Source organism: Ranitomeya variabilis, chromosome 2 (assembly GCF_051348905.1).
Source record: "Ranitomeya variabilis isolate aRanVar5 chromosome 2, aRanVar5.hap1, whole genome shotgun sequence".
NCBI lineage: Eukaryota > Metazoa > Chordata > Amphibia > Anura > Dendrobatidae > Ranitomeya > Ranitomeya variabilis.
Window position 1 is genome coordinate 485,689,939 of NC_135233.1, and position 144,179 is coordinate 485,834,117.

The 144,179-nt window shown below is 44.0% G+C and overlaps 1 protein-coding gene across 2 annotated transcripts; it reads left to right on the forward strand.

Moving 5' to 3' along the window:
- The first annotated feature begins 13,058 nt into the window (after positions 1-13,058).
- PKP3 (plakophilin 3) lies at positions 13,059-105,986 on the forward strand. 2 transcript variants are annotated; one of them, XM_077287858.1, is made up of 14 exons: positions 13,059-13,214; positions 48,135-48,300; positions 89,809-89,906; positions 91,948-92,615; positions 92,943-93,066; positions 93,168-93,372; positions 94,959-95,133; positions 95,769-95,886; positions 96,431-96,592; positions 96,726-96,908; positions 102,211-102,364; positions 102,481-102,673; positions 104,338-104,425; positions 104,511-105,986. In XM_077287858.1, the coding sequence occupies exons 1-14, from the start codon at positions 13,086-13,088 to the stop codon at positions 104,544-104,546; spliced, it is 2,499 nt and encodes an 832-aa protein (XP_077143973.1). In that variant the 5' UTR covers positions 13,059-13,085; the 3' UTR covers positions 104,547-105,986. The 2 variants fall into 2 exon arrangements, with proteins under 2 accessions (XP_077143973.1, XP_077143972.1); XM_077287857.1 differs by having other exon boundaries at positions 13,060-13,214; positions 96,723-96,908.
- Positions 105,987-144,179: the final 38,193 nt, after the last annotated feature.

Genomic DNA, 144,179 nt, shown 5'->3' on the forward strand with positions numbered 1-144,179 from the left:
GGTACATCAGGGGCTCTGCAAACGCAACATAACACCCACAGACAATTCTATCAAAGTCTGAATTACAAAATGGCGCTCCTTCTCTTCCGAGCTCTGCCGTGTGCCAAAACAGTGGTTTACCCCCACATATGGGGTACCAGAATACTCAGGACAAATTGGAGAACAAATATTGGCATCCAATTTGTCTTGTTACCTTTGTGAAAATAAAAATTTGGAGGCTAAAAAAATCTTTTTTTGTGGGAAAAAAAATATTTTTTATTTTCACTACTCTGCATTATAAACTTCTGTGAAGCACTTGGGCATTCAAAGTTCTCACCACATATCTAGAAAAGTTCCTTGGGGGGTCTATTTTCCAAAATGGGGTCACTTGTTGGGGGTTTCTAATGTTTAGGTACATTAGGGGTCTGCAAACGCAACATAACGCCCGCAGACAATTCTATCAAAGTCTGCATTCCAAAATGGCACTCCTTCCCTTCCGAGCTCTACCGTGCGCCCAAACAGTGGTTTACCCCCACATATGGGGTACCAGCATACTCAGGACAAATTGGACAACAACTTTTGGGGTCCAATTTCTCTTGTTACCCTTGTGAAAATAAACATTTGGGGGCTAAAAAAAATCTTTTTTGTGGGAAAAAAAATATTTTTTATTTTCACTACTCTGCATTATAAACTTCTGTGATGCACTTGGGCATTCAAAATTCTCACTACACATCTAGATAAGTTCCTTGGGGGGGTCTAGTTTCCAAAATGGGGTCACTTTTGGGGGGTTTCTACTGTTTAGGCACATCAGGGGCTCTCCAAACGCGACATAGCGTCCGATCTCAATTCCAGTCAATTTTGCATTGAAAAGTCAAATGGCGCTCCTTTGCTTCCGAGCTCAGCCATGCGCCCAAACAGTGGTTTACCCCCACATATGGGGTGTCGGCGTACTCAAGACAAATTGTACAACAACTTCTGGGGTCCATTTTCTCCTGTTACCCTTGGTAAAATAAAAATTTGGAGGCAAAAAATCATTTTTGTAGAAAAAATGCGATTTTTTTTATTTTCACGGCTCTACGTTATAAACTTCTGTGAAGCACCTGGGGGTTTAAAGTGCTCACCACACATCTAGATAAGTTCCTTAAGGGGTCTAGTTTCCAAAATGGTGTCATATGTGGGGGGTCTCCACTGTTTAGGCACATCAGCGGCTCTTCAAACGTGACATGGCGTCCGATCTCAATTCCAGCCAATTCTACATTGAAAAAGTAAAACGACACTCCTTCTCTTCCAAGCTCTGCGGTGCGCCCAAACAGTGGTTTACCTCCACATATGGGGTATCGACGTACTCAGGAGAAATTGCACAACAACTTTTGTGGTCTAATTTCTCCTGTTACCCTTGTGAAAATAAGAATTTGTGGGTGAAAAAATCATTTTTGTGAAAACAAATGCGATTTTTTATTTTCACGGCTCTACGTTATAAACTTCTGTGAAGCACTTGGGGGTTCAAAGTGCTCACCACACATCTAGATAAGTTCCTTGGGGGGTCTAGTTTCCAAAATGGTGTCACTTGTGGGGGGTTTCTACTGTTTAGGCACATTAGGGGCTCTCCAAACGCGACATGGCGTCCGATCTCAATTCCAGCCAATTCTGCATTGAAACAGTCAAACGGTGCTCCTTCACTTCCAAGCTCTGCGGTGCGCCCAAACAGTGGTTTACCTCCACATATGGGGTATCGGCGTACTCAGGAAAAATTGCACAACAAAATTTGTGGTTAAATTTCTGTTTTTACACTTGTGAAAATTAAAAAAAATGGTTCTGAAGTAAAATGTTTGCAAAAAAAAGTTAAATGTTCATTTTTTTCTTCCACATTGTTTTAGTTCCTGTGAAGTACGTAAAGGGTTAATAAACTTCTTGAATGTGGTTTTGAGCAGCTTGAGGGGTGCAGTTTTTAGAATGGTGTCACACTTGGTTATTTTCTATCATAGAGACCCCTCAAAATCACTTCAAAGGTGATGTGGTCCCTAAAAAAAACATGGTGTTGTAAAAATGAGAAATTGCTGGTCAACTTTTAACCCTTATAACTCCCTAACGAAAAAAAAAAATTGTTTCCAAAATTGTGCTGATGTAAAGTAGACATGTGACAAATGTTATTTACTAACTATTTTTTGTGACATATCTCTCTGATTTAAGGGCATAAAAATACAAAGTTTGAAAATTGCAAAATTTTAAAAATTTTCACCATATTTCCATTTTTTTCATAAATAATCGCAAGTAATATCGAAGAAATGTTACCACTAACTTGAAGTACAACATGTCACGAAAAAACAATCTCAGAATCAGCAGGATCCGATAAAGCGTTCCAGAGTTATAACCTCATAAAGTGACAGTGGTCAGAATTGTAAAAATTGGCTCGGTCATTAAGTACCAAATTGGCTCTGTCACTAAGGGGTTAAATTACCACCTGCGTAAGCGCTATTGAATGTTGTCATTATTTACTTTAGTTTAATCACCAGCAGCGTTAATTAGATAGCAGTGAGCGTGCCGAGCGTTAGCTGGCTGGAAACATCTAGTTTTATAATATGATGTACTGGAAATCAGGAAAAAAAAACCAAGTGTGGCAAAATAATGAATTAAGTGCAATTCTGGAATTGTTTTTGGCGGCTTTTATTTACAATTTTCATTGTACAGTAAAAATAACCAACGTCGATAGGATTAGGGCAATATGAAACATGTACAGTTTTAAGTATGAGGCTATTTACACACGTTGCGGATTTCTGTGTGGATTTTTCCGCTCAGTTTGTGAAAAATCCACAGGTAAAACGCACTGCGTTTTACCTGCGAATTTCCTACATTTTTTGTGCGGATTTCACCTGCATTTTGCCACCTGCGGATTCCTATAAGGCCGGTTTCACACGTCAGTGGCTCCGGTACGTGAGGTGACAGTTTCCTCCCGTACCGGAGACACTGACACACGTAGACCCATAAAAATCAATGCATCTGTTCAGATGTCATTGATTTTGTGCGGACCGTGTGCGGACCGTGTCTCCGTGTGCCAAACACGGAGACATGTCAGTGTTCGTGGGAGCGCACGGATTACACGGACCCAATAGAGTCAATGGGTCCGTGTAAAACACGCACCTCACACGGACATTCTCCGTCTGGGGTCCGTGTGGCGTGCCGGAGACAGCGCTACAGTAAGCGCTGTCCCCCCCACATGGTGCTGAAGCCGGTATTCATATCTTCCCTGTAGCAGCGTTTGCTACTGAGAAAATATGAATGATAGTGTTTAAAATAAAGATCCATGTGTCCGCCGCCCCCCCACCCCCTGTGCGCCCCCCCGCTGGTCAGAAAATACTTATCCGGGTCCCCCGTCGGCAGTCGCTCCTTCCTGGTCTGGCCGCGCCTCCTACTGTATGCGGCCGATTACACTCATGAATATGTGGCTCCACCTCCAATAGGGGCGGAGCCGCCTATTCATGAGTGTAAATGAGCGGCCCCACGTGACCGCATACAGTAAGCTGCGGCCAGACCAGGAAGGAGCGACTGCCGACGGGGGATCCGGGTGAGTATTTTCTGACCAGCGGGGGGTGGCGCACAGGGGGTGGGGGGGCGGCGGACACATGGATCTTTATTTTAAACACTATTCTTCATATTTTCCCTGCAGCAAACGTTGCTGCAGGGATGATATGAATCGCAGCTTCAGCACCATGCAGAGTGGGTACCACACGCTCCGTGTGGTACCCACTCGCCATACGGGCGGCACACGTGTGCCGCAGGTATGGCCTCCGTGAGTTCCCAGGCACACGGACACGGATAACTCCGGTACCGATTTGTCCGGTACCGGAATTATCTGGACGTGTGGGACAGCCCTAAAAGGAAAAGGTGTAAACCTCTGCGGAATCCGCACAAAGAATTGACATGCTGCAGAAAATACAACGCAGCGTTTCCGCGCGGTATTTTCCGCACCATGGGCACTGCGGATTTTGTTTTCCATAGGTTTACATGGTACTGTAAACCTGATGGAAAACTGCTGCGGATCCGCAGGCAAATCCGCAACGTGTGCACATAGTGTAATACATTTATTTAAGTGGTAAAAAAAAAATTGATAATTTGTAAATAAATAAAAAAATGCTTATGTCACCATTTTCCGAGCCGCAATGTTTTTAACTTTTGGTACATTGGGCCAAATGAAGGCTTTTTTTATACCTTGAGACGATTTTTATTGTTACCATTTTGAGGTAGATGTGATTTTTTAATTGCCTATTGCCTTTTTTTCTTGCTCTGTTTGAGCAGCCGAAAGACCACAATTCTGTAATTTTGATTTTATTTCTCATTAATCCGTTTAGTGATTGAGTTAGTAATATATTTTGATTTTTACAAATGTGGAAATACCACGTGTGTCTTTTTTTTTACATTATTTTAAATGGTAAAAAGGGGGTGGGTCATTCAAATTTTTTTCTTCTTCATATTTGTTTTTTTTTTTTTTTTTACTTTACTGTATTTGTTAGTCCCCATAGGGGACTTGAACCTATATTGTTCAATCTCTTGTACTATATACAGCAATACCTATGGCTGTTAGAAGCAGAGGATGGCTGAATAAGTCTGTGTGCCCACTATGAGTTTTGGATGCGTTTTTTTTTTTTTTTTTTTTTTTTCACAATGCGCATTTTCGCTGCAAAAAAAACAGTGTCTTACAGCTCCACCAAAGTGGAGGAAATTTATAGAAATGTCATGCCCAATGTGCTTTGGTTTTACTCAGCATAAACTGACTTGCAATAATTTTTTAAAATTCGCAATATGACAATTTATTTTGCGGGTACGCAGAGTTTTACCTGCTGATTTTCCCATAGAAAATCCACAAGTAAAAAATGCACGTGTTTCTAGAGCGTTCTGCAGCAAAAAAAAATCAATAAAGTTTTGTCAAAACCAAATACCAGGAAGTGACAAAACAAAGCAGCTTTATTTAAAACATGACATGGCAACAAGAGCAAAAACCGCACTAAAAAATACAATGAAAAAAATGCAGTAACCTAATTTAATTGGTGCAGAAATGTTGCAGAAACTTTTTTTGGATTGTATTACAGGGTGTTATTCATGTGGGATAAATAACATTTTATAGTGAAGCAATGCCAATTATGTATAGTTTTTTGTACTTTTATTTTTTTTCATTGTGTAAAAGAAAAAGATGTTTATTTATGTTCTTAGATTTTTGAACATTTAATTCCACCATGAGAATTGACCATATGTTCCTTTATCAGTTCAATAATTCACTACATCTATATTGAAGCATATGCTTTTTTACTGTTAGGGCCTAGTGGGATCTGGCACAGGACAGACCTAGACATCATTGTTGTCATTGCATGGAAAGCTATTGTCTCTATGCAGTCATAGAGCAAAGAGCATTGATTGGCGTGATGTCACAAGTGTGTCACCTCAACCTGGGAGATCTGAGGGTAGTGGATCTCCGCATATTGTGAATCGCAGATCTTCCATTTAGCTTGTGTATTTGGATCCCATAGTATATGAGTTTGGTTTCCTTTGGTGTTGAAGAGGTTAACGACCCTTTCTATGATGGTCAGAAACTTGGAGCTCCATTTTCAGCTGCTTCTGATCATGTTGTTACCTCTTCCTATAAAACCTGGGCAGATCCTCTCTGTCTTGCCAGTGAAAGCTCTGCTTCCTTGCTCTTTGGCGACGATATGCTGAATAGGAGCTCGTTGTTGCTATCGGAGATTCGTCTTCCTGTGCTGTGTGCTTAAGCTAATTCGTTGTGGAGGTTTTTCTTTAGTACGTGTGTGTTTATCTCCTGGTCCCTGTTCCCACTTAGTTTATTCCTCCCTGTCCTTATCCTCCTCACTCCTATTGTTTGTTGGTGCTGTTGTATGATAGAGGTTTTCTGTTATCCCTGTTTTGTTTTTTGTGTCCTGTTCACATTGCATTTATGTCTCAGGCTCCCTGGGGTGGGGGAGGGGACAGACAAGGGATTAACAGGAGCATAGTAAAGTCAGAGACTTGGGCTTCTCTACCATCAAGAGTACCCCCGTGACAGGGATAGTTAGGGTTCCACTGACAGTTTGAGGCCCTCCCCTACCTAAGACCGTCACATCATGTCACATGAAGAGGGAGCATTCTTCCTCTTAAACCTTAGGTGTCTCAGACGAGGTGCTATGATGTCTCCCATACATGGAGATTTGAGGCGATCCGGCTATTCAGCATGGAGGAAATTATCCAGTAGTACCGAGCAGTGTAGCTGTGAATCTCTCTTTGGAGTTTGACAAGACACTTACTAGAAAGCAGCAGCATTGTATATCTGTCTGTGTGTCTCTCTCTGCAGCCGCTTCCTTTTTGCCTCTTTCTCTTCCCAACTCCCTTTTCTGTACCGGTCCATGGGCAGCTGTAATGTCATCCCTCAGAGAGCTGTAAGTCTGTTTCGTCTCTCAGTATCGATTTTAGAAGTAAATATAAGAAAGTCCGTGAAAACAGAACAAATAAATATACTTGATGGGTGAGCTATCTGGTTCCTGGGCACTCTACTGTGCACAGATAAAGCTTATGAAGTCTCAAGCAGCTTTGTTTGAAGTGATGAAAGAGGTATTTCAATCCAGCTAAGCAACAAAAAAAATCTTTATTGTGACTTCATTAAAATAGTAGCATGGGCATGAAAAATATCTGATAAAATTCAAGTCTGGCTGACTCTAGTCGTAGTCATCCAGACTCGAAACGCGTTAGATATTTTTTTATGCCAATACTACTACTTTATTGGTCACAATAAAGTAGGTTTGCTTTTAATTTGCTTTGCTGTATAGAAAACATATTTTTCTCTCTAATAAAGAAGTTTTCAGAGTTTCTTATATTCACTCATCCTATTGATTTATGACACTTCTTAAACATTGCAGACAAAAACCACATTAATAAAATATAAAACAGTTTGTGTAATTTTCTTGATCAGGTCTATATCAACCTCACAAGGACCAGCAATGTTTTGCTTCACGCAGTCTCTCACTCTCAAAAATCATTCACTTATAAGACCCAGTTCCTAAAAGGTAAAGCTCTTAATCCATATTGAGTCGCCCGCCAGGGCCGTGGGGTACTCGGTACCGGGTCCGATCTTAAAGGGGATGTCACGGTGGCTGCGACCCAGTCCGTGGCCCTGGGTTCCCAATTAAAAGAAAAGTCTTTTAGGGGTTTTATGAATAAAGTTCGTGTTTGTGATGCCACCTGTGGTATTCGGTCAGTAGGGACCGACGCTGCTTAAAGGGGTCCTCTGGGGTGATGGTATGGCAGCTTGATGGTATAACTTCCCACAGGTGAAGTAGGTCCCCAGGGCTCCCGGTGTGTAGATGGTGAATGGTGTAGTAAAGAACGAGTAGACAGGTTTGCAGTCTCTTTACCCAGTTTACTGAAGGCTTCAGGCAACCACAGTCCAGGGCACCAGATCACAGGGCAGGCAGGGTCAGGCCTAGAAGCGAATCCAGAATCCCCTTTACCAGGTGGAGATCAAAGCCTTCCTCCAAGTGTGGTAGTGTTGTAGTTCTTTAATGCCAAAGGCTTCTAATAAGGTCCTCACAGTTCCTCTCTGTCCTCCATATAGGTTAGGACACAACAGGTGAATTGGGCCTTTTTTACAGGGTCTATCATGACCCAGGCTCTATCGATATTACTGTGTCTCCTGGGTATCAGTGCAGACAGGTGCCAGTTTTAGCTATGCCACTATAGAATTCAGCACAGCCACGGTCTTCCGGCTACCGGAATCTGCACTAGCCAGGGAGGTAGCCACTTCTTAGCTCTGCTCCACAGGTGTTATTCTCCTGCACTCTTTCTACAAGTTGTTCGTTTCTCCTGTTCTCTTCCTCCAGGAGCTGTAGTATCTCGGACTGCACGGCTCCTTCAGACCTTCCAACACTCTATGTCTGTCTACTCTCTTCTCTGTCCTCTGACAGAATCCTCCCTAACTTCCTCTCCAGCCAGAATAGATAAGGGAAGTTTCCCTTAATCTGGGTTCAGAGCTCCCTCTTCTGGCCTGGAGTATGAATGTGTTGTATGTAAGTGATTACCTGGTGAAAGTTATCCTTCATCTCTTCCAAGCGTGACATCACTCTCCCCATGGGGAAAGCAATGCCACTGTGATGACCAGGACCCTGGGGCGTCACAATATTACATAGCAGATCTAGGTCTGCTGTCTAATTCTGACCATCTTTTCACCTCAACATACAAACTCCTTGCAGATGTTGTCCTTGGTGGGATTTGAACCCAGGACTCCAGTGCTGCAAGGCTGCACAGTGCTAACCACTGAGCCACCGTGCTTCCCATATATCATAGCAGTGTCCTCTCTGTGCCCCTACACCATAAGTGTTTTTTCTGTGCTCCTACACTGTAATACTGCTTCTCTGTACCCTCCCATGGTAATAATATCCCACTTGTGTCTTCACGTGGTAATAGTGTCCCTCAGTCTCCCAAATTGTAGTAGTGCCAACTCTATGCCCCTACACATTAATGGTGCTCTGAAGTGCTACTATTGTCGGTCTGAACCCCCAACATAGTAGCAGTGTCTCTCCTGTGCCCCCACATGGTTATAGTGCTCTCCATGGGCCACAATAGTTATAGCGCTACTCTGTACTCCCTCATGGTAATAGTGCCCTTACACTATAATAGTATTCTCTCTCTTTGCCTCCAAATAATAACTTTTGTTGTGCCCAATGAAAATAAATTAAAACTCACTTCACCCTCCTCCCACAGTTAGTGGTGTCACTCGTCTTCTATCCTGCGGTCTGCTGTTCAGTAGTAGTGCCCCTTTTGTGCCTCCATGCTTTAACAATCCCTCCTCTATGCCTCCATTTAGTAGTAGTGACCCTTTTGTGGCTCTATACAGTAATTGTGCACCCCTCTGCTATACTTCATATAGTAATAGTGCCCACCACTGTGCCACCATAGAGTATTAGTGCCCACACAGTAGTAGAGCCTCAGTATAGTAATGCTCTCTCAGTGCCTTTACACAGTAATAGTACCTCCACATAAGAGTGTTCCCACACAGTAGTAGTGCCCACTCTGTGCCTCCACATGATAAGTCACATTGTGCCCCAACATGGTAATAGTGTCTCCTCTTTGCCCCCACATGGAAATAGTGCCACTCTCTGCCACCACATATTGTGCCCCTTCTGTACCTCCACACTGCATTAGTGCCTCTTTATATACCCTTACTATATCAAGGCACCCTCTGTGCCATTAAACAGTAAAAATGCCACTCTGTGCCACCCATAGTGGTAGCAGTGTTACACCTGTGCCCCCAAATGACAGTAGCACCCACTCTGTACCACCACTTGGAAATACTGTTGCTCTGTCCCCACATGGTAACTGTACTAAATCTGTGCACATGCATGGTAATAATGTGCTCTCTGCCCTCACACTGTAATAGTGCCCATGGTTTGCCTCCGGATAGTAAATGTGCCCCCACATAATATCTCTCCCATTTGTGCCCCCACACAGTTTGTCTATGCATTGGTCAGCATTGCCACTCTTCTTCCCTGTAGTCTGCAGTCCAGTGCGGGCGGCATGATGAAGAGACATGGCGCCACCTGGCGTCCTATGGTGCTCCAGACCTATGGCCTACCATGGTAAGTAGCATGTAATGGAGTCAATGGATTTCTGCTCCTCCTCAACTTTTAATTGTATTTGAATCCGAAGGACACAACTACAATTGAAAGTGCTCCCTGCACAGGAGATTTGCCAACTTTGTGGAGAGCCTGTATGGTCTCCACTGCTACCAGGGAACTCTCTGACATTCTGTGAAAGCTGGCAAGTATGGAATTACTCTTTAATACAGGAAACATTAAAGTGGCAGTATTATCTCAGATATATGATATATTCACAGGATAGGTCATAAATGTATAAATAATATAAGTCCTACCAATAGGACTGGTATTTATCTCAAGAACAGGGCCCTGTCGCACGCCTGGGGCCCCAATCATTGCAAGGGGCACTGTCCATGAAGATGGATGGAATTCCAATGCATGTGTATCTCGACCACTGACAGTGGTGCATTCCAGGGACTGGTCCTCAGAACAGATGCTTGGTCCTATTGCTGGGACCCGTGCCTGCAATACATTTATACCATAAATGTGCAATAATTGGAAGAGATGGGAATATCCTATAATCTTTTACAAATTGAAATGAAAGAGGTTGTCCAGTCTTAAACTGCAAGTCTGCAGTAACCTTATGTGACTGCAGAATTGAGAATCCTCTAATTGTGTACACTACAAGGATTTTCCCTTGCCGGGAGCAGGAAGTCACGTGACCGCAGGTATATGATATGCATACTCCCGACCACATTCCAGCTAGATGTGTCCAGCCTCACTCAATTCAAGTGTATTGAGAGAGGCCAGAAACACTCTAGTCATAATGTGACCGGTAGTATTCATATCACATACTTGCGGTCACATTATCTCAGGGCCACCATGACTTCATTACTACCCTTACTGGTGTATTGGGCCCAGTGAGCAGAAGCAAAGAGGATGGAGCCTGGACCCGTACAGGCACCCCTCTCTTTTGCTTCTGCTCACTAAGCCCCAAGGACAGGAGTGCCAACCACCGCTGAAAGGCAGGCACGGAGTTTAGGGGATTTATTGTAGAATGGATTTATTGTAGAATGGACGTAGTCAGCCAGATATACATGTACGGTGATTGTTGTTTGGTCTTTTAATTATATGTATTAAAAGTTAAATTTTATCTTATACATCAAAAATTTCTCTTTTTTTCTAGTTAGTCTTTTTGAATAGTAAATAGCCACGAGCGAATATACTCGTTGCTCGGGTTTTCCCAAGCACGCTCGGGTGTCCTCCGAGTATTTGTTAGTGTTTGGAGATTTAGTTTTCATCACAGCAGCTGAATGATTTACAGCTACTAGCCAGGCTGAGTACATGTGTGGGTTGCCTGGTTGCTAGGTAATCCCCAAATGTAATCAAGCTGGCTAATAGCTGTAAATCATGCTGCTGAGGCGATGAAAACTTAATCTCCGAGCAGTCATAAATCCTCGGAAATCCCCCGAGCGTGCTCTAGAAAACCCGAGCAACGAGTACACTCGCTCATCACTAATGGTAAACCCTACAAGTTTATGGTTTCCTAAATATTTCTTCGATTTACAAGTCTGCAGTCATATAGGGTTACTGCAGACTTGTAGCTTAAAGGGGTTGCCCACTAAGACAGCCCCTTCTCATTCCCAATGCTTGGACCTGATAAAATAAAAAACCCTAGGATTCACCTCCTGTGTCGGTACCCACGGTCTCAGTTCTCTCAGTTGCACGACACTTGGTGCTCGATGTCAAATCAGCGCTGGCATCATCGTCCCCACCTTCTGTCAAATTGAACATGAAGAGAAAGTCAGAGATCAGCTGTAGCCCGGACTTGCTCTTCATGTTCGATTTGTCCGAAGACAGTGATGCCAGTGTCATGCAACTGTACGAGAGCCCCGAGACCTCGAGTACTGACCCCGCTGGAACGGGAAAGGAATAGAGCATGGGACCGCTTTAAAAGGGGTATTCCTATCTCCAAGCTCCTGTCCCTATGTGTAGTAGGTGTAATAATAATAAGGTTGGCAAATAATTCCAATTAGAAATGTAGTCGAGTTCTCCTGATTAGCTATGATGCTTACACCATGTGCAGAGCATATAGTAGCTTAGGTATCCAAGGTTATGACCACTATCAGCTAACTAACCAACTGTCAATAAATGAGTGGTTGTAACCATGGATATCTAAGCTGCTGCAATGCCCTGCACATTGGGTAAGCAACATAGCTAATCAGAAGAACTATACTACATTTTTATATTGAGGTATCTGCTAATCATATTATTATTACACCTACCACATATTGGAATATGATCTTGGTGATGGGAATATCCCTTTAATACATGACAACCCCTTTAAAGGAATAAATAGACTTTCAACGTTTTTTTATTTAAGTTATTACCTGCCAGTCCCTTTAAATGAAACAACAACAGCTGTCCTAAACCAGTAATCTGCAACCTTCATATATCCAGCTGTTGTAAAACTACAAATCCCAGCATGCATCGTGCTTACAGGTGACTCCTCCGGGTCATTAGAAATGTTTACACGAAGTAGTGGACTGGACTGGAGGACTTTACCTATGACACATTTAGCAAAGTTCTAATTGCTATAAACCTGTAGTTTTCCATTTTACACCTGCAAAACCTTTTCTTTTTCCTTCTCTTTAAGTCACTAGAGCGGTTCCCACTCTCTTAAGGTACCGTCACACTAAACGACTTTATAACGATATCGCTAGCGATCCGTGACGTTGCAGCGTCCTCGCTAGCGATATCGTTTAGTTTGACACGCAGCAGCGATCAGGATCCTGCTGTGATGTCGCTGGTCGCTGAATAAAGTCCAGAACTTTATTTGGTCGTTTGATCGCTGTGTATCGTTGTGTTTGACACCAAATGCAACGATACCAGCGATATTTTACACTGGTAACCAGGGTAAACATCGGGTAACTAAGCGCGGGGCCGCGCTTAGTAACCCGATGTTTACCCTGGTTACCAGCGTAAAATGTAAAAAAAACAAACAGCACATACTCACATTGCGTCCCCCTGCAGTCTGCTTCCTCCTCTGACTCAGCGCCGCAAAGTGAAAGTGAAAGCAGCACAGCGGTGACGTCACCGCTCTGCTCTCACTGTACGGCGCTCAGTCAGTCAGGAAGTGGACGCAGGGGGACGTGAATGTAAGTATGTGCTGTTTGTTTTTTTTACATTTTACGCTGGTAACCAGGGTAAACATCGGGTTACTAAGCGCGGCCCTGCGCTTAGTTACCCGATGTTTACCCTGGTTACCAGGGGACCTCGGCATCGTTGATCGCTGGAGAGCGGTCTGTGTGACAGCTCTCCAGCGATCAAACAGCGACGCTGCAGCGATCGGCATCGTTGTCGTTATCGCTGCAGCGTCGCTTAATGTGACGGTACCTTTACATCACAAAAACTTAGATCAACAATAATGTAGGCAACAGAATTTTACCTTTTTTTTTTTTAATCAATTTGGACAGTTAAAGGGTTAACATTCTTCAGGGCGTTGGTGCATTAACAGGTCCGGTGACGACACACGGGATGATACACTTTCCATTCTATTCCTTTGACACAATTTGGGTTGTTACCTCTAAAACTTCACGCCCCAGTCACACTGCAGAAGCATTTCTGAGCACCATGATGAGCCGAGGCCCCATTTTGCTGTCTCAGGTATGGACTGTTATAGAAAATTCCAATAGCGCCTAGTTTATTTCTACAGATGTGCAGGACAAATGGGGTTAAATGTTTACAAGCAGGAAGATTGATAAGATAAATTTGAGCTTAGCGAGAAGGTTTATGTAGGACTGTAGGTCTACAGGTGGACTCCTTGGGCATATTTATGGCAGCGTATGGCAGGTATTGGGGCATGGACAAGGAAGGCAGGTAGGCAAGAGGAGTCTGCAATTCGGCAGAGCAATTTATTAGACAATGTAGTAATGTAGTTTAACTTTTTACAGTCTTCAGGAAGATATTAGTAAAAGAAATGAGTAATTTAGTAGCCACATCATAGTTTCTACTATGGGAGATCTGGAGGGACAATAGTGCGATAGTTGTACATTACTAGTGTTATGTTCTGCAGATCAATGCATGTCCTACCAATGCAAAACGTTGTAGTATTACATCCGGGAAATGTTGTACAATGTGCATTCAACTTTGTAAATCTAGCAACTGAGGAATTAATGGCAATGATATAAAATAGAAGGCAAGACGCCGGTGGCATCTCAGTCTATCTAGAAAAGTTTGTTGGGTCATCAATCTGGTGTTACTTTACATGAGATAAATATATATATATATATATATATATATATATATATATATATATATATATATGTATATGGCTCTAGCTCAGATCTTCTTAGTCCAATGGATTTACAACTTGTGATTCTACGCAAGCTGGGAGATATAGATTTCCAACAGCTGGAGGACCCCAGATTGGAGACCACTGCAGTAATCAAACATTAGTAAGAAAGCAGGGTCAGTCATTTTAATACCTACACAAAATAAGAATTGACTACTCATAGTAGCATTTCAGATAAGATCTTTTGGTAGAGTCATCTCTTTTACAAGATAAAAGAATATTTTTTGGGGAGTTCCTTCATTTTGGGTATGTTCCAAAATCAGACAGCCCCCAGCCTAGGCGGGACTTCCTGCAAAGCTAGGAGATCTGCTTTGTCATAGATTTTACAAGTGGGAAGAAGTGTAACTGCCTATGGGGGTTTCAGCTTCTGAGGTCTGGTTGTTGGCTTTTAGCCCACAGATCTGGGACTTGGGGATTCGGAAAGAGGTGGGGGGTAGGCATGTAATGTAGTGATGGGTCTACATTACAGATAATCAGAAGATTCAACATTTTGGACTTTGTCTTGATACAGATTTCACTGCGAGAACTGCTCTTTAGCTAACAGTTCCATCCAGTTGGGTCCACGTAGTTTACCTTTTTAAAAAATAAATTCTATTGCATGGATTATTTCAGCTCCGTATGTACGGTATGTTTCACCGCAAAGCTGGACGGATAGCTCAGCCCACGCAGCAGCATTCTCTTTACTGTGCCCTGAAGGCTTCTAGATCAGTGAAAGAGCTAAATGGACAATCTGCCAACGTTTTTCCATTGACGAGAAGATCCACCAAGCTTATAGAGCATATTACTCTGTCCACTGTGTGACATTTAGGGCTTGTGCACACAGCCGTATTTTCAGTCCGAGCGCAATCCGACAAAACATTGGCTCGCACTCAGAACAATATTATCCTATGAAGCCATGCACATGTCCAATTTTTTCCTCGGACCGTGATGCTTACAGCAGGTCTAGGTTGGATCCGATTATTGGAACACACTCAGTCATGCAAGTCAAGGAGTCCATGGAAAACACTGGAATGCACTCAGCTGACATCTCAGTGAAGTCCGATTTTCATGGACTGACAGAATGGAGTAGTTCCCCATCTTCTCCTCATCTGAGAAAATCGGATCACACTCTGATCAGACTTTGATTAGCACAATCGACCCCATACTCTTGGATAAGAGAAGATACGCTGGTGTGCACCTAGCCTTATACTGTTGACCTGGCAATGATTATGATGGACAGATGACTACACATACTGCACATAGCTTCTTCTATAATTAAGTAAAGCCCCAGGGGATATTAAAGAAACGTACTTGCATTCTCATATATAGATTTCCAAAATTTCAAACTAAACCTAACTTGGCCAAGACTTGTTTTTTTCTCATAAGCTTATTGAAAAGAGGGTTTTCACTTTTGTGGGCAAAATTTAGAATGTGGGTATATCCCCGTAATATTAGAGCAGGCTTACTCTTCGTTATGCATAATGTTTTGTTTTTTTGTCACAATAGTGGAATGTCAATAGTTGCTCCTTTAAAGGCATTGTCCAGGGTTGCAAAATCATGGCTGCTTTATTCATCAAACTGCACATGAGCTATGTCCAGGATTTTGGCTCATCTGAGTTAACTGGAGTTCAACTTTAGTACCACACACTTCCTGTTGACAAGTGTGGCACTGCTTTTGGAAGAAGAACGCCATATTTATTTGTATGGTAAAATCATCTAAGTTGGTCAACAGCCATCTCCTACGACTCCCAAATTAGCATGCATGATGTCTTTGGCCAAGCATGCATGTTCACCCCTCGTTTCCGGTCACAGTTAAGAAACATTGATCATAATAGGGTTCATGTTCATGAAAAACAATAGTTCCCTATCACATTTATACATTACCAAAAAAGGGGGTCCCAATAGTAGAACAGCCACCTCCAATCAATATAATCAACTCCTAATCACCAGAAAATAACTGGTGAAATACCGAGGCTAAGACAAAAATATATAAAATAGATATCTTTATTAACACACAAAATGTAAAATTACATATAAAACAAGACAAGGAGATTTCAAAAAAATAACGAAATAACTGATGGTTACATGTTTACAAAATTCCAATGGTCCACACACTACACAGGTAAAAGGTATATATCGGTAAGTTGCTCATTTATCCCAGTGTAAAGTGCAAAGAAGCTGTGCAAATATGTTCAATAATTAAGTCCTGTAGCAGCAATGGTAACTGGCACTATATAAAGTGCTCTGTGCTGTGAAAAGGAATGCAATTTATAAATGGGCCCACGTGACGTTTACTATATCTTACCCTAGTATATAATCCTATGCACATATGTCCATTAGTTTCTCCTACGACTCCCAAATTAGCATGCATGATGTCTTTGGCCAAGCATGCATGTTCACCCCTCGTTTCCTGTCACAGTTAAGAAACATTGATCATAATAGGGTTCATGTTCATGAAAAACAATAGTTCCCTATCACATTTAGTCTACAGCACATTGCCGATTTATACAAGAGCATGTGTTGCTGACGAACTCTATATTTAATGCTTACATAAAAGATGACAATCAATGACAAAGAAGAGTTATTTTATTATTCGACAAGTTCACAGGGCAAGGAACACAAAGCTTCATTTAGGCTATCTTCAGCCCATGTTAAAGTTCTTTAATGGTCAAAAGTTGATATGTAAATTTGGTACCCTTTCATTCATTAAGGGTTGGCTATTCGCACCTGCTCGCACTTTGTACGTATGGACATAGGTTTCATTGGAAGAAACCATAATTAATGAGTTTGACTCATTGTCATATAAATTAGACTTAGTAACAATAAAGGTCAAAAGGGCAAGTCCCAGACTAGTTAATGTGCAAAAAGGACTTCAGCAATAGGTAGATCATGGACTAAATAATATGTTGCCATCTATAGTATGTGTCAGCATCCACAGAGTACTGTTAAAAAGTTTGGTCTCCTTCCTTCTTCATGCAAAGTTTTCATTGTTTTTACTGGAATGTGCGCATTGTAGATTCAGATTGAAGTTAGCAGAACCATGCATTAACACATATGGAAACAATGAGAAAAGAAACACACGTGAAACAAACCACAATATGTTCCTCAAAATATGCCACTTTACACCCCCCTGGCATTTGCTAAGTTTCATCAGGTAGTCACCTGGAATAGCCTCCAATGAACAGATAGATCTCATCAAGAGTTCATTTGTGACAATCACCAGCCTTCAGAAAATATGGTAAACATCAGATGTGTTTGACAGAGGAAGTGTAGGTACAGATCCATACAGTGTCAAGTCCTATTCCACAACTGTTCTTAGTCAGAATGTGGCAGGAGGTAAAGAGAAACATCAGTCCACTATTACTTTAAGACATGAAGGTCAGTCAGTTTGGAAATTTACTAACAATGTTGAGATATCTTCATCATGAAAACCATCTATCTCTATGATGAAAATGGCTCTCATGTGCACCACCCCAAGAAAGGAAGATCGAGAATTACCTCTACTGCAGAGGATAAGTTCATCAGAGTTAACCTCTGAAACTGCAAATTGATAGCACTAAGATATTAGCTCTTACCCCCTTCATGATATCCGCTGCATACAGCACAAGCGATCGGACGATCACATCTTTAAGCCCCCTGAGGGGCAGTAAAATAAATAAATAAATAAAAATAAAAGTTCAAATCACCCCTTTTCCCCCCCTATTAAAAATAGAGATATTAAAAAAAACCAAAAACACATGGTATCACCATGTTCTGAAAAGTCTAATCTATCAAAATATAAAAACAATTAACCCAATCGGTAAGCACCGTAAAGGGAAAAAAAATTCAAGAACGCCAAAATTACATTTTTTTATGGTCACTGCAGTTCCCAATAAAATGCTGTAAAAAGTGATCAAAAAGTTACATCTCTCCCAAAATAGTACTATTAAAAACATATCCTCGTCCCGCAAAATATAAGCCATCACACCACTTCATCGTATGAAAAATAAAAATGCTCCAGGTCTCTGAAAATGGCAACATCTTAAAAATTTTCTTTTTTTTTTTTTGCAAACTTATGATTATTTTAGTAGTGAAAAAAAAAAAAACTGGACATTTTTGTTATCGGCGAAATCGTATTGATAGAGATAAAGATATTGCATGGAAATTTTTACCACAAAATGTACACCGTAAAAAACAGTTCACAAAAAACAGTCAAAATTGTGGTATTCCTCCCCACAATTTCACCTCACTTTGAATTTTGTTTTCTGGTTTCAAGTACACTATATGGTAAAATGAGTTATGTTATTCAAAAGTACAACTTGTCCCACAAAAATAAGCTCTCGTATGTTTATGTGGACAGAAAGATAAAAGAGTTATGGCGCTGGGAAGAAGGGGAGGAAAAACACAAAAACGGAAATTGGCTGTGGGGTGGAGGGGTTATTGATGCACAGACATCAAGTTGCAGACATCTCAACATCAACCTTCCAAAGGACACTAGGAGTTGCAGGCTTTTATAGTTGAATTCATGAAACAACTACTGAAGACCATAAACAAGAAAAGGAGACTTGTGTGACCCAAGCAATATAAGGAATGGACATTAGATCAGTGGAAATCTGTGCCAAAAATCTAAAAATTTGGACTTGTCAGGCCACAGTACAAACTGCCATGCCTTTGTGAGATGCGGAAAAGGAGAGCTAATGGTTTAAACATGAGCAATGCCCACTGAGACACACGGAAGGCAAGGCGTTATGGTGTGGGGTGCTCTGCTGGTGATTTTTTCCAAATTCAAGACACATCCAGCATTCTGCAACGGCATGCCATCACATCTGGTTTGCAAATAGAGGGACCATTATTTGTGTTCCAAAACACACCTCCAGGTTATGTAATGGCAATATGACCGTGAAAGAGTGCTGGAGTATTGCGTTAGATAACATGGCCTCCACAATTACTCAACCTAATTGAGGTGATTTTGGATGAATTAGACGCAGAGTGAAGGCACAGCAGCCAACAAGGCACCTCTTTTGGAAAGCCATTCCAGGTGACTACCCGATGAAGCTGTTTGAAAGAATACAGTCAGACTAAAATAGGGGTACTTTGAGGAATCTAATATTTAACACATATTTTGGTTTGTTTCATAGGTGTTTTACACCTTCTTTCCATTTGCGTTTTTTTGTGGTTTAGCTGCTTTCAGTCTGAATCTAAAGTGTGCACATTTCAATAAGAACAATGAAAACCACTGTATGAACTGGGGTGTCCAAACTTTTGATTGGTACTGTATTGTAGTTGGTTCAGATTTATGAAAAGTAAAAGTGATGGGTATATTATCTCATAGTTGAAAGAAGAGAGAACTCCAATTAGTTCAACTTATAATCCTAACATTTTGATTTGAAGGATTGAAAAAAAACTGAGTTGGATGCTAAATGCCCCATATTAGGGAACAAAAATCTTTCCCACTCTACATGAGGCAATCAGACTAGTTTTCATCACAGAATCTAGGATCCACAACCTGTATTATCATATTTATGAAAAACGACATCCAGGACCTCCATGAACTAGTTGTTGGCAATGATTTTCCGAAAACATGCCAAAATTAGAACAAAGCATAGGCAAGACAACAGTGCTTTAAAAAAAACAAAACAGTATGACGTAGAAGCAAGTATCAAACTGAAATCTAAATAGTGGCCACAAAGAAAGATAGTCAAAACTGAAATATGTGAGTCAGGTAATCCTCTAAAGACCATTATGTAGAGGAAGTAGTTGAGAGATGGGGAAATGTTAAGTTATGGAAAGGTTATGCAGAAGGTGTAAGAAGATGGGATAACTATTCATAGTGGGTGGTCACTTGCTGGCTTTTTGAGGTTTAAATTAAGCATAGATTATACAGACCCTTATTACTGTATTGTCATGGACTGTCCATGAGAAGACAATTTGGAAAATCCTACTCTGAATCCACGATTGACCAAGAATTCTGGGTTATAATTTCTTATGAATCCAGTATATATTTAAAATTTTCAGAATGGCTTTTACTGCTCAGGTCAGTAATAATTACTATTGCAGTAAATACCCTGTAACATCCCAGTTTGCACTTCCAGCCTCTTACAGAGGTGGTAACGATGACGTGAGGAGGACAATTGTGCTCATGAAGCAGATTCTCTTTGTGCCACTAAGGGCGGATGATGGCCGTTCTCTCTTCAGCAGAACCAAGAAGAGTAATGTGCCTTCCTTCTACTTCGAAGTAAAAAAAGATGGAGCGCACTTCTTCTGCCCCATATTAGGACCATGTATTAGGTACTATACTAGGGAGTTACCTGCTATTGATTTTGAAATTCAATTTGGAACTTGAAAGGATCTATTGTATCTCTATTGTTTCTGGTATTAGCCTGAGAAAGCTGTCCGCATTGTTGTACCTAAATCAATTATGAGACAACAGTCTTTGGACTGATCCTCATACATTTGTACAATGCTATACTTCTGTATGTCAGAGAGATAAAAGGCTCATTTAATAATATAGAAGTCAACTATGAAACGAAACAGTTCAGATAAGGACAGCGGGTGTTGGTCATCACAACAACTCAAATTACATCGATCAACTTTGAGGGAAAGGTCATGAAAGTGCACATTCAGATGGATCACTTTACTATAAATGACCCCATTAATAGATGTGGGTATACAATATATTAGATACATATGCTGTTTACTTGCTATTTTCATGACTGTTCGTACAAGTCTATGCAATTCCAATGACTCCATTAATATTAACTACCGTATATACTCAAATAATAGCTGACCTGAGTATAAGCTGAGGCACCTAATTTTACAAAGAAAAAAAAAAAAACAGGGAAAACTTATTGACTTGAGTATAACCCTAGTTTTCATGGCCCCCCTCATCCCTATCCTGGTCTGCATTGCCCACCCCCCATCTCTATCCTGGTCTGCATGCCCCCCCTCATCTCTATTCTGGTCTGCATGCCCCCCTCATCCCTATTCTGGTCTGCATGGCCCCCCTCATCCCTACCCTGGCATGCATGGCCCCCCTCATCCCTATCCTGGTATGCATGGCCTCCTCATCCCTATCCTGGTCTGCATGGCCCCCCTCATCCCTACCCTGGTATGCATGGCCTCCTCATCCCTATCCTGGTATGCATGGCCCCCCTCATCCCTATCCTGGTCTGCATGGCCTCCTCATCCCTATCCTGGTCTGCATGGCCCCCCTCATCCCTATCCTGGTCTGCATGCCCCACCTCATCCCTATTCTGGTCTGCATGCCTCAACTCATCCCTATCCTGGTCTGCATGCCTCAACTCATCCCTATCCTGGTCTGCATGGCCCCCTCATCCCTATCCTGGTTTGCATGGCCCCCCTCATCCCTATCCTGGTCTGCATGCCCCACCTCATCCCTATCCGGGTCTGCATGCCCCAACTCATCCATATCCTGGATGCATGCCCCCCTCATCCCCTATCCTGGTCTGCACGACCCCCCTCATCCCTATCCTGGTCTGCATGGCCCCCCTCATCCCCCTATCCTGGTCTGCATGGCCCACCCCCTCATCCCTATCCTGGTCTGCATGGCCCACCCCCTCACCCCTATCCTGATCAGCATGGCCCACCCCCTCATCCCTATCCTGATCAGCATGGCCCACCCCCTCATCCCTATCCTGGTTTGCATGGCCCCTCATCCCTATCCTGATCTGCATGGCCCCCTCTCATCCTTATCATGGTCTGCATGCCTCCCCTCATCCCCCTATCCTGGTCTGCATGGCCCCCTCATCCCTATCCTGGTCTGCATGGCCCACCCCCTCATCCCTATCCTGGTCTGCATGGCCTCCTCATCCCTATCCTGGTCTGCATGGCCCCCTCATCCCTATCCTGGTCTGCATGGCCCCCCTCATCCCTATCCTGGTCTGCATGGCCCCCCTCATCCCTATCCTGGTCTGCATGGCCTCACCTCATCCCTATCCTGGTCTGCATGCCCCCCTCATCCCCTATCCTGGTCTGCATGCCCCCTTCATCCCTATCCTGGTCTGCATGCCCCCCTCATCCCCTATCCTGGTCTGCATGCCCCCTCATCCCCCTATCCTGATCTGCATACCCCCCTCATCCCCTATCCTGGTCTGCATGGCCCACCCCTCATCCCTATCATGGTCTGCATGCCTCCCCTCATCCCCCTATCCTGGTCTGCATGCCCCCCTCATCCCCTATCCTGGTCTGCATGGCCCCCCTCATCCCTATCCTGGTCTGCATGCCTCCCCTCATCCCCCTATCCTGGTCTGCATGACCCCCCCTCATCCCCTATCCTGGTCTGCATGGCCCACCTCATCCCTATCCTGGTCTGCATGGCCCACCACTCATCCCTATCCTGGTCTGCATGCCCCCCTCATCCCCCTATCCTGGTCTGCATGGCCCCCCTCATCCCTATTCTGGTCTGCATGCCTCCCCTCATCCCCCTATCCTGGTCTGCATGACCCCTCCTCATCCCCATCCTGGTCTGCATGGCCCACCACTCATCCCCCTATCCTGGTCTGCATGACCCCTCCTCATCCCCATCCTGGTCTGCATGGCCCACCACTCATCCCTATCCTGGTCTGCATGGCCTCCCTCATCCCTATCCTGGTCTGCATGACCTCCTCATCCCTACTCACTGTCCCTGCTCTCCATCGCAGTGTCTTGTTCTGATGCCAGCAGCTGCAGGGCGATCACGTGTAGCCGCTACTAAAGGGAATGAATATTCACTGCATTCCATGTCCATGGCCGTGGAGGGCAGTAGATATTCATTCCCTTAAGAAGTGGGTACGCATGATCACCTGGCAGCTCCAGAAAGCTGACGGCTGCAACTATTGTGCCCGCTATTAAAGACAAATGAGTATTCACTGCGAGTGCACTGCGAGTGCAGTGAATATTCATTTCCCTTTAGCTGTAGCAGCTGGCTCCTGCCTCCTGTGACCAGCTTCCCCTCCATCTTCTGGGACAATGACTCGAGTATAAGCCGAGGGGGGCTTTTCAGCCGAAAACAAAATGTGCTGAAAAACCTGGTTTATACAAGAGTATATACACAGTAACTTTTAATAAATCATGATTTTCATTAGGATTTACATTGTGGTTACAATGCTTTGGTCAAGTGACACTGTATGGATCCTGATAGACAAAGAAGCATTTCCAGTCTTTGTATAGATACTGTGTATGCTCTGCTTATCCATATTGATATACGATTATCCTGTGGGTATGCCATAAATGCCAGATGGCAATAGCCCTTCAATTGGTGCACCAACAGTTCTTACTGTAGACATGCAAAACAATGAGAAGACACCATTAATTCACCACCAGGAATTCCCACACATCAACCTGGATTGTTTTGTCAGTGTAAGGCCATTTTCTCAGAATTAGAGCATTTTGTAAAGCAGAATTGCAGGCTTGTTATCTATTAGATCACCTGCGGCTACATTAAAGGGATTGTCCAGGCCTGTACTATTGTTACTACAGATGAGATCGGTGAGGGGCTGACTTCGGACACCCTCATCAATCAGCTAAAAACTGGTGTGGCAACAAGTACTGCAGTTTACCTCCCATTCAGGTTTGGATAACCCCTATAAGCAACAGGTTCAAGGAGAACACAGTGAACTGCTTGACCATAAGGGACATAAAAGAGCTATATAGCAAAAATATTTGACATTTGCCCACCATGCAACCAATATAGTGGTCCCTATAATGTGGTTACTACCAACCAGGTTCACTATTGATTTCTCCTTATCCCAATAATAGTATGGGCAGGGGCATAACAATAATAAGTACAGGGGTTGCAGTCCGAATCCAGGCCCTGGAGCCTAAGGTGCCAAAAATGGTCCTTTTGCCCAAAATTAAAGACCAATACTATTACAGACCCATGACAGTTAGGGTCCCTGTTGGAGGTTATGCATTAGGGCCTATGAGCTTCAAGTTACTTCACTGATTATTACTTATGACAAAACTCTAAAATAAGCATAGCACTACAGATGAAAGTTTTTCTCAATGACTATAAAGTCGAGAAAAGTAAGACAATCAGTGCTTTAAAAACAGAAGTATGATATACAAGTAAGTAATACTGTACTAAGCCGAAGTGTGAAATCTACTAGAGGCCAAAAAGAGTCATAGTCAAAGTATGATCTGTGATTTGAGGAGTTGTCTACTACTTGGACAACCCTTTCTGAATCTCGATATGTTACCTTCAGTAAAATAACACGTATACCCACCTCTGGTGCCAGCGCAGTTCCAGCATTGTCGGCACTGGCTCTCCTGAAGGAGCAGCTCTCAGTTTGTTCAGATGTCGCGATTTGTCCGAAGGAGAGAGAAGTCAGCTCGAATTGGTTGCAGGGATCGCATGATATAACAATGTCACGTGAGCCCTAGAAGAGCCAGTGCTGACAATGCTGGAATGGTACCGGTGGTGAGTATAAGTGTTATTATTTTATTGGGAAGCAACGGATTCAGGAGTTGTCCGAATAGTGGACAACCTCTTTAATTCTGGCTTCTGGAGAACTTGAGGTGGGGGAAGTAGTTGCAAAGAGGTTAAGGAATATGAAATATAGTGGGGCAAAGAGAGAGGAAGGGAAATAGTATTGTGCGGAAAGGTTCTGCAGAAGGGGTAAGAAGATGGGACATTTCCCCATAATTGGCCGTTGATTGCTTGACTGCTGACAACCACAAGTAAGAATGGATTATAGAGGCAATTATAATCTTATTATCATAAACTGTCCATGAGACGACAAGTAGGCAAATATTATTCCAAAGCCAGGTGTGGTCAAAGATTCTGGGTTTATAATTTATTATAAGTGTCAGCGTGTGTTCGTAAATTGCAGCATGACTGACTAATTAGTAATAATGACTCTTGGAGTAAATACCCAATGAAACAGTTTACATTTACAGCCTCTTTGAAATGTTCTGCTAATGCTGAAATAGAGAGGACATTTGTGCTCAAAAATAGATTCCTTATATGCCTGTCCAAGGGCTAAAAGTTGGCTGGTTAAATATGTCCTCCCCAGATGAGCCATTTTCACCATGCAGGAGAGCCAAAAAGAGTCGTATCATCTACTTTTCCTTTCAGGTTAAAAAGAAAAAAAAAAGACGATGTATTAAGTATGATAGCATCCACTACTTCATGGTTTGATAGGGTGAGATACTAATGCTCTAAACCAAAAGGGGCTTGTTGTGGAAGCAAACTACCTTTAATTCCCATTTATCATTATGTTGGGTGACGGTCTTCTACTACACTAAATTGTGACCCGCTACCTCCACACATTACAACTAGTTATGATGTTCTTAGCAATGAAACAGCCTGAATACTTTTTCGGAGACTTATCTAACAAAAAATGATTCTAATCTTAACCCCTTCACGACCAGAAGTATTTTCATTTTTTGTGTTTTTGTTTCCGTTTTAATCAGAGCCATACATTTATTTTTTCAGTCAATATGGCCATGTGAGGGCTTGTTTTTTGTGGGACAATTTGTACGTTTGAAAGACACCATTGGTTTTAAACATTGTATACTGGAAAACGGGAAAAAAAATCCAAGTAATGTAAAATTGCAAAAAATGGCAATTACGCAGGTTTTTTTTAACCATGTTCACTAAATGCTAAAACTGACCTGCAATAATTATTCTACAGGTCATTAGGAGTTCACAGACACCAAACATGTCTGTGTACTTTTTTACTTAAGTGGAAAATTTTTTTTTTTTAAAAGGCGCCATTTTCAGAGACCTGAAGCGTCTCAATTTTTTGTGATATGGGGCTGGGTGAGGGATTATTTTTTTGTGCGTCGGGCTGCCATTTCTATTTATACCATTTGGTGTAGATATGATCTTTTGATTGATTGGCTGTTATTGCAATGTAGCGGCAACCAAAAAAAAATGTAATTTTGATGTTTTGAATTTTTATTCTTGTTACACCGTTTAGCAATCGAATTAATTCTTTTTTTTTTTTATATTGAAAGATTGGGCAATTCTGAATGCGGCAAAACCAAATATGGATATACATATTTTAATTGTTTTATTTTGAATAGGGCGAAACTTGAACTTATTTTTACAAATTTTTTTTTTTTTTTAGTTTTTGCATGCTTCAATATTCTTCTCCATGGGAGACTAGAAATGATAAAAAAATAGAGAAGGATAGGGTATTACCACACATACAAACTAAGGCTGGTTTCACATTTGCGGATGGAGGTGCTGCGGAGGGCTGCGTACATCCTCCGTGAAGCTCCACCTACGTCGGCGTGCGTACCCTATCTTTACCATTAGGTACGCAGGCCATGCATGCGGATGCCTCCGCATGCGTCGTTTTGACGGTGCGGCGACTGCACCAAAATGCAACTCGTTGCGTTTGATGCAGGTCGCCGCACCGTCAAAACGACGCATGCGGAGGCATCCGCATACATCGGCATGGCCTGTGTACCTAAGGATAAAGATAGGGTACGCACGCCGCACGCAGCGAAGCTGACCGGAGGAGGTGCGGCGGTGGGCGGAGCTTCACGGAGGACGGACGCAGCCCTCCACAGCACCTCTATCCACAAATGTGAAACCAGCCTGAGCAACAGTCACTGATAACTCCTTCAACTCTCAACTCTCCTTCTCATATGAACTCCTCTCCCTCCGTTTACCATGCAGCAAATGCTAGCTCTGACAAGGATTTGTAACAGAGCCCAGATTATAAAGGGAAAAGGAGTGGCTAACCGAGCTCAACTGTTAGCAAAGGGATTTCCAACCTGGCCGATTAACCCCTGTTCTGCCAGAAGGAATAGACATTTAAAACAAAGGAGAAGTGATACTTCTCAGCACCAGAGTAGGAGCAATAAGACGCTGCAGTCTTCTGGCTCCACACTGACACGGTAGCCCTATGACACTAGCGGCACAGGGCAAGCTTCCTTGCCCAACCATGGAGGTGAGGCGAGGAAGACACAGAGACAGGAGTACACTGTCAAAGGCCTGGGCCAATTTCATCACACCATCTCAGCGTCCGGCCCGGATGACCAGGTATTTTTGACAAGGAAAAGTTTTTAAACATGGTCAAGCAAAACCTGGCCAACAAAACCAGCATACTCCATCATTCCTCTGCGACCTTCAGCTCACAACAGATTGAAGTGGACACCCCAAATCCATGGGGTGGAATGATGCACTGAAACTGTTGAGCCACGCCCAGGGTGCACCGAGCATCCTAATTAACATATGGGAAAGAAAAGGTGTTTTTTTTTGTAAAATAGGACGGATTTATACAGTTAGATTTTTTTCTAGGGGATAAGTCCTCCATATGAATAATTGCACAGTTTAAACTGTTTTATGATTGGTAGACCCCCATTAACCAGTGCACTTCCTGCTGGGGACATTTGATAGAGAATTCATGGTATCCCTAAACATTTCATCTGTCATTGAATATAGTATAGAGATGAAGGCATTTAATATATGGGTCATAACTGGTAGTTTCAGTGAATCACGCAGCTTCATTTAATAGGAATTAGTAATATATGTAGCTAGACACAACATTCGGGAAGTTTCGTAAATCAAAATATAGGATAATCCTGAGATTGTTTTTTTTACATTACATAATAGATTTTAAATTGTGTTACTCACAGTTTTATTGGGATGCAACATTCTAACAAAAGGACGTCAGTCAGATTAATTGCTGATGAAAGCATACAGCTTCTGCTGTGAGAAGGAATGAGAAAATTCCATCCTTTGTGAGAAAGCAAAGGAGACGCAAAACAGAAACCTCCGACCCCTGAACTTTTCTACAGGCCTTTTTATAATGTACCCCATAGATCAACCTCTCCTCTGCTTTCCCAGGCCAGCAGCAGGATAAATCTTCATTTAATAAATACCATTATAAGGGATGGTTCTGTGTAATATCCATTCAATTGAAGTTTGCATGTTGCAGTTTTAAAAACACCTTAAATATCCTTTAAAGGCGTTTTTAGTGGCACAAGCAATTTTTTTTTTTAGTTTTTCTTGCAACCAAAAACTGGCAAGTTGTTTTTTTTTTAATCAACCATAGGCCTTAGTTGTTTTTTTTCTGTTAAAAAAAAGTTGTGTTAATATGACTATAATTTTTTGTTTTTGCAATTTTGACACTATAAATCCTGATGGATCTTGTAATGGACTGATCTATAAATCGCTTCATTTGTAATGTTAAAAATGCAATAACAAAAGAAATTGCGAGTCTTGAAACACAAAAAATGGTGAAAAATACCAGAAAAGAAGAACTTGTAAACCAGTCTACATTTTTTCATGCGTTTTTTTTAAGGCTGAAAAAAAAGTCTATGTGAAGGATAGCCCAAGCTTGTTGTTTAAAATAAATGTAAATTATGACAAGCTGGAATATTTTTATTGCTAAATTTAATTGGGCTAAGGTGTGTTAAATTGCTATACTCACATCTTCAGGGCCTGATCTGTAGAAGAATGAGTCAGGCCGGGGTCACACTTGAGTGTGCAATGCGAGAAACTTGTGCGAGTCTCTCGCATCAATACCCGGCACTGCCACCGGCACTCGGGACGGACTGTGCGGCTCCATGTATTTCTTTGCAGCTGAACACTCCGGTCCCGAGTGCCGGGTATTGATGAGAGTTTCTCGCATTGCACAAGGAAGTGTGACCCCGGCATAAGGGTGCTTTTGCTTATAATATTTGTGGCCTTGAAAGGCCACTAATAGCCTGATTGCACAGGCAAACCCGGCTTGTAGTTTCGACTGTTGAATGGCACATAACTTAGCCGGGTTCACGCCATGAGTTAGCGACATGTCAGTGGCTTGGTTGGGCTTTATGTCTCAAGCCCTGAAATACATGATTCAGGTGGACTCACCAATGGGGCCATTGACTTTATTGAAGCCAATGGAGTCACTTTGTGCTCTGTCTGACCTCATTTTTGTCAGTTTCAAGTGGAGACAAAAAAAAACAACACAAAACTGTTATTTTGTTGGTGAAGTATGGGCCGCACAATACATTGACAAATATGGAATGTGTTTCAAGCACCATATTTTCCAGCAAACGGCGATAGTATAGTCTATCATACTATTAAAACTGCCTGCCTAATATTGAGCAGGCCCACCTTATGTTTCCTAGACAATTCTGACCCAGTCTTCTTGGGCTCCACAAGATTGTTGTCCTGTGGTACCTGGTACCAAGATACTAACAGCAAATCCTTTAAATCTTTCAAGTCGTAATGTGAGGCACTGATCTGTGTCAAAGTACCATCCACATGAATTGCATGACTCAGGGTTTCTCAGCAGAACATTGCCCAGAGCATCACACTGCCTCTGTAGGCTGTCATACATCTTGGTGACATCTCTTTTCCAGGTAGTTGATGCACAGCAACCTGGCCATTCATGTGATTCATCAAATAATCCCACCTTCTTCCATTAGTTCATGGTCCAGTTTTGATGTTCGTATGTCCATTCAAGGCACTTTTGACAGTGGAGAGAGGGTTAGCTTCAGCTACACAGCCACATACATCACAAGCTGTGATGTGTATTCTGATACGATTCTATCATAGCCATTATTAACTTTTCAAGAAATTTGTGCTCCTCACATAGTCTGTAGTCCAATCTTACTCCTTTGTGAGTTTCATTCATTCCAGGAACAACCCACAAGATGGACTGTTTACATGCTGCCCAAAGCAGGGTTCACATGTGATTTAGCCTTTGTTATGGTCTGGCAAAAAAAAATATATTTTTTTGGCAATCAAATATGCATAAAAAATCTGCACCACGAAGAGAAAGCATTAATGCAGCTTATACATGTTGCAGTTAATAGAGGCCTCTGTCATGAGAAAATCAATGATTTTCACTTCAGTTGTCAGTAATTTAAAAAATAACATCCATTCAGGCCGGCCTCACACTAGCGAGTTTTACGGACGTAAGAGCGCAGAAATTACGTCCGTAAAACTCGCAAAATAAACGGCACAATTATTCTCAATGGGGCTGCTCCTATCAGCCGTATATTACGGTTCAGTATTATACGGCTTTCTACGGCCGTACAAAATCGCAGCATGCTGCGTTTGTCAGCGTATTGCGCAAAAAAAATCGCTAATGAAAGTCTATGGGGGCGAGAAAAATACGGATTCCACACGGACCAGCAGTGTGACTTGCGAGAAATACGCAGCGGTGTTAGTGAAAAGTCGGTAATTCAATTGCCGGCTTTTCATTTCTCCTGCACAAACCCGACATGATATGAGACATGATTACATACAGTAAACCATCTCATATCCCTTTTTTTTTTGCATATTTCACACTACTAATGTTAGTAGTGTGTATGTGCAAAATTTCAGCGCTGTAGCTGCTGAAATAAAGGGTTAAATGGCGGAAAAAATTGGCGTGGGCTCCCGCGCAATTTTCTCCGCCAGAATGGTAAAGCCAGTGACTGAGGGCAGATATTAATAGCCAGGAGAGGGTCCATGGTTATTGCCCCCCCCCCGTGGCTACAAACATCTGCCCCCAGCCACCCCAGAAAAGGCACATCTGGAAGATGCCCCTATTCTGGCACTTGGCCACTCTCTTCCCACTCCCTGTAGCGGTGGGATATGGGGTAATGAAGGGTTAATGCCACCTTGCTATTGGAAGGTGACATTAAGCCAGATTAATAATGGAGAGGCGTCAATTATGACACCTATCCATTATTAATCCAATTGTTGGAAAGGGTTAAAAAACACACACACATGATTTAAAAGTAGTTTAATGAAATAAACACAGCGGTTGTTGTAATAATTTATTGTTCTCTCAATCCATCAGGAACACCCTCGCTTGGAAAAATAATAAACGCACAAGATACATACCTTCTGCTGAAACGTCACGTCCCACGAGGTAATCCATCTGAAGGGGTTAACTAATATTACAGGCACGAGCTGCGATAAACCACTCGCTCGTGCCTGTAATCCCCGGGTGCTGAAAGGAAAGCAGAGTGATCTGTACTTACATTGAGTCGCGGTGAGGCGCCCTCTGGTGGATGTTCTCATGAACTGCAGCCTGGGAACTTTTTCCCACGCTCCAGGTCATATGAGGACATCCACCAGGGGGCGCATCACCGCGACTGAAGGAAATGTAGGTCAATGACCTACATTTCCTTCATTCGCCGGGGAATTACAAGCAGGAGCACACAGCTGCATTAGCAGGGCTCCTGCCTGTAATATTAGTTAACCCCTTCAGATGGATTACCTCGTGGGTAGTGTTGAGCATTCCGATACCGCAAGTATCGGGTATCGGCCGATATTTGCTGTATCGGAATTCCGATACCGAGATCCGATACTTTTGTGGTATCGGGTATCGGTATCGAAACAACATTAATGTGTAAAATAAAGAATTAAAATAAAAAATATTGCTATACTCACCTCTCCGACGCAGCCTGCACCTTACCGAGGGAACCGGCAGCGTTGTTTGCTTAAAATTCGCGCTTTAACCTCCTTACGTGAAGTCCCGGCTTGTGATTGGTCGCGCGCCGCCCATGTGGCCGCGACGCGACCAATCACAGCAAGCCGTGACATAATTTCAGGTCCTTCAGGATTTTAAAATTACGTTCCGGCTTTGTGATTGGTCGCTTCGCGGTCACATGGGCGACGCGACCAATCACAAGCCGTGACGTCACGGGAGGCTGGACACGCGCGCATTTTAAAATGCGCGCGTGTCCTGCCTCCCGTGACGTCCCGGCTTGTGATTGGTCGCGTCGCCCATGTGGCCGCGACGCGACCAATCACAAAGCCGGAACGTAATTTTAAAATCCTGAAGGACCTGAAATTACGTCACGGCTTGCTGTGATTGGTCGCATCGCGGCCACATGGGCGGCGCGCGACCAATCACAAGCCGGGACTTCACGTAAGGAGGTTAAAGCGCGAATTTTAAGCAAACAACGCTGCCGGTTCTTTCGGTAAGGTGCAGGCTGCGTCGGAGAGGTGAGTATACCAATATTTTTTATTTTAATTCTTTATTTTACACATTAATATGGTTCCCAGGGCCTGAAGGAGAGTTTCCTCTCCTTCAGACCCTGGGAACCATCAGGAATACCGTCCGATACATGAGTCCCATTGACTTGTATTGGTATCGGGTATCGGTATCGGATTAGATCCGATACTTTGCCGGTATCGGCCAATGCTTTCCGATACCGATACTTTCAAGTATCAGACGGTATCGCTCAACACTACTCGTGGGACGAGACGGTTCACCAGAAGGTATGTATCTTGTGTGTTTATTATTTTTCCAAGCGAGGGTGTTCCTGATGGATTGAGAGAACAATAAATTATTACAACAACCGCTGTGTTTATTTCATTAAACTACTTTTAAATCATGTGTGTGTGTGTTTTTTAACCCTTTCCAACAATTGGATTAATAATGGATAGGTGTCATAATTGACGCCTCTCCATTATTAATCTGGCTTAATGTCACCTTCCAATAGCAAGGTGGCATTAACCCTTCATTACCCCATATCCCACCGCTACAGGGAGTGGGAAGAGAGTGGCCAAGTGCCAGAATAGGCGCATCTTCCAGATGTGCCTTTTCTGGGGTGGCTGGGGGCAGATGTTTGTAGCCAGGGGGGGCCAATAACCATGGACCCTCTCCTGGCTATTAATATCTGCCCTCAGTCACTGGCTTTACCACTCTGGCGAAGAAAATTGCGCGGGAGCTGAAGCCAATTTTTTCCGCCATTTAACCCTTTATTTTAGCAGCTACAGCGCTGACATTTTGCACATACACACTACTAACATTAGTAGTGTGGAATATGCAAAAAAAAGGGGATATGAGATGGTTTACTGTATGTAAACCATGTCTCATATCATGTCGAGTTTGTGCAGGAGAAATGAAAAGCCGGCAATTGAATTACCGGCTTTTCACAGATATCGCGCTGAATGAAATCTAAATACAGAATATATATATATGTGTCTCAATGATAGATATATATATATATATATACTGTATATATGTTTTCCCGAACATTTGAGCACATAAATCCATTAGATGTCGGTTTTGCAAGCCTGCGCGAAAATCTCGCAGTACGGATGCCATACGGATTACATACGGAGGATGCCATGCGCAAAATACGCTGACACACCCTGACTACGGATCAATATTTTGGGAACATTTCTCAGTATTACGGCCGTAGTACGGACGTATAATACGTGGCGTATTGTCTTACGCCAAGTGTGAGGCCGGCCTTAGGTGTACAGAAAGGTAGAGGAGCTTAGAGGTGGGAGAATTGATTCGCCTATCAGCATACTGTTGGCCATGCCAATGTAGCACCCCCCACCGCCGCAGGGCCGAGGGGTACCCGGTACCGGGCCTCTGAGTCTCTGCTCTGGGGTTGTCACGGCGGCTAGGCCCCGGTCCGTGACCCTGCCGTGGGGCGCTCAGTGAATAATAGATATGGATGATGGTGGTGACGCTGTAGCGGTGCAGTGCAGTAAATAACGAGGACACCAGGTTGCAGTCTCTTTACTGAAGATCTCTGAGTCCTCAGTCCGGAACACGGTTCACCAGGCTGCGCAAGTCCGGACGGTCCAATGGCACCTCCAGAGTTCTCTTCACAGGTGGAAATCTGTGCCTTCCTACTAGCGCTATGTGTTGTGGTCCTTCCCTGCTGTGCTTACGGAAAGTCCCCCACAACTCGATTAGATGATGTTCTGCTAATCCCCCGTCCCTCCCTGATGTTCTGGTTGGGACGGCACCCGTTTGACGGGTAGGCTCGGAGCTCTTCCGGGACCCTAGAGTCGCCCCTCTCCACAAGTTGCCCCCCAAGACTGCATAGGTGATATAAGTTAGACAGCCCGCCTTAGACTGACTGTCCTGCCGCTGTTTGGAGTATTGCTTGAAGCTGAATGTTATGATACTCCCTCGGCGTTCCGGCCACCGGTAGTGCGCCTCAGTAGGATGTTGCTTCGGTCTTACAGCACGACTCCTACTGGTATTTCTCCTTTGCGTGATCTCGTTTCTCACTCAGCACAATCTATCTCTCTTCTAGTCCTTCCTTGGGCACCGCCGCTACCCGGAGCAGGCACGGTCCCGTTACGTTCGTTCAAGTTGCCAAGCCTCTGTCAGGATCCCACCCCTGACAGAGACCCTACTGTATCTTCCCCCACAACACCCTCTGCCACAAGGTGTTGCCTGGTTCCAACCCAGTCAGCTTTCTGATCTAACTTCCTGCCTGACCCCCAGTTTACCCACTATGGTGGGGAGTGGCCTAATGAATAGAACCCTTAGCTCCCCCCGGAGGCCCGGCTGTGAAATGTATTGGTGTCTGTGATACCTAATCAGATGAACTCCTTCAGTGCCATCAGACGCACCATAGCTCCCCATAGTGGCGGAGCCACAGTACTGCAACGACCAGGACTCTGGGGCGCTGCACTCCCCCCTGGTTAAACACAGTACTCCGGGACTGAGAAGAAAACAACAATACAAGTTAGCAAAAAGACATACAGTTTTGTTGAGTGCAATAACAATAAGCATATTTGAACAGAGCTTCCCTTTATGGGAGGTGAGGACACTTGAACGTTACAAACATGGTTAGATATCATAGCAACATGCTATAAATAACTCTTCTTACCCAACCGGGTATTCTACTAAGTGCAAAATTGTTGAACAATAATTTAACATTGCCCTTAAGGACATACACTCTGTATCCACTAAAGACCTTCTTATAATCACATTATAAGGCAATTTAACTTTTTCATTCCCCTTCTTGAAATCTGCAGGACCGCCTGTCCTAACGGCACCAGACCTACTGCCTCTCCTTTCTATGCAGGACCGCCCCGTTCAGCCCGGGCCTACTGCCTTTTCAACTACTATACATGGTATAGAACATAACATTACTTTCAGTTTAAGAGCACTGAGCCATCTCTACATGACTCCTATGAGGACTCAGGGTTTACCTTCTATCCTAACTATCTATCAACATTATTAAAACATTTTCTATTGAACATTAAGCCTTCTCATTATCTTTCTCTCTATCATGCATGCTGGACACCACGTCTATCCCTACGAGCCCACTGCATCTTTCTTCTATCTTTCACTTTTTCTTTTTCAGAGAACATCATCAGCATTTCTTCACAATTAACTAGTTAAATACATATAACTTTCTCATGTAAACATTATCATCACTTTCTTTTGTCAAGACATTATTGCTTCCAGTCTTAAAGCAATATCACCGTTTAAGCGCAACAAATGAACATCCCCTTTAAGAGGGGACCAAGTCTCTATGAGGTAGCGTGTCTTCTCAAGCCACCAGTCCATACTCAGCAAAGGTTCCAGTGTGGTATCTTCACAAAGAGTCCTTCTTTAAGTAAAACCAGTAGGGAGCGCCTTTAATAAAGGTGCAAACTATATTACAAGAAGTTCGGATCATGCACTGTTCATGATTTCAGCAGTTCTTTTCAACTAGAAACTTGTGCAAAAACTTTGGAAAAACAAACAAAAGCAAACAATAGGGATCCCAGGTCAACAGAAGGATCCCCTTAAGAGTTAACCCTGGACGGGTTCAGCAGCAAAATCAGGAAACAAACAAACAGTCAAAGAACTATTTACATATTGATAAAGCAATTATGCTTACTCGTCTTTCGGGGAGGAAGGTGGTTTCCTCCCGGGCCTCACCAGACCAACGGGTCGTCCTGCTGGTTCAAGGATCGGGTCCCGCCCCAACAACGACAGGATCCCTCGCCGGGATGTTCTTTTCACTGAGGCTCCAGCACGCCCCCAAGGTACATGGTGGGTCCGGGTTCTCCGCTGTTCTTCAGGGTCAGGTTCTGCAGCTTTTCCAGCAGGAGATTTATCCTCTGACGCCTCGGCAGTGGCTTGGAGGGCGGCGCACCGCTGGACGCCTCGCGCCATCCAGCCGGCCTCTCCCGTAGCCCTCCTCCATCTGGTGTAAGTTACCTCATCACCTGGCTCCAGGTCGCGAGGAAATCTTCCTCCGCCGGGCTCCACCTCCTCCCGGTCTACGTGGACTTGTAGCGGCTCCCCAATCTCCTGTATAACCCCTCTTCCATATCGGGGGTTAAAGGAGACCACTACACCCCAGTGAGATGATGGGATCTCTGCAACACTGGTCAGATCAATCTGAACTGCGGGCTGGGGCCGGCTTCGCCACGCCGTCATCAGGTGCCGCAGGTTTTCGACCTCCGGCAAGATCCTCATGCCCTGTGCTTGCAGCGTACCTTCAGCCGCGGCCGGGTTGGGAGGAGTCGGGGACACTGGAGACAGACGGATCTCCGTGGGCTGGCCCAGCCTAGCGATCACGCGGGCATTGGCCTCCAAGCGGGCAGCGATCCGCCGGGCCTCGGCCGCGGCCATGCACTCCTCTGACGGCGGCCGGGGAGGTCGGCCCATCGTTGGCTCTGCGAGGGTAAGCTCCCGCAGTGACGGCGTACCCTGGGCCACATCGGGCTGTTCAGCCTCTCTCCGAGTCCGATCATTCCCATGCGGTGCTTCCGGCGTCGCCATCTTTATCTCCTCTCCAGTGTCTTCTTCCCACGGTCTCTTTCGTGGGCGGCCCCTTCTCCATGGTCTCCACCCTCCAAACAGGATCAGGAGGCGGACCTCGGCTGTTGACGGACACGTCCGCAGGACACAGAAATATTTAGACTGGGCGGCCATTGTCGTTCGCGCTCTCCAGCTTGCCTACGCCTACTCCACGCCCCTCCTTTTCTCCTGCGCTCTCCTTAGCGCTGCAATGGCGGCGGATTTTTGGCGGTAAATGGCGCAGCACACAGTCTCTCAATAAAGTACAGTAAATCACAGTTCCAAGGCACACATGACCTGATTCTTCAGGCTTAAGTAGATCCTGTTCGTGACGCCAAGTTTGTAGCGCCCCCCACCGCCGCAGGGCCGAGGGGTACCCGGTACCGGGCCTCTGAGTCTCTGCTCTGGGGTTGTCACGGCGGCTAGGCCCCGGTCCGTGACCCTGCCGTGGGGCGCTCAGTGAATAATAGATATGGATGATGGTGGTGACGCTGTAGCGGTGCAGTGCAGTAAATAACGAGGACACCAGGTTGCAGTCTCTTTACCTCTTTACTGAAGATCTCTGAGTCCTCAGTCCGGAACACGGTTCACCAGGCTGCGCAAGTCCGGCCGGTCCAATGGCACCTCCAGAGTTCTCTTCACAGGTGGAAATCGGTGCCTTCCTACTAGCGCTATGTGTTGTGGTCCTTCCCTGCTGTGCTTACGGAAATTCCCCCACAACTGTTGTGTCTGTTTCTTAAGTTCCCTCACAACTCGATTAGATGATGTTCTGCTAATCCCCCGTCCCTCCCTGATGTTCTGGTTGGGACGGCACCCGTTTGACGGGTAGGCTCGGAGCTCTTCCGGGACCCTAGAGTCGCCCCTCTCCACAAGTTGCCCCCCCAAGACTGCATAGGTAATATAAGTTAGACAGCCCGCCTTAGACTGACTGTCCTGCCGCTGTTTGGAGTATTGCTTGAAGCTGAATGTTATGATACTCCCTCGGCGTTCCGGCCACCGGTAGTGCGCCTCAGTAGGATGTTGCTTCGGTCTTACAGCACGACTCCTACTGGTATTTCTCCTTTGCGTGATCTCGTTTCTCACTCAGCACAATCTATCTCTCTTCTTGTCCTTCCTTGGGCACCGCCGCTACCCGGAGCAGGCACGGTCCCGTTACGTTCGTTCAAGTTGCCAAGCCTCTGTCAGGATCCCACCCCTGACAGAGACCCTACTGTATCTTCCCCCACAACACCCTCTGCCACAAGGTGTTGCCTGGTTCCAACCCAGTCAGCTTTCTGATCTAACTTCCTGCCTGACCCCCAGTTTACCCACTATGGTGGGGAGTGGCCTAATGAATAGAACCCTTAGCTCCCCCGGAGGCCCGGCTGTGAAATGTATTGGTGTCTGGGATACCTGATCAGATGAACTCCTTCAGTGCCATCAGACGCACCATAGCTCCCCATAGTGGCGGAGCCACAGTACTGCAACGACCAGGACTCTGGGGCGCTGCACCAACATTCAGTGGCCGCTGGACACATCTCAGCATTCCTAGTCATTGTTTTCATTAGCTGGCACAACATCACGCGTGCCATCCCAGCTAATCAAAAGAAGTGCCAAGAATGCTGGGACATAAGCGGAGATTGGCAAAGCTCCTATCCAGCCGTCACAGAATACTGACATGGCCGATGTATCAGAGTCCTGAAAATTGATTCTCCCCTCTCTAATAAGCACGACTGTATTGGTTTAATAAAATACATACATCTTAATATTTTGTGTATAAGGGCTCGTGCACAAGACCGATGTTCTCGGATAAGTGATATCCATGGTTTTCACGGATAGCACTCGTATTTATGATATTCTATTTCTTCTTCAGAGGCAATGCAAATTTATGGGTCCGTGAAAAAAATCTGATCACACAGATGCCTTGATTTTTTTTTTCCCCCTCACCACTTTTAAGTAAAGCTGATGCCACTCTGAACAAACTCTGACTAGAATAATTGGACCATTTTTCTTGGATGTGGAGAAGACTGTCATGTGACAGTACCCTAAGGCCACGTTCAGTATTTGGTCAGTACTTGTAAGCCTAAATCTGTGGTGGAGCAATCAGAGGAAAAGTATAATAGAAACATCACCACTTCTGTAGTTATCACCCACTCCTGGTTTTGGCTTACAAATACTGTATGTGTGAACATGGCCCAATAGTGTCACTACACAAACATGCATCTATGTTGTTTCTGTTTTCCACTCACACGTCGATTTTTATTTATTTATTTTTTTACTTGCTGAACGATGGAGAAAAGTCCTATTCTGAATCGATTTTGCAAAACAAACCTCACCCATGGGAAAAGATCATTAAAAAAAACGGATAGAGCATTGATGGCATCCTAGCTGCAGCAGTTTACTTTCCGTGTTTCAATGATTGGATGCCAAACTTGATGATTTGCAAACTTGTAGCACACTGGTGGTAAAAATGGATACATTGATGAAACACTGATGACAATCTGATCCAGCACACTGAAGGAAAAATGATAATTACTTACCTGTAATTTGATTATCCTGAAACCCATGGCAGCACCTATTACTGGACAGGAAGCCAAGAGCTCAAAATAAAAAAGGCAACTCCCACTTCCTCCTTCAATGTGGTTTTCAGGACGTTAAGTAGGAGTCAACCAAATTATATTCATTCTTGTTAATTAATTATACATTAACTCCAGCTCATTCTCAATTGTGAGAAGAGAAGATTGAGAACCATGATCAACCATAAGCCAGAAGGAGGGAATATTAGGGTGGTGTCTTGGGTTTCAGGAAAATCAAATTGCCGGTAAGGAATTATCATTTTTTCCCCCACACCCATGACAGTACCTGAGAGATGATACTAAAGGAATCCTCTGATAGAGAGGGAGCACCCTTGTAGGATCTTACACCGTAAGAAATCCCTGGAATATCATAGTTCAATGGATAGTGCTTCAGAAAGGAAGATTGTGAAAGTCTTAGCTAGTCATGACCTTGATTGAATGATATCAATGCACCAACAAAAAAAGCGCCAACAAGGGTATAAATGCAATTAACTTTACTTATATGTATGGTTGGTTATCTTCCTCGGATTCTATTTAGATATTCTGTACTCAAAAACCCTTACAAACAAGTGAAGTATATAGAAGCTGGTAATAAGATTTAGCATGTTAACGGAAGCAGAAGTTTAAGTGACTCAAGGACCCTGGTAGCCTTGACAAGGACTTGACTAGGGTTTCTACCCCAATATTGTTGACCTTTTCCATTGAAGGCCCCATCAAAGCCAGATGTTGACCACACGACCCTTCTAGTGTCCATGATCATCTGATGACTCAATATCTACCCAACACTATGTGATTAAGTGTAGGTTGGCATTCTGGGATGTACAAAGCGGTTCCAGAAACCAGCAGGAATATTTAGTACTTTATTATAATCTGACTTTAACAATCTTATTTTTATTTATTTATCCCCTTGTGCCCTCTGGGGTGTAACATTACGTTCTCCTAAGAAATGTATTTAAGTCAAAACGGACACTTATATAGTTTGAGATTACTATCTTGGGGAATTTCTGGTTACTGCATCACAGCCACGTGCAAAAAGTTAATACGACTAGAACAGGCAAGAGACAGACAAAGAAAATCCTAGACATACGGTGACAGATTATTCCACAACTATGCTGCATCCCAAACCTTCAGGCAGGCCCAACACCAGATATGAAGTGGCATGGCACATAAGATCATGACTGGCCCCACATAATACAAGAGACTCTGCCCGAGTCAGAAGGCCCAACACACAAGACCTGAGGCCAGACACGGGTCTAAAAGCTCAACCCACAAGATCTGAGGGCAGACATGAGTCAGCAGGCCCCACACGCAGGATATGCGGCCAAACATTCGACAGCAGGCTCAACACACTAGCCACAAAGTCAGATCTGAGGCAGCAGGTTCAATACACAAGCCATGAAGCCAGCCAGGCTATAGGCTACACACACAGGTTGGACCAACTGGGCTACAAGCCATACACCCAGGCCAAGACATATGAGAATCACTAGGCCCCATGGCTAATGAAATGCAAGACCCTAGGCCAGACACCAAACATAGGTAGGTCCTAAAGCATTAAATGCAGATCCTCCCAGACTGATGTTAGCATTTCCATGCCCAACTGGGCCCCTCTACTTAATGCTATTTTTTTTTTTTTTACTAAGGTTGCTATAGAACACGCTATGGTGTTCCATAATTCATGGCTGCTCCAGCCGTGTGATCAAGGCTCCTACATCCAAAGGACAGGAAACCACATTGAAGGAGGAAGTGGGAGTTGCCTTTTTATTTTGTGCACTTGGGGAAGATCCTACTCTCTCAGGTGCTGTCACAAGCAAGGCGAAAACAAACTTTTTTTTTTTTTTTTTTTACAGACAAAAAAAAACCTTACATGTGAATTCTGCCTTTAGGCGTCATTCAGATGGACATGTGTTCTATCCATGTTTTTCACAGATTGAACATGTAGCCATTGTAATCTACAGGGCTGTTCAAATGTTCGTGTTTTTTTTTTTGGGGGGGGGGGTTACACACCATGTGTCAACAGAAAATTGTTCAGTTTTTGATCCAAGTGATAGATCAAAATTACCTATATAATTCTGTGGATCCGAGAAAATCACTGACATCCGTGTGTAATCCATGCACTGTTGGTTTTTAACTTCGATAGGAGAAGCTCTGGATTTTTTTTTCCATTTTCCTTACGAGAAAATCAGTGAGGAAAAACTGAAACACGGACTAAACTCTGATGAAAATAGGATCCAAAACACTGAAGAAAATGAGATGTTATTTTGAGTACCAGCAAACGTACTGACAACTGAATGAGGTCTAAGGCCGGGGTCACACTTGAGAGTTCAATGCGAGAAGCTCGTGCATCAATACCGACACTGCAGCCAGCACTTGGGACTGGCTGCATGTATTACTATTATGCTGAATGCTCTGGTTCCGAGTGCCAGCGTCAGTGGCGGGTATTGATGCGTGAGTTTCTTATATTGAACTCGCAAGTGTGACCCCGGCCTTAGGCAAGGTTCAGACAGCTGTGTTTTTGGTCAAAGTCCATTCCGTGTGCTAAACTTGATTCTTTATTGTAGCAAATACAAAATTTTGGGAGCTTTGGCTCACAAAACTGCAGCAATTTTAAAAAACAACAAAAAAAAAAACATTGGATTTACGCGCAGTCACATTTCTATAGATACTTTATAAGTCTAGAGTGCATTATGAAACACTACACATTAAGCCGTGTTTTTGGAGGGCAGGTCAGAAGAACATCTTTGGGTGTTTTTTTCTTTTTTAAAAATGTAAAATGCTAGGCGTTTTCTTTCTGGGATTAATCTCATTAAGCTTCTCTAAAAGACTTGAAAAATGACCAAAAAAAAAAAGCATATTTATATGAAAAGAAGGGTAGTTAAATGTTTGAAAGAAAATTTAAAAGGTATGGGAGAAGTTTACTATTGCATCTACATTCGTTTTTTTGTTGTTTGTTTGTTTTTTGCTTTTTTTTTTAAAGTTCCAAAATTTGGTGTATGGCTTATTTTCACAAACATTTTGAAATGTTTTACTCTTTTTCCCTTACTTTTCTAAAAATTGGGTGGGACTTAGGGGCATGAATAGCCACAGCACAACCATTTTACCATCGTTTCCACAAAAAAAAAAAACAGTCTGAGGCCGGCGCCACACTCAGCGTATGTAAATACGGTCCGTTTTTTACGGCCGTAATACGCAGAAATGTTCCCAAAATAGTGATCCGTATGTCATCCGTAGGCAGGGTGTGTCAGAGTATTTTGCGCATGGCATCCTCCGTATGTAATCCGTATGGCATCCGTACTGCGATATTTTCTCGCAGGCTTGCAAAACCGACATCTAATGGATTTATGTGCTCAAAAGTTCGTTAAAACATATTTACAGTATATATATAGTGAAAAAATTGGAACAGCATCAAATTACTACCTTAGGCCGGTTTCACATGTCAGTGGCTCCGGTATGTGAGGTGACAGTTTCCTCACGTACCGGAGCCACTGACACACGTAGACCCATAAAAATCAATGCATCTGTGCATTAAAGTCAATGGGTCCGTGTAAAACACGGACCGCACACGGACGGTCTCCGTGTGCAGTCCCTGTGGCGTGCAGGAGACAGCGCTACAGTAAGCGCTGTCCCCCCCACATGGTGCTGAAGCCGCCATTCATATCTTCTGTGCAGCAGCGTTTGCTGCATAGAAGATATGAATAATAGTGTTTAAAAGAAAGATCTATCTGTCCGCCGCCCCCCCACCCCCTGTGCGCCCCCCCCGCTGTTCTGAAAATACTCACCCGACTGCCTCGCAGTGTCCTGTGCTGGCCGCCCCTTCTACTGTATGCGGTCACGTTGGGGCCGCCGATTAGAGTCATGAATATGTGGCTCCACCTCCCATAGGGGTGGAGCCGCCTATTCATGACTGTAAATGAGCGGCCCCACGTGACCGCATACAGTAGAAGGGTCGGCCAGCACAGGAAGCAGCGACAGCCAACGAGGGAAGCGGGTGAGTATTTTCAGAACAGCGGGGGGGCGCACAGGGGGTGGGAGGGCGGAGGACAGATAGATCTTTCTTTTAAACACTATTATTCATATCTTATATGCAGCAAACTCTGCTGCACAAAAGATATGAATCGCGGCTTCAGCACGATGCAGTGTACCACACGCGTGGGTACCACATGCTCCGTGTGGTACCCACTCGGCACACGTGTGCCGCACGTATGGCCTACGTGAGCTCATGGGCACACGGACACGGATAACTCCGGTACCGGAATTATCTGGACGTGTGGGACAGCCCTAACAAGGCATGCAGAGCTCTTCCGACCAGCAATCCAATGGTCAAAAAGTAATAAACTCAAAAAAAAGGAAAAGCAGCACAAAATAATTTGCCAAGCTTTGACAAAGGATAACACATCCGAAACGTTGCCACGCCGTTCAGGCATTAAAGTCCACATTTTTTCAATTATTTTGTGCTGCTTTTCCTTTTTATATATATATATATATATATATATATATATATATATATATATATTCTGTATTTATATTTAATTCAGCGCGAGATATGTGAAAAGCCGGTAATTCAATTGCCGGCTTTTCATTTCTCCTTCCCAAACCCGACATGATATGAGACATGGTTTACATACAGTAAACCATCTCATATCCCTTTTTTTTTGCATATTCCACACTACTGTTAGTAGTGTGTATGTGCAAAATGTGGGCACTCTAGCTTGTAAAATAAAGGGTTAAATGGCGGAAACAATTGGCGTGGGCTCCCGCGCAATTTTCTCCGCCAGAGTGGTAAAGCCAGTGACTGAGGGCAGATATTAATAGCCTAGAGAGGGTCCATGGTTATTGGCCCCCCCTGGCTACAAACATCTGTCCCCAGCCACCCCAGAAAAGGCACATCTGGAAGATGCGCCTATTCTGGCACCTGGCCTCTCTTCCCACTCCCGTGTAGAGGTGGGATATGGGGTAATGAAGGGTTAATGTCACCTTGCTATTGTAAGGTGACATTAAGCCAGATTAATAATGGAGAGGTGTCAATTATGACACCTATCCATTATTAATCCAATTGTATGAAATGGTTAATAAAACACACACACACATGATTACAAAGTATTTTAATGAAATAAAGACACATGCTGTTGTAATATTTTATTAGACTCTTAATCCACCTGAAGACCATCGTCCTGAAACAAAGTTAAAAAAACCAAACAACAATATTCCATACCTTCCGTCGTTATGTCCCACGATGTAAATCCATCTGAAGGGGTTAAATCATTTTACAGCCAGGAGCTGTGCTAATGCACTCGCTCCTGCCTGTAAAACCCCGGGTACTGAATGGAAAGCTGGGTGATCTGTAGTTACCTTGAGTTGTGGTGAGACGCCCTCTGCTGGATGTCCTCATATGAACTCGAGCGTGGGAACTTTTCCAAGGCTCCAGTTCATGAGGACATCCAGCAGAGGGCGCATCACCGCAACTCAAGGTAACTACAGATCACCCAGCTTTCCATTCAGTACCCGGGGTTTTACAGTCACGAGCGAGTGCATTAGCACAGCTCCTGGCTGTAAAATGATTTAACCCCTTCAGATGGATTTACATCGTGGGATGTGACTGATCATCGGAAGGTATGAGATATTGTTGATTTGTTATTTTTACTTTGTTACAGAACGAGGGTCTTCAGCTGGATTAAGAGAATAATAAAATATTACAACAACTTGTGTCTTTATTTCATTTAATAATGTGTGTGTGTTTTATTAACCATTTCGTACTATTGGATTAATAATGGATAGGTGTCATAATTGACGCCTCTCCATTATTAATCTGGCTTAATGTCACCTTACAATAGCAAGGTGACATTAACCCTTCATTACCCCATATCCCACCGCTACAGGGGAGTGGGAAGAGAGTGGCCAAGTGCCAGAATAGGCGCATCTTCCAGATGTGCCTTTTCTGGGGTGGCTGGGGGCAGATGTTTGTAGCCAGGGGGGCCAATAACCATGGACCCTCTCCTGGCTATTAATATCTGCCCTCAGTCACTGGCTTTACCACTCTGGCGGAGAAAATTGCGCGGGAGCCCACGCCAATTTTTCCCGCGATTTAACCCTTTATTTTACAAGCTACAGCGCCCAAATTTTGCACATACACACTACTAACATTAGTAGTGTGGAATATGCAAAAAAAAAGGGGATAAGGCTAAGTTCACACTAGCGTTGTGCGCCGCTGCGTCGGCGACGCAACGCACAACGCACGCCAAAACGCGGCAAAACGCACGCAAAAACGCTGCGTTTTGCGACGCATGCGTCGTTTTTTTGCCGAAAATCGGACGCAAGAAAAATGCAACTTGCTGCGTTTTTTTGGTCCGACGCTTGCGGCAAAAAAGACGCATGTGTGGCACAACGCAACAAAAAAAAACGCATGCGTCCCCCATGTTAAGTATAGGGGGCGCATGACGCATGCGTCGCCGACGCAAACCCGACGCACATTAGCTTAACGCTAATGTGAACGTAGCCTAAGAGATGGTTTACTGTATGTAAACCATGTCTCATATCATGTCGGGTTTGTGAAGGAGAGAGGAAAAGCCGGCAATTGAATTACCGGCTTTTCACTAACACCGCTGCGTATTTCTCGCAAGTCACACTGCTGGTCCGTGTGGAATCCGTATTTTTCTCGCCCCCATAGACTTTCATTGGCGACTTTTTTGCGCAATACGGTGACAAACGCAGCATGCTGCGATTTTGTACGGCCGTACAAGACCGTATATTAAGGATGCGTAATACACGTCAGATAGGAGCTGGGCCATAGAGATTCATTGGGCCGTGTGTAATGCGTATTTTACAGACGTAGTTTATGCGCTCATACGTCCGTAAAACTCGCTAGTGTGACGCCGGCCTTAGGGCTCATTCAGATGTCCGTGATGATCGGTCCGATGTCAGATCGCAATGCACAGACTTGCCGAATACTCTAGCCAGTGAATTGTTCACTACTGTATATTTTTTCCAATTTTTTTTTTCCCTTTTTTTTTTTTTTTAGTTAAAAAAAAATAAAAATATTCAGGTTGTTTAGTCTAAGTTCCCGCAGTGAGTATTGGTGTGTATGATGTTGCAGTTTTTGTGCAGCATGTCAGCATTAGTTTGCTAATTTTGATTGAGGTTTTTTATTGTGCTTTTGTGGGCGTTTTTATCAGAGTTTTGATGCTTCATTTTTTGTCTCTTTTTGGTGTGTCATGCTTTACATAAAGATGTTTGTTTTTCTATAATTCCCGGTATTTGGTTTTGACAACATTTCATTGATACAGTCGTGTGCAGCTTAAATACATATTTGAACCGTTTCTGCAGTGGAAATACACTAAGGTCTTTTTACCTGATGATTTTCCATATCTAATACATGTCAATGTGGATCAAATAAAGCCTATACTCACCTCCTGAGCCAACGCCATTCTAGCGTTATCGGCACTCACGGTCCCGGGTCTACCGTGCGACACGTGGTGCCCAGCACACAATCATCGCCAACGTCACTGATTCTGCCTTTGTATGGATTGAACATGAACAGGAAGTCCAGGCCACAGCTGATCTCTGACCTCCCCTCCATATTCAATTCCTACGAAGGCGGGGACAATGACACCGGTGCTGATTGGGTGCCAGGCACCACGTGTCATGAAATCGCACTAGACCACGAGTGCCAACACCGGCACGGGAGGTGAGTATAAGCTTTTTTTATTTGATCGAGGACAAAACATTTAGATCAAGAACGGGTTGTCCTAGTAGTGGAAAGCCCCTTTAATGCATGACACACCAACAAGAGCCAAAAACTGCAGCATCAAAAACACATGTAAAAATGCAAGTAACGCAATTTACAAAATAGATGCAGAAATGGTGCAACATCAAAAACTCACAAATGTAAAGGTCCCAATTCATTATTGTATTCGCGCTTTTGCCGTTTTACTTTGGATTTCCATTTGCTTCTTATTCTTCTTTAATTTCCATTTTTGTTTACAGCCTATTTTACGTGTTTGGTTGTTTTGGGTTTTTTTAGATTTGCCATGGTCAGATGTTTTCGGCTGATTCTTAAATTGTGACTTTTCAAAAGGTCACATTTTTTTTTTGCCCAAAAACACTCCAGTCCCCCTCTGCAGCGATGTTATGAATCCCTTAAATTTTTGCACAGTTTTTGCATCGATTTAGCAGAAAAGTTTATAAACAAAAATAAAGCGCATTTTTTATTTTGCGCATCCCCTGCACCCTTTTGAAGAATTTGGCTCAAAAAATGCTGATTAATTTTACAAGACAAAAAAGGAAATGGACTTGGGGAAAAAAAACCTGCAAATGTTGAATTGGGCCTGATGTTTTAGTTTCTGCTTTTTTTTTATGTATACTTGGGGGTCAGTGACTTTTTTTTGGAAAAAATAAAACCCAGCATTCTTTAGATTTAAAAAAAAAAAATACTGTGCAGAAAATAATTGTAAAAAAAACCCAACAAAGCTGTAAGAGCCCTTAAAAAGTGTACATTTAACCCATTACTGTATACGTTGCTGTACTTAAAGAAAATATATACTGTCGAGAAGAGTGTGGTCTTTACCATAGACCATACATGTGATTTGGACAGGGCCCCATTGGCTTTTCTGCCAAGATAAGGTGTCCAGGAGTTGCTATAGTGTTTTTCAGCAAGGGGTTGGGAAAGGGAGGAAGATTCCTTTCGGACACTGAGAGGGGGATGTTGCATTCCTGTATGGAGTGCAGTGAGTGAGGTGTGAGGCAGCCAGAGCGCAAGGACAGAGCATGTACAGCCTTATGTATGTGCTTCTTGGAGACATCTTAGGGCTTCCAAGGTGCATGGCCAGGTGTGAGTGATCTGCAGAACATACACAGGTGTGAAGGAGACAGAGGCTGCGAATAATCTAGGGACAAAAGGATATTGTAGGAGAACAGGGACAGAGTGACAGCAGGATAAGTATTAGGTCACAGGGCGGAGTAGAGAGAAGCAGGGACAGGTAGGAGTGCTGAGGTAATGGCAGGGTGGGGCATGGAAGTAGAGACAGGCTGAGAACGTGGAGAGGAGGCCACTGAGAAGCAGGAACGGTTTGTGCCATAGACCGTGGAAAGCTTAGACAGGATTGGAATCAGTGTAGGAGGGGGTCCGCTTCGACAGGTGGAGGAGAGTGCCACCCATAGTATACAGGTGGGGCGCCTACGGTGAGCCGGACGCGGAGTATAGCCAGGTTCGAAGTGTGGGAGATTGCACTTCCACCCACAAAGATTGAAAATGCAGGATGGTCACTTCCTTATGTCGGCCCTGCAGCCAAACAACGATATCACCTCATTGGCGTTGCCGACGGACTCCCAACTGGACCGGAGACTGCGTGACGAGAGCCTGGAGCTACGCAATGCTCGAGTTCAGGAACAAGTCCGGGTGCGGATGATGCAAAAGGGACAGAGCTCATCAAGGAGCAACGCCAGTTATGGAGGTAAGGGCACTTCTACATGTTCTAAAACCAAAACCAAATTATCCCGATTATCCATCTCTCATTGGTTGGAAGTGAACGTTGAGCTCTTACTGGCATGAATAAGGCTAGGCTGACCGCCTGAGGCTATCCTACACATGACAACCTCCAGTTAGTTACCACACGTCAATATACTAAAACGCAAACCTCAACACCTGGTCAATCAGGTGCCCAAGGCGAGTTTATTTTTCCATTTTTGTCAGTTGCAATGCTTCTATATTCCTCTTCCATTCGTGGGTCAGCATCCCTAGAAAAGCCGAGTGACACCCAATATTTAATACCCAACTTTAATAAGGCTCTGAATGTCAAATCTACCCCATCATGCGGCATTAGAGAATCTGTGGATGTATTAATGCATTGCCAAATTTCCCATTTGGGAACCCGGAAAAGTTGGGTTGCAACCCTCGCAGGATCTAGAATGATGACCGTATTGGTTGTCACCCAACTTTCCCAAAAGCAGATTAGTAGCTGGGAATCTCAACGTGCAATTTTCAAAAAGTTTGGTAACTTATTAGTGATACATCTCAGAACTTTTCCATAAACAAATGTAACAAACTATTAGAATGTTGAACAACGTAACAAAGGATACGGATACAAGAACAGATACATATTAGATTTATTTTTATGCTCGTTATTGAGTTTTGTAGGATGAGTGGCCCTCTGTCGGTGAGGAACTTTCGGGTGTTCTGTATAATGCCGTCCCATTACTCACAGGGCAGTGTGTGTTTGTACACAGTGCACATCAATCAATTACTTCATCCCTTAATTATGGATTCCTCTCCTACAACTTCCTGAGGATCCTAATAAAAATAAGACGACGTGATATTATTATTATTATTTTTTTTTAAAGATTTGTCGCATTACTCAGCCCTGATCCTTTGTGCTTGTTGGGAGGTTTTATGGCATTCATCTCTCCGCTTCTGTGTCTGCCCTGGCCTTGTTAAAGGCACCTGGCATGGTGATAAAGTGCCCCAGTGCATTACTAATTTTATCTGATGGAGTTTACTACTGAGAATTTACTAATAGATCAGTCACTGAAATATTTGATTACTGCTAATCTGAATATATGTCACTGGTAGAGATGAGCAATTCCGTTTGCACTGGCCTGATCCTCCGTAGGTACCAGTGCACCCGAGGTCCTGGGCACCTCTGCCATTTACTAGGCCTTTGGACCATCATAAAGCGAAAAATGGCTGCCACCGATGATCGGATGGTGGAACAGGACAGGGAAAATCTGATCACTCATGTTTAGTCACTATCCAGCATTGTGTCATTTTTGTTTTAATGGTTTTTATTAAAATATATATACTTTTTTTTTTTTTTTTTTTGTGGGTGCCAAATGCTGGCACTTCTTAAAGGTGAGCGTAAAAACTAAACAGAAGTTGCAGTAGAGGGGGCAGAGATAAGTCGCACACGGCACCACCGCCTAAAGGGTCCTAAAGGCTGGTCTGACAAAGAAGGAGATGATATATATATATATATATATATATATATATATATATATATATATATATATATATATATATATATATATATATATATATATATATATATATATATATATATTTTTTTTTTTATATATATATTCATTTATTTACACACACTTTGTTTTCAGGATTCCCCCATAAATTGTGCCTGCAATCTTTTTTTATAATTATATACTAGAATTTTTCTAATCCTGCATGAACCCGTTAATAAAATCTTGATAAACAATGGTTGTCATGTTAAAGGCCCCGTCTCACATAGCGAGATCGCTAGCGAGATCGCTGCTGAGTCACTAGTTTTGTGACGCAACAGCGACCTCCATAGCGATCTCGCTATGTGTGACACGTACCAGCGATCAGGCCCCTGCTGCGAGATCGCTGGTCGTGTCGGAATGGCCTGGACCTTTTTTTGGTCGTTGAGGCCCCGCTGACATCGCTGAATCGGTGTGTGTGACACCGATCCAGCGATGTCTTCACTGGTAACCAGGGTAAACATCGGGTTACTAAGCGCAGGGCCGCGCTTAGTAACCCGATGTTTACCCTGGTTACAAAAAAAAAACAAACAGTACATACTCGCCTTTCGGTGTCCCTTGCCGTCTGCTTCCTGCTCTCACTGACTGCCGGCCGTACAGTGAGAAGTGAGAGCACAGCAGTGACGTCACCGCTGCGCTCTGCTCTCACTGTACGGCCGGATCTCAGTCAGAGCAGGAAGCAGACGGCAAGGGACACCGAAAGGCGAGTATGTAGTGTTTGTTTTTTTTGGTAACCAGGGTAAACATCGGGTTACTAAGCGCGGCCCTGCGCTTAGTAACCCGATGTTTACCCTGGTTACCCGGGTGCTGCAGGGGGACTTCGGCATCGTTGAAGACAGTTTCAACGATGCCGAAGTCGTTCCCCTGATCGTTGGTCGCTGGGGAGAGCGGTCTGTGTGACAGCTCCCCAGCGACCACACAGCGACTTACCAACGATCACGGCCAGGTCATATCGCTGGTCGTGATCGTTGGTAAATCGCTTTTAGTGAGACGGGGCCTTTAGAGCGTGCACAGATGCCAGCCGGCTGCGCTCAGTATGACGCAATGTGTGCAGTCCACAGTTCAGAGTCTCAAGTTCCCTGTAAAGTTGTATCTAGTCATTGAAAGCATAGGGCTGTTGTTTTCATATGTTAAGATTTTCCCCTCTCCCCAAAAGCATATATTACTTATCCACTGCGTGCTGATGGTATTACCCCAGGAAACCCACCGATCAACAGAACAGAGATGACCCTGTCCCCACTTGTCCTCAGCTGCAGGATCGTGGCTAGGAGGAGACTGAATGGAGCAGTGGTCATGTACAATCTGATTATGAGAATCTATAATAATAATTATAGATAATAATCTATTATTGAGAATCATAGCACAGGTGCGGAGAAGATGGAGAACAAGACTTCTCCATTCTGTGACTCTGTGGAAATCAGACTGCACTCAGATGTCATCCAATTGCAGTCTGATTTTTTTTCCATGCGCCCATAGACACGAATGGGTGAGTGGCATCCCATTTGCACTGCATTTATGCTGCAATTTTTTTTTTCTCATGCCGAATCTGTATAAGAAAAAAAAATGCTGATCAGCACTGCCCCATAGTATAACATTGATCCGTGTGCTGTCTGATTAAAACATCGCACAGCACTCGTCCGATGTATACGAGCCCCATCGGTGATAAATGCTTCAAGTTATAATATCCCTATAACATGCCGATTGTCTGTCTGTAAATCTAGGTGTGTGACTTGTAGTACTGCAAGTCCCAAATAGCCAATAACCTGCAAGGTATCAACTCCACTCTCCTGGATCTGCAATTTAGTTTTGAAGCAGTCTTTTCATACTACATTTCATATTGAGGAAAGAGTCATTTTAGCATGAAGGCTACACCTGAGTCTTTTTTGCTGATTTATTTAATTTTTTTTGTCTCTCCAAAAAACTCAGCAAAAAGACTTGTTGTGAACACACCTTTTGGACTAAGTTCACATGTTGAATATTTGGTCTGTTTTTTACCTCAGTATTTGTAAGCCAAAACCAGGAGTGGAACAATCGAAGGAAAAGTATAACGGAAACACCTCACCACTTCTGTATTTATCACCCACTCCTGGTTTTGGCTTACAAATTGTGAGGTAAAAAACTCGCCAAATACTGAACGTGTGCACGTGGCCTTATACAACAGTATGTCCTCCGTTCTAAACAGCACATTTTTGCATTTCCTTCTGACTCCCCCTTTTTCTTTTTTTTTATTCAAATGTGCATGACACTTTGGTGAATTACAACCCTCATCATCCAGTATCAGAGTTCATGTTGGTTTATAGTGGAGTATATTTGGATGAATCATCCGCCAGTCTCTGACTACTGTGTGACATTGGGTGGAGTGGAGGACACAATTGGCAAGCTAGTTCCTGCTTCCCCTGTGCATGGAGAAGCTCTGGCCCATTACTCATGGACACGGCAGCGTAGTACACATTCCTGCAGTTTTATAGCTAGTGACTTGTGGCCCTCGGGCTGGGACGGGTGTGTGCTCCCTCCCTGTTCTGTTGTCGCTTGAGTGTTATAAGGAGGTGCATGTAAGGGTGCAGATATAAAGGCGTGTACATGCTTTTCGCCTTGGTGTTGAATTTCGGATGCTATGTGTATAGACCTGTAGTAGTCATTATGAGTAGGACGAGGCAATACAAGGCGGATATAGCCACGTCTGTGCGGTGTGACCCTACTACGCCTATGTGAGATTAACGAGGTGGAACTTCTTTAGGTTTATGGTGATCAGTATTTAATTTATTATCTGACCTACTTAAGATATCCTTTATCTGAGTAGGCCTTGTTTCCACCTTCTTAGGTTCTGCCATGGTGCCACCTATCCTATAAAGATGTGAAAATGGAGCCCATAGTATTATGGGATCATTTTACATTCATCTGGCACATCAGTTGTAAGGGCCGGGTCAGAAAACGTGTTGCGTATTTCGATACGGCTCAGCATGTGTTGCGACTGTAAGAGACATGCAGCCACGAGGACACGAACGTATTATTAAATCACGCCGAAGACATTCTGTAGCACCCAAGCATGCTCGGATAAAGCCTTATCCCATCACTAATGACAACTGATGCTGTTTTGACGTTAGTTGAGGGACAACATCTTGACATGGATGACCCGAACAACTGGAAACCTGGCCTTATGTTTTGAATGTGTAAACCGCAATCATAACAAAAACTCATATTGGGAATGGTAGAGGAAACTTTGGCCCACATTTATTAATGCAGTCTAAAGGTATGGGTTTTCCACAGCAGAAAAATTGGCACCAAATTGTGCTTATTTTGTTGTTGAATTTGATACTACTTATCCCCCCACACTTCACCCTTTGCACTGCAAACCAATCACGAAACGCATTGTCCTAATTAATCATCGTAATAAAGACCTTGAACTTTATCTTCAGTCTCAATAGCGCTTCTTTTGACAGCGATTCTACTTTTTTTTTTCTCACATTTTCATTATGTCAACACCGAACTCTTATTTTAGAACATTTATTTGCACCTGTAAACTATCCCAACTAACTTGTTTGGAGACCGAGCAAACGTATCTCATAAGTAGCTACCCAATAAGTCAATGTTTGACCTTTTTACTGAGTCTTGCAAAATGATCAGGGGAAAAATGGAAATTTTTAAGAAGTCGTATAAATAGGCGAGTCACAGGTCCCTCGTCTAGCAGTCATGTAGTACTGACCGGGCCAATGGACTAGAATTCTGCAAATCGATTCTCACATCTCTAGCCCAATATTGACTCTAAGCCTAGGGTCACACAATCATCTTCTCTCTAGTCGAGAAATATGGTCCGATTATTCTGATCATATTGGTAATCTCATTTTTCTCGCAGGTGGAGAGAAATAAAACATTTCTACACTTTCTTTCTCCAGTCTCAGTTCATGAAAAAATGGACTGTACTCGAGTGACTCAATGTTTTTCACGAACCTAGACTTGCATTGCCAATTTTGATCCTACATTCAGTGTGCATAGAATATACTCGGTGGCACGTGTCCTGTTTACAAAGATTTTAATGCTGCCCTGAGCGTTCAAAATGTTCTTCGAGTGATTTGCTGAAGTGTACACTATTGAATAAGTAGCGAATGAGCATTCTAACGAGCCCTTCTTCCCAATTATTTAACAATCCTTTTTACTATCTGATCACCTAACAAGTCATGAGGACTTGGTGAATAAAATAGGGAGGGTTTTTGGATTTTTTTTTTTTTTTATTTTATTTTTTTTTCCAGTTTGTGTTTTTCTGTCTCCATTTTCAATCTTGTTTGGCAACTTCATCAATCTTTTCCCAGGTATCTCAGCACGCTGTATTGTCTCTACATCAGCATTCCCCATTATTACTGCAGGCTAGTAAGGAAGATTGACAGGAGAGAAAGGCGCCTACTCATGTCCTAACTAGAGTACAGTCTGAGCGTCTAATTCTACTATTTGAGAGTTTATAAAAATAATAAGAATTGATCTCCGAGAAGAAAAAAAGCAATACATTTAAAAATTGATTTTTTTTGATAACTTGAACTGAAACTATTCAATATTCTATAATATATATATATATATATAATCCTAGATGGTGAAAATGCATCCGTGGCCATACAGGCTTTGTAGATATTGTCCCGTAAGAACAATGCTTTTAGGTTTCAAAAGGAAGAAAACCTTCATATATCCAGATCTGGGGGTACATGCCACATGGTTTTTCCCATATGATCCCACAGAAAAATCTGCATGCTGCCATACGATATTGAACAGCAGTAAATTAAAAGCCTCCAACTTCTATATGGGACCCTTCCACTTTCCTACACAAAACGGATATATGAAGGCTGCAGACGAGCATATGAAAAATCGTCTGAGTTTCACCCAGAAAACTTTTTTTTTTTAACATCCATGTGTGATTTGTTTTAATGCATCTAAAAAAAAAAAAAAAAAAAATGCAGTTTCCTAGGGTTATAGCAGAAATGTCTACATAAAAATCGGATGTCACTTGGATGGTCTATGTGGGATCTGTTTTGGTGTGTTTTTTTTTTTTTTTTTTTTTTTTTGCACACCCATAGACTTTAAGGGTATGTGCACACGTAGCTTTGAGCTCTGCAGATTTTTCCGCAGCGGATTTGAGAAATCTGCAGGTAAAAGGTTTTACCTGCGCATTTCACCTGTGGTTTTACACCTGCAGATTCCTATTACGGAGCAGGTGTAAACCGCTGCAGAGTCCTCACAAAGAATTGACATGCTGCGGAATGTAACCCGCAGCGTTCCCGCGTGTTTTTTTTTCCGCAACATGGGCACTGTGGATTGTGTTTTCCATAGGTTTACATTGTACTGTAAACGCATGGAAAACTGCTGCAGATCCACAGCAAAATCCGCAACGTGTGCACATAGCCTAATAGGTGAGTCTCTCTCATCTGATAATAGTGCATGCTGCAATCACCTTCCTGATGGACATACCAAGGGAAAAAAATCATTAATCTGAACAACCCTATTGAATAACATGGAACAGTGTGCTCTCCATCTGCTATTCGATCAAAACTCAGACGGCACACGTCCGATTTATTCTAGCTCATGCAATGTTCGGCCACCCTAGATAGTCTGAGAAAAAAGCCCAAATTTGGAGAGTTTCAGCAGATGCTAGAATGTGTCGATATGCATGAGGTCTACACACTCAGTAACCAGATACTTGAAGGACTTTGCTATTTAGCAGTGTTCTGACACTTTTCCCAGATATCTAGCAGTACATTGAAACTTTATGAAGATGGCTATATTTTTAGCCTGCTGAGTAAAGTCTCTTTATAGACTGCTTCTCATGGGCTAAACAATCTCATACTTGTGCCTAATCCAAAGAGCACACACAGTGCTGAGCCTACAGTTTTTTTTTTTTTCTTTTTTTGTTTTTTTTTTACAGCCTGTGGCTTGATTTTGAACCATGACGACTTGATGGACATGGATCTTCTGCAAGCCTAGATAGGTCCACCAGGGACGTCTCCACTTTTATCTTGATGGCATCGAAGAAGTATAATTTCTCCTTGCAGAGATTGACATGCTAAGCATGCCGAGATGAGCCATCATGACATTGAGTTGCTGATCTTCCTCTTGGACCTGTTCCTTCTGTTCTTCTAACCATAATGTCCTTCTCCAGTGATTGCTCTCTACATATGAAATGTCCAGATTAAGCAAGTCATAGCTTGGGGAGCCTTGCTTTGAGTGACATGTCTGGCTCAATTTGTTCCAAAATTGATTTGTTCTTCTTGCCATCCATGGTATTGATAACAGCCTTCTTCAGCACCACATTCCAAAGGTGTCGAATCTTCTTCTGTCTAGTTTACTGCTTGGTAAATTAATCTTCGTACAGGAGCAAGGCCATCAGGCTGTAGGCCTTATCACTTTCAGTCCTTAGCCTGGTATTGGCTACTAACTGTTGTAAATTTGCATAATTTCTAATTGGACATGGTGAGAATTAGACAATTCTCCAGCAACCAGTACACCATTTCCCTTAAAGGGAACCTGTCACCCCCAAAATCGATGGTGAGGAAAGCTTACCGTCATCAGGGGCTTATCTACAGCATTCTGTAATGTTGTAGATAAGCCGCCGATGTTACCTGAAAGAGGAGAAAAAGATGTTAGATTATACTCACCCAGGGGCGGTCCCGCTCCGATGGGCGTCTCAGGTCCGGTACAGCACCTCCCATCTTCATTCCATGACGTCCTCTTCTGGTCTTCACGCCACAGCTCTGGCGCAGGCGTACTTTGTCTGCCCTGTTGAGGGCAGAGCAAAGTACTGCAGTGCGCAGGCGCCGGGCCTCTCTGACCTTTCCGGCGCCTGCGCACTGCAGTACTTTGCTCTGCCCTCAACAGGGCAGACAAAGTACACCTGCGCCGGAGCCACGGCGTGAAGACCAGAAGAGGACGTCATGGAATGAAGATAGGAGGCGCCGGAGCGGACCTGAGACGTCCATCTGTGCGGGACCGCCCCTGGGTGAGTATAATCTAACGTCTTTTTCTCCTCTTTCAGGTAACATCGGGGGCTTATCTACAGCATTGCAGAATGCTGTAGATAAGCCCCTGATGACGGTGAGCTTACCTCACCATCGATTTTGGGGGTGACAGGTTCCCTTTAATTTCCTTTTTTTAACGTTGGCTTAGAAGAATTTGTTGTAGTTCCAAAATCCATTAATGAGCAGTAATATGTCCGCTTATGAAATGGACTGAAAAATCTCACTCTCTAGTCAGCTCATTGAAGATTATATAATCAGTATTCCAGGATTCGTGGACATAATTGTAGTTAGTTGTAGGGCACCACAATTTATTCCAGGAATGACTTGGCTTTCCATACAGCATGGAATGGTTCAACATTAGCGAAGAGCGAGCTCAGAAAAGGTGTTATCTGAGCATTTTCAGCGTGCTTTAATACTATGATTGCATTGCGTTCGATGCATGTCCTCGGGGTTGTTTAACAGCCGCAAAACATGTAAGGATTTCCTGTTTGTTAGACAATCCCTGCATGGGTTATGGTTGTCGAACAGATGCGAGACATGCAGCCGTGGGGACTCGAACATGTTATTTGAGCACGCCGAAGACACTCGGTTACCACCCGAGCATGATCGCTCATCACTAATGAAAACCTTTCCCAGCTTCACTCGCAGATATTTCTCTTCCTCTTGCATAGTGTAGCAGTTTTATACATTTTTGGCGCTGCCCCTTCCATGTGCTGTTTTTATTCTGAGGACTCTTGTTTCTTTTCTGTAATCTCCTACAATAATTTCTCCACCCTATCTTCAACAAAGGTATATCCAATAAAGTGATATATTTGTTTATGCATCAGCTATGTGTACAATGTGGCCTTATATTTGTAGTTTTATGCTACTGTGGATATAGTATTTTTTATAACGTTTCCTCAATGAATACATTTTCCTCCATGTGGTTCCTGTTAGATATCCTATAGATTGTGTATTTATAAATGTATTTTTTTATGACCTTTTAATTATTGTTTACCTGTCCAATAAACGGGAACATTTGACAAACCCTAATAGTGTTTAAAGCCTGAACTAATGACTAAATTATTTAAAAAAGGAACAAAAAAAAGTAAATGGAAATGTCTGAGGTTTTTTTTTTTTATGCATTCCGAGGTTGAATTTTGGACACAGTTTAATGGTTGGTTGATGAAAAATAGCGCCATCTAAGAGAGTAGCTATGACAGTGCCTGACATTCATAGGCCCCAATGCCCAGCAAGTCTCCCAACTATCTTTATTACTATTGATCTTCTCATGGCCCAAGAGACCATATATGTGTGTGTGTGTGTGTCTGTGTGTGTATAGATACATTATAGTTTATACATGATGCTATTGGTCAAAAAGAATAAACCTGAAACTTCAGCAGTCACAAAAATTTGATCACAGGGTCTCAAAAGCAAAACTCTGTAAGGTTGGGGTCACACTTGCGAGTGCAATGCGAGAAACTCACATGAGTCTGTCGCATCAATACCCGGCACTGCCGCCGGCACTCTTGACCGGAGCATGAGGCTGCACAGAAATGCATGCAGCCGTATACTCCGGTCACAAGTGCCGGCGGTAGTGCCGGGTATTGATGCGAGAGACTCATGCGAGTTTCTCGCATTGCACTCGCAAGTGTGACCCTGGCCTAAGAACCATTTACGCATCTAGATTATACGATTTGATACACTTTATTGATCCTGAGGGAAATAATCGTGAACTAGGGTAGCTAGTTTCCTGATAAATGTTGTAATCTAAACATGCCGCTGATCACCCGGTGAATTAGCAAAACCACGTCCATTTTGTGTTGCACAAAAAGATCCTTCTCGAAAGCATATTGTGCAGTCTAAACGGGACTCAAGCTGCCGAAAGCAATGGTAGCCTATGTGCACTGAGTGATCCATTACAGATTGTACAGTGTGCACTTGAACGGTTGGCAGAGATTTGACACACACCATTGGGGCAACCTGTACAAGAGGAAAGGAGCTGACTACCATCTCTAAAGCAGGCAGCTGTTGGACTCCTTTTTGGACTGCAGGGGACCCATATAGAATTCTTGCGCAGAAGCCCTCTTCTGTTGGTCCTCCCTTGGTGTTTGGCCTGTGTAAACGGGCTATTAAATGACCGCTGACTGGAAAACGAGCAGCAGATCAATGGTGGTTTAAACAGAACTTCACAGTCAAGAAAGGAACTGCAACCTGAAATGAAGTGATCATAGCTCAAAAGCCCTTGTAATCGTATTTTGTCGGCCAGTTTAATAAATGTACAAGCTAAGCTACATTCTGATCATAATTTTGAAGCCATTTGACAAATGTCATCCCTATATATGGAACTGCCAAATATTAGGGTTTGTCTGCTATTAAAAACATGGTACAAAACCCGTAGGGAGGAAATTCTTCATCAGGAATCTCTTTCCCTTTGGCTAAGTTGTCATTAATAGTTATACAAATGTTTAAAAATATGGTGATTCCCGGTATTAAGACCGTTGACGGACACAATGAGGAGGACTTAAAATGCTGCAGGCTCTTAATTCCTTGCTTAAGCAATATTTTCTGCAAAAATCTAGAAAATTACATAGCTGAGTGTAGTTTGCCTACAATTAATCAATGTATCCAGTGCAGTAGGAAGCCTTTACAAGGGATGCTCCATCCTAATTGGCAAGACTGCTTATGATCTAACATTTACCCACAAATAGAAATCATGAATTTCTCACTTCTAGCCAACCTTGTTTGCTAGAGTGCCTTCTTCTCCAAGGCTGCTTTCACACATCAGTTTTTTGGCATCAGTCACAATCCGTCGAATGTTGAAAAAAAAACTGATCTGTCACAGATTGTGAAAAACTGATGCGACGGATCCATTTTTTCGACGGATCCGACTAGCTGATCCAGCTAATTGGATTAAAAAAAAAATTGGAGCATACTCCGTTAAAAAAACTGAATCCGTCGCCGTATTGTGACTGACGGCAAAAAACTGATGTGTGAAAGCAGCCCAACCCCTAGCTGCTGCATGGGAAATTTAGTATCTGATAGTGAGTTATTTAAAGGGAATCTGTCAGTAGGATCAACCCTCCTAAGTCATCTACATGGGCATATAGGTTGTAGGAAGCTGCATAAAATGATATATTTTATATCTGTGATCCAATGTTTTATTCCAGAGAAATATGTTTCCTTAATATGTAAGTAAGCTGTTAAGATCTATGGGCCGGACCTAGATCTCCCTGAGAATATGCCTCCAGAGATTTTTACATGAAAGGGGGTGTTACCAGTGTGAGACATATAGATTAGGAGAGCAGTGGGCACTAAGAAAGTTTCATGCAATCTGCATGTTTGAGATCCCGGCTGTAGACTGTTCAATTATTATTTTATGAAGACTTTAAGTACTGAGTAAAATAAACATGATCGGAGAGCTGGTCTTCCAAATGTTATGATCTCTGGCACCAGCATACCAGAAGCATTGGACACAAGACCAATGCTTCCACTCATCAAGACCGGTGTTGTACTCGCTGGTCTTGATGAGGAGGCATGCTGGAGTCAGACAGGCCTGATTCATGAAGAGCTTAATTAATCAGGAGCGTCTGAGTGGAGTGCAACTGGCCACAAGATCTTAGTCGAGTCAGGGGCTGTGGATTAAGATTTCTGGTGAGAGGGTACACCACTGGTCGTTGTGAATAGTGTGGGCTGTGGAGTCACATTTTGGCAGTGCTGGGAGAAACTGTATTGAAAAGTCCAAAAGATGCAAAATGTTTGCACAAAAATTTTGCCACTTATTAGAGTTTTATGCAAGATTTCTTTCAAAGACACTAGGATGAATCGGGACTGATGTGTATATGCCACTAGTGGAAGGGGCTTCCAATGTCTGTGGCATCTGCATTGGTTATCACCCAGATTTCTCAACGGTTGATGGAAATTTGCTATAATTGGTCTTAAGCGACAATATACTAACCCTTGACTTGATAGCATGCTGTAAGTCCCGATTTAAGACGGCCATATTTCAGTTTATGAACATCACAATGCCCGACTGACAGTCGGTCTCCTGACTCAAACTTCCAGTTTTATGGGTATGTACGTGGTTATCATTTGGGGTCAGGACACCAATGGTGAGCCCTAAGGCAGGGTCAGTTTTAAGAGATTTTCTTCTAAGCTAAAATGACAAATCTCAACAATGCAGTCAAACTCGTTGTTGTACAGTGTTTGTTCTGAGACCCATTTCAGGTAGCTTTGAGAGAGATTAAGCAATTGGGGAAAAGGTGTCTAGCTCACCAAGCCATAACACAGAGCTGATTTTTACTTGAGCGGGATCTGGACCAAGGAAGCAAAAGTTGCTCAGCTGTTTTTTTGCCAAGGCACCTTGTAGCATAACACTGTAAAGCTGATGGTGCAGTGACATGCTCTTCTACAAAGAAGAACATTCATTGAGAAGCTGCCTAGTTATTGTATGTTTTTGCACCATATTTAATATAAGCCTGTGCATACCAATGTAATTCAATGCAACACATGGTATACAGGTCATAATTTTGGTCTAGAGTATATTAGGAAATTGCTCTGTTGTCACAGAGAGGAGATCTGGGAACACAACTGCAGCGCCCCAGAGTCCTGGTCGTTGCAGTACTGATGCTCCGCCGCTAAGGGGGGCTATGGTACGTCTGATGGCACTGAAGGAGTTCACCTGACCAGGTATCACAGACACAATACACTTCACAGTCTGGCCTCCAGGGGGAGCTAAGGGTGCTATGTATTAGGCCACTCCTCACAATCTGGTAAAACTGGGGGTCAGATAGGAAGTTAGTCAGAAGCTGACTGGGTTGGAACCAGGCAACATCCTGTGGCAGAGGGTGTTGCAGGGGAAGATTCAGGGGGGTCCCTGTCAGGGGTGGGATCCTGACAGAGGCCTAGCGAAGAGAAAGAACGTTACAGGACCGCGCCTGCACTTCATTGCGGCGGTACCCCAAGAAAGGACAAGAAGCGAGGTTTATTGTGCTGAGTGAGAAACGAGATCAACGCAACAAGGAGAAACACCAGTAGGAGTCGTGCTGTAAGACGAGGCAACATCCTACTGAGGCGCGTAGCCGGTGGCTGGAAACGCCGAGGAAGTATTGAGCTCCAGGCCTTACTTCAAACCTACGGCAGGACAGTCAGTTCTAGGCGGGCTGTCTCACCCAAAATCACCTAAGCAGACACAGGGGGCAACATTTGGAGAGGGGAGACTCTAGGGTCCCGGAAGAGCTCCGAGCCTACCCGTCATACGGGTGCGTCCTAGCCATATCATCTGGGGGGACGAAGAAGAACATCATAATCGAGTTGTGAGGGAACTTCAGAAACAGACATAACAGTTGTGAGGACTATCCCAGAAGCACAGCAGGGAAGGACTACAACACACAAGCGCTAGAAGGTAGGCACAGATTTCCACCTGCAAAGGGAACTCTGGAGGTGCCATCGGACCGGCCGGACTCGGGTAGCCCGGTTAACCGTATTCCGGACTGAGAATCCTGAAGCCTTCAGTAAAGAGGTAAAGAGACTGCAACCTGGTGTCCTCGTTATTCACCGCGACCTACACCGCATCACAACATCCTCACACTCTCAACTTTCACTGGACGCCCCTCAGCAGGGTCACGGACCGGGCCTAGCCACCGTGACAACCCCCAGGACTGAGACGCAGGGGCCCGGTACCGGGTGCCCCTCGGCCCTGCGGAAGTGGGAGCGCTCCACAACCCTAAACGGACATCATCATAATAATAATAATAAATAATAATACACTTTACATGGGAGAAGGGGTGTACATAATAAAAAAAAAAAAAAAAAAAAAAAAAAGTACAGTAGTCTTAAAGAGTACAAGTCACAGCCGGTACAGGAGTAGAGAGGACTCTTCCCGCGAGGGCTCACAATCTACAAGGGATGGGTGAGAATACAGTAGGTGAGGGTAGAGCTGGTCGTGCAGCGGTTTGGTCGATCGATGGTTACTGCAGGTTGTAGGCTTGTCGGAATAGATAGGTCTTTAGGTTCTTTTTGAAGGTTTCCACGGTAGGCGAGAGTCTGATATGTAGAGAGTTCCAGAGTACGGGTGATGCGTGGGAGAATTCTTGATTTGGGCTCTGTTCACACTTCCGCTTGGACATTGCTTCTGTTTGTTCCATTTTGAGTAGAAAATCAGGAGCGCAAATAGGGTTAAAACTGGTTAAAAACATGGGGTGCATCAGGGAAAGCTACGCTCACCTTATTTTGTTGCAACAAAGCAGCATGTAACAAGCATGGATCAGCTGCTGCAGGACACGGGTCCAGAGACCAAAAATGATGATGAAACTGGGTGTATGTGTCCAAATCTGCGCTGCTGATAAAGATGAATGACGGATGATATTCTTCAAAGCTTTATTTCAAACAGGTTAAAAGTCAACACATTTCGAGGTCATGCAGGACCTCTTCCTCCGGACAACACCTTACCAGGACTCTGGTCCTATTTTTATGGCTGTCTGACCACTCCCTAACACAAACATCCTAATTACACCAGTAAATAATAATGAGCTGGTGCTGATTCATTACTACATTTATTTTTAATCCAACACACTTAAAAAAAAAAAAAAAAACAAACAAAAAAAAACCAGACCTAAATGATGACCAGAAAACTAAGCAGACGTAACCAAATAAGGGTATGTGCACACGAGCCGAACTGGCAGCGCTTTGGACGCAGTGCATGTCCGCTGCGTCCAAAGCGCTGTCGTCTATTGAATGCAGGTGAATCCGTATGTGTTCACTGAAGTGCTCGGATTCACAGTGACCAATATATTGTACGGGTGAAATTTCTTTGCAAGAGACATTTAAATGCTGCAGTCTGCAGAGACACGCCACATGTCCGACTCCTTGGGAAATCTGCGGGCGTCTCTAGATGCATAGTGAACATGGGATTTCTTAAAATCCTATATACTATGCTTTAACATACGTAGCATCCAATCTGCAGCGTTTACTGATCGTGGGCACATACCCGATCATTAAAAATCAGAGGCATAATAATATTCATTAAACTAAAATGTATATAGCGTGGTCTGATCTTGGTTTTTTTTTTGTAAGGTCAAATATTTCCTCTGAATTTCATAGAAAAATCCTAATGCTCAATGTGGATTTTACCACACATTTGCATAAAAAAAATAAAATAAAAATCAGCTCTCCATGCAGATCACTTTCCTCCGCATGTGAATGAGTCTCTGTAAAACCCTATTCACATGCAGTGTGGCCACTGTGCTCCCCTACCTCTCCAGTCTGTTCGGATCAGTCAGGGTGCGGCTGGAGAGCTGTTATCACTTCCTCTGCTCTCTCGCCCTTTACCCTGGCACTAATCACACTACTGTGTCTCCTTTGTTCTTTGCCATCCCCAGACAATGCCAATGAAACCTATGGGAGGCTGCTAGGATACCAAACCAGTCTTCATTCACTAGTATCTTTGGATAGCTGATCGCCTATTGTATTGCAGTTGTGTACAGTAAATCAGCATTGCATTGAAACCAGATACCGGATGTTTCGGAGTCCTGTTTTTTTGTTTTATATGCAAATCCTTTATCACTAGAGAAGGACATTATGGTTGGGAGAATAGAAGGAACAAGACTAAAGCTGGAGTCACACTAAACGACTTACCAACGATCACAGCCAGGTCGTATCGCTGGTCGTGATCGTTGGTAAGTCGTTGTGTGGTCGCTGGGGAGCTGTCGCACAGACAGCTCTCTCCAGCGACCAACGATCAGGGGAACGACTTCGGCATCGTTGAAACTGTCTTCAACGATGCCGAAGTCCCCCTGCAGCACCCGGGTAACCAGGGTAAACATCGGGTTACTAAGTGCAGGGCCACGCTTAGTAACCCGATATTTACCCTAGTTACCATTGTAAAAGTAAAAAAAAAAAACACACTACATACTCACATTCTGATGTCTGTCACGTCCCCCGCCGGCGTCCACAGGGTTAAAACTGCTTTCGGCAAGAGCGCTGCTAATGCACGCGCTGCTGCCGAGAGCTTCCCTGCACTGAATGTGTCAGCGCCAGCAGTAACAGCGGTGACGTCACCGCTGTGCTCTGCTTTACGGCCGGGGACGCCGGGGGACGTGACAGACATCAGAATGTGAGTATGTACTGTTTTTTTTTTTTTTTTTTACTTTTACAATGGTAACCAGGGTAAATATCGGGTTACTAAGCGCCGCCCTGCACTTAGTAACCCGATATTTACCCTGGTTACAAGTGAACACATCGCTGGATCGGTGTCACACACGCCGATCCAGCGATGACAGCGGGTGATCAGCAACCAAAAAATGGTCCTGATCATTCCCCAACAATCTCCCAGCAGGGGCCTGATCGTTGGTCGCTGTCACACATAACGAGATCGTTAGCGGGATCGTTGCTACGTCACCAAAAGCGTGACGTTGCAACGATAACATTAACGATATCGTTATGTGTGACTCAGCCTTAAGACCAGAAACCTGATGACTTGATACTCTCAAGATAATGGAGTAGAAGACCCTGGTGGACCTATCTAGGCCTGCAGAAGATTATCTTCCTACAGATTGTCCATCCATCAAGTCGCCATGGCTCAAGATCGAGCCAAAGGCAAGTCCTTTAACTGAGTTACAACGTAAAGCTTCTGGGCCTCAAATAAAAATCTACAATGAGGTCTCCACCTACTATGTTCCTGGCACCTTATTATTTGGCAGAGGTGCATTTGGGCTCCCTTGGCAACTACTATGGTACCTATGCTCCAGGAGCAGACACCAACAACAGAGCGCTCCCATGTACCAATAATTTAAGGGGCCCCTCGTCTTCCAGCTGTTTGGGTGGTGACAGCAGGGGGTTAGAGACAGACAACCTCATTTATGACTATTGCATTTCTCAAAAGTATGTCCATTTACTGGAAAAGAGAAATCTATTCACTCAGTGCTTGTCTGGTGTCCAGTCTTCCGAGGCAGGAGGTCTTCAAGTCCGCGCCTGGCATCTTTGGTGCTCACTAGACCTCACATAGCTTTCTGACGTTGCAGGGTCCATTTAAATGCTAAAGGTGCCGGCTGAATGCCTAGCCATGGAGAACTTGACAATAGACCTGGGCAGTATTAATCAAATTGCTTATCTACAGGTCCTTCTCAAAAAATTAGCATATAGTGTTAAATTTCATTATTTACCATAATGTAATGATTACAATTAAACTTTCATATATTATAGATTCATTATCCACCAACTGAAATTTGTCAGGTCTTTTATTGTTTTAATACTGATGATTTTGGCATACAACTCCTGATAACCCAAAAAACCTGTCTCAATAAATTAGCATATTTCACCCGACCAATCAAATAAAAGTGTTTTTTAATACCAAACAAAAAAACCATCAAATAATAATGTTCAGTTATGCACTCAATACTTGGTCGGGAATCCTTTGGCAGAAATGACTGCTTCAATGCGGCGTGGCATGGAGGCAATCAGCCTGTGACACTGCTGAGATGTTATGGAGGCCCAGGATGCTTCAATAGCGGCCTTAAGCTCATCCAGAGTGTTGGGTCTTGCGTCTCTCAACTTTCTCTTCACAATATCCCACAGATTCTCTATGGGGTTCAGGTCAGGAGAGTTGGCAGGCCAATTGAGCACAGTAATACCATGGTCAGTAAACCATTTACCAGTGGTTTTGGCACTGTGAGCAGGTGCCAGGTCGTGCTGAAAAATGAAATCTTCATCTCCATAAAGCATTTCAGCCGATGGAAGCATGAAGTGCTCCAAAATCTCCTGATAGCTAGCTGCATTGACCCTGCCCTTGATGAAACACAGTGGACCAACACCAGCAGCTGACATGGCACCCCACACCATCACTGACTGTGGGTACTTGACACTGGACTTCAGGCATTTTGGCATTTCCTTCTCCCCAGTCTTCCTCCAGACTCTGGCACCTTGATTTCCGAATGACTTAGCAACAGTCCAGTGCTGCTTCTCTGTAGCCCAGGTCAGGCGCTTCTGCCGCTGTTTATGGTTCAAAAGTGGCTTTACCTGGGGAATGCGGCACCTGTAGCCCATTTCCTGCACACGCCTGTGCACGGTGGCTCTGGATGTTTCCACACCAGACTCAGTCCACTGCTTCCTCAGGTTCCCCAAGGTCTGGAATCGGTCCTTCTCCACAATCTTCCTCAGGGTCCGGTCACCTCTTCTCGTTGTACAGCGTTTTCGGCCACATTGTTTCCTTCCAACAGACTTACCATTGAGGTGCCTTGATACAGCACTCTGGGAACAGCCTATTTGTTGAGAAATTTCTTTCTGGGTCTTACCCTCTTGCTTGAGGGTGTCAATGATGGCCTTCTTGACATCTGTCAGGTCGCTAGTCTTACCCATGATGGGGGTTTTGAGTAATGAACCAGGCAGGGAGTTTTTAAAAGCCTCAGGTATCTTTTGCATGTGTTTGTTTAGAGTTAATTAGTTGATTCAGAAGATTAGGGTAATAGGTCATTTAGAGAACCTTTTCTTGATATGCTAATTTATTGAGACAGGTTTTTTGGGTTATCAGGAGTTGTAGGCCAAAATCATCAGTATTAAAACAATAAAAGACCTGACAAATTTCAGTTGGTGGATAATGAATCTATAATATATGAAAGTTTAATTGTAATCATTACATTATGGTAAATAATGAAATTTAACACTATATGCTAATTTTTTGAGAAGGACCTGTATACCATTTATCAATTATTTTGAAAAAAGAGGCCACAGTATTCTACAGTATCTGCTGAGGGTGCAAAAGATCTGCTGATACCTGGCAAACAGCTTCTCGCTTTATGTTGGCAAATCCTCTCCCTCCCATTGTGCAACTAAACTTTCATTTTTGTTTTATTTTTTAATATCTCATCTATAATGGAAAATTATGCAACTTCACAAACCACTTAATAAAAAAAATTGTCTTCATTTCTGTAAAAAATAAAATTGCATTCAAGTGGCTTCCAAACCCCTGCCTTTCCCCAGTCTTATTTATCTGCCTTTGTCAGCTCAATCTCAAGCCATGGCGACTTGATGGATCAACGCTCTGTAGGAAGATCGATCTTGTGCAAGCCTAGGTATGTGCACCAGGGTCTTCTCCACTGTTGACTTGATAGTATCAAGCCATTGGGTTGCTGCTCTTCCTCTTCGTCTTGCTCCTTCTATTCTTCTGACCATGATGTCTTTCTCCAGTGATTGCTGTCCTCCTATGATATGTCCAAAGTAGGTGATCCTACCTTCGAGTGACATGTTTGGCTCGATTTGTTTCAAAATTGACTTGTTTGTTCTTTTATTGATAACATTCTTCTCCAGCACCACAATTCAAAGTCGTTGATTCTTCTTCTACCTTGTTTCTTTATGGTCCCAGTTTTGCATTCTGCGTTTGGCTACATTGGTATAACAACCAACTCATTTGCATTTGGACCTAAAACAACTTTGAACGCACCAGACTAATCAAATAATACCTTGATTCCAAGGATCATGTTAGAAATGGTCATAGACCAAGGGTCTGTGCTTGAGAAATAGAGGTATAGAGAATAATATATGCAAAAATTAGTTTATTAAAGTATTAAATATACAAAAACGTACTATAGAGTATAACAATACATGAACAAAAGGTTGTAGCGGAAAACAGCTAAAAGATAGCATGTAAAGATGGCAAAAAAAACAATGCTAAAGATAACATGAAAAACACTTTTGAGCGTCCTACTCTGACTGCAGACCAATAAATGCTAGATAGTCAGAAATGGGGTAACACTCCTAAATGTGCGCAGGATATAAAGTTGAGTGAGCCCCCATAATCATCCCCTAAGTGTGATAAGGTGACAGGGAATGTATGACGTAATCTAGGTAACGCAATTACATATGCAATGTGTATAGTAAGAACGTTGTACCGTTACCTTGAGACATGTTCGCAATGAATAGCAGGTACTGCAGGCAGAGAGGAAAGCCTCGACGCGCGTTTCACCTAAGAGGCTTCGTCATTTGCATTTGGAGTATGGGTGATGGCAGTGATGTGTACTCATCAAAACAATTTCCTGCATCAGTTGATCCCCAGAGTTCGTGAGACACAGGTACTGAGCTGACCTTCACTGACATCACATGTGCTCCAAATCAGTACGTTCCGATATCCATGCAGCTGAAGACAGGCAAATACTGTGGAAAAGCATAATTTTCCATGCTGGACTAAAAAACAGTTTAGTTACTCTTTACAGTGTCAGTGGAACTCTTTTTAAGCAGAATCTATGTGCAGTGGCACCAGTTGCGATTCATCAAAGCTTTCATGGCAGTATACGGGTGAAAATGCTTTTGAAAAGTCACAAAACTTTTGCGCAATGCACACTTTGCAACTTTTGGTGGCTTCATGCCAAAATGGGCAGAGCTGGGTGGGTGCAGAGCATGGCTATACTTGTCTTAAGTATATGTATGGCTACACAGCAAAAATGCCTGCATTCTTTTTTGTTTGTTTGTTTTGTTTTTTTTACACTGAGTGTCCGCCTCCAGTAGGTGTACATGCTCAAAAATGATGTTCGGGAGAGGGCACCATTAGTCTATGGCCCCGTCATTGGCTCATACCTCTGGATCCCATTTTGAAGGGAGGTCAGATGTAAGCCCTGAAACGGGGCCACCGAACAGGTGCCAGAATGCAATATGAAAGCACCTTTATCCAAGAGAGTATGTGCAGCAATATCTTAAGCTGCCCATAGACATTACATATTTCACGCCGAATCCTACTGCCTGACATTGGTAATTAATCTGGATCCTAAGGAGGCACCAGCGGAGTCTGGTAGTTGTTGGCCAGAAGATCTTTCGGAAGCAAATATTGTATTAATACGTCTCCCATACTACACAGAGAGGGGTGAATAATTGTGTAGCCCTGCAGTTTACTGTTCTGAATGATTGTGCACCTCCATGCAGAGGCTCCATGCCTCCCTCCAACCATCCCGCCTTTTACAAATCATTCACTAGTTTATCAGCTTTGAGTTTGTTCTCTGGGAAACTCCCCCATGAATAGAGGCAAAGTCTGCGCCCAGCTGTGTGAGGGAGTGTTTGGGTGTGTGTGGAAGTCACTATGGATGTCTTTGAATGTGTGTGTGTATAAATCATGCAGAGTCTGTATCCTCTATCATGCATGTATATTAGTCTGTATATGCAGGGTCGGCCACTGTGCGGAGGCAAAGGGCATAAAGTGCGGAAAAGAGTGGTAGACCAGAACAGACTGGTAGATCGCTCCAACTATTTGAAGCTAAACAAGTTGTAGGTAGCTCGTTCTTATCTACACATGATGGAGCAGGTCCTCCGCCATGGATCTTTGTGATATCATGCAATCTTCTCAGGGGACGTGTCACTTATAGCATTGGTTTACTAGCATATGTCGAAATAATTAGTATTTCTATACATACAATATAGAGGCAATACATGAAAGTCTTCTTGTTACAATACACCGTAGGGTCCAGCTACATGACAACTTGTGCCGCCTGGCAGGAGAATGAAAGTCCTCATGGCCCATTCATGTGAGTCTCAGGATGGCTCCTCCATGCATGTTAGGTGAGTCTGCTGACCTGACAATATGGAGACCATCTGATAGGTATGGAGGTCTCCCAACTTCCTTGCTAGAGGATGTGGGAGAGAGAGGATCGGGTAGTTGGAATTTTAAAACCTTTTGTTTCCGGGGAGATAAGGCAGGGATGTTTGACGGCTGTTTTCTCCTCCCTATTAACAGCGCATAAGTGCTCAGCTCCGCCAAGTGTTCATGTGTAGGGATGAGCGCATTTGATTGGCTTATTCGGCAAGCTATAGCGGAGTCGGTGAAATATGGCTGCTTCTGAATAGACATCATTGCTGTCCCCATTGGGGCTCTCAATCTATTTTCCCCATCATTATGTCTTGAGTGCCGGAGGAAACCCACACAAACACGTGGAGAACATTATAAACTCCTTGCAGATGTTGTCCTAGGTTGGATTTGAACCCAGGACCCCAGTGCTGTAAGGCTACAGTGATAACCACTGAGCCACCGGGCTGCGCAATCTCATGTTTACAGTCGGCAACCCAATTGCTGTTGACCAAATCCAAGTGGTGGTACTCTTGCCCTGTCGGACACGCCACTGACGGTGTGCATCTATTGTTTACATTCAACCATTTATGTAAATGGTGGGGTCTATACTCTTCTCTGATGGCTGAGGGATGAAGTGAGCATGTTTGCATTATCATTGACAGCACTGTAAAAGTAATGTACTCTACCTTTTTGTTTTTATTAAATAAAAGTGGGTGCAGCATGGGAGGAGTCCCAGTGGACAGTGGTGCTCCGATACCTATTTTGTCTGTATCTACATGGTACTGCTATGACATTAATAAGAAAATTGTGCGTTTGGTAAATAATTTGTCATGAGAGTTGTAGTACGTTTAAAGGGATGCATATTCCCATCTCCAAGATCCTATCCCAATATGTTGTAGGTGTATTATTAACCCCTTTCTGACCTCGGACGGGATAGTACGTCCGAGGTCAGATCCCCTGCCTTGATGCAGGGCTCCGCGGTGAGCCCGCATAAAAGCCGGGACATGTCAGCTGTTTTGAACAGCTGACATGTGCCCGCAATAGCTGCGGGTGAAATCGCGATTCACCCGCTGCTATTAACTAGTTAAATGCCGCTGTCAAACACAGACAGCGGCATTTAACCGGCGCTTCCGGTCGGGCGGCTGGAAGTGAGCGCATCGCCGACCCGTCACATGATCGGAGGTCGGCGATGCTTCTGAATAGTAACCATAGAGGTCCTTGAGACCTCTATGGTTACTGATCCCCGGCAGCTGTGAGCGCCACCCTGTGGTCGGCGCTCACAGTACACCTGCATTTCTGCTACATAGCAGCGAACATCAGATCGCTGCTATGTAGCAGAGCCGATCGTGTTGTGCCAGCTTCTAGCCTCCCATGGAGGCTATTGAAGCATGGTAAAAGTAAAAATAAAAAAAATATAAAAGTTAAAATCACCCCCCTTTCGCCCCATTCAAAATAAATCAATAAAAAAATAATCAAACCTACACATATTTGGTATCGCCGCGTTCAGAATCGCCCGATATATCAATAAAAAAAAAAAGCATTAACTTGATCGCTAAACGGCGTAACGAGAAAAAAATTCGAAATGCCAGAATTACTTTTTTTGGTCGCCGCGACATTGAATTAAAATGCAATAACGGGCGATCAAAAGAACGTATCTGCACTGAAATGGTATCATTAAAAACGCCAGCTCGGCACGCAAAAAATAACCCTCACCCGACCCCAGATCATGAAAAATGGAGACGCTACGAGTATCGGAAAATGGCGCAATTTTTATATATTTTTTTAGCAAAGTTTGGAATTTTTTTTCACCTCTTAGATAAAAAATTACCTAGTCATGTTAGGTGTCTATGAACTCGTACTGACCTGGAGAATCATAATGGCAGGTCAGTTTTAGCAGTTTGAGTGAACCTAGCAAAAAAGCCAAACAAAAAACAAGTGTGGGACTGCACTTTTTTTGCAATTTCACCGCACTTGGAATTTTTTTCCCGTTTTCTAGTACATGACATGGTAAAACCAATGATGTCGTTCAAAAGTACAACTTGTCCCGCAAAAAATAAGCCCTCACATGGCCAAATTGACGGAAAAATAAAAAAGTTATGGCTCTGGGAAGGAGGGGAGCGAAAAACGAACACGGAAAAATGGAAAATCCCAAGGTCATGAAGGGGTTAATATTAGCAAATACCTCCAATTAGAAATGTTTTATAGTTCTTCTGATTCACTGTCAGTTACCCCATGTGCAGGGCATTGTGGTAGCTTAGGTATTCATGGCTACAACCATTAACCACTAATAAACTGTCTGAGTGGTCATAAGCATGGCTACCTAAGCTACAGCAATGCCCTGCACATGGGGTAAGCAGCATGGCAAATCAGAAGAACTGTACTACATTTCTAATTGGCATGGAGAACAAACACAACAGAGTAAATATTCTATATTCTTGTAACTCGTGCATTTTTTATTTTCATCATTTCCAGATCCTATTTACAATCTCCTCTTTCCGGATAGATCACTTTGCTGTTTTGTATAAATGAGTCTTGCTAGGCCACCTTCTCCCTAGAATCTTTTGCATAGTATTATTCAGCAGTGTTGTGTAGACATCACAGAAACAGATCATGTTTCAATATCTTGTAGGCTAAAGGGACAAACATCACTGTTCTGTTCTAACAAAGTTTTCATTACTGCGCCCAGGAATAACATGAAACTACTGTAAGGTCATGGAAACCCCATAGATTGCAGCCACAGCTGTTGAGTTACTTAGTCAATCACATTCTTCACTTTGAAAAAAAAAAAAAAAGATCTTCCAGTTATCTGTACAACCACAATTTAGTCTAAACACTTATAGGATAGAACTATAATCCTGATCCTGCTAGTTCATGAATAGAATTCTAGAACAATGCTAAAGACTGACACTCACAAGTTACAGGCAGCCATGGGATGTACCTGGTGGCAAATGATGCCATCAGAGACCATTCTGGACATTTTGAATGGTTGATCACATTACAGAACTTTTTGTGACCATTGTCCCATTTAATTCTCATGTCCAACTTTCAAATTTCTCATAGATGTAATAGTGAACTTGATTGTTATTACAACTGGTATGATTTACATGCAACATTTATGGGAAAAACATCACATCAATGTTTTTTATATTTATTTATTTATTTTAAATCCAAGCCAGAAATGGATCTAGCAGCAAAAAAAAATATTAGTTAGTCTTTTATTCTTCGCCAAACCTTTAGATCAGTTACTAGCTTGGGCTTCAAAACCGTAATCAAAACAGCAGTGACGTGTTTCCAAATGCATAAAGTGAAGCCACCATTACCTTTTACAGAAATATTATACTTTCAAAGAAGCCCATATGTGACACTCAATCAGATCAGACTACAAATTGGATTAGTTTGCTGCAATTTGCTTGAAAGGGGTATTTCTGTGGAATTTTGAGGGTGTTCATGGGTAGAATAAAATAAAATCTGAAAAAATGTACTGATCCGTGAGCGCTATTGGTTGGGTAAATCCAGATGGGATACAAAGAGGATCTATCAGGATGGTGACTAAATGAGTATTTTATTATTCAGATGACTCTGGTTCAGCGACCATGCCGGTACTCCGTGACAACTGTACCAGAGCTCTGTGACCTTCCTACTACCTTCCGGCATCCTGGGTGCCTCTTTTTTTAAAAAGCAGGCCCCTGTAACATCATTACGTTGCAGTTGCGACAGACGTCTGGGCCTACTAATCTGGAGAAGATATCAACAGGTAGTAAAAAATTTCAAGTCCTCTGATCCGGCTTGACTGGGGTCCACCTCCAACAATTACCAAACAGTGATCATACTTCTTGCTGCTGACTGATCTATAAACAATATGTGGTTTAAATCTTTATTTCCCCCCAAAAAAACAATTTATCATCAATCTACAGGATAACTGATAACTTGCTGATGGCTGCAGGTCCTACCTCTGAGACCGTCATCGATCTGCAACACCATCATGATTGCAATAGAGGTGCACATGCGCACCATTCATGGTCTATGAAACTCTTGGAGAAAGCTCAGCACTGTGTTCGGCAGTTCCACTGACATTGAATGGACCAGAGGTTGAACTTACACACCTTTACTCCACTCACAATACAGCTGAAAATCCCTGTTCTTGGGGACCCAGCGGTCAGATTCCCAGTCACCAGCAAGCTCTTCTGTGGATAGGGAATAACCCGTTCACAATGCCTAACAGGACGCTGCTTTAACGTGATCTCCGCCTCGTGCTTCACACAGCCCGTCCTGAGATCTGACGCGTTGTGTGATCATCTTTGAATCCTGAGTGCAGTAGATACTTTTTTTTTTTTTTTTTTTGAGGATCAGAGGGCTCGGTGCAAAAACAGTGTGCAGACCTCTTACCAGCGTCGGACTGGAGCACCTTGGACCCACCAGAGAAAATGATTCTTGGGGCCCACTATGTAGCTACATAGAAATAGATACAAGACCACGAATTGTGCGGTAAAAAGCGCTAATATCAGGGTATAATATAAGGTAGTTCACGTCTTAATTATGTAGCAAGGGTTGGGGTAGCCCCCTCATAAAATATAATGCAGTCCCCTCTTATAGTATATAATGCAGCACCCCACAAAATATAATGCAGTCCCCACCATAGAATATAATGTAGCACCCTCATAGGGTATAATTGCAGCCCACCACAGAATATAATGCAGCCCCCCATAGAGTATACTGTAGCCCCCTCATATAGTATGATGTAGCCCCCCATAATATAATGTAGTGTAGTCCCCTGAGAATAATGCAGTCCCCCCCACATAATATAATGTAGCCCTCTCATAAATTATAATGCAGCCCCTCTCCACCCCATCATTGTCCTCATCACCACCTCCATCGTTGACTACTCCCCCCTCCACCCCTATCATTCTCCCCCACCACCTCCATCATTGCCCATTCCACCACCTGCATCATTGCCTCCTCCCCCACCATCATTGTCCATTTCATCTCCTCCATCATCACCTCCATCATTGCCTCCCCACCACCATCATTGCCCATCACCTCCATCATTGCCCATCACCTCCATCATTGTCTCCCCCCCCCACCAATATCATTGTCCTTCACCACCACACACACCCCTCACCGCAGCAGCAGCTCATCACGCACACAGCACAGCTCACCTCTCCGCAGCAGCAGCTCATCCCAGCAGCCTCTTTCTCGCTGGAAGCTTTCTGTCTGAGACAGCACGCTGGATGATGTCATCCAGCTGGGCTGTCTCAGACAGGAAGCAGGACGCCGGGAGGTGAGCTGCTCTGTGTGAGTCTGTGTGCCTGCGTGTGTGCGGTGCTGTGTGTGCGTGTGGTGGTGGGGCAGTGTTAGCTGCAGCCTGCAGCTAACGCTGCCCGCTATTTAAAGAGAAATGGTATTCACGCCTCTCCACGCCCATAGGGGCGTGGGGAAGCGTGAATATTCATTTTGCTTTAGCAGCGGGGACAGGATCCTGTCTCCAGCTGCTGCTAAGCTGGCACAGGGTGGGCCTCCTTGACTCAGGGGCCCCATAGCTACTGGCTGGGGGCCCCTGGAGCAGTGGGGGCCCTAGGCAGTTGCTGGCCAGTATGCCAGCAGGTGTCAGTGCCTGGGCCCACTGGAGAAATTCTCCAGTTCTCCGGTGGGCCAGTCCGAGCCTGCCTCTTACCATCTAATAATGCTGCTTGTTCAGGGTTTTCCGTGACCTCAATAGAAGCTGTGGCAGATTGCAGCATCCACAATTGTATGTTTTATTACAGAGCATGTCTGGACAGAAAAAGAGCGCTAGTAAATATTCTTGAATTGGGTTACTTTTTTTTTTTTTTTTTTTTTTTAAGATTTATTTGTTTTGGTCGTGCAGTCCAAACTTCTGTTGAGACGTGTAGGAGTCGTTTCTTGGGCTAGCGGCCATTACAGCTTTATTGGAATCCTCTATTCCTTTTTTATAAAACAATAAATATTTTATTACTTAATAAAGTAAGCAGATTTATTTTATGCCATAATGTTAACATTTCTAATCTTTTTTATGTCCTGTGCACCCAAGCGTACTCTGGTAATGTTCCTGGTCTGCATTCTGTTAGTCGCTCCGGTTTGCGGCTAAGGTTGTCTAACTGGTTTGGTCGGTGTGACTAGTGCATTAGTAGCCATTTGACATTTTGCAGGAATATTTCTAGCTGATTCAGCACTAAAGGATAATACGGATTAGTAATCTGCTCTGGTTGACGAGAGAAAAACAGAAGGGGGTTGTGGGAATTCTCCAGACATTGCGCAATGTATTCAATGATTTCCATGACGACAGTGAATACATAAGATCTTGCATATCTTCGAGTGCTCGGTAACCCGGCCTTTCACAACCTCTATATAGGGATCGTTGTCCTCTCAATTTTACATGATTTTGTGGCATTTACTAATATATAAGGATTACACGTTCTCCTGGATATGTTAGTGCAGCCTTCCTCACAAACCGCTCTCTGTCCACAAACTGGCTGCTCGTGGAGGGAGTATGTGACCGAACCTGTACATTATCCTCTGTCAATAGACAAAAATGTTTTACCAAATGTACTGTTACAATTGGAGGAGGCTGATGGACAAGTCTGGTCACGTGCTCCTCCATCTGTCATTTTGACAACAGACAGGAGCTGTGTGCTGTCTATGAAGAAGGCCGGGGCGGACATACTGCTGGTGCAACTGCATCGGGGCCGAAGGTGGAGGAGTGCCCCTGCAGGCAGGGGTGTACTGCCCATAGTGGAGTATGAAGCCGCTATGGGACCACTGAGTCAAGATTACGGGTGGGAGTGAGAGGAGCTCGGTGTCATGCAGCATCGGGCCCCTCTCACTCCCTCCCGAACATGACCAGTGACTGTATAGTCATCATCTTGACAGATGTTTGTTTTAACAGTTTCATCAAATAGTCGCTAGTCCAGAAATGATTTTTCCAAGAAAGATTGATCATCCTTTGCCTGGTGCTATTTAATTTTAATAATTTAATATGCAATTGCAAGGGCCTATATGGAATACAATATGTATGGCTGAATGGAGCAAGATTACTACTGGTTAACCATCATGCTATTTTTATTTGAGGTGTATGTTCGAATTCCGAAGTTTGAAAAAACATGGTGCATGTATGGATTGTGATGTACCGCCTGGTCACAGGTCTCCAAACCCACACCTCATATATACCTGTGAGGCTATCGAGTTTGATTCAGGAAATCCGCGGCCAGTCGGTATAAAAAAGGGAGACCATCCCTCCATCTCTACAGAAATTGCACACACTCACATTCAAAATCTTTGTATTATACGTTGATCAAACAAACGTATAAGATTAAATATGAACTAATATGATGTGTGGGGTTAGTTGTTGGCTCTAAAGTCTCTTCAAATGGATTCTTCTACTGGCCCTTTTGGGGTCCGTTATTAGGACAGTGTTTTGTCTGGTATTTTAGTGTACCAATTCAACCTGACTGGTCTTTGCTTGTTTAGGAAGAGCAGGAACAACGTATTTGTCTATGACCAACTGTGTCCTGCTTAAAAAGAAATCTTTTGGAATCCTCATACGTGACTCCTGCCGTCAAGTTAAACTATCTGATGAAATCTCTTCATGAGTACTGGTTCATAGAGACATCAGCAGAAACAGTGTCTCAAGTGTCCCACATTCGCAGCCAAGTTATGGAGTCTGAATATTTCCAAACATCTTAATACAGCATGTTTCTGGGCTCTGTGACCTTTCTATGTAGACTATCTCTATTCTGTTGAAAAGGGGCCCAGAAAAGTGTTGCCTTATCCTGAACACTTTTTGTTGCTGATGAAAATACCACTAGCCATGCACACTTGGTTTCTCGCTTACTGTTGCGGTTTCGGCTGACAATTTCGGATTTTTGGATATCTCTTGCACTTTCCTACACTGATGTGCCTGCTATTAGTCTGTAGCACAAGCAAAATAGGACAGTCTCCTATACATATCACATCAGTTTAATCTCCACTATTTCTCTGCTACTAAATCTCTGAGCACCTTCTTGATTTTTATTTTTGTCTTGCCACCCTGATTTATAAAGCATAGAATTGTTACAAACACTGTCTCTACCTGGGAGACCTAGCACTCATGAGTATGTCTTGCCTTCAATGTGAATATTGTATTCCTTTATTTTGCCTGTTGTGGCATGACTAAGAAGTCTATACTTGCTGCCAGGCTGCCTCCACTTATTGTTGTAGATTTTTCTCCTCTGAGGGACTAAATGTGTAGTTTATCATTGGGGAACTTCTTAAACAATAGGAGATTGTGTTTAGTGGAGTCTCTTTTTGTTAAAAAGAAACCATTTTGTTCTTTTGTAGTGCTCTACACCTTTTCTGCTTCTCTTCTTAGGGGCTCATTCACACGTTTAGTTTTTTGTGTATGTTGCTATGATATTCTATGGGGCTGTTCACACGTGTGTAATTTTGCAGACTGAATGGTCCAAGCAAAATCAGAGATGGGCCTGATTCATCAAGACCAGCATTGTTCACGCTGGTCTTCATAAGGGGGCATGCTTGAGTCAGATGCTCCTAGTTCATGAAGAAGTGCATGTGCAGCGCCCCAGAGTCCCCGTCGTTGCAGTAATGTCATTCTTCCACCAGGGGGAATGATGTTATGTCTGAAGGCAATAAAGGACATCTCTTTACCAGGTATCACAAACCATACACCACACGTCACACTCCAGTCCACCAGGGGGAGCTACACTCCTATCTATTAGGGCACTCCTCACAATTAGGTAAAACTGGTGGTCTGGATAGAAAGTTAGGCAGAAGCTGACTGGGCTTCACCCAGGCAGCACCCTGTCAGGCAACCAGAAGGGAAGGAGGAACATCAAAGAGCTGCAGACAGAGGGGTCCCTGACAGGGGGGGGATCTTGTCAGAGGCCTAGACAGAAGGCCACGGAGCTGCGCCTGCCCCACGTGCGGCAGCATCCTAAGGAAGGACACGAAAGAGAATTGTATTGTAGAGGGTGAGAAACTAAGTCATAGCACAAGGAGAGGAATCCAGAAGGCGTTCTGCCCTGCAAAAGGCTGCCTCCTTTCTGAGGCGCAGAATCCGGTAGCCGGAACACCAAGGGAGTAATCGTCTCCAAGCCTTGCTCCAGAGTCTGGCAGGACAGTTAATTCCACGTTACCTGCCCGACCTTATACCCAGGAGGCACGGTGGCAACTTGTGGGGGCCGGGGCGTGATAGAGTCCCTGTAAAAAGCCTCAGGCCATCAGTCATACGGGTTTGTCCTATCCATTCCATCAGGGGGACAGAGAGAAAGAGAAATAACATCCAGAACACCAACATCAGTTGTGAGGACCTTACCGAGGAGCTCAGCAGGGAGGTACTACAACAACCAGGCGCTAGAGGAAGGCTACTGATTTCCACCTGGATAGGGGGACTCTGGATTTGCCTTCAGACCGGCCAGACTCTGCCTACCCTGTGGTCTGTACCCTGGACTGTGGACACTGAAGCCTTCAGTAAAGGTAAAGAGACTGCAACCTCGTGTCCTCGTTATTCACTGCGCCTTATATCATCCATCATCTACACTCTGGGAAGCCCTGGGGATATACTTCCCCTGTGGGAAGGCATACCATCTAGCTGCCATAACATCACCCCAGCGAACCCCTAAGCAGCGTCGGTCACCCTGACTGAATACCACAGGTGGCATCACGAACATTATCCCTTTAAAGACCTATCCCCCCATTTATCAACGGACGTCCCTAGGGCCACGGACCGGGTCAGCCACCGTGACATCCCCTCTGAGAACTGAAGGACCCGGTGTAACAGGCCAGATTATACCCCCAGGCCAGACTATACCCGGGGTTAAAGTGGCCTAGGCTAGATTATACCCCGGGTATACTTTGGCCTAGGCCAAACTATACCCCGGGGTATAAAATAGCCTAGGCCAAAGTATACCCCTCCAGGCCAGATTATACCCCCCAGGGTAAGCTGAGGGAAAGCTGCTCATTCTTCTAGGTCACAGCTCCCCCTCCCATCGGGCACTGCTCCTTTTCAAGCTCCTCCACCTCTGGTGACGCCAGGGATCTCCCTTTCTAAGCCCCACCCCCTCCCTATAGTCACATGTGACATGAAATCTTCAGCCCTGCTCGTGCCAGCTCGTTGTCTTGGCGCCTTGGATATGCTTGGAAAAGGGCTTTGTATACCTAGGGGGCACTGACGAGCACTGAGGGGTGGGTGGGGAACCCCTTTACTGGTTGCTATGGGATATAGCATGATCACTCTATCCTAGCAACACCTTGGATACGCTTGGAAAAGGGGTTTATCTATCTTGGGGGCACCATTGCAGCACTGCGGGTGGGTGGGGAAACCTTTTACTGGTTGCTATGGGATTTTACATGATCACTCTATCCTAGCAACGCCTTGAATACGCTTGAAAAAGGGGTTTATCTACCTTGGGGGCACTCTCGCAGCACTTAAGGATAGGTGGTTAACCCCTTAGGTGGTTGCTATGGGATTTTACATGACCACTTTATCCTAGCAACGCCTTGTATACGCTTGGAAAAGGGGTTAATCTACCTTGGGGGCACCCTCACAGCACTGCGGGGTGGGTGGGGAACCCTTTTACTGGTTGCTATGGGATTTTACATGGCCATTCTATCCTAGCAACGCCTTGGATACGCTTAAAAAATGGGTTTATCTACCATGGGGGCACCCTCGCAGCACTGCGGGGAAGCCGGGGAACCCTTTTACTGAGGAAGGAAACAGCACAAAAATTCAAAAGCTGACTTAGGCCATAGTATACCCCCGGGGGATAAACTTTATACCAGGGGGTATAAAATAGTTTTTATAGTATTTCTCTAGGCCATAATGTTATCACTTCACTGTTTTTCTCACCCTATTGCTTATTTGTTGAAAAGTGTGCAGATCTGAACTGACAGTAGATGGCGCTGTCCTGTCAGTGCATAGTTAATGATAACTTGTTTTGTATGTTCTCTATGACACCTCTCTGCTCTCTATGACACCAAATCTTTTCCAATTTTGACAACCATGGAAGATCAATTGTATGACCAGCTTTTGAGATTCTACACTGCAACAGAACAAAGGTACCCTCAGTATACCTACGATCTACCTCCTGAGAAACGTGCAAATGCCAAGTCCCAGTTTAGACAAACAGCAAAGCCATATCGAGCCCAAGGAGGAATTGTTTATCATAGGGAAAAGGAGGTTCTTACTAAAAGTCGACTGCCAAATATCCTGAAGGCCTGTCATGACAACCCAATATCTGGGGGCCATTTTGGCAGAGATAAAACTTTAGCCAAAATCTCTGACCGGTTTTACTGGAAGGGAATGAAAAATGACGTTCACCAGTATGTGAAAGCCTGTCAAAAATGTTTTGTTATAAATCCCAAAATCACAAAGGAAGCTCCACCACTCAACAGTATATCAGTGCCTGGAAAAGTATGGAGCTTAGTTGGGATTGATATGATTGGCCCTCTTCAGGAAACATCAAATGGCAACAAATATATAGTTGCTGCCACTGATCATTTCTCCAAATGGACTGAAGCAACAGCTGTCCCAGATAAGAGTGCCAAGTCAGTGGCAAATTTTTTGTACTCCGTTATCTGTCGCCTTGGCTGTATGGAGACTCTGATTAGCGACCAGGGACGAGAGTTTGTAAACTCGATCATTGACAACCTGATGGAACATTTTCAAACAGATCACCGTATTTCATCTGCATACCACCCACAAACAAATGGCCAGCGGGAACGTGATAATCGGACACTTAAAGAAGCTCTTAGTAAGCTTGTCAATGACCAAGGAAACAACTGGGATCAATTCATCCCTGGTGTTCTGTTTGCCTATCACACATCTGTGCATGCTTCAACCAAGGTTACTCCATTTGAGGTCATGTATGGACGGAAGGCCAAGCTTCCCATGGACCTTAATCCCTCAAAAGATGATACGGTGGATCCCATGCCCATTTCAGATCATGCCACCCCTGATGTGCTAAATACACTGTCAAGCATTCTTAAAAAGCTGCACTCAGACGTCAGTACCAACATCCACTCTGCTCAAGAACACCAGAAGTGTGCCTTTGATCGCCGACACAAAAGCAACAAAGAAATCACTGCTGGTACCATAGTTTATATCAAGAATCAGCGCCGTATTCAACGCATAGGTTCAAAGATGGAACCACGCTGGATTGGACCTTATTTAGTTGTGGAATCCTTGACCAAGGGACGAGTAAAACTTAAGAACAACAAAACTGGCAAGATATTAAGCAACACATACCACACCAGCAACCTAAAGATTTACCAGGATAAAGAGGCTTCTCCACCATCCGATGATGATTATTCCAGTGACTCTGCCACACAGAAAAATAAGCAAACTAAGGCTTTCAACCTACTACCAAGTTCAAGAAGGAAGTATCTTAGCACCACTCTTGGCCTTACGTTTAGTAAGGTTGTATACTGTGGATGCAGACGAGACCTTGAACAACCACGGCGTACATATAAAACCAAAGGTGATGGAAACTGCTTCTTCCGGGCCATCAGCTACATCTTGACAGGAACAGAGGACAACCATTCCCTTCTCAGAGATAAAGTCATCCACCATATGAAAACTGACTTGACAAAAAAACTACAGGACTACTTGAACCAAAATGTGAATGAATATGTGAACATCTCTGGAATCTCTCGTGATGGAGTCTGGGCAACTGATGCAGAGATCATGACCACGGCGAATCTGTTGAGTTGCGACATAATAATCTACACAAACGTCGGTGACTCCATGGATTGGTTGACATATCCTGCAAGCTTCAATCTGCAGTCAACAACTGAACATGCACTGTATCTTGAAAATAAGCACGATCATTTCAATGTTGTTATCAGTGTTTAGCTTTAAACGTTAATTTGGTAGCAAGGACATGCTAGACTAAATGTCATAATACACAGAATGACTGTTGGGCGATTTGTTGCCCCAGATAATTGCATTGCATGATAAGTGACTTATAGCTAATGAGAAATTATTGCCCCCCCTCCCACCGCTAGGTGGTGCTGGCTCTGCTTCTACAAGCTCCAACGGCACTAGCCAGGTGCCGCTCTCCTCTATGGCGCCTGGCTGTGACGTCGGCGCATGGAGAGGCAGCGCCACCTAGCGGCAGGAGGGGGACCCCGTCTACCAGGAGACGGGCAGCGGCGGTTAGCGAGGGGGGGTAATCGGGCAGCCCCCCTAAGGTAACTATAAAATGGGGGGGTATTTGTAATGCATATGCATTACAAATACCCCCCTTTACAACTACTTTTGCCATGGGCAAAAGTTTTGTATAGTGGGAGGTACTCTTTAAGAATTGTCAGTTTGGTTTCTCAATAAAATGTTGAAGCATTAAGTAATTCTTGTGTATATCACTCAATGCAAATGATTTCATTGGGGTATAATATGAGCTGAGAGGTATAAATTGGGCTAGGCAACTTTAACCCCAGATTAGTTACATAATCTGGCCTGGAGGGGTATAGTTTGGCCTAGGCTATTTTACACCCCGGGGTATAGTTTGGCCTAGGCCAGTTTATGCCCGGGTATACTCTGGCATAGACCAAATTATACCCGGGGTTAATCTGGGACAGGGTTACTTTGGCCTGTTACACCGAGGAACCCTTTTACTGGTTGCTATGGGATTTTACATGACCACTTTATCCTAGCAATGCCTTGTATATGCTTGGAAAAGGGGTTTATCTACCTTGGGGGCACCCTGCTTGCTATAGGGTTTTACATGGTGTAAGTACCTTAGATTGATCATTTGAAATCGCTTAGCAACCAGGAAAAGAGTTCCCCAGCCTCCATGCAATGCTGCGACAGTGCCCCCAAGGTAGATAAGCCCCTTTTCCAAGCGTATCCAAGGCGTTGCTAGGATAAAGTGGCCATGTAAAATCCCATAGCAACCAGTAAAAGGGTTCCCCGGCTTCCCCGCAGTGCTGTGAGGGTGCCCCCAAGGTAGATAAACCCCTTTTCCAACCGTATCCAGGGCGTTGCTAGGATAAAGTGGCCATGTAAAATCCCATAGCAACCAGTAAAAGGGATCCCCACCCACCCCGCAGTGCTGTGAGGGTGTCCTCCAAGGTAGATTAACCCCTTTTCCAAGCGTATACAAGGCGTTGCTAGGATAAATTGGTCATGTAAAATCCCATAGCAACCAGTAAAAGGGTTCCCCGGCTTCCCCGCAGTGCTGTGAGGGTGCCCCCAAGGTAGATAAACCCCTTTTCCAACCGTATCCAGGGCGTTGCTAGGATAAAGTGGCCATGTAAAATCCCATAGCAACCAGTAAAAGGGATCCCCACCCACCCCGCAGTGCTGTGAGGGTGCCCCCAAGGTAGATTAACCCCTTTTCCAAGCGTATACAAGGCGTTGCTAGGATAAATTGGTCATGTAAAATCCCATAGCAACCAGTAAAAGGGTTCCCCGGCTTCCCCGCAGTGCTGTGAGGGTGCCCCCCAAGGTAGATAAACCCCTTTTCCAACCGTATCCAGGGCGTTGCTAGGATAAAGTGGCCATGTAAAATCCCATAGCAACCAGTAAAAGGCTATAGTCTGGCCTGAGGGTATAGTGTGGCCTGTTATAGTTTGGCCTAGGCTGTTTTACATCCTTAGGTATAGTTTGACCTAGGCCAAAATATACCCAGGGTTAAATGTAGCCTAGGCCACTTTAACCCTGGGGGGTATAATGTGGCCTGGAGGGGTATAGTTTGGCCTAGGCTATTTTACACCCCGGGGTATAGTTTGGCCTAGGCCATTTTATGCCTGGGTATAGTTTGGCCTAGGCCAGTTTATACCCCGGGGTATACTCTGGCCTAGGCCAAATTATACCCGGGGTTAATCTGGGACGGGGTTACTTTGGCCTGTTACACCGGTACAGAGTACCCCATAGCCCTACTGGGGGCGCTCCACATGCCTCTTCATGATTCTGGAGCACCTACTGAGTGGTGTACGTCTCCATGTGCTACACCAGAGATCTTAACCCAGTCGTGGACTAAAGTGAAATTTCTGGAATACAAAACGCCAGTGCTCGTCATGAATTAGAGGAGCTGTGGCGTTACGCCCCACACTGCATTTCAGCGAAGCTGGGAGAAGCTGGCATGAAGACACAAAGTCCAAAAACTTTGGGGCAATTCTGAGTTATGCCTAAATTTTGCAATTTTTCAATGTTTTTGCACTCCAATTCTGTCTTGAAAATTTTGATGAATCGCGCCCTATGTCTAAGTCCAGCCATTTGAGTACTGAAGATAGAAAGTAGAGATTTTTTTTTTCTCATCAGAGAAAAAACGATGATATGCTGACCAAACTCTGATGCAGCCCCGATCAAAAACACAGTTGCCACTGTGATTTTCTCGTGTGGAACATCTGTCTGACACACGCATGAGCCCTTACTGCTAGATATTAATGTTGCTTGAGTCTAGTATATAGAGTGACACCAGTGGCCTAGGGGCATGCACATATGCAGGATTTCCTTTCTGAATAATGAAGATTGTATGCAATATCCCCAACCCAACTTTATTTTACATTTCAACACTCGCATATTGGAAAAACACACACACATTCCTTTCCAATTCTGATGGATTATACCCTGCTGCCCAGATTAGTCGGGGTTTCGGTGAATTTGCTCATTCATGTGCACAAGACCAAGAATTGCTCCATAAATGGCAATTAAACTCTATTCTCATTCACATAGAGAACTACCTATAACTCTTCCAGCCACTGCAGGGTATTCAGAGAAATCACTGACCAAGCTGGTAACCAAGGAGCCTCAAACGAGCGCTAAAGGCTTCTCGGTTGATGTAGAACTTCGCAGGCAAGCTACATTTTAGTGTTACTCTTGTCCTAAAAAATACCTTTTTGTGTTTGATATACTGGATAAGCCTACTAATGGGTCATTGATGACGCGTTGGAGTCTCCTAGAATCGCTTTAATTTTCTGATCCACATTTTTTTTTTTCAGAGGATGGGAGAATGCCAGGGGTTGAGTGAATTTTCATGAGAAGATGCTAATTAACTGCAAACACATGATGGCCATCTATTCTGCTATCTAAAGGTGGCCATGTACAGGAACTCAAAACCAGCTGAACCTGCCAATTTGTGGCAATCCTAATGCATATTGTTCTCGGTAACTCCCCAATTGTAGATGCCAAGAAGGTTTGGGCATGTCCGATTTCAACATGCTTAAGTCTTTATTCGTGCAGGCTAATGTAGATGACTGGCACCAGCTTATTTCTCTCTTCTCAATGAAATAGACATTGACATTAGGCAGAGCCAGACATGCCTGTTTATGGGGAGTCGTGAGAAATGGCACTTGGCCAGACACTCATGTGCACAACTAGTCTAAGCCTAAGGGGAGAGTCAGACTGCTGTATAACTTGGACGCAATGCTCGGACTGGCCATCGGCTGTCTCAACCTGAGCATGATAGCTTGTGTTTCTATGCAGGTGTCACGCTTGTCGGGAGAGCCCATGGTCAGTCCAAAAATTGCGTTGTGTGACCCTCGTCCAAGTTATATGGCCGTGTGAATCTTCCCTTTAAATTCATTATTTACTAGATGTTTGGAATGGTTGGCACCATCAAAAGGTGTTGCAATTTTTTTTTATTAAATTCATAATTTGAGCCTGGTATAAAAAAAAAAATACAATCAGCAAAAAAAAAGAGGCACAAAAATTGCACTTTGTCAAATGTTGGCTATAAGCAATAAGGAAATAAGAAACTACAGATGTGCATACCCACACCACTTTTGTAACATAATCCACATGCCAAATATAATTTGTCTTCATTTAAAATCTATATGATGTATGATAATTTTGAGAAGGCTAAATGATACATCGCAGACATCTGCTCCGAGGCATGACCACTGATAACAGGTACAGAGATTACTTATACCTGTATGTCTGAGTTTTATGACTATTGAGTTAATAACTAGTGATGAGCGAATATACTCGTTACTCGAGATTTCTCGAGCATGCTCGGGGGTCCCCCGAGTATTTTTTTTAGTGCTCGGAGATTTAGTTTTTATTGCCGCAGCTGAATGATTTACATCTGTTAGCCAGCATAAGTACATGTGGGGGTTGCCTGGTTGCTAGGGAATCCCCACATGTACTTATGCTGGCTAACAGATGTAAATCATTCAGCTGAGGTGGGGAAAACGAAATCTCTGAGCACTACACATCACTACTTGTGACTCCTCCATCATGTGACTGATCACATGATCTTGACATCACACCGGTCCTGTCAGGACTCTTTATGTGGAGATATGGTGGACCCCCTCCCACCCGCTCTATGGAGGTCCACTAAAACCAGCCCCTCACAGAACTCTCATTTCATCCTCTCAACACCTACTGTGCTGAAGGAAACTACTCTGGTTATACATCACTGACGCCATCATGCGCAGTGACACGTATCTCCCCTCCAACACTTCACCAGTGACTTGTCACACCACATATGTAAAGCATGCTCTTTTTCCGTGTCTCTGCCCCATCTACTGCATCACTATTTACCAGGTCATAATGTAACTAGTACCAAAAACAGAATAACAACAAGCACTGTTGCTTTACAGTGCTGTGGTTCTGGGCTCAAATCCCACCAATGACAACATCTGCAAGGAGTTTGTTCTCCCCATGTTTGGTTCCTCTCACATTCCAAAGACATACTGATGGGGAACCTAGGGGACAATGACGATATTGTCTGTAAAGTGCTGTGGAATATGATGGCGCTGGAAAAGTATAATAAATAAAAAATCCGGTGTTTTTCTACACATGAACCTAAAGATTTCAGTTGTATTTGTCACTCTGCAACTTGTCCCATGATTGTGTACAGTTTCAGGTTGAGGTGACACTGCATGGTCTCTGTCTGACCTCACCATTTTGCTCAGTATTTTGTATTATGTATGTGTTTTTGGCATGCATGTTGTCACTTACAGGCAGGACGTAGATGATGTTGTCCCTTCTATAAGAGTAAAACCTCACTCCATAGAGCCAGGGTTTCTTCGGTGAGGAAGTTTGGTGCAGTTAAGATGCTGAAGTTTGTAGACCAAGTACCTAAATCCAAAGAAGCATGGATGGATTTGCATGGGAAGAGTTTGCATGGTATGTGATTTATGGGTGTCTTTCTAGAACGTTTTTCGTACTGGGTTCAGAGGAGATTAAGGAAAGCGTCCACCTTTTATAGTTTGAGAAGATGTTTTGCATTCTGTAGTTTGTTTGGTTTTCTGTGTTCACGGTAACTAGGGATAAAATTTCTGAGAGAACCATATTTATTGAAGCAAAGGTAAATTGCTCTGTGCCTTTAGGGTAGATGAGCGATAAAGAAAACCGGAAGACATATCTGGTGCCGGTGATACGATATGAATGTCTTAGAATGACTATTGACCAGGTGTTTCTCCGTACAATATATTTGGGGTATGTCATATGGAGGTGATACTATGTGAATGAGATTTTCTGACTGTTTTTCCATAATAATGATGTTTGTGTGCCACATTAAATAACAGCTTTATGGTCAACGATACCTGATTTGAGCCCTCTGTTGCTTTGCTCCAAATTACGGTACATACTTTGGATCTATCCGAGACGTCTATATTTTTATCATATACAAGATTGGAGTCGGACAAGTTTGATCATTCTTCTGCTCTTTCTCAGGTTTCAGTCCAGTGGGCGGTCCTATGAGTGACTGACAGCTTTCTGTGTATAAGTGTGCATACAGTCCAGTGGGCGGTCCCAATCACTGATGGGCCCGCCCACTGGACTGAAAACCCAAGAAAAAGCAGAGGTTTAAATGATAAAAGCACGGGTTATACTGAATTTTGTTTCTCACAAAACTGTCAGTCTTTGTCATTTAATTGGTCCTGGACGTATAGTCAACTCTATATATCCACTTCTCTAAAGAGAAAATAAAATATTCTGTGGTTATTTTAGTTTTTGTATGCCTTTTTAAAAATTGGCCTTCACATGTATGCATACAGGATTTGCTGACGTTTCGGTCAGAGATCAAGAATGCAAAATGGTTAACGCTTGTTTTTCAGGTAAAAACCAGAAACCTGACTGACAGCACGTTGTAGTCCTTATTTGACACCGTAAACCAAACTGTAGTCTTTGCATGCATGCCCCAAAGCGGAGTCCTCGCAACTGCACAGAATGTGAGAACCTAGATATAAGCATTCCCACCGAGTTCCAGACAAGTGATTGATAAGTAGTAATATGGCTACTTGTCAGACGGCAGGTGACGCATCCAGGATAAATGGCTTTATGGTATATTACTAATTTGGGAGAACAGTATTTGGGTTGGCATCTTATGTATAAGTTGTCAGGTGGAGGCACTCAGAGCCATTTAAAGAAATCCGTGTGAGCTGCAATACCAGACACAACCTTTGGTCAACAGTGGTGCTGTTTTCTCTTCTAATTGTAGGCATTTTCTATTATGACAAGTCTTGTTCCCTTCTCTTCACAGAGAGCTACTCTTCCTCCTCTCGATCCCAGCAGTATGGCACTGTGCCAAATACCTACAGCTCCCGCTCCCAGATCCTCAGCAGTGATCCAAAGATGTCGGTAAGTACCTGTAATGGGAATCCAGTGGGGGTGGAGTGATCTGGTGTGATTCTGTAAATGTAGCACAAACATCCTGTAATATAATCATGATCTAGTTCAAATACTAGCTGGATTTTTTAATTATTTTTTATTTTTTTGGCTTATCAGACAAGACCCCGTTGTACTAACCCGGGTATTTTCCTGATGATCATGACATTCAGGGGTGCCAAGAACAAAGTAGTATTGCCTGCTCTGTTCAGATGGTTAAAATGAATCTGAATGCAGGTTTTTTTGGTATGTAATCCGAGAGCCACACAATGTAGGGGCAGAGACCCTGATTCCAGTGATGTCACTTACTAGGCTGTGTTCTGATGTTTCAATAAAAGCATTGCTTTATCAGCAGTAGATTATCACTACAAGACTAGGTGTCTCGATCCTCCTGGTCCAACTATGCCTCCAGCACTGATTGGCAGATTTCTGTGTACACTGTATATGGACAGAAAGCTTCCAATCAGAGGTGTGGGCAGTGATATACAGGGCTCAGCATTCAGAGCTTTGCTAGATCTGCAGAAGAGGAAACGGTGGTTGTATCATAACTGCTGCACCTACTAAACTAAGCAATGCATCATTGGAATCAAGGTCTTTGTCCCTACATCATGCCATTGTCAGATTACATAGCAAAAACTTGCTGACAGGAGAGCTGCTCAAACAGATTGATTCTTTGTTCTCGCTCCTAGAAGAGAACCCTGGTGCAGGATGTCCGTATTCCATAATGGAGGAACTAGACATGGCTTATCTTAATGAGGCAACCCTTTTTTATTTTTTAACCCCTTTCCAACTTTGGGCGTAATAGCATGCCCACGTCGGAATCCCTAGCTTTTGATTTGGGCTGTGGCGCTGAACAGCTGATACGTGCCTCTAACAGCCGCGGGTGGAATCGCAATCCACCAGTGGCTGTTAAACCTTTAAATGCCGCTGTCAATCTGACAGTGGCATTTAACTCGCGCTTACGGCAAGTGCACCGGAAATCCCGCCCATCAGTGATCCTCGTCACATGATCGTGGGTCACCGATGGGTTGGCATGACAACCAGAGGTCTCCAGAAGACCTCTATGGTTGTAATAGCTAGATTACTATGAGCGTCACCCCGTGGTCGGTGCTCATAGCAAGTGAGCATTTCTGTTACATTTCTGATCATCGCCTGTATGTAGCAGAGCCGACCGGACAACTGCAGCTTCTAGTCTCCAATGGAGACTATTGATACATGCAAAAAGTAAAAAAAAAAACTTTTAAAAAATATTAAATAAAAAAAATATAAAAGTTCAAATCACCCCCCTTTTGCCCCGTTCAAAAAAAAAAAAAAAAAAATCAAACGTGCACATATTTGGTATCGCCTCATTCAGAATTGCCTGATCTATCAATATAAAAAAAAAGAATTAACCCGATCACTAAACAGCGTAACAGGAAATAAATTCAAAACGCCTGAGCTACATTTTTTTGGTCGCTGCTACATTGCAATAACGGGCGATCAAAAGATTGTATCTGCACCAAAATGGTATCGATATAAATGTCCAGCTTGGTGTGCAAAAATAAGCCCCCACCCAGCCCCAAATTGGGAAAAATGGAGACACTACTGGTCTCGGAAAATGGCTCCATTTGTTTACAAAATTTGGGATTTTTTTTTCACCGCTTAAGTAAAAAAGAACCTAGACATGTTTGGTGTCTATGAATTCATAATGACCCGGAGGATCTTATTGGCTGGTCAGTTTTAGCATTTAGTGACCATGGTAAAGAGAAAAAAAAAAAAATGCGACACTGGGATTGCACTTTTTTGCAATTTCACCGCACTTGGAATTTTTTCCCGGTTTTCTAGTACACGATATGTTAAAACCAATGATGTCGTTCAAAAGTACAACTCGTCCAACAAAATATAAAAGTTATGGCTCTGGGAAGAAGGAGAGAAAAAAACAAAAACTGAAAATGGCCCCGGGGGTTAAACATGCTACAATTTTCTGTTGCTTCTTTATATAACCAAACACAACTTTTTGCTTTGTTTCTTGCAGTCTGCTCGATCCTCTGGGTATAGCACAATGGGAGGTATGCGCACAAGCTACTCTTCCCGCTCTGCTGTGGATATTGGGGGAACACAAAGAATCAGCGTAGCTCCACAGCCGCAACCACAACGTCAATACTCTCGTCCAAACTCCTACCATGAACGAGTGTACCCAAGCAAAAGGGAATATGATACTATGTCTCTCAGGTCTTTGCGTATGGGCGATGGTGATGAGCGATATGACCAGGGATCTTCTCGTTCAGGCTACTACACACGCCAAATGTCTTCTGCAAGTGCGGGACCGACGCTACAAAGGTCTCTCTCTGGCAACCTCGCCCAGGATGGTGGAACCTCGTGGGTGGAAAGAGCAGAGGTGGCACAGACTCGCACGATCCGTGCACCTGCAATGCGCACCTTACAACGTTTCCAAAGTTCCAACCGTGCTCGTGTGGCATCTGGTTCTTATGGGACACTGGCTTCGGTTGCCCCACAGCAAATGCAACAGCATCAGCAAAATCTTGTAGGCTCTAGTTATGTAAGTAACATCATTGAACAAACCTCTCGGGCCCCCTCCGTGCGGAGCTTGGCAGAGTCTTCACATCAAGTGCAAGAAATCAGGGGCATGGATGTGTTTGATGGAAACAAAAGTTTGATTAGTCAACATTCTTTTGCAAGTGGGTAAGTCAAAGAAAAAATCTATGTATGGCACAAACTTGATATATTTTATTTATTTAGTGGTTGTATGAGATCAGAAGACGGCCTGGCTTCCTTTCTCCATGAAACAGTGTCATTCTTCTTTATAGGCGGCATCTTATATTGTAGCTTGGCACCATTCACTAGAGCGCTGTTAGTGCTTTGATTGTTCCTCACAACTATCACTACAAAGTTTGAGTGCACACTTTTTTCCATTTGGAAAAGTTAGATTCATTGAAGACAAAGTTGGCGTTAATTGTAATGTCAAATGGCATAACCAATATAATTAAAGCAAACTATCCTGCTATTCAGGTTTGATGACATGAACATGCCAACTGCTGTGAAATATCTTGCTGACGAGGACCCAAACCTACAGGTCACGGGAGCAGCTTACATCCAGCATCGGTGCTACAGTGATGCAGAAGCCAAAAAGCAGGTGAGCTATTGGTGAATAAGCGTGTATTCTACTCTGGCTGCAGTCCATAGAATCCATGATTGGCTCTATCCATCCAACTTTTTATTCTATACACTTTCCAGGCTCGGAGCTATCAAGCTATACCAATGCTGGTGAAGCTCTTTAATAATCCAAACCAAGAGGTTCAGCGTCACGCCACAGGGGCCATGCGTAACCTTATCTACGACAGTGCAGATAATAAGATTGCACTTGTGGAAGAAAATGGTATAAATGAGCTTCTGCGGGCACTCAAAGAACCAGATGATGAACTCCGGAAGAATGTGACCGGTACGTTCTATCTATGCGTTACTCCTTGCTATACATGTTCAATGGAAAAGTGGTTGGAATTCCCATTTGTATGAGCATTCTGAGCACCGCTTCACAAACGGAGGTCTTCGTTGGGGCTCCATTCACAAAATAACTACAAGTCCCATTGTTGGGACTGACAGCGCTATACATATATGGCATACCATGTGTACATGCCGTAAATGTATGTGGTGGAAATACGCTTTTAGTTTCTTACAAGTTACTTTACAATAGTGCCTACATGCTACCGATGGGATGATATATGAATGGCTTTCTTGGACATACCAACATCTAATTAACAATTAAAATCCCTCCATAAAAAATTACAGAATCTCTCCTACAATGTTGGGAAATAAAACTGACCATAGATATTAGGCTTAGAGGGAACCTGTCACCAGGTTTTCCCTATATAAATTATGGCAACCGCCTTTAAGGCAGCGTTTACAGCATTCTAATAAGCTGTATGTATGTCCTCGAGCCCCTCGACATAGCAAAAAGAAAAAGAGCTTTTATTATAACCCCCCATACAACATGGTCCAGTAAGATGGGTGTCACTGGTTTTGCTTTGGCCCTTCCGGTCTCCTTGCAATCACTGTCGTCCTTCTCTGTTTGATGTGGGTGACATGTCCTACGTCATCCACACAGTGACTCCCCCCTTCCTCCACCCCCAAATCGGGCTCCTGCACAGGCGTAGTTCACTCTGGGTAAAGTACTGAAGTGTAACTGCACTTACAGGTCACTTTTCAGAATAAGCGATTGTATCCGTGTGTACTTGAGGAATGACTGTTTCTGGACAGTTAATAACTTGTATCAAGCAACAGCTTCACCAGTTTGTGTGTTTCTACTTATTGGTCCCACCAGCCTTTTCCCCATCTCTCCTCCCATGAAGTTTTCCGGCAGCAAGTGCAATGTCGATTCCGCACTGCAGACAGATTTGTAGACAGATTCGAGCAGTTTTTTAGTTCTGTGAAAGTTCATTGCAGGAGACAAAAAGTTTCATAAGTGGGGAGAGAGGCATTTTCACTAATGTGTTAAAAAGGTTCTCATATTTGCACTATTCATTTATGAAAAAAAAAAGTGTAGTTAAAGGGAACCTGTCACCTGAATTTGGCGGGACCAGTTTTGGGTCATATGGGCGGGGTTTTTGGGTGTTTGATTCACCCTTTCCTTACCCGCTGGCTGCATGCTGGCCGCAATATTGGATTGAAGTTCATTCTCTGTCCCCGCCCATATGACCCAAAACTGGTCCCGCCAAATTCAGGTGACAGGATCCCTTTAAGTCAGGCCAGCCAGCCATCTAATATACGTGAAATGTTGAGCCTATGTTGGGTGGGAGAAAGGATCAGGCATGTTACATTTTAACATGTTCAATCCTCACATGTCAAGTGAGATAAGCCACCAGCAGAGGTGTCTGGCAGCTGATTTCCCTCTTTCTGTTGATAAAACACACGCGCTTGGATGAAACGACGGTACATGTACATGGGGCTATCGTTACGCTGATGGATCTTCCTGATGCAAACCTACTCACGAAGCGTTCAAAAATGTAATTTTTTTTTCACCTCTTGCAGGAATTTTGTGGAATTTGTCATCAAGTGACAACCTGAAATCTAGACTGGCACGTGATACTCTCGGCCCCTTAACTGACCGTGTGCTGTCTCCACTGTCTGGCTCACCAGGATCTGCTCTTATCCAACAGAATGCATCAGAATCGGAGATATTTTATAATGCCACTGGTTTCCTCAGGTAAAATGATAGCCTTAGAAGAACTTATCAGAATTATGTTCACACCAGCTTTAGTGCCACCAATGCAGATTCTATTGTATTGGAAGAAATCGGGTCTTGTGCTTCTGTCATACCGGGTTCCATTATAGGATGTAAGCACAGCCTCGGCCACTGTTTTTTTTTGTTTTGTTTTTGTTTTTTTCCTCTCTAGTTGTGGATTTAAAGGTGTATTCCCATCTCCTAGATCCTATCCCAATATTTGGTAGGTGTAATAATATTAGCACATACCTCCAATTAGAACTGTATAGATTTTCTGGTTCTATTTGTCTTTCGTCATGTGCAGGCATTGTAGGACCTTAGGTATCCATGGTTATGACCACTGATGTAGTGACAGCTAGTGGTTGTAACCATGGATACCTAAAGTCCTGCAGTGCCTCCACATGACGAAAGACATAGCAAATCAGAAAAACTATACTACATTTGTAATTGGAGGTATTTGCTAATATTTATTATTATTATTATTATTATTATTATTATTATACCTACTACATATTGAGATGGGAATACCTCTTTAAGGATGATGCATGGTTGGGTAAGGTTACTGTGAAAGCTTGAATTGCTGTAAATTGTCAGTGTTCTGTCTTTGTCTCATGTAGAAACCTGAGCTCAGCCAGTGAGGAGACGCGTCAGAAGATGCGTGACAGCTCTGGTCTGTTGGAGTCCTTGGTTGGCTACACAAACCAGGCATTACAAGCTGGAAAATCTGAAGACAAGGTGAGAAGCAGTTAGTGTAGGATAAATGATGATGATAATAATAATTTTTATTTATATAGCGCCAACATATTCCGCAGCGCTTTACAACTTATATAGGGAATATGTCAGCAGGTTTTAGCTATTTAATGTGAAAGCAACATAATATAGAGGTTAAAAGCCTGATTGCAGTATATCACTTATTGTACTGCGTGTTGCTAATTCAATAAAACCAAGGTTTTATCAGCAGGAGATTATCACTAGAGGACTAGTTAACCTGCTATCAGTTAGTCCAACCACACCCCTACCATTTATTGGCTGCTTTCTGCAGTGTATACAGAAAGCTGCCAATCAGTGGTGTGGGCGGGGTTATGCAGAGCTCCGCCTTCAGGGAACTGCTGGATCTACAGCAGAGAGAATGGGGGATTTTATCAAAACTACAACAAGCAGCCCTAGTAACTGAGCCTTCGGCGAGGCATTGTGAGTAGGTTAATAGAATATACCTCCATAGGACATATCTGGAAACTTTGACTAGAAACAAAAGCAATAATTTTTTATCTTTTTGCAGAGTGTGGAAAATGCAGTGTGTGTACTGAGGAACTTGTCTTTCCGACTTTATGATGAAATGCCACCATCTTACCTGCAAAGGCTAGAAGGTGCCCAGCGAGGAAAGACATTAGCTGGAGACGCCATTGGCTGTTTCACCCCTCAGAGCCGCAAACTTAAAGAGGTAATTCTCTGTTCCCTATATATTGAGTATAGCTGTGATAATCGTTACTTACCGGTATCGTCACGTTTTTGTATTTTTTGTTAGTTCCATTGCATAAAATGTATGCTTTTTTTTCTGTTCTGTCCACCAGCAGCAGCAGGGTTCAGATCTTGCAACCTTTGCGGAGATCTCTAGGGATCCCAAGGGAATGGAGCTGCTCTGGCACCCGCAGATAGTCAACCTGTACAACCGGCTACTGCAGCAGTGCGAACTAAACCGGCACACCACAGAGGCAGCCGCGGGGGCTCTACAGAATATCACTGCCGGAGACCGTAGGGTATGTAGCTCATATGTTTTTGTTTTTTTATTCAGACAGGAACATTATTCATTATGATGTTTCATTGTCATAATGCCTAAGCCAGATTTATCAATGTTTTGCTCCATTTATTACACCATTTTTTTGCCAAAATGTACAAATGATGAGAAAAGGGAGGCATGGGTAACATTTTGGTGTCAATTACAATATACACTGCTCAAAAAAATAAAGGGAACACTAAAATCCCACATCCTAGATAAATATTCCAATTGCAATTCTTTAGTAATTACATAGTGGAATGCGTTGAGAACAATAAAACGCAAAAATGATCAATGTAAATTAAAATTAATATCCCATGGAGGTCTGGATTTGTAATGTTCAAATCAAAGTGGAAAATGAAATTACAGGCTGATCCAACTTCAGTGAAAATGCCTCAATACAAGGAAATGATGTTCAGTAGTGTGTGGCCTCCATGTGCCTGGGCATGCTCCTGATGAGGTGGTGGATGTTCTTCTGAGGGATCTTCTTCCAGACCTGGATTAAAGCATCAGAAAACTCCTGGACAGTCTGTGGTGCAATGTGGCGCTGGTGGACGGAATGAGACATGATGTCCCAGATGTGCTCGATTGGATTCATGTCTGGGGAATGATCGAGCCAGTCCATAGCATCAATGCCTTCATCATGCAGGAACTGCTGACACACTCCAGCCACATGAGGTCTGCAATTGTCCTGCATTAGGAGGAACCCAGGGCCAAACCGCACCAGCATATGGTCTCACAAGGGGTCTGAGGATCTCCTCTCGGTACCTAATGGCAGTCAGGCTACCTCTGGCTAGCACATGGAGGGCTTTGCGGCCCTCCAAAGAAATTCCACCCCACACCATTACTGACCCACTGCCAAAGCGGTCATACTGGAGGATGTTGCAGGCAGCAGAACGTTCTCCACGGTGTCTTAAGACTGTCATGTTTGTTACATGTGCTTAGTGTCAACCTGCTCTCATCCGTGAAGAGCACAGGGCACCAATGTCGAATATGCCAATCTCCCTGCAGTGTTGGGCTGTAAGCACAATACCCATTTGTGGACACTGAGCACTCATACCACCCTCATAGTCTGTTTCTGACAGTTTAAGCAGACACATGATTGTTAGTTGTCTTCTTGAGGTAATTTTGCAGGGCCTCCTATTCCTTTTTGCACAAATGAGGAGGTACCCGTCCTGATGCTGGGTTGTTGCCCTCCTATGGCCCTCTCCATGTCTCCTTGTGTACTGGCCTGTCTCCTGGTAACTGCTCCATGATCTGGACACTGTACTGACAGACACAGCTATGCTTCTTGCCACAGTCACAGTTGTAGACTCCGCCTCTAGGGGTGAGAGCAATGACAAAAATGCAAAAGTGACCAAAACAGCCAAAAAGGATGAGAACAGAGAAATGGTCTGTGGTCACCACCACTCCTTTAAAGGGGTTGTCTTGCTTATTGCCTATCATTTCTACCTGTTGTGTGTTCCATTTGCATAACAGCAGGAAAAATTGATTCACAATAGGTGTTTTGCTTCATAACTGGACAGGTTGATATCACAGAAGTGGGTCTGACTTGGAGTTATATTGTTTGTGTTCCCTTTTTGTTTTTTTTTAGCAGTGTATTTATGATCACATTATTACATACAAATAGCAAAAAAGTTGAATTTATATTGTAACCATTTTTAACATGTATAAAAAAATATCAATTTGAGCTAAATTTTCGCATTGACTTGGGACATTTGACACATTGGTCTGAGGATCTTATCTAGCATTAGGAAGTATACATCCATGCTTAAAAGCGACCTGTCAGCAGGTCAAGTGACACATTTTTTCTCTTATTTTATTACCGCTGCTCCCCTGAGCGCAATTCAAATAGATTTTTTTTTTTAATTAGCCCTTCTGTTTCAGATATGGGGCTTTTTTGTTTAGTGCTCTGAATATGCTAATTTTTATGGTCTTTACAAGGAGATATTGCTCACAAAACTCTGCAGGGACAAGTCATTAGGCTGTCCTGCATAATTATTCTATGAGCAGTGCTCCCTTAGCAAAAAAACCCATAAAAAATTACATATTATACACACTAATTTAAAATGCCACTATCTCTGAATCTGTATAGCGGATTAAAAAACAAAACAAAACACTTTTTACCTAGACACATGTCTTCTATAAAAAGTCACACTGCTGTAATTTGGCTCCAAGTTTATCTTTAAGGTGCGTCAATTGATTAATTATTGAGAGGTGGAGTTGATGTGAGTTCACTAAATATTTGGCCAGATTATGCCTTTTTTTACATGTATGCCAGTGTCTATTGGTTCTGTGTGAACTTGCACACCCATTGAGTTGAATGAGACATAGCTGCAGTTCCACAAACAGGCTGTGGACTCATATGGCACGGCTTTTGGAAGTAACAATGTTTTTTTTTGTTCTAGAAAAGCCTTTTTTTTTTTTTTTTTTCATGATCCAAGGTTAACGCAACAATTTTACAAAAATTTTGCACTTTTGAGATGGCAAAGTCTATTTATACAGCATAGCAAGGGTCTCCCTAATGCTAATTTTGTGCAATTTTGCCAATCCACTCATTGGATCTGGCAATCTACATCTGTTCTAGCGTTAAAGAAGACATTGACGTGCTCATGCACACTGCCTTATTGTGGCCATAATTAATCAGCTGATGCAGTAAAATGGCCCTTTCTGCTCCTCACCCCCACCCCATTTATCTATATAATCGTCTAAGGGGTACTTCCGTCTGTTTGTCTGTCTGTTTGACTGTAACGGAACTCCAGCGTCGCTGATTGGTCCCGGCCGGCCGGGACCAATCAGCGACGGGCTTAGTCCGGCCGCGAATTGGCCCCTCCCTACTCTCCTCAAGTCAGTGCCCCCTCCCTACTCCCCTCCAGTCAGTGCCAGTGTGTCGCCCCCATCCTGGACCAACTTTTTACTATTGATGCTGCCTATGCAGCATCGATAGTAAATAGATATAATGTTAAAAATAATAATTAAAAAAAAAAAAAATGTGCTATTCTCACCTTCCACCGACCAGATTCGGTGGACACCGGAGGGTGAGTATATAACTATATTTTTTTATTTTAAATTTTTTTTTAACAGGGATATGGTGCCCACACTGCTATATACTAGGTGGGCTGTGTTATATACTGCGTGGCCTGTTTTATATATTACGTGGGCTGTGTTATATACTGCGTGGCCTGTTTTATATATTACGTGGCCTGTTTTATATATTACGTGGGCTGTGCTATATATTTCGTGGGCTGTGCTATATATTTCGTGGGCTGTGCTATATATTTCGTGGGCTGTGCTATATATTTCATGGGCTGTGCTATATATTTCGTGGGCTGTGCTATATATTTCGTGGGCTGTGCTATATATTATGTGGGCTGTGTTTATATACTGCCTGGCTGCTATATACTGCATGGGCTGTGTTATATACTACGTGGCCTGTGTTATATACTGCGTGGGCAGTGCTATATATTACGTGAGCTGTGCTATATATATATATATATATATATATATATATTTACATGGGCTGTGCTATATACTATGTGGGCTGTTATATACTATGTGGCTGCTATATACTACTTGGCTATGCTATATACTACGTGGCTATGTCATATACTATGTGGCTGTGCTATATACTATGTGGCTGTGCTATATACTATGTGGCTGTGCTAAGCGCGACATACATACAAACATATTCTAGAATACCCGATGCGTTAGAATTGGAGCGCCCCCACACCGCCGCAGGGCCGAGGGGTACCCGGAGCCGGGCCTCTAGGTCTCAGTCCTGGGGTTGTCACGGTGGCTAGACCCGGTCCGTGGCCCTGTCTGTCAGTGGGGGACGTCCGGTGCAATAAGTGGTGTTGTAACGGTGCAGTTGTGGGGTGCAGGTCGCGGTAAATAACGAGGACACCAGGTTGCAGTCTCTTTACCTCTTTACTGGAGATCTCTGAGTCCTCAGTCCAGAATACGGTTCACCAGGCTGCGCAAGTCCGGCCGGTCCAATGGCACCTCCAGAGTTCACTTCACAGGTGGAAATCGGTGCCTTCCTTCTTAGCGCTATGTGTTGTAGTCCTTCCCTGCTGTGCTTACGGAAAGTACCCCACAACCGTTGTGTCTGTTTCTTAAGTTCCCTCACAACTCGATTAAATGATGTTCTTCTAATCTTCCGTCCCTTCCTGATGTTACAGTTGGAACGGCACCCGTTTGTCGGATAGGCCTGGAGTTCTTCCGGGACCCTAGAGACGCCCCTCTCCCGCAATTGCCTCCCAAGACTTCATAGGTGATGTGTGTTAGACAGCCCGCCGTAAACTGACTGTCCTGCCGCTGTTTAGAGTATTGCTTGAAGCTGAATGTTATAATACTCCCTCGGCGTTCCGGCCACCGGTAGTGCGCCTCAGTAGGGTGTTGCTTCGGTCTTACAGCACGACCCCTACTGGAATTCTCCTATTGCTTGATCTCGTTTCTCACTCAGCACAATCTATCTCGCTTCTAGTCCTTTCTTAGGGCACCGCCGCTATTCTGAGCAGGCACGGTCCCGTTACGTTCTTTCCAATGCCAAGCCTCTGCCAGGATCCCACCCCTGGCAGAGACCCTACTGTCTCTTCCTCCACAACACCCTCTGCCACTGAGTGTTGCTTCGTCCAATCCAGTCAGCTTTCTGATCTAACTTCCTGCCTGACCCCCGGTTTACCCACTATGGTGGGGAGTGGCCTAATGAATAGCACCCTTAGCTCCCCCCGGAGGCCCAGCTGTGAAATGTATTGGTGTCTGTGATACCTGGTCAGATGAACTCCTTCAGTGCCATCGAACGCACCATGGCTCCCCATAGTGGCGGAGCCACAGTACTGCAACGACCAGGACTCTGGGGCGCTGCAGAATCAGGCCACCATCTAGTATAATAATAATAATAATATACCTCTTATTTTACAAAGAAGTATTCTGAGCATAATACTGTAAGAATCTGCCCTAAAATTGTCTCTTTTCATATGAAGCGTTTCTTCTAAGGAAGAATGGCTCTGTTCAAATGAAAACCTACTCCCCATTGAAGGCTGATAGAGGGAGTCTCGTACAGCCCCTCTGCCAAGTGAATGAGCCCTAAATAAAAGGCAAGCTTGGCCGTGTCTGGTGCGGGGCGTGTAGAGTCAGGGAAACTGTCTGTTGATAGCGATCTTAAGTGTTTGTCCAGCTTAAGAGGAACAAGTACAAGAAATTGATCCAGTTGCATTTGTTCTACTTCTTGGAAGCCATGTTTAAACCCCTCCATAGTTAAATGTGTCTTTGTATTTTCACAGTGGGCAGCTGTTCTAAGCCAGGTGGCATTGGAACAGGAACGTATTCTAAACCCAGTTTTGGATCGCTTGAGGACTGCAGATCACAGCCAACTGCGTTCTCTCACAGGTCTTATCCGGAACCTGTCTAGACACGCCAAAAACAAGGATGAGATGTGTGAGTGCTGACTATATGACGCTCCTGTGACTTTTCCTCCACTTTCTATTTAGAATACTTATCTCTAAAGGTAGGTGTATAAAATGCTCTCTTTCCTCTTTCTCTCGATGCCTCAGCCACCAAGCTTGTAAGCCATCTTCTGGAGAAGCTTCCTGGTGAAAGTACAGATAAGAGTCCTCCTGCTGAGGTCATAGTGAACATAATTGCAGTCCTCAATAACCTGACTGTAGCTGGACCTCTGGCGGCCCGAGATATTGTATACTTCAATGGACTCAGCAAATTGATGTACATAAAGAGGAAAAGAGATGGGTAAGTAGAAGGCAATAGATGTACCCATTTATTGTGTGGTCACATCACTTTATAAATGTTTTATCATGGTGTCCCATATATGGTGTAACTTTAGAGTAGATAATATGAACATCCATTGGGAACAGCATCTGCAGTCCTTAGGATGGATTTCCCAACACCAAAAAATCTCACAATGTGGAGCGATAATATAAAAACTGTGTAACACAACAACCAATGTTCAAAGGAATTCCTTTATAAATTGTCTTTTTAAATGCAGGTTTGCACCAAAAATGGAATATTGGTACCTGAGTTAGTATTGCACTCCCCTATATTAGTTGTGCAAGACGCAACGCTTTAGGAGGCTTTTTTTACCTTATTTGTAAAAAATAAAATAAATGTAGACTCTGATTCCATCGACTATCACACAAACTAAAGTTTGGAAGGAACCTGGTCCAGCTGCCATGTTGGTAGTCTATTGCATTTGGACCAGAGCCCTACGAACCTCCACTTGCCTGCCAACATCCTTGGCACCTCTTCCGACTAATAGGCATACAATGATGACATTGCATCTGGTGAACAAATCAGAATATGACAGGGGAGGCTGGCTTGTAGGAAGAGGCTTGCAGATGTCTGGTCTGGTGGCCTTGGACTTCCAACGTGGCCACTAGTCCAGGATCCTGTGAATCTTTTTGCTCAACTCTAGATTAAACTGATGAAAATCTGAGTCTGAAATGCATCTTTAACTTACAGAAATAAAGAAGGGAATTTTAATGGCACCAATAATAAATTATCCAACAACAAAGAAAAATTGTTCCAGCTTCTTCATAAAATTTGATACTTTAATCCAACATATTAAAATAGAAAGGGACACACTCCTGGGACAATGCCATAGCACATGTGAAGAGAGCTACGCGTTTCGACCTTGCGGTCTTTGTCACAGTGTGACAAAGACCGCAAGGTCGAAACGCGTAGCTCTCTTCACATGAGCTATGGCATTGTCCCAGGAGTGTGTCCCTTTCTATTTTAATATGTTGGATTAAAGTATCAAATTTTATGAAGAAGCTGGAACAATTTTTATTTGTTGTTGGGATTCTACTACGTCGTCTCAGGACGAAGTTCCGTGCCTCTTGCATCTATCGGTGAGCTGGCTTTTTTTTCTCTTTTTTGTTTGATAATAAATTATCCAGCTTTCCCTGGTCATCAATGTTCAGATGAAGGGATTTTAGCCTTATAGACAGTTATGGGTTTTTCATCGAGGATGTAACAAATGGGGCAACTGTTGTCAGGTCAGGACATTGTCTCAAGATGGCAACACCGGTTTATCTTCCCTAAGGGAGACGGCAAATGGTATGAGGTTCACAAGGTATTGGCGTGAGGATCAGCAAGTGCTTGAGCCCTTTATTCTCAAACTGTCTCTAGTGAGAAGACCCTAAAAAAAAAAAATCTGGGAATGAAAATGGAGGCCTACAGAAGCGCAGTAGGGCCTTAAATTAATTATCTGCTTCCTTACAGCTCGAAGGTTGCCCATAACTCTAGTAAGACTATGTCCATGAGGCCTAAAAATCTTATTGCTATTGCTAACTGGGCTGTTTATTGGGGGGGGGGGTGTTAATCCTTTGATTCTTGCCTTCTTGCAGAAAATCTATTTAGTTTTGTCAGGTTACTAACACTTCTCTCCTCTCCAGTTCTGACAGTGACAAGACTTCCAGGGCTGCTTCCAGTCTTCTTACAAATATGTGGCAGTACAGCAAGCTCCACCGTGACTTTAAAGCGGTGAGTAATGCCATCATTTCTTTGTCCTACAGGTTGGTCAAATGCCAAATATGCCACCTCTCAATGTCTTGCTCTTCTTTCACAGAAGGGATACCGGAAGGAAGACTTTCTAAGCCCATGATGTGTTTTCTGCCAACTACACAAGTGCCTACTTTCTTCTACTCAGAAGATCACTAAGAGAATATGGATTATCTGAGTACTTCCCCTACCACGCATTTTATTTTTGGCACTCTAAATACAGTAAAGCCGTGTTTGTGGGGGGCAGTTTGTATTTAGATAGAAAAAAATGCATTAGTCTGCTTTTTATTTTGTAAAAAAAAAATTAAAAAATGAAAAATTAATGTATGGGCTTCTATGTAAAACTTAAAGTTGACCTTTTTTGATAAGTTTGGGTTTGTATATTAAATAAATGCGAACACGTACTGTTGAGCAGTAACACATACTCTTTTGGCTAACGCTCAACTGCAAAATGCCAGTTTGTCAATGTGACGTGTCCCAATAGTCTGATATTGAGCAATCGGTGTTGGATTCACCCTGTTTACACTACTGGACAACCCCTATTTAATGGAAATGGGGAGGGAAGAAAAATTTAAAATATATACCGGTCCATACTCAACAAAGATTGGGGTCGCTGTTCCATAGTGGCTGCAACGCTCATGTTAAGTGTCCCACTAGATGTGCGCCAAGTGGACTGGCAATGGGCGCAGTACCAGTCCAGGAGGTGAGCATGAATTATATTCTATTTTTTTTATACTTCCCTGGGCCTATTAAGGCATTTCAAGTAGTGGGTAAACCCTTTTTAATTAATTTATTCATACATTTTTAAGGAGGAATAAAAGAAGAGATTTTCTAAACTAAGTATATCATTGTGGTAGAGATCAGAGAACTCCTCCAAAGAAGGTTTTCTGCCAAAGTTACTTTTTAAGTTATATAATTTTCTATAGAAAGCTTGGTAATGACCAGTCTAACAACTAGACCTATACTATTGAGACTAGTAAAGACTGTCCACCACCATGTGGATCTACTGGAGGTCAAATTAGTCGCCACCAAGATTACCCGGATTTGGATATAAGAAAAATCTACTGAATGTAATTTTTGACACCTTGACCCAAATAGCTGTAGTGTTTTTGTTGTTTTCTTTAAATGCCCTAGTTTATAAGGAGACAAATCTGAATCATGTGCCTAATATGTTTTGGTCTATATTTGATAGTAAATATTATAAAATGCTCTTGTGGGTGCGGGCTGTTAATAATGTAAATTCCCAGTGTGAATGTTGGTAAATGTGTGTGTGTGTGTGTGTGGCCTGGGCAGCTGTGGGTAGATTGAGCGTCAGACTCCCTTCCTCCCCTAGGATTTTTGCAAATGAGAAAACACTGTGTAGTTTGTTGTGTTTTTTTTTTTTTTTTGTTTTTATTAATTTTAATCTCAGGGTAGTCATGTCCATGTTTTCTGCTTATGTCCTTGACTTGCTCCATTTTTGCAATGTGTTTTGTTCCTTCCTGTTTCATCCTTATAAAATACAGCACAGTGTTCCGGTAAACAATAAACGTTTGGAATTCTATTGCTGACGTTGTTTGCTTGTGATTTGACCTTCAGGGGTTAAGTGTGAGAACTCTCCAAAAAGAAAAAAAAAAAAAAAAAGCCTGCCTCACATTCCTGGGTGGAGGTGGAATCTTAATTCTCAGATGCCATTGCCTTGCTTGGGCCTGTCTTATGACAGGATCCCCTGAAGGTGAAGAGTAGATTACACACATGTGCTCCGTGTAGATATTTAATGTCTGCGATCCAAAGACAAAATGATTGTTTCGTATCTGCCCGCTATTCGGCTGCTGCGTTTCGAGTACATAATGAAGAACGGCTGTGAATGAGCTCAGGGTTTGGTCACTTCCTTAGGATCCTTAGGATATGTTCCCCCTGGGGCAGAAAATTCTCAGCACCAATGAATTTGGTGAGCTTTTTACCAAATCTCCGCTACTTGAATAGATACATATTGTAATTGGTGGTTTGTTTGTTTTTTTTCGGCCACCAGTGGTTCTCATAATTGGTTTTATTCCACAATGGAAAATCTGCAGATTGTCCATGAGTGAACATGTCCTCATGCCCCTTTTTAACACGAGCCGATCTGCTACATGCAAGTCATTGTTTACCGGCTTGTTCAGACACAAACATTCTATGTGCACATAATGATGGCTAAGACTATCGTTCTGTTCCCATACGGTAAAATGTTTTCTCTGTACCCATGTCCTGTTTACACCTGGGAATGTGACAATGATTCTTAAAGCTGCATCAAATAATTTCACAAACTTTTTGCTCGTTTGTCAGGTTTTTGCAGCCTGTTTAGGTGTGCCGATACTTGGAAATGAGCTTTCCTATAGGCAGGTGCAGACCAGCGTATTTTCAGTCCGAGTGTAATCTGACATAATTGGATGGCACTCGGACCAATGTTAGTCTATGGGGCCATGCACATGTGAGATTTTTTTCCTCACTTCGGCCTTATTCTCTCATATGCAAAAATACACTGTTATCTGCACCAGCCCTTTTGAATAATCATTTCCCTAATTAATGGCTCATTAACAGGTGAATTCCAATGCAGGTATTGCGTATAAATATTATTAATCAGATGTTAACAAGAAGTCAAGATTGCTGTAGGTGGGTGTTCACAGAAGCCCTAATCGCAATACTGACAAAGCATTCTGTGTATTGCCTGATTGTTTCCATCAGCAACAAATTTCTACACTGCACAAACTAAAAATGATCTAAACCACGAGGACAAACAGCAAAAAAAATAAAAACTTAAGCAAATACATAAACATAATGCATCCACTAATTGCAATCATAAAGACCTTAAAATCAGTTATCTTATTGATATATATAAAGGTGGCTGCTGGACACCTAGTGGATGGCAGATATGTATCATAAAGGTGGTTGTCCTCTGTGATATAAATCTGAAGTAATGCTCTAGCACACATTGTACTAAGAGGGGTTTAATCAGAAACAATGGGGCTGGGATGATTATGAGCAGCTGAAGAGTTTGGGTAAGCTCTGCAGGTCAGACGCTGCGTACCTCCGCAGCATCCAACCCGCATCCTCCAGATGTTACAGCATAGTGGATGGGATTTCAAGAAATCCCATGTCCACTATACGTGCACCGATGCCCATGGCTTGCCTGCGGAGACGGACATCCAACGCGCTGCAAATTACTGAACGTGTGCACCTACCCTTAGGTGAGACTACAGTTCACAATATCTCCACTCCTGGGTGTGGTTCACATTGTAAAAATGAGGCCTGTTTTTGTCTCTCACATGTGGGGGTGCGCAGACCTCCAGGATTGAGTGCCTTTGCTAAAGGACTAAAAAGCTGGACTCTAACACAAGTGGCCGAACCCGCACTATTGTATGGACTTTTTACCTTGTTTCACTGTGTGCCAGACAAGTGCGGAATATAATTTTTCCCGTGATGTGGTTTGAGGACAGAAATAAACCACCCGGACCTTTAAATGGAAACTGTTCCTCTTCTCGCTCCCAAGTGATTAGCCTTGTCACCCAAAAAAAATCAATTCTATACATATATCTGCTTTAGAAAACAAGGATACACATCTGATTAGTGACTGTAGCTTGGCTGTACGTAATCTAACTTTGAACAGGAAGTGGACTTCAGACTTCCTTTGCGTCACAAGCTCGGCATGCTACAGTCATTCCTCCATACTTTACACTGCTGATCTGTTCGATCAAATTGACTACTTTTTATAGGTCAGGTCTCCTTTTGATAACTTCCATTACAGCAAACAGTGTGATTTTATGATATGGAGTCCCTCCACCGCATAAGCCTGCATATGTTGTATACTCAAACAGCTACAAGTATCTAAACTTTCAATGGGATGATACAAATTTGGGTGACTGCTGCACATACAGTGGCATGTAAAAGTTTGGACACCCCTGGTAAAAATTAGTTATTGTGAGCACATAACTAAAACAAAGAAATGTGTACCAGGAACAAAAATGCAACCATATGTTAATAAAGATTTTATTTTTATTTTTTTAGAAATCATACAATTTTAGCAAACACCGAGAAAACCTATACAGACAACTAAAAAGATTGGTGGGTGAGCTAGTCTAAAAAGTTTCACAGGAACATGTGTACATAGATGCACAATTCACAAGTAACCATAGGGTAACATCACATATCTATTGGCTTGTCCATTACTGTACATGAAACCTTGAATTTAGCAGAATTTTCTGATGTAACAGAATAGTAATGAATCCCTCTCCAATATGCGATGTAAATGATAGTTCTGAGTAATAATTGCAGATAGGGGATTACACAGAGTATACAAAAAGGATCAGTAATACATAATGCAACTTTTTTTTTTTTTAAAGTCTTGTTTAACAGAGGGGCGTGGTTTGCCAGGGGAAAGGAGCAGACGTGTTCCTTAGGAGCTCCTGCCAATTCCCCTATAAATGCTACTTAAAGCTTACTAAAAAACAGAATATCTGCCTTTAATCCTTGCCGGATCATAGCAGGAATGGGACCCTCTAAGAAAAACGCTGGCACAAGGAAGATATCTCCCTTAACGGGAGTGAAAAAGCAACAGCTGATATCTAATGGAGGACGGCTTCCCTCGGGACAAAGGCAAAGTAGTCCTACACCTAACATACAGAATTTCACCCAGCAACTGGAGGAGCAGAGATCGAAGTCGCAACCTAAGAAGACCCACAAGAAGATACAGCAACCTACAAGCAAGAAAATCGCAAGTTTGGGGACAATCACAGGAATTACAATGAGAGACAGGACGGCAGTGGAGCAGCACATTGTGAGGAATTGGCGGATGGATACTAAAGCCGACTCTTCATGCACACCTGGGAGAGGAGCGCTTCCCCCTGCAGCAGCTGCGGCTCTGAAAGGAGTGAGTAGGGAGAGTGTTGTGAATTAGACTTTTTGGCTCCCTCTTGTGGTTACTAGTGATATGACTCTGGGATTGTCTTTCCTCAGTTTGGCACCCACCTGGGCCGTTAGTCCAGGGGTGTTGCTATATAAACTTCCTGGATCCTTAGTCCAGTGCCTGGCATCGTTGTAATCAGATCATTTCTGTTTGCTCCTGTCTGCTGGTCCTGGTTCGTGCAAAATTAAGCTAAGTCTTGCTTCTTTGTTTTTTGGTTATTTGCTTTGCTCCTATTTTTGTCCAGCTTGTACTAAATGTGATTCCTGACTTTGCTGGAAGCTCTAGGGGGCTGGTGTTCTCCCCCCGGGCCGTTAGACGGTTCGGGGGTTCTTGAATATCCAGCGTGGATATTTTGATAGGGTTTTTGCTGACCATATAAGTCATCTTACTATATTCTGCTATTAGCTAGTGGGCCTCTCTTTGCTAAATACCTAGCTCATTCTTACGTTTGTCTTTTCCTCTTACCTCACCGTTATTATTTGTTGGGGGCTTGTATCCAACTTTTGGGGTCTTTTCTCTGGAGGCAAGAAAGGTCTTTCTTTTCCCTTCTAGGGTTAGTTAGTTCTCCGGCTGGCGCGAGACGTCTAGAACCAACGTAGGCACGTTCCCCAGCTGCTGCTATTTGTGGTGCTAGGATTAGATATATGGTCAGCTCAGTTACCACTGCCCTATGAGCTGGTTTTTTGTGTTTGCAGACTTAGTAATTATTTCTGAGACCCTCTGCCATTGGGGTCATAACAGGAGAGCCGGCAGACTGCAGAGGAGCCGCAGACCACCCGGATGCAGCAGTCAGGAGCCGGTGAGTGTCGGCGGGACCGGAGCTTACAGAGGGGCGGAGGGATCTCCCCGGCGCCCGGAACTACTCACAGCAGCCTCAGGCATGACGCGCCGGAGTTCGTCCCGGTGAAGGAAGAAAGGGGTGTGTCCTGGATGTCAGCTGATCGGGCTGACGAAGAAAGCTGTGAGGTACAACGGAGCGAGAGGGGTGGAGGAGCTGGGACACAGGGCAAGTGGCAGATTAATGTGACAGAGGATTTAACAACATCTGCCACAGCCAGGGAGTTCAATGGAATATATAATGTGCAGGAGTTTGGGTCTCATAAAACACTGCTACCCACCCTCATTAAAGCAGAGTCTATATCTACAGAGCTGGGAACACAGCCTGATACCACCAATGATATCCTCCATTTAAATAAAGAATCCTCTTTGAGTGGGGGTAAACCCCTTCCAGCAGGTGATACGCCAAAGCTAATTGAAAAGTGGTCTGAGGCGTGGACTGATTCGTGCATCTCATACTTTGTGGAGAGGGTTAAGATGGATGTTAGAGAGAAATATGACCATTCACCTAAAGATTGCAGAGATACGGATAGGAAATCAGAAACAAGCGACAATATTGTTACATCTCCCTCAGTCTCTCTCCTGTTTATGGTTTCCAATGGCAAGGAAACATCAGAAGCATAGAATAAACGGACAAGCTCTCGGGTGATGGAAACTAGAGCTGACCGCGATGCTAAACCTACACACCACACTAGAAGTAGCCAGGGGGCATTCCTGCGTTGTCTCTAGATGCCGCGCGCCAGCCGGAGAACTAACTACCCCTGGTAGAAGAAAACACAGTCCTGGCTTGCCTCCAGAGAATGTCCCCACAGGAGATAGCAGCCCCCCACATATAATAACGGTGAGAGCAGATGAAAAGACACACGTAGTATGAAAGCAGATTTAGCACAGAGAGGCCCGCTAACTAAATAGCAGAAAGATACAACAGAGGACTTCGCGGTCAGCTGCAAAACCCTTCAAAACACCATCCTGAAATTACCTTAACTCATGTGACAACTCATGACACCGGAGTGGTAATTTCAGCCCAACAAGAGCTTCCAGCTGCAGAGATTCACATAAGTGCAAACTGGACAAAACATACAAAAATAGACTTAAGGACTAAAGTGTCCAACTTAGCTGAGCAGAAAACTGGGAGCAGGAACATGCAACAGAATCACTCTGGATACATTGATTGCCAGCATTAGAATGACTGAGGAGCAAGGTTAAATAGGATACTCCCACATCCTGATAGGAACAGGTGAACTGAGAAGGCAAAGCTTGCAGGACACCAGTACCACAAGAGACCACCGGGGGAGCCCACGAACCGAATCACAACAGTACCCCCCCCTTAAGGAGGGGGCACCGAACCCTCACAAGAACCACCAGGGCTGTCATGATCTCCATGGCCAGAGAACTAGCATAAGCCTCAATAGGAACAAGCTCTTGGAAGATGTAACTGTACTGACCATGAACTAAACCTACCGCATCATCTAGAAGTAGCCAGGTAGCATGTCCTACTTTTTATCCCTATATGCCCAGCGCCGGCCGGAGAACTAAATAATGCTAGCAGAGGGAAATATAAGACCTGACTCACCTCTAGAGAAATGCCCAAAAAGGAGACAGAAGCCCCCCACATATATTGGCGGTGATATGAGATGAAACAACAAACGCAGCAGGAAAATAGTTTTAGCAAATTTGAGGTCCGCTTTCTAGATAGCAGAAGACAGAAAGCATACTTTCATGGTCAGTAGAAAACCCTAACAAAACACATCCAGAAATTACTTTAGGACTCTGGCATTAACTCATAATACCAGAGTGGCAATTCCTGATCAACAAGAGCTTTCCAGACACAGTAACGAAACTGCAGCTGTGAACTGGAACCAAAATACAAAAACAAAACATGGACGAATGTCCAACTTATCTAGTAGATGTCTGGGAGCAGGAACAAGCACAGAGAGGCTTCTGATAACATTGTTGACCGGCAAGCATCTAACAGAGAAGCCAGGTTATATAGCGACACCCAGATCTAATCAGAACAGGTGAACAGGGAAGATGATGTCACAAGTTCAATTCCACCAGTAGCCACCGGGGGAGCCCAGAATCCAAATTCACAACAGTACCCCCCCCTCAAGGAGGGGGCACCGAACCCTCACCAGAACCACCAGGGCGATCAGGATGGGCCCTATGAAAGGCACGAACCAGATCAGAGGCATGAACATCAGATGCAGTGACCCAAGAATTATCCTCCTGGCCGTATCCCTTCCACTTGACCAGATACTGGAGTCTCCGTCTGGAAACACGGGAGTCTAGGATTTTTTCCACAACGTACTCCAACTCACCCTCAACCAACACCGGAGCAGGAGGCTCAACGGAAGGCACAACCGGTGCCTCATACCTGCGCAATAACGACCGATGAAAAACGTTATGAATAGAAAAGGATGCAGGGAGGTCCAAACGGAAGGAAACAGGGTTAAGAATCTCCAATATTTTATACGGACCGATGAACCGAGGCTTAAACTTAGGAGATGAGACCCTCATAGGGACAAAACGAGAAGACAACCACACCAAATCTCCAACACAAAGCCGAGGACCAACACGACGGTGACGGTTGGCAAAAAGCTGAGTCTTCTCCTGGGACAACTTTAAATTGTCCATCACCTGCCCCCAGATATGATGCAATCTCTCCACCACCGCATCCACTCCAGGACAATCCGAGGATTCCATCTGACCGGAGGAAAATCGAGGGTGGAACCCCGAATTACAGAAAAACGGGGACACCAAAGTGGCAGAGCTGGCCCGATTATTGAGGGCGAACTCCGCCAATGGCAAAAAAGCAACCCAATCATCCTGGTCAGCAGACACAAAACACCTCAGATATGTCTCCAGGGTCTGATTAGTCCGCTCGGTCTGGCCATTAGTCTGAGGGTGAAAAGCAGACGAAAAAGACAATTCTATGCCCATCCTAGCACAGAATGCCCGCCAAAATCTAGACACAAATTGGGTTCCTCTGTCAGAAACGATATTCTCAGGAATACCATGCAAACGAACAACATTTTGAAAAAACAGGGGCACCAACTCGGAAGAAGAAGGCAATTTGGGCAGGGGAACCAAATGGACCATCTTAGAAAAACGGTCACACACCACCCAGATGACAGACATCTTCTGAGAAACAGGCAGATCTGAAATAAAATCCATCGAGATGTGTGTCCAAGGCCTCTTAGGAATAGGCAAGGGCAACAATAATCCACTAGCCCGAGAACAACAAGGCTTGGCCCGAGCACAAACGTCACAAGACTGCACAAAGCCTCGCACATCTCGTGACAGGGAAGGCCACCAGAAGGATCTTGCCACCAAATCCCTGGTACCAAAAATTCCAGGATGACCTGCCAATGCAGAAGAATGTACCTCAGAGATGACTCTACTGGTCCAATCATCAGGAACAAACAACCTATCAGGCGGACAACGATCCGGTCTATCCGCCTGAAACTCCTGCAAGGCCCGCCGCAGGTCTGGAGAAACGGCTGACAAGATAACTCCCTCCTTAAGAATACCTGTGGGGTCAGAGTTGCCGGGTGAATCAGGCTCAAAACTCCTAGAAAGGGCATCCGCCTTAACATTCTTAGAACCCGGTAGGTACGATACCACAAAATTAAACCGAGAGAAAAATAATGACCAGCGCGCCTGTCTAGGATTCAGGCGCCTGGCGGTCTCAAGATAGATCAAATTTTTGTGGTCAGTCAATACCACCACCTGATGTCTGGCCCCCTCGAGCCAATGGCGCCACTCCTCAAACGCCCACTTCATGGCCAAAAGCTCCCGATTCCCAACATCATAATTCCGCTCAGCGGGCGAAAATTTACGGGAAAAGAAGGCACAAGGCCTCATCACGGCGCAGTCAGAACTTTTCTGCGACAACACTGCCCCAGCCCCGATCTCAGAAGCGTCGACCTCAACCTGAAAAGGAAGAGTCACATCAGGCTGACGCAACACAGGGGCAGAAGAAAAACGGCGCTTAAGCTCCTGAAAGGCCTCCACAGCATCAGGGGACCAATTAGCAACATCAGCACCCTGTCTAGTCAAATCGGTCAATGGCTTAACGACATCCGAAAAACCAGAAATAAATCGACGATAAAAGTTGGCAAAGCCCAAAAATTTCTGAAGACTTTTAAGAGAAGAGGGCTGCGTCCAATCACAAATAGCTTGAACCTTGACAGGATCCATCTCAATGGAAGAGGGAGAAAAAATATATCCCAAAAAGGAAATTCTCTGAACCCCAAAAACGCACTTAGAACCCTTGACACACAGAGAATTAGACCGCAAAACCTGAAAAACCCTCTTAACTTGCCGGACATGAGAGTCCCAATCATCCGAAAAAATCAGAATATCATCCAGATACACTATCATAAATTTATCCAAAAAATGGCGGAAAATATCATGCATAAAGGACTGGAAGACTGAAGGGGCATTAGAAAGACCAAAAGGCATCACCAAATACTCAAAGTGGCCCTCGGGCGTATTAAATGCGGTTTTCCACTCATCCCCCTGCCTGATCCGCACCAAATTATACGCCCCACGGAGATCAAACTTAGAGAACCACTTGGCCCCCTTTATGCGAGCAAACAAATCAGTCAGCAACGGCAATGGGTATTGATATTTAACCGTGATTTTATTCAAAAGCCGATAATCAATACATGGTCTCAAAGAGCCGTCTTTTTTTGACACAAAGAAAAAACCGGCTCCTAAGGGAGATGACGATGGACGAATATGTCCCTTTTCCAAGGACTCCTTTATATATTCTCGCATAGCAGTATGTTCAGGCACAGACAGATTAAATAAACGACCCTTTGGGTATTTACTACCCGGAATTAAATCTATAGCACAATCGCACTCCCGGTGCGGAGGTAATGAACCCAGCTTGGGTTCTTCAAAGACGTCACGATAATCAGACAGGAACTCAGGGATTTCAGAGGGAATAGATGATGAAATGGACACCAAAGGTACGTCCCCATGAGTCCCCTTACATCCCCAGCTCAACACAGACATAGCTCTCCAGTCAAGGACTGGGTTGTGAGACTGCAGCCATGGCAATCCCAGCACCAAATCATCATGTAGATTATACAGCACCAGAAAACGAATAGTCTCCTGGTGATCCGGATTAATACACATAGTCACTTGTGTCCAGTATTGTGGTTTATTATTAGCCAATGGGGTGGAGTCAATCCCCTTCAGAGGAATAAGAGTCTCCAAAGGCTCTAAATCATACCCACAACGATTGGCAAAGGACCAATCCATAAGACTCAAAGCGGCGCCAGAGTCGATATAGGCGTCCGTAGTAATAGATGACAAAGAGCAAATCAGGGTCACAGACAAAATAAATTTAGACTGTAAAATGCCAATGGGAACGGATTTATCAAGCTTTTTAGTACGCTTAGAGCATGCTGATATAACATGAGTAGAATCCCCACAATAGAAACACAACCCATTTTTCCGTCTAAAATTCTGCCGCTCGCTTCTGGACAGAATTCTATCACACTGCATGTTTTCTGGCGTCTTCTCAGTGGACACCGCCAGATGGTGCACTGGTTTGCGCTCCTGCAGACGCCTATCGATCTGAATGGCCATTGTCATGGACTCATTCAGACTTGCAGGCACAGGGAACCCCACCATAACATCCTTAATGGCATCAGAAAGACCCTCTCTGAAAGTAGCCGCCAAGGCACACTCATTCCACTGAGTAAGCACAGACCATTTACGGAATTTTTGGCAGTAAATTTCAGCTTCATCTTGCCCCTGCGATAGGGACATCAAAGTTTTTTCTGCCTGAAGTTCCAAATGAGGTTCCTCATAAAGCAAGCCCAAGGCCAGAAAAAACGCATCCACATTGCGCAACGCAGGATCCCCTGGTGCCAATGCAAAAGCCCAATCTTGAGGGTCGCCGCGGAGCAAGGAAATCACAATCCCAACCTGCTGTGCAGGGTCTCCAGCAGAACGAGATTTCAGGGACAAAAATAACTTACAATTATTTCTAAAATTCTGAAAGCTAGATCTATTCCCTGAGAAGAATTCCGGCAAAGGAATTCTCGGCTCTGATACCGGAGCATGAATAATAAAATATTGCAAACTTTGTACTTTCGTGGCGAGATTATTCAAACCTGCAGTTACACTCTGTAGATCCATTATAGACAGGTGAACATAGAGCCATTCAAAGATTAGAAGGAGAGAGAAAAAAAAGAAAGACTGCAGCATAGACAGACTGGCAAGTGATCCAATTAAGAGCACACTAACTACTAGAGAAAAAAAAAAAAAAAAAAAAAAAAAAAATTTTCAGCAGACTTCTTATTTCTCTCCTTTCTCAGCCAAGGATTTTAACCCTTTAGTGGGCCGGTCAAACTGTCATGATCTCCATGGCCAGAGAACTAGCATAAGCCTCAATAGGAACAAGCTCTTGGAAGATGTAACTGTACTGACCATGAACTAAACCTACCGCATCATCTAGAAGTAGCCAGGTAGCATGTCCTACTTTTTATCCCTATATGCCCAGCGCCGGCCGGAGAACTAAATAATGCTAGCAGAGGGAAATATAAGACCTGACTCACCTCTAGAGAAATGCCCAAAAAGGAGACAGAAGCCCCCCACATATATTGGCGGTGATATGAGATGAAACAACAAACGCAGCAGGAAAATAGTTTTAGCAAATTTGAGGTCCGCTTTCTAGATAGCAGAAGACAGAAAGCATACTTTCATGGTCAGTAGAAAACCCTAACAAAACACATCCAGAAATTACTTTAGGACTCTGGCATTAACTCATAATACCAGAGTGGCAATTCCTGATCAACAAGAGCTTTCCAGACACAGTAACGAAACTGCAGCTGTGAACTGGAACCAAAATACAAAAACAAAACATGGACGAATGTCCAACTTATCTAGTAGATGTCTGGGAGCAGGAACAAGCACAGAGAGGCTTCTGATAACATTGTTGACCGGCAAGCATCTAACAGAGAAGCCAGGTTATATAGCGACACCCAGATCTAATCAGAACAGGTGAACAGGGAAGATGATGTCACAAGTTCAATTCCACCAGTAGCCACCGGGGGAGCCCAGAATCCAAATTCACAACACAGGGCGATCTGGATGAGCCCTATGAAAGGCACGGACCAAATCAGAAGCATGAACATCAGAAGCTGTAACCCAAGAATTATCCTCTTGACCGTAGCCCTTCCATTTCACCAGATATTGAAGTCTCCGTCTGGAAACACGGGAGTCCAAGATTTTCTCCACCACGTACTCCAATTCACCCTCAACCAGCACAGGAGCAGGAGGCTCAACAGAAGGCACAAGTGGTACCTCATACCTCCGCAATAATGACCGATGGAAGACATTATGGATAGCAAAGGATGCTGGGAGGTCCAAACGAAAAGACACAGGGTTAAGAATTTCCAAAATCTTATAAGGACCGATGAACCGAGGCTTAAACTTAGGAGAAGAGACCCTCATAGGGACAAAACGGGAGGACAACCACACCAAGTCCCCAACACGAAGACGAGGACCAACACGACGATGGCGATTAGCAAAACGTTGAGTCCTCTCCTGGGACAACTCCAAATTGTCCACCACCTGCCCCCAAATACGATGCAACCTATCCACCATGGTATCCACTCCAGGACAATCCGAAGACTCCACCTGACCAGATGAAAAACGAGGATGGAACCCTGAATTGCAAAAGAAAGGGGAGACCAAAGTGGCAGAACTGGCCCGATTATTAAGGGCAAACTCCGCCAACGGCAAAAAAGAGACCCAGTCATCCTGATCAGCAGACACGAAACACCTCAAATAAGTCTCCAAGGTCTGATTAGTACGTTTTGTCTGGCCATTTGTCTGGGGATGAAATGCAGACGAAAAAGACAAATCAATGCCCATCCTGGCTAAAACGCCCGCCAAAGTCTGGACACAAACTGGGATCCCCTGTCGGAAACGATATTCTCCGGAATACCATGCAGCCGAACCACATTCTGAAAAAACAGGCGCACCAACTCAGATGAGGAAGGCAGCTTGGGCAAGGGCACCAAATGAACCATCTTAGAAAAGCGGTCACACACCACCCAAATGACGGACATCTTCTGAGAAACAGGGAGATCAGAAATAAAATCCATAGAGATGTGTGTCCAAGGCCTCTTAGGAACAGGCAAGGGCAACAACAACCCACTAGCCCGAGAACAACAAGGCTTGGCCCGAGCACAAACATCGCAAGACTGCACAAAAGTACGCACGTCCCGAGACAGGGAAGGCCACCAGAAGGACCTAGCCACCAAATCTCTGGTACCAAAAATTCCCGGATGACCTGCCAACGCAGAAGAATGAACCTCCGAGATGACTCTATTGGTCCACTCATCCGGCACAAACAATCTACCAGGCGGACAACGATCAGGCCGATCCGCCTGAAACTCTTGTAAAGCACGTCGCAGGTCTGGGAAGACAGCAGACAATATCACCCCATCCTTAAGTATACCCGTAGGTTTAGAATCACCAGGGGAATCAGGTTCAAAACTCCTAGAAAGGGCATCCGCCTTCACATTCTTAGTACCTGGCAGATACTAAACCACAAAATTAAACCGGGAGAAAAACAACGACCAGCGCGCCTATTCAGACGTCTGGCCGACTCAAGATAAATCAAATTTTTGTGATCAGTCAAGACCACCACCTGATGTTTAGCACCCTCAAGCCAATGACGCCACTCCTCGAATGCCCACTTCATCGCCAAAAGCTCCCGATTAGCGACGTCATAATTTCGCTCGGCGGGCGAAAATTTTCGAGAAAAGAACGCACAAGGTCTCATCACTGAACAATCTGAACTTTTCTGCGACAAAACCGCCCCCGCTCCGATCTCGGAAGCATCAACTTCCACCTGAAAAGGAAGAGAAACATCAGGCTGGCACAACACCGGAGCAGAAGAAAAACGGCGCTTAAGCTCCCGAAAGGCCTCCACAGCAGCAGGAGACCAATCTGCAACATCAGCACTAGGGTTGAGCGAAACGGATCGATCATTTTCAAAAGTCGCCGACTTTTGGCTAAGTCGGCGTCTCATGAAACCCGATCCGACCCCTGTGCTTGTCGGCCATGCGGTACGCGACTTTCGCGCCAAAGTCGCGTTTCAATGACGCGAAAAGCGCCATTTCTCAGCCAATGAAGGTGAACGCAGAGTGTGGGCAGCGTGATGACATAGATCCTGGTCCCCACCATCTTAGAGAAGGGCATTGCAGTGATTGGCTTGCTGTCTGCGGCGTCACAGGGGCTATAAAGGGGCGTTCCCGCCGACCGCCATCTTACTGCTGCTGATCTGAGCTTAGGGAGAGGTTGCTGCCGCTTCGTCAGAAGCAGGGATAGCGTTAGGCAGGGTCCACTAACCACCAAACCGCTTGTGCTGTAGCGATTTCCACTGTCCAACACCACCTTCGGTGTGCAGGAACAGTGGAAGCTATTTTTTTTTTTTTCCTCAGCGCTGTAGCTCATTGGGCTGCCCTAGAAGGCTCCGTGATAGCTGTATTGCTGTGTGTACGCCACTGTGGAAACCAACTGCTTTTTTCAAAGCACATATCCTCTTGTTCCTTTCTGCACAGCTATCTTTTTTGTTTGTCCACACTTTTTATTTAATTTGTGCATCAGTCCACTCCTATTGCTGCCTGCCATACCTGGCTTAGATTACTGCAGGGAGATAGTAATTGTAGGACAGTCCCTGTTTTTTTTTTTTTTTTGTGGGAGATTAAGATTGGCATTTCTGCTACAGTGCCATCCCTGTGTGTGCCATCTCTCACTGAGTGGGCCATAGAAAGCCTATTTATTTTTTCCGTGATTTGTGTTCTAAATTCTACCTCAACACAAAAACACTACATCAATCAGTGGTAGAAAAATATTGGCCTCAGTCAGGGCTTGTGTGCCACTGCTGTGTGTGCTATCTCTTAGTCAGTGGGCTATAGAAAGCCTATTTATTTATTTATTTTTTTTTCTTATTATCTGGTTTCTAAAGTCTCCCTGAAAAAAAAAAAAAAAAAAAAAAAAAAAACAGTGGGAGAGTAATATTGCCCTTTCAGCTTGTGTGCCAGTCTTGACTCCTGGGTGTGCCACCTCTCTCTCTCTCTAATTGTGGGCCATAGAAAGCCTTTTTTTTTTTTTTTTTTTTTTTTTTTAAATATTATTGGGTTTCTAAAGTCTCCCTTAAAAAACAAAAAATACATAAAAAAACAGTGGGAGAGTAATATTGCCCTTTCAGCTTGTGTGCCAGTCTTGACTCCTGGGTGTGCCACCTCTCTCTTTCTAATTGTGGGCCATAGAAAGCCTTTTTTTTTTTGTTTGTTTTTTAATATTATTTGGTTTCTAAAGTCTCCCTTAAAAAACAAAAAATACATAAAAAAACAGTGGGAGAGTAATATTGCCCTTTCAGCTTGTGTGCCAGTCTTGACTCCTGGGTGTGCCACCTCTCTCTCTCATTCAGTGGGCCATAGAAAGGCTATTTATTTTTTTGGTTTTTTTAATATTATTTGGTTTCTAAAGTCTCCCTGAAAATAAAAAAAAAAAAACTTAAAAAAACAGTGGGAGAGTAATATTGCCCTTTCAGCTTGTGCGCCAGTCTTGACTCCTGGGTGTGCCACCTCTCTCTCTAATTGTGGGCCATAGAAAGCCTTTTTTTTTGTTTTTTTTTTAATATTATTTGGTTTCTAAAGTCTCCCTTAAAAAACAAAAAATACATAAAAGAACAGTGGGAGAGTAATATTGCCCTTTCAGCTTGTGTGCCAGTCTTGACTCCTGGGTGTGCCACCTCTCTCTCTCATTCAGTGGGCCATAGAAAGGCTTTTTATTTTTTTGGTTTTTTTAATATTATTTGGTTTCTAAAGTCTCCCTGAGAAAAAAAAAAAAATAAATTAGGTGGGAGATTAATATTGACATTAGTGCTTGAGTGACAGTCCTGCGTGTGTGTCATCTCTGTGATTTTGTGCCACAGAAAACAGAGTGTGTAACATTGTGCCTGATTTTCCTTGTGGTCTCACCAACCTGTTAAGGGATATTGAAATCATACTGAAGTTATAGCTCACCGTGTAAGTTGTTTGACAGCAACAAATAAAGTTACTTTGGTTAAGATTTTAAAACAATGAGGAAGTCTGGTGCAAGAGGTCGTCGTGGGCGTTCATTGTCAGCTGGTAATGATGGTAGTGGTAGTGGAGCATCAGGTGGTCGTGGGGATAAAAATATTCCACCTAAGTCTGGAGCTGTGGAGCCAGTTTCGTCGTCAGGCTACACAAGGCCTCGAACGCTCTCTTTTCTGGGAGTAGGAAAACCGCTTTTAAAGGCGGAGCAGCAACAGCAAGTTTTGGCTTACATTGCAGACAGCCTCTAGCTCTTTTGCCTCCTCTTCCGAAACTGGTAAATGTAAAAGCAGCGCGTCGCTTGTGGATGTTCACGGTCAGGGACAAGTCGCTTCCTTGTCCTCCTCAGCAAAAACTACAACAAGAGAGAAGGATGCAGCAGGCGACACAACGGGTCACTCCATGGAGCTCTTTACACATACCGTCCCTGGCTTAGAAAGTGAAACATTTAACAGGCCATGCCCATTACAAGTATATTCTGACATGGAGTGCACTGATGCACAGCCACAGCCAGAGTACTATGCTGCTCCTTTGACTCAGACCACCACATTGCCCTCTCAGGGTACAGATCCACAATCAGACCCTGATGAGACTATGTTGCCCCGCCACGAACGCTATACCACCGACCGACACAGTGACACAGACGAAGTTGCACACGAGCTCGAAGAGGAGGTAATAGATGACCCAGTTATTGACCCCGATTGGCAGCCATTGGGGGAACAGGGTGCAGGCGGCAGTAGTTCAGAAGCGGAGGTGGAGGAGGGGCCGCAGCAGGCATCAACATCGCAACAGGTTCCATCGGCCGGGCCCGTATCTGGCCCAAAACGCGTGTCAAAGCCAAAACCTGTTGGAGGACAGCGTGGCCATCCGGTTAAAGCTCAGTCTGCAATCCCTGAAAAGGGATCCGAGTCTAGGAAGAGTGCAGTCTGGCATTTTTTTAAACAACATCCAACTGATCAGCGCAAAGTCATCTGTCAAAAATGTTCAACTAGCTTAAGCAGAGGTCAGAATCTGAAAAGTCTAAATACTACTTGCATGCATAGACACTTAACCACCATGCATTTTCAAGCCTGGACTAACTACCAAACGTCCCTTAAGGTTGTAGCACCCTCGGCCAATGAAGCTAGTCAGCAACGCAACATCCCTTCCGTCACTGTAAGGCCACCATTTTCCGCACCACCGGCAGTATCTGTGCAGGTTTCTTTGCCAGCCAAAAGCAGTCAGGGTCAGGGAACCACCAGTTTTGTAGGAGGAAATATTGCATCTAGGGCACCGGCGGAAACAATACCGTCTCCAACCGTCTCTCAGTCTGCCATGTACACCGGCACACCCGAAAGTTCCACGATCTCCAGCTCTCCAGTCCAGCTCACCCTACATGAGACTCTGGTTAGAAAAAGGAAGTACTTATCCTCGCATCCGCGTACACAGGGTTTTAACGCCCACATAGCTAGACTAATCTCGTTAGAGATGATGCCCTACCGGTTAGTTGAAAGCGAAGCTTTCAAAGCCCTGATGGAGTACGCTGAACCACGATACGAGCTACCCAGTCGACACTTTTTTTCCAGAAAAGCCATCCCAGCCCTGCACCAGCATGTTAAACAGCGCATCGTCCATGCACTCAGGCAATCTGTGAGTACAAAGGTGCACCTGACTACAGATGCATGGACCAGTAGGCATGGCCAGGGACGTTATGTGTCCATCACGGCACACTGGGTGAATGTGGTGGATGCAGGGTCCACAGGCGACATCAATTTAGGGACAGTTGTGCCTAGCCCACGGTCTAGGAAACAGTTGGCTGTAGGCATTCGCACCCCCTCCTCCTCCTCCTCCTCGTCCTCCTGCAGAAGCTACAGCTCTTCCACAGAACGCAGTCTGCCAACCACTCCATCGGCAGATGACACTGTTGCACACCAGTTGTCCCATTATGGGCCAGCTACTGCCAAGCGTCAGCAGGCTGTATTGGCTATGAAGTGTTTGGGCGACAACAGACACACCGCGGAAGTTCTGTCCGAGTTCTTGCAACAAGAAACGCAGTCGTGGCTGGGCACAGTAGATCTTGAGGCAGGCAAGGTAGTGAGTGATAACGGAAGGAATTTCATGGCTGCCATCTCCCTTTCCCAACTGAAACACATTCCTTGCCTGGCTCACACCTTAAACCTGGTGGTGCAGTGCTTATTGAAAACTTATCCTGGGTTCTCCGACCTGCTCCTCAAAGTGCGTGCACTTTGCTCACATATCCGACGTTCGCCTGTACACGCCAGCCGTATGCAGACCTATCAGCGGTCTTTGAACCTTCCCCGGCATCGCCTAATCATAGACGTTGCAACAAGGTGGAACTCAACACTGCACATGCTTCAGAGACTGTGCGAACAGAGGCGTGCTGTTATTTATTTGTGGGAGGATACACGGGCAGGCAGTAGGATGGCAGACATGGAGTTGTCAGGTGTGCAGTGGTCTAAGATACAAGACATGTGTCAAGTCCTTCAGTGTTTTGAGGAATGCACACGGCTGGTTAGTGCAGACAACGCCGTAATAAGCATGAGCATCCCCCTAATGCGTCTGCTGATGCAAAGTTTGACGCACATAAAGGAGCAGGCGTCTGCACCAGAGGAAGAGGAAAGCCTTGATGACAGTCAGCCATTGTCTGGTCAGGGCAGTGTACAGGACGAGGTAGCGGGCGAAGAGGAGGTGGAGTACGAGGAGGATGATGGGGATGAGTATATTTTTAATGCCGAACCTTTCCCGGGGGCACAGGAAATTGGTTGCGTGTCACGGCCGGGTTCTGGTTTTTTGAGGGACACAAGTGACGTAGATTTGCCTGCAACTGCCCCTCAACCAATCACAACCGGAGATTTGACAACTGGAACTTTGGCCCACATGGCGGATTATGCCTTACGTATCCTAAAAAGGGACACACGCATTACGAAAATGATGAACGATGACGATTACTGGTTGGCCTGCCTCCTTGATCCACGCTATAAAGGCAAATTGCAAAATATTATGCCACATGAGAACTTGGAACTAATATTAGCAACCAAACAATCAACTCTTGTTGACCGTTTGCTTCAGGCATTCCCAGCACACAGCGCACGGGATCGTTCTCACACGAGCTCCAGGGGGCAGCAGACTAGGAGTGTTAGGGGTGCACACATCAGAAGTGGCGTTGGACAGAGGGGTTTTCTGACCAGGTTGTGGAGTGATTTTGCTATGACCGCAGACAGGACAGGTACTGCTGCATCAATTGAAAGTGACAGGAGACAACATTTGTCCAGTATGGTTACTAACTATTTTTCATCCCTTATCGATGTTCTCCCTCAACCGTCATTCCCATTTGATTACTGGGCCTCCAAATTAGACACCTGGCCAGAATTGGCAGAATATGCATTGCAGGAGCTTGCTTGCCCAGCAGCAAGTGTCCTATCAGAAAGAGTATTCAGTGCTGCAGGTTCAATATTAACCGAAAAAAGGACTCGTCTGGCTACCCAAAATGTTGACGATCTAACATTCATTAAAATGAACCACAACTGGATTTCGAAATCTTTTGCCCCACCTTGCCCGGCCGACACCTAGCTTTCCTATGAAAAGCTCTTGCCTGTGAATTACTTTTCTAATGTCTAATTTGCTGCAGCTGATTGTACAGCATACGACATGTTTACACCTCCCTAAATGGCAAAACTCCCCACACGGGGCCGTGGTATCGCGACTTGGCGCAAGCACCCGTGAGACTGCTGTTTGTCTGAAGAGGTGGGTGTGCTCGCTTTTGGTTGACGGCATTGCTACTGGGTCCCTCATAGTACAATGTAGTGTCTCTGGCGGTGGTGGTGCGCACCCAACGTCAGACACACCGTTGTAACATGAGGGGCCCTGGGGCGGTCCCGCCGGCCTCAAGAGAGTTCCCCCCTACCCCAGCTCAAAATGTGCTCTACCACGTGCAAAATTATGTCGCACAGCTCCACCAATCTTTAGTCTATTCGCTGACATCATTCAATGTCTGGCACTGACAATACAAATTTGTAGACATCTATGATGCAACTTAAAGTAGTCTGTGTCTGTGTCCTATATTGGCACCATTAAATAGTTACTGCCAAATTACAATGTCAGAAACTCAGTAGATGAGCCCACCCCTGTACCTAAGTATGCCACCTTTTTTTTTGTTTTGGTTGTTTTGCGAGACATTAACATCTATTTATATTTTGGGAGTACTGGGACAGACACTCCTTGCACTACTCCTCCACTCACCACCAAGCTGCCTGTGTATCCATGTAACCGCTGTAAAGCTGCCATGAGCCTATTGTTTGTTATTTTAGGCCTTTGATAGCCTGTCTGCGGTCCCTACTTTAAATACTCCTCCACTCATCACCAGCTGCCTGCCCGTGTATCCATGTAACCGCTGTAAAACTGCCATGAGCCTATTGTTTGTTATTTTAGGCCTTTGATAGCCTGTCTGCGGTCCCTACTTTAAATACTCCTCCACTCATCACCAGCTGCCTGCCCGTGTATCCATGTAACCGCTGTAAAACTGCCATGAGCCTATTGTTTGTTATTTTAGGCCTTTGATAGCCTGTCTGCGGTCCCTACTTTAAATACTCCTCCACTCACCACCAAGCTGCCTGTGTATCCATGTAACCGCTGTAAAACTGCCATGAGCCTATTGTTTGTTATTTTAGGCCTTTGATAGCCTGTCTGCGGTCCCTACTTTAAATACTCCTCCACTCACCACCAAGCTGCCTGTGTATCCATGTAACCGCTGTAAAACTGCCATGAGCCTATTGTTTGTTATTTTAGTCCTTTGATAGCCTGTCTGCGGTCCCTACTTTAAATACTCCTCCACTCATCACCAGCTGCCTGCCCGTGTATCCATGTAACCGCTGTAAAACTGCCATGAGCCTATTGTTTGTTATTTTAGGCCTTTGATAGCCTGTCTGCGGTCCCTACTTTAAATACTCCTCCACTCATCACCAGCTGCCTGCCCGTGTATCCATGTAACCGCTGTAAAACTGCCATGAGCCTATTGTTTGTTATTTTAGGCCTTTGATAGCCTGTCTGCGGTCCCTACTTTAAATACTCCTCCACTCACCACCAGCTGCCTGCCCGTGTATCCATGTAACCGCTGTAAAACTGCCATGAGCCTATTGTTTGTTATTTTAGGCCTTTGATAGCCTGTCTGCGGTCCCTACTTTAAATACTCCTCCACTCACCACCAAGCTGCCTGCCCGTGTATCCATGTAACCGCTGTAAAACTGCCATGAGCCTATTGTTTGTTATTTTAGGCCTTTGATAGCCTGTCTGCGGTCCCTACTTTAAATACTCCTCCACTCATCACCAGCTGCCTGCCCGTGTATCCATGTAACCGCTGTAAAACTGCCATGAGCCTATTGTTTGTTATTTTAGGCCTTTGATAGCCTGTCTGCGGTCCCTACTTTAAATACTCCTCCACTCATCACCAGCTGCCTGCCCGTGTATCCATGTAACCGCTGTAAAACTGCCATGAGCCTATTGTTTGTTATTTTAGGCCTTTGATAGCCTGTCTGCGGTCCCTACTTTAAATACTCCTCCACTCACCACCAAGCTGCCTGCCCGTGTATCCATGTAACCGCTGTAAAACTGCCATGAGCCTATTGTTTGTTATTTTAGGCCTTTGATAGCCTGTCTGCGGTCCCTACTTTAAATACTCCTCCACTCACCACCAAGCTGCCTGCCCGTGTATCCATGTAACCGCTGTAAAACTGCCATGAGCCTATTGTTTGTTATTTTAGGCCTTCGAAGCCTGTCTGCGGTCCCTCCTTCCACTAGGCCTCCACTGACCAGACCACTGCTGCCCGTGTACCCCTGGAACCAATTTTAAAGTGCCTACAGCCAGCCAATTTTATTGTGTTAGGCCTTCGAAGCCTGTCTGCGGTCCCTCCTTCCAATAGGCCTACACTGACAAAGGTACACCTGACAACAGACACATGGACCTGTAGGCATGGCCACGGAAGGTTACGTGTCCTTTGTGGCTCAATGGGTTAATGTATTGGATGCATGGTCCACACAGGGGACAGCCTGCTAAGTCTGTATGCAGTCCCTAATTCAAGTTGTCCTCAACTGAATAAAGCTGAGCTTCTACCTTCTGGCTCTCATTAAGTGTTTTTTAAAAAACAAAATGGTGGTTAGGGCCTACTAACGGCTTCTGCCCCTCCCTGGTGTTGCCCTCAACTGAATAAAGCTGAGCTTCTACCTTCCGGCTCTGATTAACTGCTGTTTTTAAACACATTGCTGGTTCCGGCCTACTAACGGTGTCTGCCCCTCCCTGGTGTTGCCCTCAACTGAATAAAGCTGAGCTTCTACCTTCCGGCTCTGATTAACTGCTGTTTTTAAACACATTGCTGGTTCCGGCCTACTAACGGTGTCTGCCCCTGCCTGGTGTTGCCCTCAACTGAATAAAGCTGAGCTTCAACCTTCTGGCTCTGATTAACTGCTGTTTTTAAACACATTGCTGGTTCCGGCCTACTAACGGTGTCTGCCCCTCCCTGGTGTTGCCCTCAACTGAATAAAGCTGAGCTTCTACCTTCCGGCTCTGATTAACTGCTGTTTTTAAACACATTGCTGGTTCCGGCCTACTAACGGTGTCTGCCCCTGCCTGGTGTTGCCCTCAACTGAATAAAGCTGAGCTTCAACCTTCTGGCTCTCATTAAGTGTTTTTTAAAAAACAAAATGGTGGTTAGGGCCTACTAACGGCTTCTGCCCCTCCCTGGTGTTGCCCTCAACTGAATAAAGCTGAGCTTCTACCTTCCGGCTCTGATTAACTGCTGTTTTTAAACACATTGCTGGTTCCGGCCTACTAACGGTGTCTGCCCCTGCCTGGTGTTGCCCTCAACTGAATAAAGCTGAGCTTCAACCTTCTGGCTCTGATTAACTGCTGTTTTTAAAGGGAACCTATCACCCCGTTTTTTTCGGTATGAGATAAAAATACTGTTAAATAGGGCCTGAACTGTGCATTACAATAGTGTAGTTTGTGGACCCCGATTCCCCACCTATGCTGCCGAAATACGTTACCAAAGTAGTCATTTTCGCCTGTCAATCAGGCTGGTCAGGTCGGATGGGCGTGGCTTCTTCCCCCAGATATTGCGTAGTTTTCCGTTGGTGGCGTAGTGGTGTGCGCATGTTCAACGTCCCCAATCCTGCACGGGGGGGTGAAAATAGCAGCGATGTCCGTTATTCCATTGGTGGTCGGTGGGCGCGGCCATCTTCCTTTGGCCGCGCGTGCGCAGAAGCGGCGCTCTGCTGGCCGCGGCTTCAGGAAAATGGCCGCGGGATGCCGCGCGTGCGCAGATGGAGATCGCGGCGGCCATTTTCCTGAAGCCGCGGCCAGCAGAGCGCCGCTTCTGCGCACGCGCGGCCAAAGGAAGATGGCCGCGCCCACCGACCACCAATGGAATAACGGACATCGCTGCTATTTTCACCCCGCCGTGCAGGATTGGGGACCTTGGACATGCGCACACCACTACGCCACCAACGGAAAACTACGCAATATCTGGGGGAAGAAGCCACGCCCATCCGACCTGACCAGCCTGATTGACAGGCGAAAATGACTACTTTGGTAACGTATTTCGGCAGCATAGGTGGGGAATCGGGGTCCACAAACTACACTATTGTAATGCACAGCTCAGGCCCTATTTAACAGTATTTTTATCTCATACCGAAAAAAACGGGGTGATAGGTTCCCTTTAAACACATTGCTGGTTCCGGCCTACTAACGGTGTCTGCCCCTCCCTGGTGTTGCCCTCAACTGAATAAAGCTGAGCTTCTACCTTCCGGCTCTGATTAACTGCTGTTTTTAAACACATTGCTGGTTCCGGCCTACTAACGGTGTCTGCCCCTGCCTGGTGTTGCCCTCAACTGAATAAAGCTGAGCTTCAACCTTCTGGCTCTCATTAAGTGTTTTTTAAAAAACAAAATGGTGGTTAGGGCCTACTAACGGCTTCTGCCCCTCCCTGGTGTTGCCCTCAACTGAATAAAGCTGAGCTTCTACCTTCCGGCTCTGATTAACTGCTGTTTTTAAACACATTGCTGGTTCCGGCCTACTAACGGTGTCTGCCCCTGCCTGGTGTTGCCCTCAACTGAATAAAGCTGAGCTTCAACCTTCTGGCTCTCATTAAGTGTTTTTTAAAAAACAAAATGGTGGTTAGGGCCTACTAACGGCTTCTGCCCCTCCCTGGTGTTGCCCTCAACTGAATAAAGCTGAGCTTCTACCTTCCGGCTCTGATTAACTGCTGTTTTTAAACACATTGCTGGTTCCGGCCTACTAACGGTGTCTGCCCCTCCCTGGTGTTGCCCTCAACTGAATAAAGCTGAGCTTCTACCTTCCGGCTCTGATTAACTGCTGTTTTTAAACACATTGCTGGTTCCGGCCTACTAACGGTGTCTGCCCCTGCCTGGTGTTGCCCTCAACTGAATAAAGCTGAGCTTCAACCTTCTGGCTCTCATTAAGTGTTTTTTAAAAAACAAAATGGTGTTTAGGGCCTACTAACGGTGTCTGCCCCTCCCTGGTGTTGCCCTCAACTGAATAAAGCTGAGCTTCAACCTTCTGGCTCTCATTAAGTGTTTTTAAAAAAACAAAATGGTGGTTAGGGCCTACTAACGGTGTCTGCCCCTCCCTGGTGTTGTCCTCAACTGAACAAAGCTGAGCTTCCACATTCTGGCTTTCGGCCTATACTATCAGATATTAAACTGCATTTGGCCTACTAGTGTGGTTAGGCCCTTGAAACAGTGTCTGCTGCTCTTGGGTTTGCTACTCCACTGAACAAAGCAATGCCGCCTGTTTAGTCCTGTTACCAATTTTGATCTGCATTTAGCCTACTTTATTCATTGGCCCTATATCTGTTTCCTCATCATCCTGCCCATTGCCCAGCCACTGCTAGATGAGTCTGCTGGTACATTGACCTAGACCACTACATTCCCCTTGTACTCTACACAGCCAGAATCTGACCCTGCTGAAAGTAAGGTTCCCCTTCCCGCATATTATACCACCTTACACAGGGACAAAGAGGAAGGTGCAGATGAAAGTGCAGGTTCCTTCATCAGGTGGGGGGGCATACTCGTTGGCGACGTCACTGGCACAGGGCCACTCAGAGTACGCAAAAGTGTCGCTGCTGGTGGGAGGCGCCCCCGCCATGCAAACACACCGCCGTACTTTGAGGGGCCCTGTGCCAGTGCCAATGCGAACGAGTGGGCCCCCCCTGCTTGCTCAGGATCACAGCACTTGCAACGTTGAAATACTTACCTCTCCCTGCTCCACCGCCATGACGTAGTCCATGTTTCCTGGGCCCACTAAAACCTTGAACCAGCCCTACCCCCACAACTTTTGCCAAATGACCCCCAATTTCCAGTGCCCAACTATTATTATAAAGTTAATTAAGATTGACAAGCTTCAGAAAACAAGAATGGATGTTTTTGGCAGTAAAATGTGCACTGTAGGTGTTTTCCTGGCCTCCACTCACTGCCGGCTATGCTTCCCCATTGACTTGCATTGGGTTTCGTGTTTCGGTCGATCCCCGACTTTTAGCGATAATCGGCCGACTTCACTCGACTCGACTCTGGACTAAATTGGGTTTCACAAAACCAGACTCGATCTTAAAAAAATGAAAGTCGCTCAACCCTAATCAGCACCCTTTTTAGTCAAATCAGTCAAAGGCCTGACAACGCTAGAAAAACCAGTTATGAATCGACGATAAAAGTTAGCAAAGCCCAAAAATTTCTGAAGGCCCTTAAGAGAAGTCGGTTGCGTCCAGTCACAAATAGCCCGAACCTTCACAGGATCCATCTCAATAGAAGAGGGGGAAAAAATGTACCCCAAAAAAGAAATCTTCTGAACCCCAAAAACACACTTTGAACCTTTAACAAACAGAGAATTGATCCGCAAAACCTGAAAAACCCTCCTAACTTGTTGAACATGAGATTCCCAGTCATCCGAAAAAATCAAGATATCGTCCAAATACACAATCATAAATTTATCCAGATATTCACGGAAAATATTGTGCATAAAAGACTGAAAGACCGAAGGGGCATTTGACAGACCAAAAGGCATCACCAAATACTCAAAATGGCCCTCGGGCGTATTAAATGCGGTTTTCCACTCATCCCCCTGCTTAATTCGCACCAAATTATACGCACCGCGAAGATCAATCTTAGAGAACCACTTCGCCCCCTCAATGCGAGCAAATAAATCTGTCAGCAATGGCAAAGGATACTGATACTTGACTGTGATCTTATTCAAGAGTCTATAATCAATACAAGGTCTCAAAGAACCATCGCTTTTAGCTACGAAAAAGAACCCCGCTCCAAGAGGAGACGAAGAAGGACGAATATGTCCCTTTTCCAAGGACTCCCTAATATACTCTCGCATGGCAGCATGTTCAGGTACAGACAGATTGAATAGACGACCCTTAGGAAATTTACTGCCAGGGATCAAATCTATGGCGCAATCGCAATCTCTGTGAGGAGGAAGAGAATTAAGAGTAGATTCCTCAAAAACCTCACGATAATCAGACAAAAACTCAGGAATTTCAGAGGGAATAGATGAAGCAATGGAGACCAAAGATGTGTCCCCATGATTTCCCTGACATCCCCAGCTTAGTACAGACATTGTTTTCCAGTCAAGGACTGGGTTATGAGTTTGCAACCATGGCAATCCCAGCACCAACACATCATGTAGATTATACAGTACAAGGAAGCGAATCACCTCTTGATGGTCTGGAGTCATACGCATAGTCACTTGTGTCCAGTATTGTGGTTTATTACTAGCCAATGGTGTAGAATCAATACCCTTTAAAGGTATAGGAACTTCCAGAGGCTCTAGATCAAACCCACAGCGCCTGGCAAAGGACCAATCCATAAGACTCAAAGCGGCGCCAGAATCCACATACGCATCCGCAACAATAGAAGATAACGAACAAATTAGAGTTACAGACAAAATAAACTTGGACTGCAAAGTGCCAATAGCAGAGGATTTATCAACTTTCTTTGTTCGTTTAGAGCATGCTGATATAACATGAGTAGAATTTCCACAATAGAAGCACAAATGATTTTTGCGCCTATAAATCTGTCGTTCGCTTCTGGACAGAAAGCTATCACATTGCATACTCTGTGGTGCCTCTTCAGAAGACACCGCCAACTGGTGCACAGGTTTGCGTTCCCGTAAACACTGATCAATCTGAATTGCCATTGTCATGGACTCATTCAGACCAGTAGGCGCAGGAAACCCCACCATGACGTCTTTTACAGCATCAGAGAGACCTTCTCTGAAAATTGCCGCCAGAGCGCACTCATTCCACTGAGTAAGCACAGACCATTTTCGAAATTTTTGGCAATATATTTCGGCTTCATCTTGCCCCTGAGAGAGGGCTATTAGGGCTTTCTCAGCCTGAATCTCCAAATTTGGTTCCTCATAAAGCAACCCCAAAGCCAGAAAAAACGCATCCACATTGAGCAACGCAGGATCCCCTGGTGCCAATGAAAATGCCCAATTTTGGGGGTCACCCCGCAGTAAAGAAATAACAATTTTTACTTGCTGGGCAGGATCTCCAGCAGAATGAGATCTCAGCGAAAGAAACAATTTACAATTGTATTTAAAATTTAGAAAACAAGATCGATCTCCAGAAAAAAACTCCGGTATAGGAATTTTAGGTTCAGACCGAGGAGCATGTAACAAAAAATCTTGTATATTCTGAACTTTAGAGGCAAGATTATTCAAATTGGTAGCCAGACTCTGGGGATCCATATTTCAACAGATAAAGTCTGAGCCATTCAGGGGTTAAGAGGAGAGGAAAACAGGAGACTGCAATTAGAGCTGGAGTGCAACTTCAGAGGAAGGAAAAAAAAAAAAAAAAAGGTTTCACACAGTTCCTTTTCTCTCCTGCTTCAGCCTATAGATTAAACATTTGGGCTGGCCATACTGTTATGGTTTCCAATGGCAAGGAAACATCAGAAGCATAGAATAAACGGACAAGCTCTCGGGTGATGGAAACTAGAGCTGACCGCGATGCTAAACCTACACACCACACTAGAAGTAGCCAGGGGGCATTCCTGTGTTGTCTCTAGATGCCGCGCGCCAGCCGGAGAACTAACTACCCCTGGTAGAAGAAAACACAGTCCTGGCTTGCCTCCAGAGAATGTCCCCACAGGAGATAGCAGCCCCCCACATATAATAACGGTGAGAGCAGATGAAAAGACACACGTAGTATGAAAGCAGATTTAGCACAGAGAGGCCCGCTAACTAAATAGCAGAAAGATACAACAGAGGACTTCGCGGTCAGCTGCAAAACCCTTCAAAACACCATCCTGAAATTACCTTAACTCATGTGACAACTCATGACACCGGAGTGGTAATTTCAGCCCAACAAGAGCTTCCAGCTGCAGAGATTCACATAAGTGCAAACTGGACAAAACATACAAAAATAGACTTAAGGACTAAAGTGTCCAACTTAGCTGAGCAGAAAACTGGGAGCAGGAACATGCAACAGAATCACTCTGGATACATTGATGGCCAGCATTAGAATGACTGAGGAGCAAGGTTAAATAGGATACTCCCACATCCTGATAGGAACAGGTGAACTGAGAAGGCAAAGCTTGCAGGACACCAGTACCACAAGAGACCACCGGGGGAGCCCACGAACCGAATCACAACACTCTCCTGCCTATCATGTCAAAAGGTGAAGAATGCTATGAAGATTCTTCAGTTTACTCTGACCAAGAGGATGTTAACTGTTGTGAATTAGACTTTTTGGCTCCCTCTTGTGGTTACTAGTGATATGACTCTGGGATTGTCTTTCCTCAGTTTGGCTCCCACCTGGGTCGTTAGTCCAGGGGAGTTGCTATATAAGCTTCCTGGATCCTTAGTCCAGTGCCTGGCATCGTTGTAATCAGATCCTTTCTGTTTGCTCCTGTCTGCTGGTCCGGGTTCGTGCAAAATTAAGCTAAGTCCTGCTTCTTTGTTTTTTGGTTTTTTGCTTGCTCTCATTTTTGTCCAGCTTGTACTAAATGTGATTCCTGACCTTGCTGGAAGCTCTAGGGGGCTGGTGTTCTCCCCCCGGGCCGTTAGACGGTTCGGGGGTTCTTCAATATCCAGCGTGGATATTTTGATAGGGTTTTTGCTGACCATATAAGTCATCTTACTATATTCTGCTATTAGCTAGTGGGCCTCTCTTTGCTAAATACCTAGCTCATTCTTACGTTTGTCTTTTCCTCTTACCTCACCGTTATTATTTGTTGGGGGCTTGTATTCAACTTTTGGGGTCTTTTCTCTGGAGGCAAGAAAGGTCTTTCTTTTCCCTTCTAGGGTTAGTTAGTTCTCCGGCTGGCGCGAGACGTCTAGAACCAACGTACGCACGTTCCCCGGCTGCTGCTATTTGTGGTGCTAGGATTAGATATATGGTCAGCTCAGTTACCACTGCCCTATGAGCTGGTTTTTGTGTTTGCAGACTTAGTAATTATTTCTGAGACCCTTTGCCATTGGGGTCATAACAGTTAACTCCATCAGTGAAGCTGTCTTTGAGGATACTACCTACTCAAATATTCCTTCCGAGGAGTTTAGTGACACCGAGGACTCAAAATGCTCAAGCAGATTATCAAAGGACTCAAATTCCAGCGATTCAGAACAGGAACAGTCGTGCTCTGAGGCTTCTGATCACTCATTATTAGATAACATTTTAGCCTCTGATGAACAACCTTCTGAGAGCTTTTTGGTCAGTTTATCTAAAGCCCTCCTAACCTCTGAGTTTAAAAGGGGCTCAAACCTCTGAAAAATTTATTAAAAATCTCTTCAAAGACACTTTCTCACAGATCAGTGCTACCCCACACTCTGATATAAAAAAAACTCCTAATAAATCTCTATTCACTCAAAAAGGACCGGTCCCTCAAAAGTCTCATCGGGGTGTTAAAAGTGATGTAGAGGGCGTCTCCGGGAGCTCGGACTCACTGGATTATTTAGAAACTGAAGTGGTTGCATTTAGGACTGAACTAGCTAATTTTGAGAACTTTAAAAGGAAAAACAATTTAAAAATTCGTGGGATTCCAGAATCAATTAAAAAAGCGCAACTGGGAGATTGTCTCCTCTATGATTCTCCATCTTTTCCCTGAAACTCAAGGTAGAAATATGATTCACAAAATCTTCAGAATCCGCAGACCATCTACTTTACTGCCGAACATAGCGGCAGATGTGGTTGTTTCTTTCTATCCCAACTGGCTGAGAGACTCACTACTTAACGTAACAAAAGAACCAAAATTCGTCTCTTCTCCCTATGGCCATTTAGCCTTTTATAAAGACTTATGCAAGGATACTTTGCAAAAACGTAGGTCGTTCCAACAATCTACTCAAAGATTGCAACAAGCTGGAATCCGGTATAATTGGCATCATTACTCAAATCTGAGGTTTTATTACGCATCGAAATGGAACATTTTCTCTTCCTCAGCTGAAGCAATGGTCTTCCTGAACTTTGCGGGCGTGGACTTCTCCGGGTCTTCGCCTAGTCCCAATTCCTCAATTTAATACAAAACTTCGTTAAGAATTCCGGACATTTTTTCTTTTTTTTTTTTTTTTTTATACAGATATTCTATATTTTAGCATTTAATAGAACCATCTTTTTTTTGCCCACCGGGTCAGAGGGTTATCTTTGATGACCCAGACTCAACAGGCCTTCTTATAAAATTTTGTATCTCTTTGGTAAACCATTATAGCCTTCGATATTGATTTGATAGTATCATTTTTGTGAAAACATAGTTGTATCCTTTTCTTTACTCGGCCCAAACCTTGTTTTCTATTTTTTTTTTTTTGTCTTTTATTAGGCCAACTTTCGAGTTGGCTTACTAAGCTTCTACTAAATATTTTACCGTATATATTATAGCTTCTTGTATTTGGATGCTAACTCTTGTGAATTATGTGTAACATTATCTATGTTTTTACATTTTACTCAACTCTTTTTAGGTAACGATTATACACTGGTCAACAGCATTTTTGGTGCCAAAGATATTTCATCGAATTTAGGGTATTTTTGGGGTGCTGATTCTGAATATGTCATCAGTTTTGCCAGATTGGCTCAAGTTTTTGAGATTTTTGGTATCTTATTTATAGCACTTGTTGGTAAATGCGACGCATCATCTCATTAATTTCTTTGGATTAGTACTTGAACTGAGCAGTTCTCAATATAGTTTTGTGGTAATTAGTGTTCTAAAAGTTTGTTCATAGCTTGATTTTTGCACTAACTTTATGTTGTTGTCTGTTTTCCAGTGAAAAGCATGAACTCATCAAGAAGAAGTTGTCTTAACGATCCAGACTCATTCTGTTACATTTGTGGTGAATACACACTGCCAAAACATAGAAGAAACATAACAGACTTCGTAAAAAAAAGTGTATTTTGCCTATTTTGGGGTTATGCTTGGGGACCAAGACAAGTTTTGGGCACCACACATAGTGTGCAAAGCATGTATCGAATTATTACGAAAATGGAGCAAAGGACAAAGAAAAAGCTTCAAATTTAGTGTTCCAATGGTGTGGAGAGAGCCAAAAAATCATCATGATGACTGTTATTTATGGTAAACACAGGTACAGGCACATCTTCACAATGAGGGACAGGCCTTCTTGCAGATTCCATGTTACTCCCATTTTCGTTTCTTATGCTTATTGAATCCTTGCACTTGCACTGCACAGAAATAACAGTCATCATGATGATTTTTTGGCTCTCTCCACACCATTGGAACACCAAATTTGAAGCTTTTTCTTTGTCCTTTGCTCCATTTTCGTAATAATTCGATACATGCTTTGCACACTATGTGTGGTGCCCAAAACTTGTCTTGGTCCCCAAGCATAACCCCAAAATAGGCAAAATACACTTTTTTTACGAAGTCTGTTATGTTTCTTCTATGTTTTGGCAGTGTGTATTCACCACAAATGTAACAGAATGAGTCTGGATCGTTAAGACAACTTCTTCTTGATGAGTTCATGCTTTTCACTGGAAAACAGACAACAACATAAAGTTAGTGCAAAAATCAAGCTATGAACAAACTTTTAGAACACTAATTAACACAAAACTATATTGAGAACTGCTCAGTTCAAGTACTAATCCAAAGAAATTAATGAGATGATGCGTCGCATTTACCAACAAGTGCTATAAATAAGATACCAAAAATCTCAAAAACTTGAGCCAATCTGGCAAAACTGATAGCATATTCAGAATCAGCACCCCAAAAATACCCCAAATTCATTAAAATATTTTGGACACCAGAAATTTTTTTTTTTTTTGTTGACCTGTGTTATAGGCTACATCGCATTGTCAGTGAGCCAGAGCGGAAATAATCTAGCTTTCACTGCTCTTTTATGAGAAGTCATACCAAACTAATTTTGTTTGTATTTTTGATTACGTTACCAAGTACTGTATGTGTGCCTGTTTCCCCTATTGTATAGGGGCTAATTTTCTTTTTCCTTCTTCAAATCCCAACCCTTCTCCCCTCCCCTCTTGGTCTACCCTTTCCTTTAAGAAAATGTTAAAACTCCCCAATAAAAATGTTTGAAAAAAAAAAAAGTCTTGTTTAACTGGAAGTAAATAAATCCTTCCTAGAACTTTGCTGACTGATCCCCCACCCTCCGGAATGTCGCCTGGAATCTGCTACGTGGCTCCTGTGCTGTTAGGTTACCTATTATATAATGTTTGGAGCATGGATTATTATTTTTGGCTGGCAGTGGTTTCCTAGTTAGCGTTTATCTCTTACATTTGTTTTACTCCCACATGCCTCTGACCTTGCTTTAAGGTTGTAATCTGCACCTGTGGGCGATGTTTTGTGTTTTAACACAATTTTAGTAATTTCTTTACAAAAAAAGGCATCTGCTAAAAGAGAAGTAAGATGAGAAGAGAAGATGAGGATATATTATAGGCTAATCTAGCCAATTCATACAGTCAAAATATGAGCATAAAAATGCACCAGTATGGGAATTCATATTGACAAGATTTTAACCTCTTTTATACCCCAAGCCTGTTTCCACCTACATAACCAGACCAAATTTTACAATACAGACCACTTTGTGTGTCACTTTGTGGTAATAATTCTGGAATGTACAGATCCCGCTGATTGGGACAGTTGTGTGACATATTGTACTTCATGATAGTGGTAAAATTAGTTGGATATGAATTGTTTGTGAAAAAAAAAAATCAGGAGTTTAGCAAAAATCTTGAACATTTTCGAATTTTCAAACTTTTAATTTTTATGCCCCTTTAAACCAGTGTTATGTAATAAAAAAATGGTTAATAAATAACATTTCCCACATGTCTACTTTACATCAGCACAATTTTGAAACATATTTTTTTCTATTCGCCACAACTGCACCCACTGAGAGAGGGATCCGCCCCTAGGAACAGGAAACCTACAGGGAGATAAAAGGGGCGGCCCCCCTCGCTCCTCAGTTGGTTTCCTGTTCCTAGAGGGGAACCTATGGAAAAGATTCCTGACGAGGAAAACCCGCCTGGATTGCTGCCTGTGCAGTTCTGGCTGAGCGGCAGGGGCTCCAGTGCGGGTAACAGGGTTGGGGGAATGTTCCTGTGGGCTCCCCCTCCTCTGTAACACATGAGGAACAGGGCTTCCCATGTGCTATCAACAGTCTCCCTGCTGGGACTCTGTTTGAAGGACCGACTCGCTATTGTAACTGCAGCACCAGCATGTCACTTGCCTGGTTGGCAGAGGCCTGGCGGTGAGAGAGCGATGTGCATGGAGCAGCACAAGAAGTACCTGATAGAGGTCCAGTAAGAGGAGCTGCTGTATAGCGCCGACATCCAGCATGGACGCATGCACGGTAAGGAGTGCGCCCCGGAAGTAGATAGGTTTACTTCCGGGAGCGCTGTAATGAAGGAATGACGTGCTGCTGCGGGCACTATTCCTGGGCACATAGCGCGGCGGTTCTAAGGCGGACCCATCCGGAGCGGATCCACAGCTGGGGTAATTAAAAAAAAAAAAAAAAATGGATGTATCAGTTCACCTCCACTATATAAAGCACTCAGTTGCGTTAGTATGTGGGGCAAAATGTCATCCCCAAGTGATTATACTGCGCGCCCACTGGAGAAGCTAATGTCACCGGCACGTGACACTAGCAAAAAGAATAGTGGACGCTCTAAAATGAGTAGTTCCACTGAAAAATCAGGAAAGGACAGAGGATCATTCCAGTCTACACCCCAGGCTAAGCAAACATCCCTACAGCCGGTATTTTATATGATCATACAGCCGGGTGAGTTTGATTTAAACTTCACTGGAATCATGGTCGCCTATTTGTTTCTATTGCTTTCATAGGCTAAAAAGACGGGGAAGACCAAGCATAAGCAGTGTGCGTTATGTTCTGAACCCCTGCCGGATACGTATCCTAAAAGATTATGCCAGTTTTGCATAAGTAGTACCTTGCAGGAGGAGGGGTTGGTCAAAATGGAGGACATTCGTTTAATGATCGGACAGGAACTACAGTACTTTAGTGGCCCCTCCATGAATGTAGAAAGGAAATCCAACAAAAGATTACCCTCGCCCAGGCTGACACTTCTTTGGAGAGTGGGGAGATAGACTAAGTATTTCACAAGCTTCTGATTCTTCAGACGAGGAAGATTATGTATGTTTTCCAACAGAGGGTGTTAATAATCTAATTAAATCTGTAAGAGCCACAATGGGTCTATCAGAATCCAAAGAACCCCAGACCCCGCAGGAAGTTGTTTGCGGGTCTCTCCCAGCAGAAAGGTCGTGTGTCCCCAGTAATTCAGACTATTAAAGATCTGGTTAAGAGAGTGGAACAAACAGGGGCAAAAAGGGTTAGTGCCCATAGCTTGTAAAAGACGCTACCCGTTTGATGACGAGGACCTAGCGACTTGGGCTAAAATACTTAAGGTGGGCGCTGCGGTAGCCTCTACTTCTCGCCGCTCCTCCTTGCCTGTAGAGGATGCAGGGACCCTGTCTGATCCAATGGATCGGAAATCAGATGCTCTTCTAAAAAGATCCTAGGAGGCTTGCATTACTGCATTTAAGCCAGCAATTTCAGCCACATGTACGGGCAGATCTATACTAGTTTGGCTGGATCAGCTGGACCAGAATATAAAGAATGGGATGTCAAGAGAAAAATTACGCTCTACTATTCCCTTGATTAAAGGTGCTGCGGCTTTTTTGTCAGATGGCTCTATAGACTCTCTCCTTTTGGCAGCCAGGACAGCTAATCTAACTAATACGGCTCGTAGAGCGTTATGGTTAAAAAACTGAAAAGGTGATGCCCAATCCGGGTCTAAGCTTTGTGCGATACCCTGTCAGGGTGAGTACCTTTTTGGAACTGTGCTTGATGATATCCTGACTAAAGCAGGTGAGCGGAAAAAAGGGTTTCCTAATCCTTTCATTTCCTCCTACAGAAGGGCATTCAGGAAGCCGGCATTTGGCAGGAGAAAGGACTTTAAAGATCACTGGAATAACAGAGAATTCAGACAGAAGGGGAACCTATTGGCAGACGCCCCTTCAAACCTGCTGATAGATCCCGCTAGTTCTTCCCTGCCAGTAGGGGGTAGATTACTACATTTTGGTCATCAATGGAGGAAGAAAACTGCTAATTCCTGGGCCATTAATATCGTGTCATCCGGCCTTTAGACCTTATCCGGAAACCTCCGGATTCTTTCCTTTTGACTTCCTTAAATTCACAGCCACAGCAGGAGGCATTAGAGTTAGACATTAAGGGTACTGTCACACAGTGGCACTTTGATCGCTCCGACGGCACGATCCGTGATGTTGCAGCGTCGCTTGATTATCGCTCCAGCGTCGTAGACTGCGGTCACACTTTGCAATGCACGGCGCTGGAGCGATAATTTCATGACGTAGTTGCGATGTAGAAGTCATAGGGGACATTGGGAATATCGTGCACACCTTTGTTACACGCTGCGATCATGCCGCCACAGCGGGACACTTGATGACGAAATAAAGTTTCAAACGATCTGCTACGACGTACGATTCTCAGTGGGGTCCCTGATCGCAGTAGCGTGTCAGACACAGCGATATCGTAACTATATCGCTGGAACGTCACGGATCGTGCCGTTGTAGCGACCAAAGTGCCACTGTGTGACAGTACCCTTAGTCTCTCCTGGCTAAACGAGTATTAATAGAAGTTCCGATGGCTCAAAGAGGGAATAAATTTTATTCTCTCTTGTTTCTGATTCCCAAACCTGATGGTTCGTTCAGGACTATAATAAATTTAAGGAAATTAAATACCTTTTTAAAATCTAAGACCTTTAAAATGGAGTCCATACGTTCAGCTATTAAAAACTTGTTTTCCTGGCTGCTATATGGGGGTTTTGGATCTTAAAGATGCGTATTACCATCTACCTATACACCAATCACATCAACAGTTCCTTTGAGTAGCTGTTTCATTAGGAGGCCAGATATGTCATCAACAATTTAGAGCAATGACCTTCGGGTTGGCTCCCCGAGTTTTTACCAAATTATTATTAGAGGTAATATCCTTTCTACGACTCAGACACCCTAGTTATTCCGTATCTGGATGACCTCCTAATAGTGGGAAAATCCCCCTTTCAATGTGAACAGAGGTTGGGGGAGGCGGTTTCTTCTTTACAAACACTTGGCTGGATTATCAACTGGGAAAAATCCAGACCCCAGCTGGTGATGTGTCAAAGATTCCTTGGACTTCTTCTAGACTCAGTAAGCCAGAAATGTCTGCTTCCTGAGGAAAAGAAGACATCCATAGTTAATAAAGTGAGCCTATCGGTTGAAGAACGTAGTATGTCATTAAGAAAAGCCATGCCTTTGCTAGGTGACGTCACCGCTGTGATCTGCTTTCACTTTACGGCCGGGAGTCAGTCAGTGCGGGAAGCAGACGGCAAGGGACCTGACGGACACCGGAATGTGAGTATGTACTGTTTGGTTTTTTTTACATTTACGACGGTAACCAGGGTAAACATCGGGTTACTAAGCGCGGCCCTGCGCTTAGTAACCCGATGTTTACCCTGGTTACACAGGGACCTCGGCATCGTTGGTCACTGGAGAGCTGTCTGTGTGACAGCTCTCCAGTGACCACACAACGACTTACCAACGATCACGGCCAGGTCGTATCGCTGGTCGTGATCGTTGGTAAATCGTTTTGTGAGACGGTACCCTAAACCATCAAGGAGGTACGCGGTCAAACAGTCTCATGAGTGTTACAACAAGCCAGGAGGCATCTTTTGTCCCTGTCAGCTGTACATATCAGTGGTATAGACAATTTTCGTGAAGACTTTTTCAGCCGCCACACCCTTCATCAAGGAGAATGGATGCTCAACAGACAGATCTTCAAAATGATAACTACCCGATGGGGTGTTCCTCAGACTTATTTGCAACAAGATCCAACAGACAGGTCAAAACATTCGCCTCGTTGTGCAGACAGGACAATCCGGACATATTCGACGCCCTGCAGATTCCATGGACATTCAGTCTAGCCTATGCCTTTTCACCATGGAATCTTCTTCCTACAGTTATCAGGAAGATAAGGGACGAAGGGGCAAGAGTAATGTTGATAGCTCCATTTTGGCCCAAAAGGTCATGGTTTTCATGGCTAAGGGCAATGTCGATTTCTGACCCTTGGATTCTTCCACAGATCAGAGACCTACTGTCACAGGGGCCCTTCTTTCACCCTCAGGTCAAGGGTATGAACTTGACAGCTTGGAATTTGAGAGGCAATTATTAAAACTTAGAGGATTCTCTGAAGGGTTAATAGATACTCTCATGAAAAGTAGAAAACCATCCACTACAAAAATTTACACTAAGGTCTGGAGGAAATTTCTTGAATTTTACACAGCACAGGTATCTACAGACATACCAATATTTCCCATATTAGAGTTTCTGCAGAGAGGACTTGAATTAGGTCTCTTTGTAAACACTCTGAAAGTTCAGATTTCAGCTCTAGCAGCTCTTTAATTATGACATTGCAGGTAATAGATGGGTTTCTCGTTTTATATCTGCATGTCAACGATCAAAGCCGATCTATATACCACAGGTCCCACCATGGGATCTAAATTTAGTTCTGGACGCGTTAACAGAAAGTCCTTTTGAGCCTCTTCATATAGCCTCATTGAAATATATCTCGTTAAAGACAATATTGTTAGTAGCCTTGGCATCTGCTAGGAGAGTGAGTGATCTCCAAGCTTTGTCAATAGATCCTCCGTTTTTATCAATAAGACCTGATAGGACGGGTCCGTCATTAAAATTATCCTGTCTTCCCAAAGTCGCTACTAAATTTCATAGGTCCCAGGAGATTTTTCTGCCTACTTTTTATGAAAACCACTCGACTCAGAGGAAGAGAAACTTCATGGCCTGAATGTAAAGAGAGATGTTTTGGCCTACTTAGACAGAACCAAGGACTAGAGGCAGAGCAGGGCTCTCTTTGCATCTTTCCATGGTAAGAAGAAGGGTTCCAGGGTCACGAAAAATACGTTATCCCGCTGGATTAGAGATGCCATAATACTGGTATATAAAACTAAAGGAAGAGATCCACCAGAAAATGTGGGAGCACACTCTACAAGGGCTATGTCAACTTCCTGGGCAGAAAAAGCGGACGTGCCAATAGACCTTATATGTAAGGCCGCAACCTGGTCTTCACCTTCTACCTTTTATAGGCACTATAGACTAGACCTATCTTCTTCCTCTGACTTAACCTTTGGAGTATCTGTACTTGACACGGTGATCCCACCCAGGTTATTGTCTCTGTAAATCTCACAGTGGGTGCTGTCGTGGCGAATAGAAAAAAACGGATTACTTACCGTAATGCTCTTTTATAGAGCCCACGACAGCACCCACTCACATCCCTCCCTTATTATAGTGGCAAGTGGTACTTCCATGGTAA

What these genes read in the sequence shown, in the direction of transcription:
- PKP3 (XM_077287857.1), top strand. Translation starts at nt 13,086, where the DNA reads ATGATACACTTTCCATTCTATTCCTTTGACACAATTTGGGTTGTTACC. An exon ending in CAACATTCTTTTGCAAGTGG is followed by an intron (nt 92,616 to 92,942) that starts GTAAGTCAAAGA and finishes CCTGCTATTCAG; the next exon opens with GTTTGATGACATGAACATGC. An exon ending in ATAAAGAGGAAAAGAGATGG is followed by an intron (nt 102,674 to 104,337) that starts GTAAGTAGAAGG and finishes TCTCCTCTCCAG; the next exon opens with TTCTGACAGTGACAAGACTT.